Below are 144,179 nucleotides of genomic sequence, written 5' to 3' on the forward strand. Positions count from 1 at the left end.
TTTGCACACTAGCACATTTATTGTGGCCATTTTTTGCCAACTCCACACCAAGGAGGAGAGGGTAAGGAGGTAAGAGTAAGGGGGACTTCAAGTTTAAATTATCAGATTATTTACAATCTTTTATGTAACCCTTTATTTTTCTTTCTTTCTTTCTTTTCTTTCTTTCTTTCATTTATTTATTTATTAGATTTGTATGCCGCTCTTCTCCAGAGACTAGGAGCGGCATACACTGAGGAGCAGGTTGCGGGGCAGAAATGGGTGTTAGCAGCAGGTGCATGTTCTCCTTTAGGGTGCCATTTTGGAAGGTGATTGGCTGCCCCTCGCCAGAAGCTCCGGGAATGTAGGGGCCTGAGTTATGGAGGGGGGTGCCATTGGGGCTCACCTATGTCAGGACCCTGAAGGACGAACTGGAAGGAGCCTTCCAACATGCCAGGTGGTGTGACAGAAAGAGAGGGAAAGGCCAGAGGAGTGCTTCCCCTTGCTCAGCAAGGAGCTTTGCCCACAGCTGCTTAGAAATGTTTTGACAGGGATTCCGGTCCCCTCCCCGTTTCTTACCTCTGCAGGTCTTTTCACGGCATTTTACTTATTATATCAATAAAGTGACCCATTTTAAAATCCAGTTCTGTGTCCATGTGTTATTTGGCTTCCAAGACAAAGGCTAAAAACAATAAGTAAAAGAAATTAAAAGCATGAGGTAATAAACCAGAAAGGAAATGTAGCTTAATCTTGTTTATACATAGCTCACACTTGATATATGTTTGTCCTGTGGAATGAATGGTGATGAATGTTTTTTGAATTATATTGGAGGTTTTTTAAAGTCTTATTAATCACATTAATTGGATTTTTTTGATGTATTTACTATGTTCTTTTGATATGTTGTGAGCCGCCCCGAGTCCTGGGAGAGGGGCGGCATACAAATCCAATAACCAACCAACCAACCAACCAACCAACCAAACAAACAAACAAACAAACAAACAAACAAACAAACAAACAAACAAACTAACTAATATCTTTTTATCACTTTCTCTACCTTACAAAGCATTTTTGCTTTTCCACATCTATACACCACGTCATACCTTGCCTTTTATTTAACTTCTTACTATTCTCTTCTTTTATATTTAGTCCATCATCAGTTTTTTTCTTGACTTTACTTCTCTCTCACACCCATAAATTTCATTTTAACTTTGCTAACGACAGTACACACACATGTACCATATATAAGTATGTAGGAGAGAAATGGTGGCAAAGGCTAAATTCCAAAATTTTCAATACTATTGATGATTATAATGGTTTGTCAAACATGGGCCAGATGCCTTTTCTTCCTGAGATCTAGCTCACCTCCATTTCATTTTCTTCGTAGTCACGTCTGGAGCAACGAAGTACATCATTATTCTATGTATTCTATATTTTATTTTGCTTTCAAGGGCCAAGTTAGATTTGAAAAGATAACTTGCTCTTAGGTTTTCAATGTCACAAGCCTATTGATAAAATGTGCTTACACAAAACCATAGTAATATATATCTCTAACTATATGTGTAATCATATTCTGGCAGAAATTATTCCTATGCTAGGTAACCTTAAGTGCAGGAAAATGTCACTATTTTTATATAGCCCATGGCTATGCATGCACATATTTACTTCTCTCTGAAATACAGAAAAGCACATATTGTATATTTCTTTGCATCTTCTTGATTACTATTTAATTTGTTAGCATGCAGTAAGTTCATATACAATGGGCTCTGATGACATTTTAGGAAGCATCTTGCCTGTCAACTTCACCAACCTTAGGGGGAAAGATGAGATTCTTACACTTTCTTCCCTTGCAGTTTCTCTTCTTTCCATTATTATTTCTACTTCTTGTTTACAGTATTTAGCTCTTGTTTACTCCAAAGGGGAATTCTTTCCTGGTGACCAGATACTCCAGTCACATACAGCTCACACTTGTTGCTTAAAAGCTTTCCAAAAGTTCCTCTTTAATTGAGGAAAGCAGAGGAAGAAACTAGAAACATCAGAGAGTTTTGATGTAGATATGGGAAGGCTGGATCTTAAAGTATTTCTTATAACAACATTCATAACAGAGTTTATTCTCAAGTATCTATACATAAGGTTTCAAACTTAGTCCTACAGGCCTTTGCCCTGCATTATTTGTTAACCATATTTGAGTATGTGAAAGTAATTAATCATTACTCTTAGTCTTTCAATATTAGATCCCTGATTTTTCAGCATAAATGTATACTTGAAATAAAGGAATTTAGATGTAGAGAAGGATATAACCAATGGCCCAGAGACTAAATACGACTATTGAATTTGTTTGGGTGTGTTACTTTCTCTAAGTGCTAAGAAATTACATTAATGTCTTTGGGTGGAAAACCCTGATCAATGGAGGATTTTTTATTTTTTGCCTTGGGAACTAGGAAAATGTTTAACAAGTTGTACTGTATGTGCCTTATTTTAAGCTTAAACCACCAGAAAAGATACCTTTCTCTCCAAACCTCAAAATATAATTTCATCTGGAAATTTCATTACCATCCACTCGCATACCATTTTCCTTATTTATGCTGGCTCTTGGCTGCCCTCTGCCCCCAATTAAACTGACAAACCAGTACAACCTTCCTCTGCCCTTGATATCTAGGATTGTAGTTGAAGCTGAAATGGCCAGGAATACCAAATGCAATTTTATTAATGTTACTTTCAAATCATTTCTTGATTCATCTGAATGTCTGACTGAAAGGACAAAACCCATCAGAGCCAGAGACTAAAATCACTATGCAGTCATAGAGATCTTCCAATATGTTTAAAATGCTGGATTTCTTAAAAGATTTATGTGCTAACAACTTTCTTTGGGTGGCAATAGTGTTATTTTTCATCCAATTATAGAATTTGTATGCCATAAAATTAATTTTTTTGACATGATATATATATTTCATTCTGTGCGTGATTTTTTAAACAAGGAAACAAAGGGAAACACTGAAGCACAAACTCATTAATCATCTTTAATCAGCCCATCATTTATTACCTTTTGAGAACTGCAAATATTTTTCTTGCTATGATAATTTTATTATATAGAGGTTTCAGACATCTTTAAAAATAGTTAATGATAGAATGTCAGAAATAAATATAGCTTATGTCTACTTAGTTAGGATTGTTAGATGTAGAAGGTAAACACTATTTGTTTATAATGAACAAGATAATTGATAAATTATCAGCATGCTGTAATGTCTCCGAAACTTATTTCTAGAACTGATAATAATTCATAAATAAAAGTAACTTGCTCACAAGATAGTTATTAATTACTATGCTATTTCAGAATGATTGTCATTTAAAAGTTGAAATTTGAATTATTTTTCCAATTTTATCCCAGGGCTTTTCTATTGCATGTTCAGTTTGAATTCTTCAGAAAGTTTTGATGCCTGTCAGATATAAAATTCAATTTAAAAAAATATATATATATATAGTTAATGATTTTTTCTAGTTACTATTATTTGTGTGCTTCCTCTTCCACTCCAGGTATATTTCCATTGTACCTGTAACATGGATGAGGACTTGTAAAAATTATTATCAACAATATTTGAGCTGGAGTGGTGCAGCAGGTAGAGTGCTGTACTGCAGGCCACTGAAGCTGACTTGTAGATCTGAAGGTCAGCGGTTCAAATCTCATCACCGGCTCAAGGTTGACTCAGCCTTCCATCCTTCCAAGGTGGGTAAAATGAGGACCCGGATTGTGGGGGCAATAGCCTAGCTCTGTTAAAAAAAGTGCTACTGCTAACATGTTGTAAGCCGCCCTGAGTCTAAGGAGAAGGGCGGCATAAAAATTGAATGAATGAATGAATGAATGAATGAATGAATGAATGAATGAATGAATGAATAAATAAATACATAAATTTGGAGCTGTTAGAAAATATCATTTTTTGGAGAACAAATGAAGAACAAATGAAGAGCCCTATTTATATTTGTCAGATACATTAAATAAAAGTCCATGTAATTTGTAATATCCCGCAGCCCTATTATCAGAGCCAAGTTAAAGGTCTAGCTATGTATACCTGTTCGGTCTCCATTTGAAATAATTACTGAGGATCAGGATATTCTGTGAGTAAATTACACAGTAAACAATGTGCTTCAGGGTCTGCAAACTGATGGGCTTTGATTTTTATGTACCATCTGTACGGGATAGTTAATGGCCAAAAAGAGAAAAACCATGAGCCAAAAGTCATAAGAGAAATAAAAATGTTACTTATTTAGGGGGGGAAATTGATGACAATAATAACACAATCATCAAAATTATTCACTGGAACATGTGTAATAAATTATCATGTGATGGTAATGAAAAATTGGTTGGAAAATTTATTGTTATTTATTTATTTATTCAATTTATATGCTGTTCACCTTGCCTGACCTAGGTGGTTTACAATATTTAAAAATAAATATAAATAATAGATAAATAATACATAATAGCATTAAATTAGTTTAATTTTTTAATAGATGGGTAAGAAGGGAGAAAGATGCACACAAGGCAGGGTGGGAGATGGAGCATTTTCTAGCCTATTAACCATCTGGAGCCCCACCCCAGTTGGCAAAGCCATTTCTTCAGGTTTTTCAAAAGGCAAAATAATAGGTGCAGTTCTTATCTTGGGGGAGGGGGCACAGTGTTTCAAAGGACAGAAGCAATGGCAAAAATTGTTGATTAAGGGCAGGAACTATGGCACAATATAGCTGAAAGGATAGTAGAAAATGAACAAGCTAAAATCTTGTGGGATTTCTCAATACAAACTGATAAAAGTATTGGCCCATAACACAGCAGATTTAACTGTGGCTGAAAAGAAGGAAGTGTGCATAATTAACATGGTAATACCAAGGGATAATGGAATAGAAGGTAAGAATTGGAGAAATTCATAATGTATCAAGATGTGAAAATTGAAATTGAAAAATTATGGCATAAAAATATTTTTTTTTAAATGGTGCCATAGGCAGCACCATCTTGATTTTTTTATATAGTACTGCACATGCACAGAGGATCATTTCTAGGAAGTGACATGCACACAAAACATGCACTTCCCTCACAATGCGAACTAATGGGGAAGGTAAGTAGAACCCACTCCTACAGCATATGCTTTTGGAGTTGCATCAGGCTGTCTGCAACTTCCATTAACTGTTAGAACTCCTTTTTTCCCAATACGAAGCCGCAGTTCCAAGAGATGTATAATATTTTTATTCTTTCACTATCATGGTTGATGTACTTCAGTGATAGTTATTGATTAATGCCAGCATCAAGAATATTTTAGCATAAGCATGTTTCTTGACAGAATCAAACCTCACAGAAATTGAAGTTGACAGTCTGGAAGACATTGGTTGAATATATTATATAAGGAGCTTTCCATTTCAGGGATCCCAAAGCCCAGTCCGTGTGTAAGTTGCTTTCCTTAACTTCTATGATTTGTAAGTGATGAGTATGTTCTACAACAGCTTTTCTTATTCTGTTGTCCTCCAGAGATATTGGATTATAATATTTGTCACCCCCAAGCCACATGATTTTAGACTGTAGGGACACTGGAGATTATAATCTGATATTTCAAAAGGCAAAAACCTTTCTCTGATTATATTCCTGTACTATATAATATTGTATGAAAGGAACATGGAAATACTGGGTTTAAAAAAAAATTCACCTGACTGTGTGGCTGAAACTCATTTTACCTAGAAGATATTAGGATGTATGTAACAACAGTGAACTTTCACCATACAGTAGTCCCTCGCTATACCGCGCTTCACCTACTGCGGCTTCACTTCATCGCGGGTTTCTGAGGAAGCCGATCGGCAGATTTAAACAGCCTGCCGAACTCGATCGGCAGGTTTTTCAAAAAAATAATAATAATCTAAAATTGTAAATACTGTATTTAAATACTGTATCTAAAATAAATACTGTATGGGAAGGGTTTATAAACACTTAAAACAATGAAAACTACCAAACAATTACAATATAAATAGTTAAATAAGTACTATCAGTCGATAAATTCCCCATCGCGGATTTCATCTATCGCGGCCAGGTCTGGAACGTAACACCAGCGATAGGTGAGGGACTACTGTACTCTATTTACACAATCAGCATCACAATGACATGATGGGCAAGAGATTATAGCAAGGATCATAAGAAAAGCTTATCAGGAGTGGCAACCATTTGAAAATAAAGCATTTGAAAGGCATTTTAGAAATAAACATTTTAGAAATACTTTAAATGTCCAGAATGGAGTGATGCTAGAGGGAGGATAACTTTTTTTAAAGTTCCTCTGGAGAAAATGAGAATAACAATATCTCATTTATGGTACCTGATGACCACTCTGAACCCAACAAGGTTGAGGATAAAAATTAAATTAGAATGATGTTACCTAGAATACCTCTTACCCTGTGAATTTACTTCATAATACAAGAAATGCCTCTATACATTTGATTTAAAAATGAAGCACCAGAGTTAGTATTTAGATTAGTTATCTATAGTTTATTTATTTATTTATTAGATTTGTATGCCGCTCCTCTCCGTAGACTTACTTTAAGCAAGCACGTCTTGATATTAATATAGTATACAGATTCCTATATGTAGAAATCTTGCTATATAATGATGTAATAGCAAAAGGGAGGGGCATAGTGCTGTGTGTTATGTCCATTAAAGTATGTATGCATGAATAAATGTATGTTACAAGGTACAAATTAAATTGAAATCTACATGCAGCAGTTTGACTTCCAAAGGACTAAATTGACATTAGAGGAACAGTTTTATAAATTATTTTTTATGTTTTCATGTTGGTAAAAATATTCGGATAAGTCATTATTTACTATTGAAAGAAAGCAGGTTTTATCAATAGTATTAAACTTGCTAAAAGTTTTGTAAAAAATTGTGGACGTAAAAGGTTGGGAAAATCATAATTACTTCAATTAAACGTAAATAACCATGAAGCTTTTTTTTGTGTATTATTTGTGGAAGCCAAAATATCTCTTTCCCCCTCCCATGTTATTACCAAACACTTCCTGAATAAATGTTATGAATGTATTTAAAAATGCATATCCAGAATTATCTTGTCTTTTTTGTTCTAAAACTTTCTCCTAGTAGTGAGAATGGATTCTAATTAAAATCCTTTCCACCAGAAACCTTTAAAGATTTTTACACTCTTTCATTACATCTGTACTTCTGTGTAAGATGATCTGATATTGAACTGAAGTGATGCTCTTACCCAAAGTGCTACTGTCAAAACATGTGTTGTGCAATTATCATTTTTGCCTTCTTAAAATAACTTTTTGTGAAAGGAAAAAGATAATGCAACAAAGGAAGCTTGCAAATGAAGAATATTTCGCTCTAAATCTTTTTAAAAAACATATTGAATTGCATAGCCTATTGAAGCCCTTCTCTACTTCAGCTTATACCTAATGCATTGCTCTAAGGCAGCGTTATGTGGGGTTTCTCACATTTTTTATTCACCCACTACTCAAATACCCTTTTCTCTAATAACTCAACCTTATCTTCCCTTATTTGCTAAATCAAACCAACATTCTATGCCATACATAATTGAAACAGGTTTTTTTATTAAAAGCCTTATGCAGTGTTCATATAATGATATTGATGTATATTTAAAAATAGAAATCCAATAAAACAAAAAAAGAATGCATTTTGACTGTTAAGAACGTTTGTATTGGCAAGTCTGAAAACACTGGATGACCTTCCTTCAATCCTTAGTAAATGAAATTTAAAATACAAAGTTAAGGTGCTGTACTGCAGGCCACTGAAGCTGACTGTAGATCTGAAGGTCAGCGGTTCAAATCTCATCATCGGCTCAAGGTTGACTCCTTCCGAGGTGGGTAAAATGAGGACCTGGATTGTGGGGAAAATATTCTGGCTCTGTTAAAAAGTGCTATTGCTAATCTGTATAGTCTGGAAGACAGAAGGAAAAGGGGGGACATGATCGAAACATTTAAATATGTTAAAGGGTTAAATAGGGTTCAGGAGGGAAGTGTTTTTAACAGGAAAGTGAACACAAGAACAAGGGGACACAATCTGAAGTTAGTTGGGGGAAAGATCAAAGGCAACATGAGAAAGTATTATTTTACTGAAAGAGTAGTAGATCCTTGGAACAAACTTCCAGCAGACGTGGTTGGTAAATCCACAGTAACCGAATTTAAACATGCCTGGGATAAACATATATCCATTGTAAGATAAAATACAGGAAATAGTAAAAGGGCAGACTAGATGGACCATGGGGTCTTTTTCTGCCATCAGTCTTCTATGTTTCTATGTTTCTATGTTGTAAGCCGCCCTGAGTCTAAGGAGAAGGGCGGCATAAAAATCGAATGAATGAATGAATGAATGAATGAATGAATGAATGAATAAATAAATAAATAAAGACTTAATTTTTTTTAATAAACAGAAAATAAGTTGATTACAACTTTGACTTTGGAAAGTTGCAAATAGATTTAAGGCCTAGGTAGATTTGAAATACATTTTTGGAAATATAAAACTCTTCCCCATAGGAAAATGCTTTCGTTTTGATTTTTTTTAAAAAAAATTTTTTATCACATAATACTAATAGAATGGAACTTTGAAGAATGAATAAAGTAGGAATTAGAATTAAAGAAGAACACTTAAATTTGATTTACTAGTACAAAATAAAGCAAAATATTTTAACATTGGACATACTGAGGGATATACACTATGTAGAAATTAATTTTAAAAGTGTCTGCCTTTATAGATGGACTGTATTTAAAAAATGGTATGGTATGGTATATGCCATTCCTAGACTGAGCAACTTTACTCGTGGTCATATCTGTTTGGCCTATTGCAATCTGTATGGGACTGTCCTTGAAGTTACAATAGGTCAATATGTGCAGTTTGTGTGCACCAGTTGCTTTGTCCTCATTGCAGATCTGTTCTACAAGCTGCAAAGGCTCCCAGCAACTTTCCAGATGCCATTCAATAGACTGTTTTTCAGCTTTAAAGCTTGCGTGGCGCAGGGCTAGATTATTTGCAGAACCAAATCTCCTTCAGAGTATCTGCTTATTCTACCTTGTCGGATAGAGTGGGAACCATGTCAAATATTATTATTATTATTATTATTATTATTATTATTATTATTATTATTATTATTATTATTATTTATTAGATTTATATGCCGCCCCTCTCCGAAGACTCGGGGCTGATATTATGTCACTTCCCTTAAATATTGTCATTTAGCGAGACCTAGGAATTATGCCTTTTCAATAGGGACCTTTGCCATGTGAGACATTTTTTTACCTGAGACCTGGAAGGCCATGACCCTCTTAAGCTTCTGGAAGGTCATAAATATGAGTTGGGTTAGGATTAGGATGCCACCTTTGGTTGTTTGGTTTTGATTGTTTCTTGGGTTTTATTGCTGTTGTGATCTGTCCAAAATTGTGCTTTCTAAAATGGGCAGCCATATATAAATCTTTTAAATACTAGTAATTATGGTTATGATGTGGTTAATTAGAAGTCTTATGTAAGCAGAGAATAAAAAAGTCATTTTCACACATCCCTTCTAATAATAATCCATCTAGCTCTTGTCTCTTCTAAAAGAGTCAAGCATGTAGCCTGTAGCTTTGACATCTCTGAATGACACAAAATCATTGCTTCCTTGTATTTTGCCTTGTGCACATTTTCCCTCCTTCCTTTGAGATGTATTTGTCAGAAAAGGATAGAACAAGACATGCATCTAGAAGAAATGGTTGAATTTTGAAATTAAGACAAATGATTTTAATTTATACCTGATTTACCCACATATCTGAAAAAATATTCTTTGCCTGATGCTAATTTGTTCCACCCACCCCCCCGAAAGGCATACTATAGAGTAACTTTTTCCAAAGACCTAGCCCCTAGAATGCCAAAACAATTAATGGGATTAGGTTGGAGAAAGTCAACAACATCTATGGTTTTTATGTGTATGCTAAAACAGGGAAGATGGTATGTATCGCAAGGCAGGCATAGAAAAGGGTGGATCTTGCATTGTAAGCCAACTGTGACATCTTGCCTAAAGTAAGAGACTGATATTTAGGATCTCCACCTTGCATAATATAAGGCTGATATAAAGGATTGGAGGAAAGAATGTGATAAATCAAGAGACAATGTGCCCCCTGAATGAGCTGTCAGGATATCCAAACTCATCAAGAATAATAGGATTATGAAATGAATGGAAACAGTGTTTTCCTTTCTGAAGAAAAGAAAATATGTTTTTCATTCAGTTTTCTGCCATTATTTTCTGGGCACGTTCTATATTCAGCAGCAGGATTATCAGAGCTATGTACAAGAATAAATATTTTTACAATTCAATTCAACATGTACCCAGGAATTTGTAGAAGAATCGAGGACAAAGCTTGGATGGAGATGTTACTCTAATAATTCATGAATTTGCTTAAAATACTTTCAAGTTATTAACGGCAGGATACTTCTAAGTATAATCAATTTTGAAACTATATCCATTTTTTACAATATTTACATTCCTCCATAATTCCTTGGGAATTTTTTACCATTTATTTCAAACTATGACCACAGCTGTCATTTTTTAAATTCATGTCCAAAATATCAATTGATAATCAATTACAATGTTATGCTTATTATCCCTCTATAAAAACAATTCATGCAAGATGGACAATCAAAGATAATATTGTCTGTTGTCTCTGTGCTAGTGCTGCTATTGAAATGTTGGTATCAATATTGAACAAGGGGTTTGGGAAATTAATTGTATAACGAGCTGAATTTTTACCTGCCTTTAAAGTTGAAGCTATATAAGTCTCAGCAAGGAAACCTGGGGAAGCTTTCTTCAGAAAGGCATCATTATAAACAATGTCAGTCTTTTGAAGTAGCAAAATCAGGAAACAGATATTTCTAGTACTCTTAGAATGCACTTTAATGTGGTTGGATATTGTAAGAAAAGCTTAAAAGCCTGTTGAAGCCCTTCTCTACTTCAGCTTATACCTAATGCATTGTTATATGGGGTTTCTCACATTTTCTATTTGCCCACTACTCAGATACCCTTTTCTCTAATAACTCAATCTTATCTTCCCTTCTTTGCTAAATCTAACCAACATTTTATCCTATACACTATTGGAACATTTTTTTTAAAAGTAAAAGTCTTATGCGATGATAGGAAGACCATCTGAGCCACATTTAATAGTGATTATAACTTCCTGAAGATATAGGAACCATGAAAGTAACACAATGTTAAACAATAGTGTTAAAGAACAAATGATACATTGAATCATACATCAACTGACAGCATCCTTTAAAATTCACTGCTATACTCCATTTATTGGTGCTAATAAAACTGCACAATCAAGAGTATTGAATTTCTAGATTGAACTAGAACCAGCAGATCCCAACAAAATACAAAAACAATAGCCAACAATAGCCCATGCCTACATTATCTCACCCAGTTCATATAACCAGGACGGTTCAGGATAGTATCCTTGGCTGGTATGTGATCTCATTTAGGTTGTGTTGATAGGATGTTCTTAAAAATTTGCTGGGAGAATTTACAAATAAAAATGCTGTTATTTTCTTCTACCTTTTGCTGTTTGGAAAACTGTATAAAAAGCAATAAACGCTGTGAAGGTAGTCAGACATCTTAGCATCCTGCAATGATTTGTGGCCAAGATATTTCTACCCAGAAAAGCTGCATTCTTAGCTTAATTTCCACATGACTTGTGGCAGGATTCACATCTTGCTTTAAGATATAATGGGTCTTATTTTGTTTTGGCTTAACATCTTAATCAGTTCACCCATTGGGATTTGCAAACTGTATGTTCAGAAATTGCATGTTGTATGAGTTCAGCCAATTATGATTTTGTTAACCATAGTTAAATATATTATGTTTTATTGCTAAGTTCTTGATTCAGTTCTAGACCCAAAAAGACTAGGTTTTTTTTTACTATGTAAAACTACTGCAGAAAAAAAATATGTAATTGCTATAAATTACTCACAAGTATTTTATAGTAAAAGTTAGATAAAACTCTTCCATTGATACTTGCTGTGATTTTGCATAAATGACTGTAACTGGAAAGTTCAAGAGGGTCTGTCCATTAGTTTCATGTTCTGTATCCATATGGAATGTCATATTATATTGTATTGTATTGATTATATTATATTAATTATATTATACTGTATATTATATTGTATTGTATTGTATTATATTATATTATATTATATATTATATTAATTATATTATATTATTATATTTAAGCTATCTATTATCAATAACTTTTTGAGCAAGGCATATACATAAATATAATATATATTTATATAATATATACAATACTATACAATACAATATTATTCTATAATAACCTATAGAATATGTGCATTTATTGACTGTTTATTCTGTTATAATTTAAAACACATTAGGTTTATATAATCAAAATTGCAATATTAAAATGTTATAAACAATAAACCAGCAGCCTTAGGTAAAGCAATATGATCCTCAGTAATAACAACAGTCACATAATAGGAGATAGAGCTTACTCAAACTAGTAATCACTAAGATAAAACTAATTACAGAAATAGAAAGGTATTTGCCTGCTGTCAAAAAGTACATAATGCAGTCAGCAGGTGAACATTTGAAATAAGGCATCACTATTAAAGAGATTAGTTTGTCTCTCCTGTTTTACCACATTTCTAGGGCAGAGATAGACTCTAGATAGACTTCAAGAGGTCCATGTATTTGGATGGTGAAAAAATTATAACTTTTATTCATTAAGTTCTAGCAGAAATGTAGCTTGCCTTGTTATTGATTTAATGCATGAATAAAGCATATATATTACTATATTACACATTGGTTATTTTTAATGTTTTGATAACTGCACTTGAATATTATTGATTTCCTTTGTAATAAATATGTTTCCATGTATTTTGTGCATTTAAATATGTATTTATAAGAAGGGGCTTGTAGATTCTGCCAGATTCTCAGAGACAGACATGGCACAAAGCGATTTAGAACTCCAGTGTAGGGAATCTGGAGAAGTGACCAAAATCTCAAAGTCCAAGTAGAAACAGGTGAGAGGAAATGACCTTTTGAGTAATCTAATCTTAAACCACTTAAGCTTTTAAGTGCAACTACTTTGGACAAACCCTGGAAATGTGGAAACTGGTGGGCTGCAATGCAGTGGCATTTGATTGCACTGGCCAAACTAGCTAGTAGTTCATCTGCTCTGTTTTGAAGTAATTGAGGTTTTTGAATCCATTTGTAGTCACAATCCCAGTTCGGCACATTGCAATAAGCCAGTTAGAAGTCATTTGAGTGTTTTGCAAGGATGTCTCTCTACAGGTGGAGTTGTGGCTGGTGTATCAGTCTAAACTGGTACATAAACACTCACAGTCACTGAGATGACAGTGATGAGTCCAGAAATAAGCACATAATAATAGCTTTGCTGGATCAAGTCAAGGGTCATCTTAGTTCAGCAGTTTGTTTCTTGTAATGACTAATCTTCTTAAGACCAGCACTATCTATGGGAGAGACAGACAAGGGAGGGGCAGAATGCCAAAACAATATAGACAGAGTGATGCTTGCATACATATGAAATGGAAGCAGCTTACAGTGAAGGGACATTGTTTATATCATTTTGATGTAGGTAGCAAAGTCCTTTGAATACTCATATTCCAGAATACTTCCCATAAATTCATCCAATCCCCTTTTGAAAAATTCTATGAGCAAAACTTCCCCTTTTAGGGTTGGGAACAAATATTAGAATAGAATAAAACAGGGGTGTCAAACTTGCGTCATCACATTGCCGTCACGTGATGTATTGCGACTTTCTCTCTCTTCGCTTAAACAGGGGTTTGTGTGGCAAACATGTGATGCATCTGGCCGGCAGGCTGCGAGTTTGACACCCCTGGAATAGAATAAAAACTTTGTCATTTTAAATGGGCACTAAACAGCACACATTAAAATGAAATTTTGTTGCATTCAGCTCTCTAGATAACCATTATGTATACACCACCCCCACACATATATATTACAGAAAAACATCTTTATTTATATATTGGATTTGTATGACGCCCCTCTCCGGAGACTCGGGGCGGCTAACAGCAATAATAAGACAGTGTACAATAAGAATCCAATACTAAAAACAATTAAAAAAACCCATTAATATAAAAACCAAACAAACATACAGACATGCCATGCATAAAATTGTAAAGGCCTAGGGGGAAAGAGTATCTCAATTCCCCCCTGGTGGTAGAGATGGGTTTTAAGTAGCTTACAAAAGGCAAGGAGGGTGGGGGCAATTCTAATCTCTGGGGGGAGTTGGTTCCAGAGGGCCGGGGCCGCCACTGAGAAGGCTCTTCCTCTGGGTCCCGCCAAGCAGCATTGTTTAGTCAACGGGACCCGGAGAAGACCCACTCTGTGGGACCTAACTGGTCGCTGGGATTCATGCAGCAGAAGGCGGTCCCTGAGATAATCTGGTCCAGTGCCATGAAGGGCTTTATAGGTCATAACCAACACTTTGAATTGTGACCGGAAACTGATCGGCAACCAATGCAGACTTGTAACTTGTAACAATGCAGACGTGTTGGTGTAACATGGGCATATTTGGGAAATCCCATGATTGCTCTCACAGCTGCATTCTGCACGATCTGAAGTTTCTGAACACTTTTCAAAGGTAGCCCCATGTAGAGAGCGTTACAGTAGTCGAGCCTTGAGGTGATGAGGGCATGGGTGACTGTGAGCAGTGACTCCTGGTCCAAATAGGGTCGCAACTGGTGCACCAGGCGAACCTGGGCGAACATCCCCCTCGCCACAGCTGAAAGATGTTTCTCTAATGTGAACTGTGGATCGAGGAGGACGCCCAAGTTGCGAACCCTCTCTGAGGGGGTCAATGATTCTCCCCCCAGGGTAATGGACCGATAGATGGAATTGTCCTAGGGAGGCAAGACCCACAGCCACTCAGTTTTGTCTGGGTTGAGTTTGAGTTTGTTGACACCCATCCAGGCCCCAACAGCATCCAAGCACTGGCACATCACTTCCACTGCTTCGTTGACTGGACATGGGGTGGAAATGTATAACTGGGTATCATCGGTTTGAATGTGTAATATACATGGTTAAACAAAAAGAATTCTGCAAATTTACAAGATGAATGGCATAAGAAACAAAGCTGTCACAGAATGTAATAATCCTGCTAAGGATATTTTGAAATCTCCTTCCAGAGGGAAGCTACAGAAACAGATCATGAAGTGGTGTGTGAGGTCTCTAACAACACTATGAGCTCTAAGCACATACGGCTTGTAAGCAGTATCCCAAATAACAAAAAGTGAATTTCCTATAGTCTTCTCAGCTGTCCTTACCACGCTTTGTTTCAACAATGTGATTTTCAGCAAGGAAGCAGCCATCTTTCTGGGTGGTTCGCGACTTACAACTGTTCATTTAGTGACCACTCAGTTATGACACTGGAAAAAGTGACATGACCATTTTTTCACACTTATGACCCTTGCAGCATTCCCACAGTGATTGTTGAAACAATCCCCATATGTGATCAAAATTCAGACCCCTGGCAACTGACTCATATTTATGGTGGTTGCAGTATCTGAGTCATAGGATCACCTTTGGCAAACTTCTCATAAGCAAAGTCAATACAGAAGCCAGATTCCCTTAATGACCCTGTTACTATTTTAACTACAGTGATTCACTTAACTGTGGCAGGAAAGGTCATGAAACAAATGTCTCATTTAGCAACAAAAATTTGCCTGGGGAGGGCAAAGGATCTATCTAGGACAGATCTATTTCAGCCTTATTTTGGCCTCATCAGCTAGCCATTCACTCCCTGTAACCTTTGCCTTGTAAGGCAGAGAATTAACCTCTAGGCTACAGTATCCAATCCCTTCAGCTCTGTACCAGGGAAGGGTTACATATTTTTGTGGCGAATGTATATATAGATATAAAAAAGAGATGTTTGCTTTAAATCCCTTCACCGTTTCACTAGATGTGAGAAGGATTTCTAACTAATTACATACATACTGTAATTTTTGGAGCATATGATGCACCGGAGTATATGATGCACCTTAGTTTTGAGATAGGAAAACAAGGAAACAAGGCCTCTGCCTCCCAGCAATTTGCCAAACAAGAAATAGCACAGATGATATACATTGTTTGCTCTGTATTTCTGTGCATGTGTGTCTGACCCATTATTAGTAATATTAGTGTATTATTAATAATAATTAGTATATTAGTAACCCTTATATTAGTCACCCTTCCATAGGTGTTTAATATTGGTATTCCTATTTAGCAGGAAAAATGCAGCATTAGCCCATCTCTTAAAATTATGGCTACATTGCCATTACTGAGTTTTCTGAATTGAAGTAATAATATAAAGGGCACATTATATTCGTAGATATACAGCGTTTTCAAAAGGATTTAAAGTCCTCCAATAGACACAGAAACAGAGGTGCTTTCCTAGGTCATTTTGTATCCTTGAACTCATCACAAAAGGTGTTTCACAAAAGTTTGAAGAGGAAAGAGATTTTATGTATTTATATAAATGTAAACCAAATGCTCTAACAGTTGAGGGCAAATAGATATAATGTTGCACAATTAAATGTCAGATCCATAGTGTTCTGTCTGGGTCACTCCGGAGGCTATGACCAACCCCAAAAGATAAGCCAGACACACCGGTTGAATCCAAACACAGTTTTATAATGATAAAGAGAAAAGAAGCCAACAGAAAATGTCCTTACTGATCAGGAAAACACTGGAACTCCAAATAGATACACGAAGGCAATTGTTCATACAGAAACACAGGATTCTTAATGCCAGACGAGGCTGTTGAGCTAACAAACACACACACCTCCCACCAGTCTTCAAGGCTGCTGGGCCAAGAGAGAGGAACAAAAACGCTGAGAGAAAAGGCAGATAACTCCAACTCCCCTTTGATAACACTCCACGCTGCCGAAAGGGTTCGCATGCCTTATAAACCCTTCCCTGCTAATGAGGACCACACCCAACCCCCAGGTGCTCCTCATTCAGCGCTGATAATATCTGCGTAGTTGATTTCTCCTTTGATCTCTGTGTCTCTGTCGCATACTAATGATAGCTTGTGCTTCGTCATCCAGGGACTCCAAGGAATCCAGAGAATCCAAGCTACTTGCTTGGGAGAGCCCTTCCCCAGAGCTCTCAGGCCTTGCATCACCTTCACTTTCGTGACTGCTGTCTGACTGCCAAGAACTCTCCTTTCCGCTCTCAGCCTCCCCCGGGCATGGAGCCAGCAGAGACGCAGCTGGTCTTTGATCTGGCTCAGGCTGAACCACAACACATAGGGATGTAGCAGTTTGTTCTTCCCCTTTCCCACACCCCAAAGGTTGCTGGAGTTAGTAAACCATATGGGTATAGTGTTGGAAGGAACAGGGTAGAATCCAACTACCCAATCCTGTACTTCAGAGTTCAGAGTATATCCCTTTAACTATTTAGAAGCTGGAGAAATAAAAGTGCAGATGTATGCAAAGAGTTCCCAATACTTTCCCCATATTATAAAGTGCTGGGACAAGGCTTCCAATCAATGTGGGCAAGCAATCTTCATGCTGTTGCAAAAGGATGTTTGCAAGCCATTTATCTACTTCAAGGGTCCCAAGTATTCTGTTTGATATTTAGCACTCCTCACATTCCCACTGTCACACAGTATTTGAGTAAAACTTCCAATAATGCACATTTGCATAAGCAGGAGTCAGCACTGCTTATGCTAGATGTTACACATACTTTTGTGTACCCATGCTACACAAATCATAGAATTAATTTTACTTTTGTGCTAGTGGGAAGGTTATGGGAGCCAATGGCTTCAGAAATGACAACATCCTTTGGTTAAATCCCACTGTAGGATTGTTGAAAAATAATTATTCAAGAAAATATTCAAGAAAGTAAGATAGAAAGGACAATCCTGAGATTGATCTTCAGTTAAGAGAGGCTTTCTTAGTAATTCATTTACATTTTAAGCAGATACTGAAGCATACAAGCAGCTGAATAAAAGAGTTAGGGACTGCTGTGATATCTTTCTGTCCCTTACACATTATATTAACAAAGCCGGTAAGAGCACACCACCGGCTATAACTTCAAGCACACCACTGTGACTACCATCCCTGTCCTAGTGTCCTCTTTTATTGTCACTTTTTACTTATGTTATGTTTATACAAACTACTGCTATCCTATACACGTTTGACAAATAAATAATAAGTGAGTGAGTGAGTGAGTGAGTGAATAAATAAATAAACAAACAAACAAACAAAAACATTTCTGAAGTAAGGTAATCAAGATATAAAATTTACAGAAAACTAGTCACCCTGCTTAGAAATCCTTTTAAACCATTTCATCAGGCTAGACATCAAGATTTTAGTTAGAATGTAACTTATGTAAGGGATACTTTATCCCTAACAGAAGTTTCAATGAGCAAACTTGTATGAAAACATATATATGGTATGTTTGCAAAGGGCTGGGTGCTTAGGCTATCTGTCCCATGCAATCAATCGCTTCTAAATGCAAACATAATTGTTGAAGGTCCAAGTTTAACTGAAGACATTTCCAGTTTTCGTTTGTATACAGTCTAAAACTGAGAGGGGTCATATTAGGTCATCCAAATTCGGGGAAAGCTTCCAAATTCAATCAGCCATTCACGAGAAATTCCGAATTACGTAACGACTCCTACACATTTTAGGCTCCGAAAAGGAAATCAACACCACGGCTATCCCTTAAAGGGAAATAACAATAATAAATAAATAAAAATATTATTATTGTTATTAACAACAACAATAATAAAGCGCAAGGCAGGGCGGCTACAATCTCTGAGCGGGTCTTTTTCAGAGAAAAAAAAAACCAAAGTTCGGTTCTCCACACGAAGAACTTTCTGGCCTCGAAACCGTAGCCGCCAATTCGGGGCCGGGGAATTTTTAGCCCGCCCTCCCCTCGGCCACCTCCATTGCCCCTCCCCAAACACCACTCCGGGCCGACCCAGCGCGCGAGTTCCCGGGCATCCCGTGACGCGTGCGCTCTCGCTGAGCCTCCCCGACTCCTCCCTCCGCGACTCGTTTCCCCCGCCGGCGTCCTTCGCCGCTCTTCGGGCGGTAGGTAGTAGCCGTTCTACTCGCTTGCTGTTTTGTGAGACGGTGGCCCGGCTTTCCTGGGCTCACGTGAGGGGCCGGTGGGTAGGTCTGGGGGGACCGGTTCTCTTTCTGGCTGGGAAAGCGGCTCGCCTTCGCCTTTCGCTCGCCTCTCTTCCTTCTTTTCAAGCCCCTAGTGTCGCCAATGAGCAGCACTTCTTCAGAAAGGACTTCCTGCGAGAACGCAGCCGGCTGGGACGGTAGCTTGAAAAAGAGAGAGAAAGAGTGCCGGGCTGGGGTTGCTTTTGGGTTTTGCAAGCAAAACGAGAACGGGCAGCCGGTTGACAATTATTATTAAGTATTACGTAGCTAGTAAATAAAAGTGGGTAGGAAAGCACGCGAAAGGGGTATCCTTCCCCAGATTTGCTGGAGGCGGCGTCCGCGATTGACTTTGCGTGGAAGCGGAGTTTCTGGTAGGCATCCCCAGTCCGAATTGGGTGCTTGTTCCCCATCCTGGTTTGAAGGCAAAGCGTAGGCCTTAGGGCCGCAGGTCGGTTTCGGTATTGAACCCAGCCTTATTGGGATGAGGCTAGTAGAGAGATGGGTTTGTTTTGTTTTTTTCCTCGAATATGGTGCCAGATTTTGCAAGCCTAGATTTGTTTATCCAGGAACGAATCCCACTGAAGTCCATGGGAATTTGACTTCTAGAGTGCTAGGGAAGCGCTGCACTAAAAAACCCCCACAAACACACACACACACAAAGTATGTTGTGTAGAATTGCCAACGAATCCAAAATACTCTGCACAAAAAAATAAAGGGAACACTTAAAAAACAGAATATAACTTCAAGTAAATCAAACTTCTGTGAAATCAAACTGTCCACTTAGGAAGCAAGACTGATTGACAATCAGTGATTGACAATGCAGTTGTGCAAATGGAATAGTTGTGCAAATGAAATATTCCATGAGAATATTTCATTCAGATCTAGGATGTGTTATTTGAGTGTTCTCTTTATTTTTTTTTGAACAGTTTAGTTTGTGCTTTGTCAAAAATAGGATGTGGGGGAGAGAGGAAGAGAAGGAGAAAACTTCCTTTGTTAGTTAAACCTCTTAATAAAATTCTCAGGCCCTTTACTACAGGAATTAAAAGGTGACATTCATGATTAAATTCCCTGGGGTATTAAATTGGTCAGTGGGTGTTGATCAGCTGAACTACATTTGAAGAATATATATTGCTTCTAAAGGTATTTTCAAGGGAGAGTTTTAAGTTTTAAAGGCTCCGTAGCAGAAATTACTACTCATCTCCCCCTCCCCTTACAAATATATATATTATTCAGTTTGGATTGAGGTAGAATGACTTAGTAAATGGCTGGAGAAGTGCCTAGCATTGCTTGAAATTGCTTCTGTTTAGAGTAAGTAAGAAAGGAGGCCAGTATTTTGCTGACTTCTGGCTCATTAACACTAGAATTTATCCAGTCCTGCCTTTCTTTTGTCTGAGCTAATTGAACTATTAGCTAAAACAAATTTTGGAGAGATTAATTATTACCCCAACAAGTGCTGACAGATACCAGTCTTGTTGGAAGAAACAAATAATAGATGACATGGTTCACTGTAGTAGATTTGCCTCCCACACCCCCAGTAATGCTATTTAATTTAAACCTGGAAAGACGTCAAGCAGAAAATTTTAGGTTTTGTTTTACCAAAACAAACTCAAAACCATTTTTCATTTCTGCTACAATATTAACAGAACTCAGTTTTACAATCCTCCAGTATTTGTATCGTTTATTGGTTTTGTCTCACAGAAGGACCTTTATATGAACACATTTGGGTGCTCTTAACTGAATGGTCCTGATAGAAAGATACAATGGTATTCCTTATGAAAAGCTTTGGTGTCTCTGCTCAGACTTTGAAATTGAGACAGTAGCACACCTGCTTCTGAAATACCATATCTATCATTTTTGGAGGGCAGAGTTAATCTCCCTCTAATTACAACTATCCAGGCTGCTCTCATATGACAGTTACATGCTATATGCAACTACAGAATTGGGAGATGTATAAAATGATTGCTGATGTTTTTACCATCATATCCATTAGAAGTTTCTGGACTTGATTTGTATACCGGAGGCATGAATAATGTTTTCTTTTTGAAATTGGATGGAATATAATTTATTTTTCACTTCTGTTTGGTGTATAACCATATATTTTAATAAAGTTTCTCTGTCTCTAAAAGTCCGTATTAATAATCAAATTCTTTTAGATTGTAGAACATTCTGAAATGTGTTCTGAGAGTTGTTTTTCATCACATCAAGTTCAAACAAGACCTCCTTCTCTCTCTCTCTCTCTCTCACACACACACTCCCTCTCTCTCTCCTCCTCTCCCCCTCTCCCTCTCCCTGTACAGAAGATAATTTGGTTTAATTCAGTGAAAATGAATGGGTTTTTAAAAAAATAAACTTATTGAACATACTACAGGGAAAATGGATAGTGTCTTCAAGGGAAATGTTATCATAATATCTAACCTTTCTAAGAAAACCCAGGATTCTTTAATATTGATTTCATATATCTCCCCCCCCCTCACACACACTGGTCTTAAGTGTAGAGGTTGTTATTAAGACATGTGCTGCTTGCATCAGTTACAATTATTTTAAAATTAAAAACAAAAGGAAATAACTACCGTGGAACAGTTTTCTGGTAACGTTTCAAGCACAATGCAAAGGCTTAGGGACCATTGTATGGAGAACCACCTAGTTTAAGAATTAAAAGGTGCAAATAGAGATGTTGGTGAAAAAATGTCTAGAAAAAATTATTTGTACTTTAATTCAAGGATCGACAAACCCAGGCGCCTGGTCGCCAGTGGCGCCTAGAAAATGTTGTCTGGCGCCTAGAAAATGTTGCCTGCTGTACTGTATGTATACAGCAGTGTTTTTCAACCGGTGTGCCGCGGCACACCAGTGTGCCGCGAGACATGGCCAGGTGTGCCGCGAGGTGGCTCCTGCAAGTGGGAGCTCCAGGGCTGAGGCTTCAGCCCTGGAGCTCCCACTTGCAGAAGCCGCCCCCCGGCTATTGCCCGCCGCCGCCGCTACCCGCGCACCCCAAAATACCCCCCCTGCGTGCCCTTTTCCATGGGCGCGCAGTCCCCATTCCCCTGCCTGCCTGGGGGGGGGGGCGGGGGCGGGGAGGCGCCGGCAGTAGAAGGCGCAGCCCCCGCCCGCCCGATCCGCTCCCTCTCCTCCTCTTCCGCTGAAAGAAACGCGCGGAAGCTGCCTGCTTGAGCCTCGCGTTGCTCCACCCCGCTTCATCCTGCTTGTCATCCTCCGTTGCCAGGAAAGCCGGGTTTGTTTTCCGTGAAAGCAGCGCGCCTTTTAACACGCTGCTTTCCTGCACCAGCGACGTTTGGCTGCCGGGGGGGCGGGGAGGAGAAAATCCTCCCCCCCCAGGAGCAGCAAAAGCCTAAGCGGTGGGGTGCGCCGTTTGCCTTCCGGCTCAGTCGCAGAGGCTTTTGCTGCTTGTGGAGGGGGGGGGGTTGGCGGTGCCGATGCCAAATGCTTTCCCTCCGCGGTGGGGGGTGCAGGGCAGGCGCAGTCAGCCCCAGGAGACAAAGATGGAATGAGAGAAAGGAAAGAGAGAGAAAGGGAGGGAGAGAAAGAAAAAGTGAGAGATAGAAAGGATAGAGAGAAAGGGAATGAGAGAAAGGAAAGAGAGAGAAAGAGAGGGGGAGAAGGAAAGAGTGAGAGATAGAAAGGATAGAGAGAAAGAGGGAATGGAAAGAGAGAAAGGGAGGGAGAGAAGGAAAGAGTGAGAGATAGAAAGGATAGAGAGAAAGAGGGAATGAGAGAAAGGAAAGAGAGAGAGAGAGAGAAAATAAGAGAGAGAGAGCAACAGAGAGAGAAAGAACAAGAGAGAGAAAGCATGAGAGAGAGAAAGAACAAGAGAGAGAGAGAAAATAAGAGAACAAGAGAGAGAAAAAGATAGCAAGAGAGAGAGAAAGCAAGACAGATAGGGAGAGGAAAGGAGAGTGAGAGAAATGAGAACAAAAAGGGGAGAAAAAAGGAGAAATGAGAAAATGATTGAGGCAGAGAATGAGAGGAGAGTGAAACAAAAGAGAGAGAGAGGTGATTCTTGAAGCATATGGTAAAAAGCACCCAAATAATAAGAAAACCCCCCCAGCCCACACCTGTTTTTGAAAAGGATAAAAGAGAAAAAAACCCCAGCCCTCAACTGGTTTTGGAAATGGTTGGAGTGTGTATACATACACACACATAAGGGGGGGAGAGAGACAGGGATGGAAAAAGAGGAGAAGTGAGAGGGAGAAGGAATGAGGGAAAAAGGGAGGAAGAGAGAGAAATGAGAAACACGAGAGAGAAAAGGGGGAAAGACAGGAGAAGTACCCAGAAATGAGACAGTGGTATAAATTTCAGGAGGGATGATTGATGATTGACTGTATTTATAAGGGGATGTTACATGGGATTGTATATATGAGGGGGTTATTTATGTATGTATGTATGTATGTATGTATGTATGTATGTATGTATGTATGTATTTATTATTTATTTATTTATTTATTAGATTTGTGTCATTTTGGTTGGTGGTGTGCCCCAGGATTTTGTAAATGTAAAAAATGTGCCGCGGCTCAAAAAAGGTTGAAAATCACTGGTATACAGTATATTTTTCCCGCCTTGTGTTTACGCCCAGAAATGGTACATCTTGGCTTCCGTAGCTCCGCCCATCAACCTCGGAGCGAGCTGCTTTCCCAGCGTCCCCTGCGCTTGCGTGCGTCTCTCCCTCCCCCCCTTGCCTCCATTCCGCCTCCTACTCGAACCCCTTCACTCCCCCCCACCGCACACAGACGCTCCGATCTTGGCCGCTCACCCGCCTTCGGAGAGAAGCGGAAGCCCCTCCCCTCCCGGCGTGAGGTTTTGTTCATTCCTCCTCCGGCTGCGTGCGTGGTGACTTCCGACCAGTAACCCCTCCTCCCCCCTCCCCCCCTCCCCCGCGTCCCCGGCCCGGTCTCCCTTTCCTTCTTCTCTGTTTCGGTTTCTGACTAACGGTCTCCCCTCGGATCCCGACGGGAGTACAGCAGAGCCGGCTCGGCGGAGCCAGGCCTGTGCCGGGGGGGAGGGGGTGAAAGCGATGTCAGGTGGAGACTCGGCAAAAAACCAAGTTTGCTTAAAAAAAATTCTGGCTCCTAAATTTTTTGGCTGGCTCCTAGATTCTGAACAACTTTGTCGACCCCTGCTTTAATTTACATTTTTATAACACCTTAAAAAGAAGCTTTCAGTCTTAAAAGTGCAAATATTATGTCAGTAATTCTACTATGTGACATTATTCTGTTGGATAGACTTTTTCAGTGTTTCTGCATCCAGTATATTTGAATTTCTGGCTTGACTTTAACAAGGAGCTGTAGAAATGTATTTCTGTTGTTACCATTCTTTGCAACATGTTTTTTATATCTTATATCCTCCACGGTGTTTTCACATTTAAAGTTACTTCAGATCTCAATAATACTATTGAGAAAAAAGTTATAGCTAATAAAATATACTCACATTTTCATTTTCATTTTACTCAGTCTTAGCTTCTTCTTGAATAAATGGATAATAAGGAATTATCTTTATGGGTTTTAAAATGTGCTTTTAAAAAATTGTCATTTCATGCCGCTGCTGGCAGAATGTTCTTATTGTTTGAACAGAACTCTCAAAACCTTCTCCAAACGATTCAGATGCCCATTTGGTAACAAGACTGGCAGGATAAAAACATTGTCACTGCCTTTTTTTCTTATTTGGGAAAAATATTTCCTCTTACTGCTTCCAATGGGAAGGAATATATTTGGACCAACTGTCAAGCTAATCTAAATGTTTAATGCCTTTGGGGGTTCTGGAAGTAGGAGAAATTGAAGAAATCCTGCTCCTCTGGGAACCTATCCACATGATTTAAATCTGGGCAAATCTGTAGTATATACTTAACCTTTTATTATTTTATAGTCACGTGCCTCAGGAAAAATTGCATGCAAATCTACAATCCTACATACACTTAGAAGTATATCATTGGCAGTACTAACTCACCCTTCTGGGATTTGCACAAGGAGGTTTACAGATTATCCTGGATTTACCTCAGAAAGTTTGTTAAGCAGAATTACATGTCTGCTTATTTTTGAGAGGATGTCATGTATTTATGAATAAGAATGAATAGACCAATTCTTATTTCTAGTATGTTTACAAGGCTTCTCTAGCAATATAAATGTTCTCCGGAACCTTTTCTCTCATTAATCTACACTCAGTACTCTATAATAATGACAAAGTAAAAACAATTTTAGAAACGTCTGTAAATTTATTAAGAAGAAAAAAAAATGGAAATACAGTGATACCTCATCTTACGAACTTAATTGGTTCCGGGACAAGGTTTGTAAGGTGAAAAGTTTGTAAGACAAAACAATGTTTCCCATAGGAATCAATGGAAAAGCGATTAATGCATGCAAGCCCCAAACTCACCCCTTTTGCCAGCCGAAGCGCCCATTGGGAAACCCCACCTCCGGACTTCCATGTTTTTGTGATGCTGCAGGGGAATCCTAGCAGGGCAAAAACGGGTGCTTCACTGGCAACGGAAGTCCAGAAGTGGGGTTTCCCATGGAGGAGCCTCAGGGGAATCCCAGCAGTGCAAAAATGGGCACTTCGCTGGCAACAGAAGTCTGGAGGCGGTGGCAGTGGCAGTGGCTTGGGTTTGTAAGGTGAAAATAGTTTGGAAGAAGAGGCAAAAAAATCTTAAACCTCAGGTTTGTATCTCGAAAAGTTTGTATGATGAGGGGTTTGTAAGATGAGTTATCACTGTACCACATTGGCATAAATATTCAGGCCCTTTGCAACAACACTTGAAATTTAGCTCAGGTGAATCCCATTTTTCTCTTGATAGTTGCTGACATGTTTCTACACCTTGATTGGAGTCAACCTACGGTAAATTAACTTGAACATGATTTAGAAAGAGACAACCTCTCTATAGAAGACCTCACAACTGACAATGCATTGCATATTGTAGCGAAGCAAAAGCTATGAGGTTAAAAGGAAATGCCTGCAGAGCTTAAGACAGGATTAGTCCAAGACACAGATATGGGGAAGGCTACAATTAAATTTATGCTGCATTGAGAACAGAGTGGCCTCCATAATTCTCAAATGGAAGAAATTTGGCACAATCAGGACTCTTCTACAAGCTGGTCATCCAGTCAAACTGAGCAATCAGGGAAGATGGTCTTTATTAGTAAGAGAGGTGACCAAGAACTCGATAGTCACTCTGACTGAGTTCCAGAATGCCTGTGTGGAGATGGGACAGAATTCTAGAAGGACAACCATCACTGCAGCCTGCCATTGACCTGGGCTTCATGGCAGTGTGGCTAGGCAGAAGCCTCTCCTCAGTGCAAAACACATGAAAGCCTGCTTAGAGTTTGCAAAAAAGCACCTGAAGGTCCTCTCAGACTGTGAGGAACAAGACTCTGTGGTCTAATGAAAACAAAATTGAACTTTTTGGTGTCAACTTTAAACATTATGTCTGGAGGAAACCAGGCACCGCCCATCTCCTGCCCAATATCATCCTAACAATGAAGTGTTGTGGCAGCATCATGCTTTGGGTTGTTTTTCAGCAGCAGGGACTGGGAGACTGGTCAGGGTTGAGGGGAAGCTGAATGGAGCAAATTACATATCCTCAATGAAAACCTATTCTATAACTCAGAACCTCAGACAGGGCCAAAGTTTCACTTTCCAATATGACAAGGATCCTAAGTACACAACAAAATTGACAAAATTAAGGGAGGGAGGAATACTTTCTGAATGCATTTTATTTATTTTACAAATAAATATAAAACTCTGGGCCGTTCACAGCAAATGGACATAAAATACAAATAAAACATAGTAAAAAACAGTACAAAACAATTTAAAATCCACGATGAACACCCAAACAGCTAAAAAAAACCCATGCATATCATTCCTGGTCAGATCTTGATGGTGTGCCATTAACTCAACCACAGGCCTGTTGGAAAAGCCAGAACATTATGGTTTTTCAGAAGGCCAGTAGAGTGAGGTCAGTCCGGATCTTGGAAGGTAGATGATTCCAAAGAACCGGAGCAGCCACAAAGTGGGCCCTCCCCCATGGGCCGGCCAGCCGACACTGTTTACCTGACGGGACCCAGAGAAGGCCAACCCTGTGGCCTCTTATCGGTTGCTGGGAGCTATGTGGTAGGAGGCGGTCTTGAAGATAGTTTGTCCCTAAGCCATGTAGGGCTTTAAATGTAATAACCAACACCTTGAATTGGGTCCCGAGACCAATTGGAAGCTAGTTCAGACCATGGAGAATTGGTACAGAATTGGTACCACAGTGCACCCACAACAGCTCACGTGGCTGCTTTCTGGATCAGCTGCAGTCTCAGAATGCTCTTCAAGGGTAGCCCCATGTAGAATGCATTGCAATAATCCAAGCGTGAGGTGATAAGTGCATGAATGACCATGAGAAGAGCCTCTTGATCCAGGTATGGTTGTAATTGGTGCACTAGATGAACCTGTGCAAAGGTCCTCCTGGCCACAGCTCTCAGGTGATGATCTAATCCTAGCTGTGGATCTAGGAGGACACCCAAATTGAGAACCTGTTCTGAGTGCGGTAATTCCACACGCCTCCTGAACCAAAGATGGACAATTGCTGTAATTTTTCAGTGCCCATAGCCATTCGGTCTTGTCAGGGTTAAGTCTGAGCCTGTTAACTGTATGTATGTTGTAATATTGTATGTATAGCACAATGTTGGTTTCATCATTGTGATAAATGTCTTGGATCCTTCAGATGTCTCTGTAGTTCCAAAAAGATTATGTAGATGATATTGTGAGCCACCAGCTTTCATCTGTAGAAAATAAAATGAAATGAAAAGGGCACAGATATTTAAATACAAACTTGGGCTAAAGGTTACATGCAAAATAAGATCAATTGATGTTTCTTTGGCTGACTGAACGTGCTCTTCCTGTATGTAAATACATTAACTTCACTATTTTTTCTGTGGTTTCTTCTTTTATCAGTACTACGATTATAATCTTTTGCTCCTTAACCCTGTAAAGTGTTTCAGAAAAATGCAAATAAAAATCTGTTTTCATTGTATTCTGTTTTAATGCAGGTTATTCAAAAGGATTGTGATTTGAAATAATGGATGAACAATCACAAGGTCTGCCAGGTCCTCCTGTGTCTCAGTTTCAACCACAGGTAAAGTAATCTAGATAACCTAGTACTGTACAAGCAGGTAGTCAGAAATACATTAATATTAAAAGAACTGTTATCATATAGACTAAAAGGTAGTTTGAATGCCAATGATATCATCTATTCCAGAATCTGTTTCTGATTCCCTTTTCTGGAATTAGTGGAAACATGAATGGGAAACATGGACAGGAATGAAATGGGGTAATGAAGAACACTAAAAAAATAATAAGAAGAAGAAAGGAAAGAAAGGAAAGAAAAACTGAAGCCTTAAAATTGTAATTCATCTAATACAGATATCCCTGAAAAGATTATATAACTAAAACTGATCATAAAAAAAGTATAACTTTTGATATATTTCTATTTTTTGAAACCAAATTTAAATAATTCTCCTGAAACTAGCAATCATCTTAAAAGAAGTGACACAGATTTTACATTTTCAAGATGTATATACTTACCTTAAAATCAAATCTGATGCTATATTCTTTTATTTTTTATTTTGGATGAAAATTTAAGTTGCAATTGCAATTAATTTCTTTGGCTGTAGTGGCTTTATCTATACTCGAGTTCCAGCAAGATGGTTCTCAGCAAGAGAGGAACATTCTGTAAATATATCACAGTTGTCCAAGGCCATTAAGGCCATTAAGGGAGGTGAGGTTGTTGAGAGCTGCCCAGATTTGTGTTTAAATTAGTGTTAAGTTTATTTGGAAGGACAGTAGGAAAAACAGTCAGTTGGGAAAATACACAAGTCCCTGATAACTTTACATTATAATAGACTTTCTATCTGTTGGTGACAATTCATTCTTGTCTGCAGTAAAGATTCTCAGCTAGCTGAGCATTGATGAGTATTCTACCAAATTAAGCTGAGAAATTGTAGTGAAATTACACACCCGGAGATTGATGATTTTCAGATCAATCTGCTGCCCTGTTTAGGGTGACCCGCTCTCTTCTAAATCAGGGGAGAGTTGGGCAGCCCTTGCAGGGCAGTGCCAAGGACTTTAATGCATTTTTCGCTGATAAAATCACTAAGATGGACCTTGACTCCAATTGGACTGCAGTGTTGGCTGACCACCTGTCTGGGAGGAGTTTGACCTGGTGACACCTGATGAAGTGGACAAGGCCATTGGAGCTGTGAGTTCCGCCACCTGTTTACTGGATTCGTGTCCTTCTGGTTGGTTTCGGCCAGCAGGGAGGTGACACGCAGCTAGGTCCAGGAGATTGTCAATGCTTCTTTGAGGATGGGGGTCCTTCCCGGCTCCCTACAAGGAAGCACTTGTGCACCCCCTCCTCAAGAAGCTTTCCCTGGACCCAGACATACTTAATAATACCATCCAGTCTCCCGACTTCCCTTTATGGGGAAGGTTGTCGAGAAGGTGATGGTGCTCCAGCTCCAGCGGTCCTTGGAAGAAGCCGGTTATCTAGGCCCTCGGGAGTCAGGATTCAGGCCCGGCTACAGCATGGAAACTGCTTTGGTCACGCTGATGGATGATCTCTGGCGGGCCTGGGACAGGAGTTTATCCTCTGTTCTGGTGCTTCTTGACCTCAGCGGCTTTCAATACCATCGACCATGGTATCCTTGTGTGTTGGCTGGATGGGTTGGGAGTGGGGGTCACTGTTCTTCAGTGGTTCTCCTACCTCTCTGGCCGGTTGCAGTCAGTGTTAGTGGGGGGTCAGAGGTTGACCTCAAGGTTTCTCCCTTGTGGGGTGCCTCAGAGGTCAGTCCTCTCCCCCCTACTATTTAATATCTACATGAAATCACTGGGTAAGGACATTCAAGGGCATGGGGTGATGTGTCATCAGTACGCTGATGACACCCAGCTGTACATTTCCACCCCATGTCCAGTTGGCAAAGCAGTGGAAGTGATGTGCCGGTGCCTGGAGGCTGTTAGGGCCTGACAAGATGGAGTGGCTGTGGGTTTTGCCTCCAAGGACAATTCCATTAGTCCGTCCATTACCCTGGAGTGGGGATTATTGACCCCTTCGGAGAGGGTTCGCAACTTGGGTATTCTCCTCGATCCACAGCTAACATTGGAACACCATCTCTCGGCTGTGGCAAGGAGGGCGTTTGCCCAGGTTCGCCTGGTGCACCAGTTGCAGCCCTATTTGGACAGGGAGTCTCTGCTCATGGTCACTCATGCCCTCATCACCTTGAGGTTCGCCTTTTCCGGGTCCCGTCTACTAAACAATGTCATCTGGTGGGACCTAGGGGAGCCTTCTCTGTGGTGGCCCTGGCCCTCTGGAATCAACTCCCCCTGGAGATTCGAACTGCCCCCACCCTCCTCCCCTTCAGCAAGATGTTGAAGACCCATTTATGTCACCAGGCATGGGGGGATTGATGCCCCCCTTCTGACTAGTAGGACTTGAGTGTGGTGCGATTGTGTAGCTTGCCTGTTTTTTAATTATAGTGGGTTTCTTAACTTTGTCTTTTAACATTAGATTTGTATTGCATTGCTATTGTTGTGAGCTGCTCCAAGTCTTCGGAGAGGGGGGGCATACTAATCTAAATAATAATAACAATAACAATAACAGTAATAATAATAATAATAATAATAATAATAATAATAATAATAATAATAAATATCTGTAAAGCTAACAGTTTATCCCTGGAAGAACCAGGTTATGGAGAAAGGGGATTTTTGCTATAATGGTGTTTTGCTATAAAACATTAAAACATTAAATCACAATTTATACAACCCAATGTGTATCCTTTCTATTTCAGTTTTAATTTTTTTTAAGGAAAAATCCTTCAACATATTCCTATAGCTATACCTAGTGTCTATTGCTTATCTATTAAAGTGGATAGGAATAAATTTTGTTACTTGCAATCAAATGTGTATTTTTTTTATCAAAAGTATTTTTATTTCTAGTGATAAGTTCCCATGTTAGTATTCATCCAAGCTCCAGAATAGCTTCTAACCTTCATGAGTATTGTGTTTTGAGAAGAATAGAAATGCGCAAATGGGTTAAAGTTGTTCAACGTAATGTCAAAAAAAATATTTTTTTTAACCTTCAGGTTGTGCTTCCAAGTGAGAGTATTTCTGCCAGCACCCTACCCTCATGAAAATTTTATTTATTTTTTTAACAATCTTAGCTTCAAGAGTATATCTTCTGTTTTGAACAGGACAATTCTTTAAAGTGCTTCAGGACTGGGGAAGATAAATGCAATGATAGAAAAAGTAGCTTAATATACAGTTGCAATCAGTCTCTGGAAGGGGAGAGTGTGATTAAACTTCTGCATGTGATGATATGGCCTTGTGGCTTTTGCTGCAGAGCAAAATGCTAAATCATAAATTTGAAGCTTGTCCTTGCTTTCTGATTTGTGACAGGCTTTGCGTCAGACAGATGTTGGCACCTTAGCTGACTGAAAAAAGACCTGTATCGTGCTTGAATAATACCAGAGATAAAAATAAAGAATATAAAGAATGAGAGCAGCAAAAATAGTGTAATGAGGAGAAAGGCAGTGTGCAAGGTGATTTTTAGATAATGTGCTAATATAACTGGTATCCCTTCAGTGTTTTTTTTCATAGTCCCAAGGGAAACTCTTTTCCATTGTCCTAGAGGAGAAAATGTACTATGTTAGGTCCCCAGAACATTAAGCCAGTACAAAATAGTGCAGCTATAAATAATTGAAAGTAATAGTTAACAAAGCAAAGTTGTTCTTGGATTTTGGAAATCATTAGCAAGAATGTGCTTCTTTTTCTCTCTTTGCAAGCATCATTTTCAAAGATTCATAAAAGTGTTTGGCCATGCTATTGTTGAGGAATGGTCCGCCATTGTGGTGGAATGCAACCATTTAATTAAAATGTTGAAATCTGGTCTATAGCTGCAGTTCTTTAGTAAGGAGTCGAAAGGCTGTTGACAGGCACCAAATTCAACAAAGTAGTCGAATTTGGACTGAAAATGCATTTTATATAGTGGTTATGTTCCTCTCTATAAGTAGAGTGTGAAAATGTGTGCTGCTTGTTATGCGGTGGATGCTTGTTTGATTACACTTTGGATGGCATTTTGCAAAGTTTTTGTCTCTTTTGTGGCCATTGTGTACAGTGCCAAGCAAATCATACTGTATTCTGACAAAGGAAAGGAGGAAAGAATTGATGTCAAAAAAGGCACGGAGAATGAGAGTCTGTTCTTGTATTTGTCATCTCACAAACTATGGATTTATTTTGAACACAGGAATGAGTTAAAATAGGTCATTTTAGTTCAGTACATGAGTTTCTGCTTTATTTGGGGGAAAAAATCAAAATCCTCTTGTTAGATACTATAGAACATCCTGCCATTTTTTTTTTAAAAGCCTGATTGCAATGCAGTCTAATCGTTGCTGTATAATATGTTCTCTGACCAACTGATGGCCCTATTATTATCCATGAGTTTATTCCTTTTCCAAATTCCTTTATGTGTGGGAGGGAGTCCCCCTATATAGTTGGAGATGTGCAGCTATGTTGCTTCTCATGTCAGGTCTCTGTGTCTGAATTGTATGACAGAACAAGGGAGCAGATGAGACAAGCTGTCAGTCAGCCACACTGCCCTTTGAAGGAAGACCACTGGGGTTGGGTGGGCAGAGAAGATGCTGCAAATGGGCTGTGAAGTTTACATACAGTGCCCACTGTTAAACAGATTACCTCTAATGAAGTGTCTAATGCTCAGGCTATCTCAGTCTAATTCTCAGTGACAGTTCATCTCAACTGCCAAAAAAACCCCACCACCCTCTGGCCCTCTCTCGCCACTCTGGCCGCCAAACACAGAGAGGTGCCCGGTCTTAATAAAGCCAGACAGTGTGTGATCTGACATGCAAATGTAGGTCATTGCATATGTAAATGTGTGATTACAAACCTGCATGCCAAAACACATTAGGGAGACTTTGCTCTCAGCATGCGGCTGTCACACTGCCTTAGTAGTTCATGCTAATGTTTGTCAAGTTGCTGCGCAGACAGAGGATGCAATTCGCTATTCCAATTTTGAAATATATGCTGGTTAAACAACCACAGAAATGCTCCAAACTTAATGAAGCTACATCCCGTTTCTCTGTAGCATTTGAATAATAAGAGATAGCTCCACAACTTTGAATGTTTTTTTTCTCTCTAACTGCTAAGGCTGAACTCACTAAACCTGCAGAGACACTTGGAATATATTTTTTTCCTGAATTGGTACATTGCTATTCCTATCAAAGCAGCTCCATGTTTGGACTGTGCTTCATCTGGTGAATACTTTTGATTGTGGGGCTAAGCAACCGATGAATCAAAGGTCTAAGTTGATTTTTAGTAGCCGTTGAAATTTTATTAAAGGGAGTATTTTTGTTCCCAAATCATTTTGAATTGGCACACTTTTTTAAAAAAAGCAATTTAAACTCTAGAAATGAGAAAATTGTTGTTCTCCTCCAGATCTTTGTTGTCATTTCAGTTTGGCCTATTTTATTTAGTGGAGAAATCTGTAAAACTTCAATGTACAAACATTATACAGTATAACCGAACAGAGTACACTACCTTACTGATTCTCCTACCTTGTATATATAAAATGTCATCTATGTATTAATCAAGTGTGTGTCTGTTTAAATAGTAAATTAAAAGGACATCAATAATGGAAATGGAGGGAAACTAGATTCTAATGTTGTGCTTATCTTCTTGATCTTGTTTAAAGCAGTACAGTGAGAATGACTACATTGATCTGTTTTGTAATGTTTTCACAGATTTTAGTTCAGTACATATTCTTCCATATATTTATATAAGTAATGAGTTAAAGTTTTAGTTTTTCTCTTGAGTAATGAAACACTATGCTGAGTTTTATGTCTCCTTCATATTTTCTTCTTCTGCTGTAGTAGTCCAAAGGAATCTTGTCTTCTGAATATAAGACTTATATGAACATAGATGAACATAGAATATATGTATGTTTTCCTCTCAATTTACATGTTTGTGTGTATGTATGTGTATAATACACATACTGTACATCTAAGCCAGACCCATGTCTGGCATCCTCAGATATTTAGAAGCTCAGTTTCCACTAAGCCTATCCAACATGGCAGCATGAAGACCCAGATTATGGGGGCAATATGCTGGCTCTGTTAAAAAGTGCTATTGCTAACATGTTGTAAGCCGCCCTGAGTCTAAGGAGAAGGGCGGCATAAAAAAAATTGAATAAATAAATAAATAAATAAAATAAATAAATAAGCAAAGAATGCTAACTGAAAAGATCAAGAGGCATCTTCACCTTCCATGTTGTTCTTACGTGTGATGATACATTTTCATCAAATCAAAAAGTTAGATATGTCTTTAGAGGCATTTAATCAAACCCCTTGCTTAGTGCAGGAACCACTAGAATAATTTTTAAAATATGATGGCATAGCTTTGGTTTAAAGACCTCCAATTAATGAGAATATACTACTTCATATGGCACCTTTTTGTATTGGCTAACATTTTTTTTGCCAAATAATTGAGTAGCCTTATAACATAAATATGCTGAAAGCGACTGACTTGAGGTTACCTAGTGAACTCCACAATTGATTTGGAACTTGTACACCCTTTCCCTGCTTCCCTGTTCAAAACCGTAATCCTGGGCTCTCAGGACTTTGAAGACCAAAGCTAATTTCTTAAATTGTAACGGGAAGTCTGTTTTAAGTATCAAACCTTCCATTGTTGACACAGACGTGTTTATCAGTTTTAAAAAGATAGCTGAAATTGTAGCTCTTTAAGTAGGAAATTACTGACACTTAGAATTCATTTTTAAAATTAGATATATTACCTCAAGTTTGCATAATATTCCCATTTCTCAAGGGAGCATTTCAAACTCAGAACAAGCAATGCTTAGTGTTTTTCAAGTACCCACTTCAGGATAGCTGCCAATAAAGAGTATTTCCTTGTTCCTGCCACTACATTCAAGTTTATCTTTTCATGAATATCTCCTCCCACATTTATTTTTCTGGAGTTAATATTCAGAACACCTGGCTGAATTGAAGGTGAAAGAAAGTTTATTTAATTGTTTGTTTTTGTTTCTTGGACTGCAGAAAGCCTTACGACCTGACATGGGCTACAATACTTTAGCCAATTTTCGGATAGAGAAGAAGATTGGCCGTGGACAGTTTAGTGAAGTCTACAGAGCAACATGCTTGTTGGATGGTGTGCCAGTAGCTTTAAAAAAAGTGCAGGTAAGCATCTTTAGGAAATGACAAACATCTCTGTCAATTCTGATTTGGTTGCTTAAATATTATTTCATGTACACATTTAATTATTTTTTTCCAAACCTTATCAGTTAGACTCAGTTCTGATTGAAGAACTAGAAATGCTTCATAAACAGTAAAGAAATAAATTCATTTTAGGTTGCTGAAACAGTGTTGTGATAAATCATAAAACGATTATTAGCAAAGACTTTTCATTTTTAAGAAGCACTTAGGTTCTCAGCCTTAAATATGTTCCCATCTAACATTCATCAAATTTTTATAATGGAATTAACTAAAATTGCAGCATACTATGGAACTTTTCCAACTTTTATATGGCTTTTTTTTTGCAGCTGCCACACAAAAAAAGATACAGCTGCTTTAAAAGCTATGTCTGTGCTCCTGCTTGTTCAAAGCAAGAATCTGAAGCATTAGAGATGCCTAGAAATTATATCTCAACTCAACATCATGTACACCTGTTGTGAGAAATTCTACCTGCAATGAAAACATTTTATTACTCCTGTGTTCATTGTGGGGCAGGAGATGTCTAGTAAACTTGCTTTAATTTGCAGGTGCAGACTAAAGCAAATGAGGCAAGATTTGTTGAGAATCAATCTTAAGGTTGCTATAGCAGGTTCTTGCACTACCAAATATGTAGATAAATATGTCAGGAATTAAGCCTTTTCCCTAGATAAGAAGATTGAGTGGATATATAGATTAAGAGGGAAAACAAAAGTACAATCTCCCTTTCCACCTCCCCTTTCCAACTTTTAGGTTGCCTTTTTCACCCTTTCTACATAGTATTTACAAAGTATTGTCAGTATTTCTTTGGTTTTTTTTATATTAATTTTTTTCTAAGCCCCATGTGCTGTCATGTAACATATCATAATAGAATTTTGATAGGATTGTTATATAGCTTAATATCACTGTTTTTATAGGTCAGTTTATTTAACAAAGACTATTCACTTCTTAAATGGAATTGTTATCCCAATGCTCCTCAGGAAGTCTGTAGATCAATAGAGCGTTCTTAAGGCTGAATTCTTAATCATTTTTGGGTAGGTCATGTTTCAAAGTCTCTTTCTCCACTCCCTTCTTTTTAAAAAGTTGTCTAACCAAGTTAAATAAACCCTATTATTGAGATGTAACAGAAAATGGTGAAGAGGAGAAAGCAGGGTACAATAGTGTAACCATCCCATAAATGAGTCAAAAAGAGAACTGCCAAAGTAAACTCAGTGTTGTATGTTTGCTAAACTATTTTTAAGTTTAGGAGCTTAGCAGGATTGCCCAGTAACAGCAACAACAGAATTGCCCAGTAACAGCAACAACAACAATAAAAAGTTTTAAGATGTGTTACTCTCTGTACACTGTTTCAGTTTTTAGTATGCTTGGGAACTTCCTAGGAACTTCGCCAGAAACTGCCTTGTATATACCCTAGGAAATTTAGTGTTTTCTTCCATTTACTTCCATGTTTTTCTTAGATGGTGAAAACTAAGAGTTGCTTTTATCCTGGAGCAAGAATAATTATTATTTTTACATTGTCAGAGAATTGCCTCTTGAGTATTGCACTGATCTTAAGAAAGATAATCATAATTTCATAAAGTTATGGCAACTATATTACGGTTTTGTATTTCTAGCAATTCCAAGGTGTTTGCTACATCATTTTACATTCCTATTAGATTGTGCCACCTTCCTTAAAAAAACCCTAATTAACATTGTTTAATTTTAATACTTACATTGTTAAAGATTGGATTGTAACTTATACATTCTAATAAAAAGGCCATTGCTCTTTGAAATTAAGTACCTGTGACTAATTGCTTCCATCTAAGATGTTTCCAAAAGATCTATCTATAGATTAATTGATGTACATTCTATGTCTTCAAATGTTGAGATTTAAATTAGCTCATTGGATTAAAAGAAATAAATTCTGTATTTGAAAACCAACTTGATGATGTATTTTAGCCTCTTTAGCCTCTTAGCTACAGCACAATGTGTTGCTTCTTTGTCTAACTAATTTGCTAAATACCTAATGTATAAATATCAAGGATTCATCTTTTCATTCCCTGAAATAATGCCATGTTACTTTGCAATGTGAAGCTCCTAGATATCTTGTGTGGCTATTGTCCTCATATGTTCACCCTCATTTTTTTTTAAATAGAGACATTGCCAATTAACTTCTGTTATGCTCTTCCCTCCGTGCATTAGATTGTTTGGATGCTAATGCTGTCTGTATTTTATGCAGATACTAAAATTTGGAAATATCTACCTAATGTTATTATGAATATGCACTGGTGAAATGGATATCTGATTTGCCTCTAATTTGGTCAATATATTTGTTTTCATTTTAAAAAATATGAAGGTCATTCAGTAGCTCTAGCAGCATTTTCTTTGGAGTTTGCTGTTAAGAGCCTTGCATGGTAAAATATACACAAAAACTATCTCGAACAGGAAAATATCTGTATATAGTTTTATTATTTATTACCGTATTTTTCGCTCTATAAGACGCACCTGCTGATAAGACGCACCTAGATTTTAGAGGAGGAAAATAGAAAAAAAATATTTTGAGCCAAAAAGGGGAGAGGAAGAGAGGAAGGAGTGAAAGAAGGGAGTGAGGGAGGGAAGAAGGGAGGAAGGGAGGAAGGAAAAGGAAAGCAAGAAATGGAGGGAGGAAAGGAAGGAAGGAAGGAAAGAAAGAAAGAAAGAAAGAAAGAAAGGGGGAAGGGACAGGAACAGAGGAAGGAAGCAAGGAAACTTATGAAAGGGGAGAGTAAGAGAGGAAGGACTGAAGGGAGGGAGGGAAGAAGGTAGGAAGGAGAAAGAAAAGAAGAAATAGAGGAAGGGAAGGTAAAAGAGAGAAAGAAAAAGAGCAAGAAAGAAAGCAAGAAAGAGAGAAAGAAAGAAAATGAAAGAGAAATAAAAATAGAGAGGGGGAATGAAAGAAATGGAATGAGGGAAGGAAGGAGAGAAAGAAAGCAAGAGAAAGAAAAAAGAATGAAAGAGCAAGAGAGCAAGAGAGAAAAAGAAAGAAGGAAAGAAAGAAAGAAAGAAAGAAAGAAAGGCAACTTCAAAGAAAGGCTCACTGAGCATCTCTCACTCTCTCTCTCTTTCTATCCCTCTTTCTTTCTTTCTCTTCCTTTCTCTCTCTCCTCTTTCTTTATCTCCTCTCTCTCCCTCCCTCTCTCTTTCTCTCCCCCCTCTCTCCCCCTTTCCCTCTCTCTTTCTCTCTCTCTCTTGCTATCTCTCCCCCCTCTCCCACTCTCTTTCTCCCTCTCCCTCTCTTTCTCTCTCTCCCCCCCTCTTTCTCTCTCTTCTTCTCACTTTCTCTCTCTTGTTTCCTTTCTGTCTGGGCAGATGGCTGCCTTCTGCCTTGGGGCGCGATCCGCCCCCTCTCCTCCTCCGCCGCTTCCTGCCTTGGGCGAGCAATCCCGGAGTCCGGGACTGTGTGGCTTTGCGCCATGAAGAGGAAACGGCTCCGGCAGCAGGGAAAAGTCGGCTGTTTTCTCTTCATGGCGTAAAGCCACCCTGTCCCGGATTGCTCACCCAAGGCAGGGGGCGGCGGAGGAGGAGAGGGGGCGAATCGCGCCCCAAGGCAGAAGGCGGCGGCGGCGGAGGAGGAGAGGGGGCGAATCGCGCCCCAAGGCAGAAGGCAGCGACGTTGGAGAGGGGGCAGATTGCGCCCCAAGGCAGGAGGAGGCAGCAGAGGAGAGGAGGCAGATTGCGCCCAAACGCAGGAGGTGGCAGAGGAGGCGGTTCGGGCGGGCAATAGGGCAGCGTGGAGAAGCCCGCCCCCGCCCACCTCCCCGCGGGCTGGCAGGGGGATGGGGAGCACGCGCCCGTGGAAAAGGGCGCTCGGGTGTATTTGGGGGTGCACGCCTGCTCACGGGCGTAGCTTACGGGGAACGGTGGGCCAGGCAGCAGCTAGCCAGCCAGCCGGCGGGATGGCGCTTCCGAATTCGCAGCCTCCCCCCCCTCCCTGCCTGCATCTTCGCTCCATAAGACGAGGCTGATTTTTCATCCTACTTTGGGAGGAAAAAAACTGCGTCTTATGGAGCGAAAAATACGGTACATAGAATGCAGTATTGCAGGCTAATTCTGTTAAATTCTCACCAACTCAATTGGACTCAGCTTCCCATGCTTCTGAGGTCAGTAAAATGAGAACTGAGGTTGTTGGGGAAAATATTCTGATTCTGTAAACTCCTTAGAATGGGCTGTAAAGCATTAAGAAGCAGTATATAAATCTAAGTGCTATTGCTACTTTATTTATTTTGAATTGCTTGAATTATATATTCTGGTTATTTCTTATGAAGACCTTTTAAGATGTCAAAGTAAGCACATTTAAATAGTGGGTAGCCTCTACTAGTGCTGAGACTGTAGTTGTTAACATTCACAACATAACTAGGATTTCTGTAGCAGCCTTAAATTGTGGAAGTTCATGTTAAATAAATTAATAGTAACCGCTAATTAAAAGTTTGAAACTTTTCAGAATAACGAAAAACATTGTTTCAAATCCTGAGAGACCTCATTTGCAATTCATGTTAAAGTAGAACTACCATATGTAGGTTATAAAAATCCAAATTGACTACTAAATGACAATAAACGTATACAGAAAATTATTTTTGTAGCAGTCTAGAGTATGGTAGTTGTCAGGATTTGTGGATCTCAAATAGTGTAACCCTTAGGCCTTTTAAAATTATGAATTGATTAAATGATTAAACACAATTTTTAGATTTTTTTTAGTTTTTTCATTTTTTTTTAAAAAAATCAACTAATCAGTATTAAACTGAAAAAGGGAGAAATAAAGCTTACAATTTAAAAAAGAGATAGATGCTTGTCTGATTAAAAATTTCTCTATCTTTATATTGGACCATTATTGAAAGAATCTAGGTGTTGATAATTGTCCTTCTCAGCCCAATAATTGCACCTGTCTAGTAATATTTCTTTGTACTGTAATTGCTACTTTTTCTACTGTATTTGTAATACGGTAATAGGTAAATAAAAGCTATATTGAAACTATATATGTAACTGGGCTAGGTTTAGATCCAATTAAAATTTATATCCTGCAAAACACTAGACTCCAAATTAAACATATAATCTAATAACTCAAAATTCCCACTTTTAAACTATATATTTGTTTAATTATGCATTGTACAGAGGGAGATATCTGCTGTTCATCCAATAAGACAAGATTATCACAGAGCCCAAAATAAATCCCCTCTCAACTCTCTTTACTTTTCACTGCAAAAGTATTTCACTCTGACTAAGCCATTCCTCAAAATACTTTTTTCCTTTTTCTGAGTCTTTATTTGCTCCGGAAGCAGAACAGCAACGCAGAAACAAGAGCTGGAATTTAAGTTGGGTCACTTTATTTAAATTAATGTAACTTTAAATGTTGTAAACAAGTGAAACAAAAGGTCCTGCAGAGGCCAATCAAACGAATGGGCGGAAATAGCGTAAAAAACATTCCTTGGCAACTATGGGGCATAACTCCTTGCTGAACCAGGTGAAGGTAGCCACCTTAACCTGGATCCAAGCTACACCCTTAAAGCGTGTGGGAGGAGCTCACTCTCCAATCCCCTTCCGGAAATTGGATTAGATGAGTCCATGGGCATCCCCTGTCCAATCCCCGAGATTGTGCAAACCTATAGTTCCTAGTGAGGCAGCCCATCATCTTTGGAAAGATGCCCAAAAGGAGAACATGTAGTTGCTACCACTGCCCATTTCTGCCTCTAACCTGCCAACCCTAGTGACCAGGGGGAAAGCCAAATTGACCAAATATATGGCGAAAATAGCGCCTCACCCCCTAACCAGTCCATCCTTAATACTAGTGTGGAATAGGTGAAAAAACGGCTGCTACCCATGGGTGAGACTGCAAAAATTTTATATTTGGCCCTGAGGTGACCCCGTTAGGCACACTATAAGATAGAGGAGGGCAGGCGGGTGTTCGCTTCAGGATGGCCGGGCCAAAAAGGAGGAAGTCCCGGGACGCTGCCCCTTTTATAGGGTGCACCCAGGACTTCCCTCAATGCCCAGAAAAAGCTGACGATCTTGCCCGTCGGTGTGATCAGGGGCCGGCTACGCATGCACAAAAGTTGCATTTCCCAGCTCCAGGCGCAATCTTCGTCCAACGGTAAGAACCGCTGGCCATGCATTTCCTCTAGCTCATTAACTATTTTTTCCAAACAAACCTATATTAAATTAGTTTTTCACTCTGAATCGCTTCAGGAATCTAATAAGAATTAACTTTTTATATTTCACAAATTCCCGTGATCACATTATCTAGTGCCCAAGGATGTTATTATTAAAGTTTTATGGGCGTAGGTATTGTTATTTGACACTGGAGAGATAATGAAACAAATATTCAAGCATTAGATTTTCATCCTTTGCCTCCTTCATAGTTTTCAGAAAGTTTTAAGTCTGGCTTTTAAGTTTTAAATCTGGCTCCTCAGAGAGGGGCGGCATACAAATCCAATTAAATAAATAAACTGATGCAGAAAATTATAACAAAGGATACTTATTTTAAAGTTGTCAAGATTAACTTCAAAGTATTTGAAACTCCTTTATAGCTGATGAAGAGGCAAGAAAAATGAATGCATTGGGCTGGTCAGTAGGTTGGGATAGTTAGAATCTCTGGTGAAACTAAGAATATAATCTTATTAAAAATGTTTAATGGGATCTTCTACAGTTAATCAACTTCTCTCAAAATAGTAATCTGACCTTTGGAATTATTCCAATTTAATTTAATCGGTCCAAGTTGTTATGTGTTGCTTGGACAAACCTGAAACAAATTTTTTTGCTCAAAATTCTTTTCATTTCCACATGTCCAATGTGATCATTTTAGCTTTATTATTCAGTTTACTATTGCTAACATGCACCCATTTCTTACTTCTATCACATAGTACCCTCCTTTAAAGCTGATCAGTCAAAAATATTGAAAATAGCATAAGGGAAACAACAATTTGAATATGGTTTCAGTTTTTGAAAAATAATATTTTAAAAAATGTTTATGCTGAGTTTTTGAAAAATAATATTCTTCTGCTTCTCAGTTTTTATGAATATTTCTTAATGCATAAGACACAGTATATTGGTATTAGTCATCACTTGGTTACATTCTTCAAACAGTCTGTTTACTTTGTTCAAAATCCTAATATCCTAGCAACTTAACACATCGTAAGTTCTTCAACAGAAATTGGAGTGTTCTCTATGTGTTTGCTTTGGAGGCTAAACAAATTGCATTTAAGCACATGAAAGTAATTCATCTATTTTTCATCGTCAAAAATAAAGCCATGGTGGCTTGGAGATTAATTATAATTAAAAATGATTTGTGGTTTTACCAAAAATAATACTTCTCCCTCCCCAGTTGCTTGTAGTATAACAGTATAAGCATTCATTTGTGCTTTTAATCACTTCTAAATAGCTTTTACCCATGTTTGCTTTGGAACTGATTTGTATTAGGTATCCTAAAGGATGAGGAAGTTTCTCCAACTTTATGTAAAGAAACTCAGCCACAGAAATAAGAGCTCTCAGGTTCACAAAGCTGGAATCCAGTAAGACATTGAAGCTGCTGGAAAAAGTCAAAAGTGACCTGAAAGCAATGAAGAGGGCAAGTCCAGAGGCCAGAGCGATAGCCTAAAGTCATAATTGAAGTGACAGGCTGAATATAGTCATTCTGCAACCTCTAGAGAAGACACTGGGAAATAGATCCTCAGGAGAAGTTTCAAACCTTTCCTGCACCCCAGGCTGCTCAGCTGAGGCATAAAACTCCCATGCATGCAGCAAAGACAAGGTAACCCCATTATTTTCTGACAGTTCTGCTGTTATGAGGCAGATGAAAGTGATGAGTAGACAAGATTTAAACCCCCACAAAGTGGTTCTTGCTCTGCTGCTGAAGTTTCGCTAGGCCAGTGATTCCGAGCTTTTCATATAAGCCCTTCCAAGGGTCCCATTAAGATACAAATAAAACATTTTAATGAGAAGAATATATATATTTATAAAGGAATATTGTATTTTAATTTATTAAATACAGGAAGGTTTTAGAAGAGATGCAATACAGGTAACCCTTGACCACAATTGAGCCCAAAATTTATGTTGCTACGTGGGAAATTGGTTAAGTGAGTTTTTCCCCATTGTACCACTTTTCTTCCCATAATTGTTAAGTGAATTGCTGTAGTTGTTAAATTCGTAACACTGTTAAATGAATCTGGCTTTCCCCTTGACTTTGCTTCTCATGAGCCGGGACACTGCAATTGTCATAAATATGAACCAGCTGTCAAGTAGCCAATGTAAATTACATGACCATGAGGATCCTGCAATGGTCATAAGTGTGAAAAACGTTTTTTACAGTTTACAGAATCAGCATATTGCCTTCAATAATCTGGGTCCTCATCTTACCCAACCTTGGAAAGCTGGAAGGTTGAGTAATCCTTGAATTGGCCAGGATCAAACTGCTGGCAGTCAGCATAAATAGCCTGCAATACTGCATTCTAATCATTGTACCGCCAAGTTTCCTATCCTCCCAAATGATTCAAATAATCAGAGAGGTTAAACTTGTTTAAACTGCCTGAGGACTAGAAAAAGAGTGAGAAGAAGGGGACAAGTGCTCTCTTTTTGTGCTTGTTTTCTAATGACATTTTTATTTAATTTTTATTCTGCCTTGGTTTGATCAATGAGACCTTATTCAATACTTTTCCTATTTTCCTCACAACAACCCTGTGCTGTAGTTTGTTTGTTTATTCATTCATTCATTCATTCATTCATTCATTCATTCATTCATTCATTCATTCATTCATTCATTCAATTTTTATGCCGCCCTTCTCCTTAGACTCAGGGCGGCTCACAACATGTTAGCAATAGCACTTTCTAACAGAGCCAGCATATCGCCCCCACAATCCGGGTCCTCATTTTACCCACCTCGGAAGGATGGAAGGCTGAGTCAACAAGTTTGTGTTCAGAGAGAACAATTGGCTCAAAATCAATCAGCTATGCCTAGAAAAAGGATTAGAACAGTCTCCAAGCATCTAAAGAGATTCTAGTATCATTCATTGGCCTCAAATATATATATAGGGAGCCGAAGTAGTGCAGTGGTTAGAGTGCAGCACTATCGGCTACTTCACATGTTTGCTATCTGCAGTTGGGCAGTTCAAATCTCACCGGCCTAAAGTAGACTCAGCCTTCTATCCTTTCAGATTGCTGGGGGCAATATGCTGACTCTGTAAACTGCTTAGACTGGGCTGTAAAAGCACTATGAAGCAGTATATAAGTCTAAGTGCTATTTCTATTGCTATACAATCAATATATTGGTAACACCTCATCTTGACTTTGTGATTTTATAGAGTGGGGGGAGAACCAAATACAGAATGATTCCCATAATACCTCCAATGGTTAGACTTGTCCATTCAGAAAGGAGAAGAGCCATAAAATAGTGCTCCCAACTCCCAATATTGTCATGTGATCTAGAATGTCATGGTCAAAGCATTTGAAGAACACTGAGACAGTAAGACAAAGGTGGGGAATGCTCTTTCCACCTAGATCCCTTCATCCAAATCTCAAGTTGACCACGAAAACAACCAGTGCCATTTCTATCACCCTAAACTTTTGCCTGAATCCTGATGTATCCTTGCAATTGTATAACTTTTATCCCCAAAAACCTTCCCACTAAAGTGAAGGTTGAAGATAGGATGGTAGTTCAAAAGTCAAAATGGATTTGCTTAGGTCTCTTGAACAGTAGGTGGACTAGCAAATGCCTTCTTCAAAGCTGCCAAAACTGTTTCCTCCCTTAAAGCCATGTTGCCTATCACCTGGATTTAGCTATTTAGGCCTATAATTATCATCTTAATTAAGTAGGTGGGCAGAGGTTTAATCTATCTGTGACAGAGCCCACTCACAAAGAGGCCTGTCCATCTAATCAAATTAAAAGTCTCCCCCCCCCCCAACACTGGCTTCTACCTGGTTTTTTACTATTTTTCCCCTATGAAGTAGTCAGGCAAACAGTTGCAAGTTACACAAATCAGGTCTTTTCACCCAGCATTTCCTTAAGGGTTTAACAAGAATGGATTAATGAATAATTTCAGAAAGAAGAGGTTAAACTCATCCAGGATGGGTAGATAGCTTATGTGATTCCATAATCACCCCTTTAATGAGATCAAGCAGTTGGAAAGAAAATGTGTTGTACACATGGGATTGGGTGCAACAATAGCAGCAACCCCAACTTGTTCAGTCCCCGATCCAACCTCCGAACCATTCAACAACTTGTAGAATAGTAGTCCTCCCAACTCTTGGTCTCACAGCTTGCAATTTCTACTCCTGTCTTAGGGTTACGATTTTTAAGCACCAACCCCAAGGTCATGACTTTTTAAAGTAACACTTAAAACCTAGCCAAACAGAGCTAAGTGAATGCTGCTTTCTCATTAGCTTCTCAGGTTTTGGTGCATACACCAAGGCTGCCCTCTTGTGTTCAGCTTCATTGCAGATGAGATTAGATTTACCGTACTACAAAGAGACTGGGCGATCAAAAGCATTGATGTGAGCCTAGAGCACTCAGTATTTTGGATATCTGATTCAAAAAATAAAATAGAGTAGGTGACCTGAAATATAGAATGATGTCAATTTCTAATCTCTCTTACCTTAGATTTTCTCACTCCCATCTTCTACTATACTTCTCCTTTTCCTTTGTTTCCATTATCCTCACTTCCTGTCTCCCTATCCTCCATAATCCAACAGCTAAAAAACCAAGCCTGACTATCCCACCTACAACCAATACAATAATCTTCCCAAATCCATCATTCACCTCTAGCCCACCAAGCTGATTCTCACTTACTTGGGTGGGTAGCTTAGTGTCAAGAGCCACCCTGTCTATTCTTACCCTCCAATTTGCTGACTCTCATCCCAAGAGCAAACAAGTCTGTCTCTGCTCTCTTTGGCTTCTCTGTTCATTTAGTGTCGCTTCCTCTGTCGCCTGCCCCAATAGATTATAAGCACTAAAAGCTAAGGGTGTTTATGCAGGGATTATTCCAATTGATAGGGACCTTAGTACATCTAGTACATAAATAGCAAATTTGTATGCAGCAGGGCTGTGAAAAGAGAATTGCATGCATGGAACCAATTCACAGACTCTTCCAGATAGACTAGAGTGTCCTTAGCATGTCTCTTTTCTACCACTATGGAAAACTCATTAGAATGAAAGAATTATAATGTACATCAGTCTGGATGGAAACTTCATTTAGTAATGATAATTCAGATACCAATAGGATCTACTATTCATTAGATGGTATCTAAATGGGCGGGCGGGGAAATAACTTTTTAAATTATACCCAAATTTAATTGATTCAAGCTCAAAAGATCCACCAAAAATACTAAACCCTGGACAACTCGGTTTTTATATCTCCCTATAAGGAATGGGATGATGTCTTCTTTTGGAAAAATATCCAAGGTACAAAATCGAAACACACAAACATATTTTGCAAAATCTTTCTATGTCTGTTGTCTTCTATACTCTATTTGAACTATACATTGTTCTCTATATTTTATTATTACACTCTATAACTTGTGATTCTATGCTGTATATATAATTTCTATTATACTATTATCCTGTATACAACAGTGTTTTAACTGTTACAAACCCTGATTTATCTTTAAATCCCCCAGTCCCATGTCTTCTGTTTTTCTTCTTTACTAATGGGCAGCAGCAGTAGTGGATTCCTACTGGTACGGCTAATTGCATGCAGTTCCGTGTCTCTGGTGTACGCATAGGTGCATCTAACCGAGATGTTGCTTCTGCACATGTGCAGGAAGCAAAATCTCATGAGGGGATGCATGTGCATGTGAGATTTTGGCAAGTCAATTGCTTCCACGCATGTGCAGAAGCAACGTTTCGATCGGATGCATGTGCACATGCCGGAGACGCGGATCTGCGCGCAATTAGCCGTATCAGTAGGAATCCACTACTAGGCAGTAGGGAAAGCACTAGCACATTCCCAATGTTGTGTTTCGCTTGGCTGCACCTCTTTATTTTCCTCTAGACCTTTCAGTCATCTGTATGTGAGTTGGGTGGCCATATAAATTTAAGATATAAAATAAAATAAACTCCTGCTTTCTCTGAGTGCCAATGCAGAACTTGCAAACCTACCAGCAGGTAGGTTCGTGTTTCACCCTCCCCAAAGACTTCCCTGGAGCCAGGGGAGGGTAAAAATGTCCTCCCCCAACTCCCAGAGACTCTGGAAGCCAAAACGCCCTCCCAGAGCCTCTGTGCGACCCGAAAATCAACTGTGTGCCACCTATGGCACCCGTGCCATAGGTTTGCCATCACTGCTCTATGTCATTTTCCTGCCAGAAGCTACTGATAGTTCTCATGAACTTCAGACCTCTTATTACTTAGTTTATCATTGGAACTGTTCAGAAGTTGCCTAACAGAGAAAATAAAAATTTGACTTTAAAAAGCTGTTAGAAGCTTCTCTTAGATGCTTTCTCCCAATGGTGGGTTGCTGCCGATTCTTTAGAACAGATAGCTCTGACTCTTTATCCCTGAAAGTGGGCCCATCTGCCCGCTCCTGGGTTATACTGAGCTTTATCTCTGAAGCCGAGGTGTTCAGGGGCGGCAGATTGAATTACCACTCTACAGCTGTTTTCTGTGCTCCTTGCCTCATTTGTAAGGTGGAAGGTTTTTTTTAAAGTACTGAGCATGTGCATAGGAGTAATTTCTGAGTAGGGGCATACATGCAAAATGTGTACTTTTTTGCAATGTTGATCATTGAGGAAGTAGAACCCATCCCTGTTTCCTCCCATTCAGTCTTCATTGACTTTATTTGAACAAATCTGACTCCCCATGTTTTTTAAAGTGAGGGATCAAGAAGCTAGAAAGAAAATTGTGTACAAATAAATTTGAAAAAGCAAGGATCGGATGTGAAATGCTCAACAGAGACTTCCTCTTGGCAAATAATAGTGATGTGTGCCCATTAGGTCTTCTCAGAGGCAGTCAGATCTTTGAAAGCTGGCTCCATGGGCCAAATCTTGGAATTTTGGTGCCAAAGGGTTCTAAGACAAAATATTTCACATTCTTGTCTAAAGCCCTACAGTAACTACAGGTACTGTATGTGCTCACTTGTAAACCTGAAGTTTACATCTATACTATGTTTTTCATCTACATTAGCCTCCTTTACAGCCGGCATTAAAAAAACACCCTGAATATACACCCCCTTTCCATTTGTCAAGCTTTAATTTTCACATTCCATTTGGCTGACATATCCTACCATTGTATTGCAATATTACTCAGACTCCTTCTTGAGTCATAACTTCCAAATTAGAGGTTTCTACCATCATAGAGTTTATAATGCATGAAGTATAAATAAAATTCAAAACTTGTTATTTTTTTAACAATGAGAATGGCTTAAATATATTTATAATACTTTCTGTTAGATGCATCAGGCTATTCGAGATAAAAAATAAATAAGACAGTTGAATATTGAAAGTTGATTGTGAGTCCTAATGACTTTTCAGTAATCAGAAATTTTGTATTTCTGAAATACAATTTATTTAAGATTTCTGGAAATTAAAAAGAACATTCTTACTGACACATATTGATGTATTGTTAACATGTGAAAGGTGTTCTAAAAAACACCAGTAAAAGACAGTATGCGTGTATCCTATGCTGAAGCATCTCAAAATGGTTTACAATATAAAGAATATGATGTATTTTTTCCAGCATTGTTTAACTTATCCTGTTTAAATTTAAACATTTAAACAAATCCCCAACCCATTCCCTTTTTCCTTTTATGTTAGTTTGTATTTTAATATTTTTTTTGAAATCTAATAAAAATATTTAAGAAAAAAAATGTAAATGTACATTAAAAAGCTTAAAATATGTGGATAGATTTATTACCTCTGACAGTTAATGATTGCTCAGTACTGAATGCAATTACTCTTGTATTTTGAATTTGTATTATTTCTGTTTTACTCCTTTAGTTTTAAGGATTGAATGGTATTCTTGATCTTGTAACAGCTAGAAAATGAAATAAAATGTGCACTTGTTAATGGTAGAAGAAATTGAAATGGAGTCAGAAGGAGAGAACAGTTGGAATAATACTGTCCTTGATTTCTTACGGTTAGGGCGGAGTCTGTGATGGAATGTAGTCTGGATTCCCAGGAGGGAGGGTTGCATTCCAGAGTAAGAAGATTTCTTACTATTTTTTTTTAGTCAGTTTTGTGTGACAGAAAGAGGGTGAAGATAACCCTCCCTAATAGTTCCAAGAATATGCTTCCTGTAGATAATAGTCTGCTTTAGTTTGGCAAGATTCTAATTATAGATGTGGAACAATAAACAAATCTGCTTGGAAGTATTACTCTGTGTATTGATTGTTGGAACCTGACGAGAGACGTAAGGGAAACACTAAATTTGTCATTGCTATTTTTTAAAAGAATTTAAGGAACTTTATATCAGTAAATGTTCTGTGCATTATTGTAATTTATGCATACACTAAAATAGTAAAATGAATTAGATAGTCTTGTGCAGAAACTAATTATGAAGATGTTTGGCTTTCTATATTCTTGATTAAAGCAATGGGAGGGGGGAGGAAATATTTGGATTTTTAAAAAAATGGGTAAAAAAAGATAGGGTCTTTTTATTTCTTCTGTCAGATTAAAAAATATTATGAATATTTCCTAATTTTTAAAAATACTACATGAGGTAATTAAGATGAGAAGAAAGTTGGTCTATATTTGGAATTTTCACACTAAATCAAATTAACAAGTGAAAGGTTAGAAAGGTTCTTTATATTATATAGATATATTTTACGAAAGAAGTAGAAAATGGCAAAATCAGAAATTAAAATTGATTATGCAGTGTTTCATGCAGTAAAATGAGTATTTTAAGCTTTGGTTTAACCCACCTCTGTCAATTAGGGCTCCCTATATTTTTAAAAATATGTCTCTTCGTTTTAAGGTGATGTTGTTTACTGATTACATTTTTGTCTGCTTGCTTTTCCTAAAATAGGAAAAATGAAACTATTATTTTCTGAATAAGTTGTTCATTTATAACAAATATTAAAAATACTCAAAAGTAAATTCAACTAGTAGGTTTACAATTAATATCTGAACAAGGAGTGCCTTTTAATATTTAAAGTGAATATACTTTTATGAACAAACCAATTAATGATGTTACAGTAATGTTGAAAACGAGTTACATATTTTGCATTTCCCCCCACATTTCTAGATTTTATCCCTGGTTGTTTCACATTTATATGTATCAAAATACATTTCTAATTATTACCATGAAAGTTAGTTTTAAACCAGGAATGGATAAATTGCTATCATAACCCTGCAGCAGTTGGCAACATAATTTCTGTGATTTTGGATAAAAATACATAAAAAAGCAGTATAAACATTAAGTAGTCCTAATGAAGATTAAAAACCAACTCAAGAAATAGAAAAATTATGACTCCGTACCAGGGGTGGGTTCCTTCTGGTTCGGACCAGATTGCCTGTACGACCCATTGGTGACATCACTGAACTGGATTGGCTGGTGCCTCTCTCTGGGTGCTGCCATTATTTTTTTGGATTTTTTTTTTTGGTGAATTTTTTTTTACGTTTTGAAGGTTTTTCTTGTTTTGCTGCTTGTAAAAGCGCCCTTCCACTCTACCCCGGGTATAAACTAACCTTTATTATTTCGCCTGAAGCACAGCTGATCAGCTCCTCACCTGTGGTTCACACTGATTACAGCTACTGAGCATGCATGGAAGTCAAATTGCATGAGGAAACACATGCATGCAAAACATTGCAATGTGAACCAGTGGCTAACTCAAGTGGTACCCACCCCTGCTCCATAAAGATATATAAGAATTGAACTTTTCCACTTGGTGCATTATCATGTATATAGGGTCTTGTTTTGCTCAAAGACTGTAGATGCCACTGTTGCATTTGGGGCCAGCAAGTGAGGCCTTAAAGTCACAAAAATTCCTTTCATGAAACAGGATAATTGAAAACCAGCTGCAGAATTATGTCACTATTGTTATAATCCCAAATGCTTTTAGAACACAAATCTCACATTTCATAATTTGTACCTGCCAGTGTTTTTGAAATGTCAGGCAACTGAGATATTCTCATTTTGTGAATTAAAATTCAAGGCACTTCTCTTAATGATTTTGGAAAGTTTACACTGAAGGGTATATAGAAATTCTTGTGATAGAATGTAATGTGAGTTTTTGAACATCTCACATGAATGGGAGGAGATCATAGAGCACTGTTTCCAGGATTTTCCTTTTAAGAACACGTGTTTTTGCTACATCACTTTGGTTGAATGATCCATTCATTCAGAAATGCTGGGCAAAATTATTCACCCCTCCTGCTGTGAAGGAGGCAGTGCTAAAATAGCAATTCATGCTGAGGTGCTGCAAAGATTTGTGCTATCTCACGAATTTATATCTTGGGCTTCCATGAGGCTTTAATTTAATTTGTGGTAATGCATATCTCATGGCTCCCTACTTGAGAATTTGTTCTGAATGCGATGGGTTGCTCTTTTCTTGCACATTTTTAGTTAAAGAGAAAGCATTGAACTCATTATTTCTTGTAAATGTATTATCACTTAGTAATTTTTCCTTTCATTTTCTTTAAAAGATATTTGATTTAATGGATGCAAAGGCACGTGCTGACTGTATTAAGGAAATTGATCTTCTTAAGGTAATTTTCTTTTCTGGAATGAATATATTTTGGCATGACAATTTTGATAATAAAAGAAGCAATGAGTTATCAGATATAGGTAATTTTGTGCGTGTTATTACATATGAGTAGCAAGCTATCTTATCTTAGGGCTTCACTGAATAATCAATAGGTCAGTTTGAATTAAAATTTTATGTCGGATTCACATTCATCTATGGAGTTCGAAGCAGACTAAATCTGGCCTAGTGACTTTTTTCCTGGGGGAAGGAGAATGAATCATGAAAACGCCTTCCAGCTACTTAAAGCAGACTGAACAGGCCTTGCTGACTGATCTTACTATAAACCAGATATACTTAATGAAGTGAGCCATAGTTTAAGGAATTGACCCAATAAAGGTTGTGATCCAACCTTTAATCCAAAGATCCTATATGGATTTTTGTGATTTTTCTCTATAGACTAATTTGGCTCTTCAGCTAAAAATTATTTTAAACACACACATTTTATAAATTCACGGGGTCTCAGCTCCATATGGGAATAGATTATATGCTATATTTTAAGTTAAAATATAACTTACATTTTATTTTAAGTTAGCTATAATTTTAAATGGGATCAGTTGTTCACCCATGGGTTATAGAGTTATAGAGTTCTTTTTTTTTTTAACATGCTACCTTTCTTACTTCCCTTACTTTTAAATGTATTTGTTATATGTTATATTGTTAAATGCAATGAGTCCCATTGGGATTGGGCGGCATAGAAGTAAAATAAAATAAAATTAAATAAAATTAAAGGCATAAAGTCATTGGCCAAGGAACATAAACATATTCACAAAAAGGAAAGTTTGGTTTACTTTGGCTCCCATAACAAGGATTGCACTGACTTGTAAGTTGGTGTTCTTCAAGTATTTTCTTCTTTTTAAACCTGGCGAGTATGGAAAGAATGAATATGAGAATGTTTTAATTATAAAATAGGAAAAGTTCCTTTCCCACTTGGAAGATTTAAATGGCAGAGAATATATGTCATCATTTTTACTATTGGCTTTTTGTATTTGTGAATAGTAGTTTGTAGACTGAAATATATTTGTTTTTCTAGCAACTGAACCACCCCAATGTAATCAAATATTATGCATCATTTATTGAAGACAATGAACTAAACATTGTGCTGGAATTAGCAGATGCTGGAGACCTTTCCAGGATGATCAAGGTATGAGTTTTTCTTGTTAGGAGGAGTTACAGATAATGATAAGGAATGAATTTCATTCAGTCGAAAAAATAAAAATAATAGCTAATGTTGTATTCCCTATAATAGACTTTTAAAATATAAGCTGCCAAACGTTATATTTTATTGTCAATTTTTTCACTTCAATTTTCATTTTATTGTGTTCAGAAATGTTCAAATTAGTATACTAGTAAAAAAGTATTCAAAAACCCCACACCATTCCAGTAGCTAGAACCAACCTTTTTTACTCCAGGTCACATATGACCCGGAGGACTACAAGTGTTGAAAACATAATTTTTTTTCTTTTCATTATGTTCAGAAATGTTCAAATTAGTATGCCAATGCCAAAGATGGTCAAAATTTTTGATTTGGTAGGCTATTCTATCTATAAATTGAAAAACATACACACAGCCATTGGGGGGAGGATCTTTTCTGAGCAAAATAAACAAATAAGCATCTATTTTTTCATTTCAATTTTCATTTCATTATGTTCGGAAATGTTCAAATTAGTTTCCCAATACCAAAGATGGTTAAAAAAGTCAGATTTTGCAGCCTAATCTAGATGAAACTGAACAAAACTTCACAAAAATGGGGGGGGGGGGGGGGTTGACGAGCAAAATAAATAAGCATTATTTTTTTCACTTCAATTTTCATTTCATTCTGTTCAGAAATGTTCAAATTAGTATACTAATGAAAAAAGTATTCAACAAGACCATTCCAGTAGCTAGAACCAACCTTTTTATACTCCGGGTCTAAAAGGACCCGGAGGGTAACAAGTATATAGTAAATGTGAGGAGGGTACCAGGGTTAAATAGTTTCCTTTAATTACCTTGCTTTTAATATACAGTATATTATTTTATTTGGATTCCAGTGATATGGCTAGGAGTTTCTTTTGTAAAATTATAAACTAAAAATAATTTTATATAGTTTTCTAGATTTATAGAATTACATATTACAGGAATTTTCCATAATATTCCACAATAGAGATGTTAAACTTCCATTCCAAGTTTTGGAGAGTATCAGAATGGGAATTCTGGTTTACTTAGTACAGTTACCTCTTAGGTTAGTGATAGTGAACCTTTTTCTCTTCAAGCGTGTGTGTGTGCCCATAATTCACTGCCTGGGAGGGGGGAAGTCATTTTCACCTTCCTCTGGAGGCCAGAAATGGCCCATTTCCTGACTTCTGGTGGGCCCTGGCTCTAGAGGCTTCCCTAAAGCCTGGGGAGGGTGAAAATGCCCTTCCCCACCCCCCGGAGGCCCTCCGGAAGCTGAAAACACCCTCCCAGAGCCTCTTTGTGAGCCAAAAATCAGCTGGCTGGCATACACATGCACGCTGGAGTTCAGCTAGGGCAATGGCTTGTGTACTGGCAGATGTAGCTCTGCATGCCATCTGTGGCACACATGCCATAGGTTCACCATCACTGTCTTAGGTAGTTCTTCAGTGAGGACAATTCTGAATATAATCATGACCTTCTGTAGATCACAATTTGAATCTATGGTTAGTAAATTTACCAGTTAATGTTACTGTACTCTACATTATTAATTTTTATCCCTGCTGTTTTAATTCAGATTTTGTTCATGATCAGATTTGATTTCATTTTCCCACTCATTCTGTACCATGGTATTTTTAGTTGCCTCTTAACATACACATCATGTTTTATGTAGTGAATTCAGATTACCATTTGAAGTTAATGACAGCTTATCTGGCTATGTTTAAATATGCATAAGGTGTCATGGCATAGAAACATTTTCCTAGTTTTTGTACTATGGATTTATGTTAGAAATATAGGAGGGAGGGAAGTGCAGTAAATGCATTTCCAGCTACCTTTTAGGTGACAATTTGAGGAGGAAGGATATATAACACAATAGAAAAACGATAATGCCTCTAAATGCATGCTGCTTATTATGTGAATAGAGAGAATAGTTAAGCTCAAGAAGCAGTAATTAAACTCAAGGTATTAATGGGCTTCTTTCCCTATTTTCATTAGAGTCTTTTGGTGTATATTTAGCATGGAATTGTTGCTATCTAGTAGCACTGTGTATTCTTTGAAAACAGTTGGAGGCCCTGCTGACTGCAGGCATCACTCCTCTTGGCTATTCATTAAAGCAGGGGTCCCCAAACTTTTTACACAGGGGGCCAGTTCATTGCCCCTCAGACTGTTGGAGGGCTGGACTATAAAAAATGACTCTGGCAAGCATATTGTATGAATTACAAATACACACATGATTATGCGAGGAAACCATATTCTATCAAAAAGTCTATTTTCAACTAAACAGAAAAGCACTGAATAAGCAAATCCTTTCCCATGCAATTTATCCTATTTTTCTATTTTGCAACACCAAATGATTCAGATAGATCATATAGGTAGGGTAGTCCTCAATTTACGACCATAATTGGAACAAGAAGTGATTCAATCACGGTGAGTTGTGTCTGATTTTATTGTCTTGGGAAGGTCATGAACAAATCCCTATGCACACTGCACATGCCTTATTTAAAGTAAAAAACAAAATGGGAACAAATACAATATTTAAAATAAAGAAGTAATTAAGTAATTTATACTTCTTCATTAACAAGTAAATTTAAACTTAAATCAACAAATTCGCTCCATTTCTCCTTCCTTCCCTCCCTCCTTCCTCTCCACTTCTTTCATCCCTCTCCCTTTTTTTCCTTCTCTCATTTGTTTCATTTTCCTCGCCCTCGTTCTTTCCTTCCATCATTTTCTCATTTTTTTCTTTCTCTTTTTCTCTCTCTCTCCCTCTCTCTCTCTCCCTCTCTATCTCTCCCTCTTTCTCTCTCTTTCTTTCTCTCTGTCCTTTTTTCTTTCTCTCTTACTCTCTCTTTCTTTCTTTCCCTCTTTCTCTCTCTTCCTGTCTCCTTATTTCCCACTCTTTCTTTCTCTCTTTCTCTCTCTCCCTTTCTATCTCTCCTCTTCCTTTCTCCCTCTCTATCTCTTCCTCTCTCTTTCTCTCTGTCCCTCTCTCTTTCTCTCTCTTGCTTTCTTTCTCTCTCTTCCTCTCACTCACTCTCTTTCTATCTCTCCCTCTTTGTATCTCTCACTTTTTCTCTCTATCTATCTCCCTCTTTCTCTCTCTCTCCCTTTCTCTCTCCCTCTCTCTCTCTTTTCTCCCCCTTTCTCTCTCTTCCTTCCCTCCCTCATAAATAAATAAATATATTTTAAATTCATGATTTTCTTTTCTTTCTCTCTTCCGTACTCCCATTCTTTTTCTTTCTTTCCTTTCTTTCTCTCTTTTCTTTCCTCTCTCTTTTTTCTGTTTCTCTTCTTCCCTCCCTCTTTCCCCCTCCCTTCTTTCTCCCTCCCTCCTTTCCTCTCACTCTTTCCCTCTCTTTCTCTTCCTCCTTTCCTTTCTATTTCTCTCTCTCTCTTTCTTTCTCTATTCCTTCTATTTTTTTTCTCTCTCTTTCTCTCTTTTTTTTTTCCTGGCCTGCAACACCACTCACGTGCACAAATATGTTTTGTGCACCGAGGGATGGTCAGCTGCAAGCAGGAGCACCAGGACGGAGGCACCAACGTCTGTGGCGGGTCACCGTACATTGCTGCACTGCTGGGCAAGGGCATGGGACTGGCACTGGCGTGCTGGCTGCGTCGGGATGGAGGTGCCAACCCCATGTCCAGCGCAGCGCCAGCATGTATGGCATCCTGCAACACATCCAGCCGCCGCCGTCAGTGCCTCGCAGCCAACCGCCCTGCCACGGCCCCGCGGCTACTGCTCAGTGCCGCTGCTGCCAGTGCCCTCTCGCTCAACCCACACTTGGCGGCTCCACCTTCGCTGCTTGCCCTGCTGCCCCGCGCCCACCAGACCTACTCAGGGCGGCCGAAGCGTGGGGGCGGAGCAGGTGGTGGCAGCTGATGCTGCTCCAGGCCCACCCCCAAGCTGAGCTTCCTTCGGCTTCCTTGGTGGCAGCTTTGCCTCCAAGGAAGCTGAAAGAAGCTCAGCTCGAGGACGGGTCTGGAGCAGCAGCAGCCACTGCTGCCGCCTACTCCGCCCCGCACTTCAGCCGCACCGGGGCCAAGTAAGCCGAGGCTAGGTCCATCGTCCCCAGCTCTAAAGGGCAGCCTCCAGCGCGGGGCCTGGGCAGCGGGCGAGCATCGGAAAGGCCTTGCCGTCTCCTGGTCAAGGAAGAGCTCCCCTCCCCATAGGCGATCCAGGACAGTGTGGCTTTGCGCGCCTTCAACATGTTAGTGCGGGGGGGTGTCCTAATGGCTGCGCGGGCATGTGCCCGCGCAGCTTAGAGGTAACTTTGTTTCAGACCAGGGGCCACCGGCGGGTGCCGCTTTCCACACAACTCCAGCCTTCTCCTGCCTTGGCACTTGGCTACCTAAGGGAGAATAAGCAAACAAAATATTTGGAGAAAAAAGGCATTAAGCAAACAAAACTAAGAAACAGTCTATATTAGAGGAAAAAGGGGGAAAGGTGTAAAATTCAGGCTTTTCAGGTATGTCTTCCTATTGATTTTTAAATATTCACAGTCCTCATATACCAAGCATCTTACCTTAATGAGCAAAACAGGATATGCTTGTGACTGTATGCTATTATTATACTATTGAATAGGGCTATGAAAAATGTACAAAAGAGATGTCTTGCAGGGTGCATTATATGAATGAAATATTTCTCTTTGAAGTATTAAAACAAAGCACATGGCTGCTTTGAATGTTGTACCCTGGTTTTCTTTGTCTCTGTGTGTGCATGCATAATACCAGGAAAAATGTTGGTGATACACACCCGCACAGGTATACAAATACAGCATTCAGACAATAGCTTTTGTGAAAGATAGAGTGGTTGGAAAGATAGTGCAGAAGGATAGAGTAATAACCTTTTCTGGTGCATCTCTGGATTTTTATGTTTGTCACTTAATTAACTAGTATAATATATATCAGTACAATATAGTAACATAGGACATCAATGGTGCAAAGGATTTTGTATTCAGTCTCATGTTCTAGTTATAAAATATTAATGAAATTAGGACTTACTATAGCATTGCTTCTTCTTAAGAGCACAGTGGCCTAAAAAGATGGATCCCTTATGGATCCTGGGTATGAGAACACTTTGAAAGTTCCCTGTCCACATATTTGACTCTCCCAAGAGAGTGCTCATTTTATTATGGAATTTAGAAATGACTCAGAGTAATATATGTGATCAGTTTGATGCAATTATGGTCACTAATTAGAATTTATTTGGCTTTTCTATATAGCAAGAAGTTGGGGTGCATGGTGATGTAATATAAGATACTCCTCAAAGTACCACCATTTGTTCAGCAACATTTGCATTTACAGTGGCACTGAAAAAAAGTGACTTAAGACTGGTCGTATGCCTTATGACCATTGCAACATTATTCCCAGTCACATGATCAAACTTTGGCTGCTTGGCAACTGTTGCAGTATCCTGGGGTCATGTGATCACCATTTGTGGCCTTCCATCTTGCTTTTGATTAGCAGAGTTAGTGTAGGAAACTGAATTTGCTTAATGATTGTATGTTTTACTTAACAATTGCAGTGATTTGTGTTATGTTTGATAATGAGGCAATTGATGAGTGAGGCTTGGCTCAGGAACAGTTCGACTCTTTATTTGGGGCTTGGGCCTACCTAAAAAGTGACTCGCTCCTGGCTAACATCTGAGGGAGCAGCAACCACCAGCATGACAACTCTTTTATAGTCCCAGCTGCCTTAGCCAATCCCAGGCCGGCAATCTCCCTCTTTTGCAGGAGCCAGCGTACAGCCAATCAGTAGGTGTCTCGATAGTCACATGGTCACACCAGATGCGACAATTTGCTTAACCAGCATGTCAAAAAGGTGATAACATCAGGCTTGACCTACTTAACAGCAGAAATTCTGTCCCTAGTTGTGGTGACAAGCCGAGGAATACCGTTAGTGAGATAATACTCAGAATGCAGATGGGGGAAAAGTCCAGTCAAGTGTGAGGAAGTATAGCTTAAGAGCTTAGCTTATTTCTGTGTCAATACAAAGAAGATTTTTTTCCCAGTGCTATTGCATTGGCACAGCACACTCCAGTAAAACTATCTTGAGTGCTTAAATCCTTTAATTTAATCCCATGGATTATTTTAGAGAACCTCAAATGCCTTTTGAGAATATTTGCAAAGCACTTTCAGGGTAAAGTTATTCACACCCATCACAATAATAGGATAAAAAAGTAATTCTTTGCTTTCTTTACGGTGAAGTCTAGGTAAACTTTAATCCTTGAAAAGCCTGAGTAGGTTGGAGGCTGTAAGAGAAACCAGAAAGTGTAGGCATGTGTTTGAATTACCTTTTTGTGCAAATCCATCTTGATAGCGGAACGATTCTATACTGATATGAAAGTTGAATATCAGTTTGAAAAGTATTGCTCTTATAAGCTATATTGTGGTTCCACTGTCAAACTAAAACCAGCTTCCTTTGCCTCCCTCTTCTAACATATATTGCTTTTTGGCAGCAAACCTCTTCTAATATATATACAGTATTGCTCATTAGCAGCGAAAAAAAGAAAGAAAAAAGAAAAGAAAATCTTATTAGAATCTGTTACCTTACTGCACAAATAAAATAATTCATTAAACAATTCAACTTGGAGAGCAGCTTTATCTGGCACCAAATTAAAGCAAAGCACACTTTACTTCGAAGTGGTTGCCATAAACTTGGCGCCACCACTTAAAGGCTATCATGCCTTAGAGATTGGAAATACCTGGAGGAGAATTTCTAAAGAGAGCCTTGGGACCATTGGAGATGCTTCCAGTACATGGTAAATTTATAAAAGGAGTTCCTGTACAGATGTAAGTTGTACTTGTTGTGTTTTTTAGTGGCATGCTAATTTCTGGTACCCTAGGAAGAAATTGCAGCAACATCTAGTTTTAATGGCTTAATGGCAAATGTAGAAAAAAATGTTTCAGTTTGGTGGTAAGTTATGACAGATATCACAATAGTTCAAAATACACCACTGAGAATCTGGCAAAATAGCGGGAAGACAGAGGGGCTGAAAGTGGGAATTTGTGTCAAGTAACTAACCCCTTCCCTATTTGTGGCACCCTATGCCACTATATTTTCCTCTGCCTACCCTGATCCTGATTGCTCTTTAACACACCTATTCCAACTCTCAATCCTAGGGATTACAGAAGGCAAGTACATATCCTTCAATTCCTATACAGGTAATCCTCGACTTACAACAGTGCATGTATTCACTATTCAAAGTTAACAACAGCATTGAACAAAGTGATTTATGACCATTTTTACACTTATGATCTTTGCGACATCCCCAAGGTCAAGTGAATGAAATTCGAATGCTTGGCAACCGACTCATATTTATGATGGTTGCAGTGTCCCTGGGGCCGTGTGATGACCTTTTGTGACCTTCTGACAATCAGAGTCAATGCGGAAACCAGATTCACTTAACCACCTCACTGACTTAACTGCAGTTTTTCACTTAACAACCATTGTAAAATGGAACAAAATTCATTTACTTAGCAATGTAAATTTTGGGCTCAATTTTGGGTGCAAGCTGAAGGTTACTGTAAACTCATACATCTTAAACTTTTCATTCTCCTCTGCATCTGGAAACAGTCCCACAATCCTCCTCAAATCACAATCCACACAAGCCCCACATCCTCCCAATTTCACACCCTGATCTTCTTTTTACAATAATATTACTTGTACTGCACGAAGCAGCTATAAAACTAGATCACAAGACCTCAAGATGGTGATGATTTTCTGAAGGAAGATAAAAATAGCTCATTGAATTGTTTACTTGTGTATTTGTTGCTAGGAGTTCTGAAGCTATCTCTAATTATTGTTTGATGTTGGTTTTTATGTCTTTATTAGGCCAACTTTTTGAGTTTTGTTTTGTTTTTAAATAACCATGCTTTCAAAGAGATTTGTGGGCACAGCAGATACTACACCATTTCTGTTTACTCGAATGCCAGTTCTTAACTTACGTGCTAAATGGAATATTTGCCAACCTGTTTGTCTGCTCTTAATATAATGATCTTCCTGTTTTGTTCAGAATGATGACAGTGGTGCTATGATTGCCAGTTCCACGCTTTTGGCAGCGCTTGTGCAGTGTTACAAAGAAGACACACAAAAAAGGAGGGGCTCATGCATCAATATTGCTCCCATTATGACCCCCTTGTCTTCCCTACACATGTTGCTGAGTTTCAGCTCAAGAAAATCCAATTAATTTATATCAAAAATGCCACATTTTTCCTTTTCTTAATTATTCTCTTTAAGTTGTTTAGAACTCTCAGCATATTCTCCCTTAACTTGGCTTCTCTAAGTTATCAGTTTTCCTTTGTCTTGCTAAATCACTATTATGTTACCTGGTATTCTCCAGATAGGAAACCTCAACACATCTGCAAGGTGTCAGGTTAGAGAAGTCCCCTTAAATATCTCAACAGTGTTATTGGGTTTCCAGTTTGTGTCTCGAAGCCGGTGACAGATGGAGAAAACTCACTGCGAAGCTCTTGCTTTTTGTCGAAGTGGTTTATAGTATTTGATGGTCACGTGTCATTAAGCTGCTTTCTTATTCCCAAAAAATTATCTTAAATCAGAGGTGCTGTTTTTTAAATTTATTTTTTGGATTTGTTCCAGCCACCCAATTTCAAAATGACTCTGGCAAGCATATTGTATGAATTACAAATACACACATGATTATGCGAGGAAACCATATTCTATCAAAAAGTCTATTTTCAACTAAACAGAAAAGCACTGAATAAGCAAATCCTTTCCCATGCAATTTATCCTATTTTTCTATTTTGCAACACCAAATGATTCAGATAGATCATATAGGTAGGGTAGTCCTCAATTTACGACCATAATTGGAACAAGAAGTGATTCAATCACGGTGAGTTGTGTCTGATTTTATTGTCTTGGGAAGGTCATGACAACCTTATGAACTGCCCTCCCCTTGGGAAGGTTATAAAGTTTAAGTTTAAATTTATTGGATTTATATACTGTCCCTCTCCAAGGATTTGGGGTGGCTTACAACATATAAATGGTAATCATATGACCACAGGATGCTCTAACCATCATAAATAAATGCCATTTGTCAAGCATCTGAATTCTGATCACATGACCACAAGGATACTCTAATGGTCATAAGTGTGAGGACTTCTTGTAATTTCACTTTTTTCAGTACTGTTTCAACTTTGAATTATTAATTAAATGAATGGTCGTAAGCCAAGGACTATCGATATCTGAAAATATATGCCCCTCATGCAAAGGTCAGCATTACGGAGTCTACGGAAAGGGGCGGCATACAAATGTAATAAATAAATAAATAGATAAATAAACAAACAAACAAACAAACAAACAAATAAATAAAAATTTATGAAAACAGTGTTATCTAATTATAGATAATGCTAGGTCAGGCAATTTACCACCATCTATCCTAAATCTCTGGCCACCTAGTTTCCAGCTTTACTGTGTTTCCCTGAAAATTAGCCCTCCCTCCCAAAATAAGCCCTAAATATTTAAATACATTTGCAGCCAGTCCCCTCTATTTTCTCTGGTTAGGGTTAAGGAGACAGAACTGGAAATCGGGTAAGGCAGCAAGAGGAGTCCCGTATTGTTACACCCCCCCCCCCAAAATAATAAGACCATCACCAAAATAAGGCCAAATGTTTATTTTGGGGGTTAAAAAAAACAGGGTCTTGTTTCTGGGAAAGCACAGTAATATTACAATGGAGCTATTTTACCAAATCATATTATGTTATTTTTTCCTAATAACAGAGATAAAGTAATTCGCCAGTCATTACCGCTGTTCTTTGTGCTTGATTGGGTTTTTAAATCTTTCTAAAAATGGAAAAATTGGAGGATTTTAAGAGCAGTCTTGTAGAATCAAAAATGCATGTTCCTTCCATGTTGTTCGAATATAAAACCATACAAAGTATGTCCTCATTGTTAAAACTTCTACTAAACTCTATATCACAGGTGTCAAACTTGATCATATCTTGTGACTTATCATGATATTATTTTATCATGACCTTTTTGCCTTTGGAGAGCGGGGTGGGTGTGGACTGCATGTGATGTATCCGGCCCCTGGGCCGCCAGTTTGACAGCCTGTTCTACATAGTACATTATGAGATTAGGCTTTGGATTTTTCTATTATGGTATTCTATGTATGTTTATTTATTTTTATTAGATGTACAGTAGTTGATTTTATCTTTAAAAGAAACAAAGATGGGTAGTTTGTTGCAAATGGCATAGTCATTTAAATTTTGTATTGCCGCAGTCAGTGAAGCCTATTTTTTTATTGTTGTTGTCTCTGCTTAGTCAGTTTTGAATTCCTATTAGCTGTATCATTAGTAACCACTCAAATACAAAGATGGAAGTACTGATAGTTCTCCATTAGCAACAGTAATTGGGACTGCAAACTCTGTTGCTAAGCAACACGGGCATAAAGGAAGAAAGTACACTGTGCCAATTTATGATGTCACTTCCGGCAGTAGTCATGTGACTATGATTTGCAATTTCCTGTCCATTTTTCCAGTTCTCTGGTCACAATTTGGGAGTTTGGCAATCAGTGTATACTTAAGAAATCACCACATCCCTTGGTCATGTGATTATCATTTACAACATTCACTGTCAGGCAAAATTGATGGGTGCTACAACAGGCACAACTTCTAGGACTGGCTGTAAATCTCCTAATTCAGCACCATAATCACTTCAAACATTTACTGAACAAATGATTGCTAAGTGAGAACAATTTATAAATGTTTGTGTGCACTAATGTCCAAGTTAGCTTGTGTAACTAAGCTGTCCAAATTGTAGCCCCTGATTCAGATTATGTAATGAACCTTTCCTCATCATGCTTTCAAGGAAGATGCAATTGGGAAAGGGGGCAGGGTCTCATGATTGCAGCACCGGGATATTTCCCTCTTTCCTGGGAAATGTCTCCAAGTCCCATTGCCCGGGGGTTCTGGTCCTTTTGGACCAGATCGGATCTCTCCTGTAGGGAGAGTGACGCATGGGACGCTGCCAGGGGCCTGCCAGGGGCCGGCATGCCCCGCTTGGCGAACTGGCTTGTCTCGCACCGGCTGTGGTGAAGCCGGACAGGCAGCCATGCCTGTTCCAACATAGCTGTGGAGACTACGCAACGCTGGAAGGATAGCCGAATGATTCCATCTGGAAAGAGAATAGGAAAGAGTTACCTTGCAGAGGGGAAGCAGTTTTTCTGTCTATGATGGTAAGCAGAGAATGCCTGAATGGGATTTTAAACCTTTGTTTCTTACTTGGTTGCTGGATGGAGCTAAAATGGCCTGAGATTGAAGAAGGCAGCTAACTGTCCAACGTGGCATTTCAGTGAAAGCTTCTAAAATAGCAAAATTGCCCATCATTTGGATTATTTTCAACTACGTAATTATTATTATTATTTATTAGATTTGTATGCCGCCCCTCTCTGAAGACTCTGAGCGGCTCACAACAACAAAACAGTACAAATCCAATGATTAAAAGCAATTTAAAACCCTTAATATAAAATACAGTCATACATCTCAGACAAACCATACATAAAACGGCCCAGGGGAATCAATTTCCCCATGCATGACAGCAGAGGTGGTTCTCTTTGAAATTTGCCTTTTGGAATTGGAAATTTTTAACATTTGTTTTGGAATCCTTATCTTTCTCTCCTCTTTAAACAAAGTACATTGTAAGAGGAAGTACGAACCAGGAAGTTACAGTAAAAGAGTCATTTAAAGCTATTCAGAGAAGAGCCACGTACAGAAAGCTTGGAGAATTGATCACCTAGCAACTTTGTGTGGCCGAAGGAAATATAGCAGTTTGCTACTGGTTTTAAATACAGTATGCTACAGAAGAATGCATTAAGGAAGTCAACGTTCAAGATGAAATTATTTGAACTGAATTAACTGATTTGAATTGATTTGATTTAATTGGACTGATTGATTCGACTGAAATTACATTTGTCATAGGTTTAAATACAGCATTCTTGTCGTGGGAAGACTGATCAGCTAAACCCATGGAAGGAAGATAATGTTCAAGATGAAATTACTTGAACTGAATTAAATTGATTTGAATAGATTTGATCCAATTGGACTGATTGATTTGACTGAAATTACATTGAATAATATAAATTGAAATTAAATACTTTTAAGATCTAAATGTGCCTTTAGGAAAATTAAAATTAAAATACGTGTAAGAATATTTAAAAGTTACTAAAAGATATTAGCACCTTCTTTTCTCTTTTCTCTGTTCTTACAATGTAATAATTACAAAAAGAATTGAGTATACTTAATGAATTGGATTTTTAAAAATCTATATATACAAATATACAAGCAAGTGATATAAAGTGTAAAATGGAAGAATTATATAAGAAGAGAAAATGTAATGGCTTATAAATGGAAAAATTGAAAATAGCTTTGATTATTGCGCATAATATAGATGAGATATTTGGTAATGAATATGTTTATCTTTGGATTACCTTTTTTTCTATTTTCTTTGTTTGCTTTCTCTCTCTTTTATTTTATTATGATGATTGATTGAATTATAAATTGCTTATTTGATTTATGGTGATAAATAAAGTGAGAGGAAGGGGAAAAGATAAGGGAGGAGATTTACAATAACAGAAGTAGATTAATATGGGATAATAATTAACACTAATTATGTTAGGTATCATATAGGAAAGACTGATGAAACAACAAGAGTTAAAATCAATAGATTAGAGAAGATTATCACTGAGTTTGATAGTGGAAGGCATTTAGAATTAGGGATAATATATAGATTAGGGAAATACATAGATTAGGGAAGATTATGACACTGCATTTAGCAGTGAAAATAATTAGAATAGGGAAGATTATTGTACTGACATGACAGTGACACGTAGATTAAGGAACATTATGCTGGGATTGGCAGCGAGGTTTATAGATTAGGGAAGATTATCACACTAAGAATAGCAGTGGAAAATATCTAGATTAAGGAAGAATATTAATACTTTGGTGTTCGTTTGTTTTTTTAATGGAGGATACTTTTTGCATAAAATAATGGAGTAATAATGATTTATATTTATTTTGATTTATTAAAGTAGAAATGACATACTGATATAATGAAATAAATGAATTGAGTAGGAAATGTATTTTAAAATTTCTAATAACAACCCTTCCTCCTATGTATAGATTAAGATACGATATGAATAGTGTTTTTTCTTTTCTTATTCTTTTCTGCTTTTTTCCCCTTTCTTTTTCTCTTTTATTCTTTCTTTATTTTTGTTTCCTTTCCTTTCCGAACTTTTAAAGAGACGTAAATTTGGATATTTTCTATTGTTAAGGGCAGTTATGATAAATGAGGAATGTGTTTTCTAAGAACTCTAGGAAGGGACTGAAGCATGGTGGCATAGTTAGAAAAAACAGCAAATAACCAAGAGAAATTTAGATAGCTATAGCACTTTAAATATAAATGAAAACGAAGAACATTGTCTAAAATCCGGATGATAGCATTTGGAAAGGAGGTAGCACAGGATGAATGATATATACCAGAAAAAATAGGATAAATAATTAGAAAAATTGATTAATTTGACTAAGAAATTGGCATTTGATATTGTATTGTATTATATTTTAATTTGAGGTATATAAATTGGAATCTCTTTAAGGTGTGAAAAACAATAAAAAATTTAATACCCCTCCTCCCCAAAATGAAGATGCAACTGCGTCCTTCTGCTCAAATTAAGTTTATCTCTTTGCAGCTTAAAGAGGTAGCCATGATATTCTTTTAAAAATATTTTCCATTCAGATCATACAAATAAATATTTAGAAATGTGGTTAACAATTTTATATTTGATGATGTGTTTCTATATGACTAGATTTATAACCATGGAAATTTACCATAACCAATTTGGAGTGGTGGTAATACTGGTTGTGTTCCATGCAGTATCCCAACATAAATAAACACAAAGCAGGGTACAAATACAAATGCAGAAGTGCCTATTATATTGTTAAAGATGTAAGCAAGGGATGGGATATCCAGATAGGTAAGCATTTTGTAAGGGGTTGTTATTTTTAGGGACGTTTGTTTAGCTGTACATGCTAAAATCTTCAGGGATAATTTTAAAAACAAAGAAGTACATTTTATATTCATATTCTTGAAGCTGTGTATTCACTTGTATATAAAAAGATTTCTGGTCTCTGTCTTCTTGTCAACATCAAACAATTCTCTGATATGCAAATTTCAGCTATAGGGACAACAGTTCACAGAACTGTTTGGATTCAATCCAGGTCTCAGCAATGTTACCATTCAGGGAACTGGCATTTAATTGCCTCATTTGAGCTTTTAAAATTGTAAAATGAAATGATATTAAAATAAATATAAAATATTTTTAAATATTTTATGCTGCTGCCTGTCTTAAAGAAAGTGCAGCCATAACCTCTCTCTCTTGCTCTCTCAAATGGCAATTGAGGGGGGGAAACAATTTATAGGATTGAGCTTTCCATCTTCCTGTTTTCTATTGCATGAAATTTTTTCCCTACTACAGTATTATTTCTTTTACCACTAATAAATGTTTCATTTGCCATAAGCCAGGCTAATGATATTTCCTTCAAAAGCTAATTTTAATCAAACCGTCAGTAATACCTATATTCAGATCTGGACTATGATCAAAGCTTGGTGTATTTAATTGGTTAAGAAATAAATTGATGGGCCTGAATGGAAGTTCCTTGGAGGTGAATTTTAAATACTTTTTTTTGCTTTCTTATTTTTATAAATAAAGTGGCAAACATACATAATAATCCTTTTTCCTATTTTTCTCACAACAACAGCCTTATGAGATAAATTGGGCTGAGAAAGAATGACTGATTCAGACACCCAGCTGGGTTTCATACCTAAGGCGGGATGTGAACTCAGTCTCCTGGTTTCTAATCTGTTGCCTCAACTACTAAACCAAACTGACTAGTGAAACAAGAGGGGGCAAAATGGAATCCTTATCTATGATATCTATCATGGTTTGGTCTATACCAGGTGCAGAGAAAAGGAAACTACAGTGTATCAAAACAATTCAAGGTTCTTTTTTGCTCCTTTTAGTAAATATCGAAGTCATAGAAAGTCAAGTGGAATGGCTTAAATCATGGGTGTCATACTCGCGGGCTGGATGTGTCACATGCTGGCTCCGTCCCTGCCCAGTTTAGCAAAGGGTTGGGGGGAAAGTCCCGATACGTCACATGACACTGTTGTGAAGATGTGAGTTTGACACCCTGGCTTAAATGATGAATGGAGAGCAGTGAAAGGCCATGAACACCCAGAAGTTCCAAGCAGTCACGTATCATAATTCTTACAAAAGTTTTTGAAATAAATCACTGAATACTGGAATAATCTTTGCTAAATGCTGTTACTGAAGTTATGATCAGACAGTCTCAACTCCCATCCTTCCACTTTCAGATTTTTCTCTGTTGGCACTTTTCTAATAGAAAATTTGAGGAAAATATTTTTCAGATATTCTTTTCTGTCCTTCTGAATTCTGAGTCGTAAAACCTCTTTATCAGATGAGCTTCCCAAATAGCTTAGTTTACCTTTTTTGAGTTAAATTGATTTTTCACCATTTAGTGTCATTCATTTTCTTCATATATGTATGCATATCTATATACCTATCCTATACAAATGTAAATAAACATACATATGCCCAAAGTAGGTGGACTTTAAATATTATCTAATGAGAATCATTTTGGTATTTGTATATGGACAAACTCAATTGCATTTTTCTTTCTTTCAGCCTAAGCTTTTCCTCCAGGGATGTTGAGAGGAAAATATTGGAGCAAACCCATGTACACTGCTCAAAAAAAAATAAGGGGAACTCTTAAACAACACAATATAACTCTAAGTAAATCAAACTTCTGTGAAATCAAACTGTCCATTTAGGAAGCGACACTGACAATCAATTTCACATGCTGTTGTGCACATTCATCTTTGTACAGAACAAAGTATTCAATGAGAATATTTCATTCATTCAGATCTAGGATGTGTTATTTGAGTGTTCCCTTTGTTTTTTTGAGCAGTATATATTTCTTGCAGAAAGGGCAATATATATATATTAAATATAGATAAAACAAAAAAGATTTGGGACAACAATGTGTAGACATAAATTGCAGTGTAGATTAAATCATGGTTTATGACTGTATGTAATCTCAACCAATGATTGTTAAGATTAACTACAATTTAAGTTTCAGAGACAATGTTAAATTATGACTAATTAAACAATTGAAACAGCAACTTATTTCTTACATGCCTTGTTCTGAAGAATGTAGGAGACTGGGTAAGCCTATGTAATTCATATCAACTAAGCCATGAACTAATATCTAATTATCTTCATTAGAATTGGGGAGAGGGTAGATATAATCCAATGAGGGTTTATCACCTGTGAAAGTAAGGGTTCGTGATAAGTTACATATAAGTTCCCAGTCTCACCTTGACCTATCAGACTTTTCCTTTGCTCAAGTTGTTTTCTTGAATACTTGTTCTTTTCATCCAGAGCACATCCCAGAGGAACCATCTTTTTTTTAAAAGACTTTGTAATGTAAAACTGTGTTATTTTAGATTTTAATTATTAGATTTGTTACCATGTATTGTTTTTATCCCTGTTGTGAGCCGCCCCGAGTCTATGGAGAGGGGCAGCATACAAATCTAAATAATAATAATAATAATAATAATAATAATAATAATAATAATAATCTCTCTCTTTGTTAAACATGGTCCTCCCTCCTCAGTTGTGTTAATTATTTCTTGATTGAAAAGCTGAAGGCTTGTTCATTTTAATCTTCTGCATCATTTCTGAATATCAAATTCATATTGCGGTATTATTTTATTATTTCAAAGCATTTTAAGAAGCAGAAGAGGCTGATCCCGGAAAGGACAGTTTGGAAATACTTCGTTCAGCTGTGCAGTGCCTTGGAACATATGCATTCCCGGCGTGTCATGCATCGAGGTAATAAATTGCATTTCATCCCAACTATATTGTACAAATGTAGGGATTGTAGTATATATTACATGAACTACATAGACAAGTGATGGCCTCTTCCAGTTGTTCTTATTTGTTAAAATAGGCAACTAAAAGACACTTTTATGTATGTAACTTTTAAAAAAACATTAACATATTTTCTATTTATATTTTGTTTATTTTTTTAATGAGATTTATCAGCTTCCTCAATAAGTTGCAAACATGTATGTAATGTTATATAATATCATTTGACTTAAAATAAGTAATCTACGTTTATATGCATGCCGTTTTATGTATGGTTTCCATGGATCTTGAAGATTTGTACCCTGACTTTTGATTACATGTGGTGGCCTATATAGAACAGGTAACGCTTCCAAAATGGAAACATTTTGGTCTGTGCAAATGTATGTATGCATACAAAATCTAAAAGCCCTTTTGATGGTATCTGTGTCTAATGGATGGAGGCCAGATTATATCTTTTAAACCAACAGTCTGCATTTAAATTTAAGTTCTCTATTTGCAGAAAGAAGGGAAGCCTACTTCCTGTAATTGCTCCATCACTGGCCACAGATGCAGCAGAGATTGTCTTCTCCTTGTCATTGATGCCCTGGATGGAGACAGAAAATTCATTATTATTATTTACCTTATTATTTCTTATGGGTTGCTCTTGTATAGAAATTCCATTTAAATCAGCATGGTCGTGAGCAGTTTTATCCATTGGTAGTTAAGATAACTGTCATCAAAGGACAGAAATTTGATGAGACTAAAGTCATAATAACTTATTAATGTATCTGGAAAGTGTGATATAGGAAGTAAGATTTCCTCTCCATCCTAGATTAGGGCTTCAAATGGACTGTAATTTATTTTGTAAAATTTGCTTGAAATTCTTCACCATTTAAAATTTCAGTTCTTTCTGTTTCTTGGATAACTAGGATATAAAGTCCAGCCAATGAAATAAGAGTAACTTGTTATGAATATGTATTAAATATGCATATTTCACCCTTTGCCGTTATGTTTGTTTATTTATAAAATTATATACACATAAGAGCAAATAATTCTGACAGCAAGACATATAAAAGTCACTGTGAGGTGGATCCAGAGTAGATTAGTTAAATTCATTTGCCTCTGACATTAATAAGATGACCACATTATGATATAAAATTGTATAGAACAGTGATGGCAAATCTTTTTTGGTTCACATGCCAAAAAAGCATGGGGACGGTGTCGATTCCATGTGGCTTATGCGTGTGTGACCCCTCTGCTCCTGGCACGTGATGACATATCTGTTTTTCACTCTCCACAGGCTTCAGAGCTTTTCTAGGAGCTGGACGGGGTCAAAAACAGTCTTCCCCACCCAACCCAGAGCCCTCCAGAGGCCAGAAATGGCCCATTTCAAGCTGGGGAACGGGCCATTTCTGGCTTCTGAAGGGCCTCCAGGAGGTGGGGAAAGTCATTTTTGCCCTCCACAGGCTCCTAGAAAGGCTCTGAAGCCTGGGGAAAGCAAAACCGGAAGTCAGCAAATGGAACGTTTCAGGATCTCGGCGGAGTGGGGGGAGGGAGGTTGTTTTTGCCCTCTCCATGCTCCTGGAAAGGCTCTGGGTCTTTGGGAGAGAAAAATACAGGCCTTCCCCACCCCCATTTCAGCCTAGAAACAGCCTGTTTCCCAACTCCAGCAGGCCCAGAAGGCCTGAAAATCAGCTGGCCGGTGAGTACAAGGGCGCCGGATCTGAGCTCACGTGCCCACTGATATGGCTTCGCATGCCACTTGTGGAATGCATGCCATAGGTTCGCCATCATGGGTATAGAACCTAAATTAAACCAACTTAGTCTAAATCCTGTTTTATAACTAAGGAAACTTTCAGAAGGGTGTCTCAAGAGAAGAATTCCATATTTGGATCTAAACAACTGTTTAGAACATGACAGAAAGATCAAAGGTACTGTAGTTTGAGTGTACAGTTAAATAATAGAGAAGTCATACAATTGCATAATCTGGTCTCAAAATGAGTTAAGCTGTTATATCAACCCTTGCATAGCATAGCATAGCTTTCATTAATAATTAAATATTTGTCCAAATAAATTTGAAAATGTCCCAAAACATTCAGAGAATGAATTATGTTACTAGGTGTATTATGACTATTCTTATAATCATCATGATTAGTAAAGTCATTGTTACCACCCATAGAGCATCATGTTTTCCACTATCTGTAAAACTGAACCGAACTATGGAATTCGATTCATTTCTTTACAGAAGCAAGTCATCTTGAATTCATAGTATTTATTCCCTAAAAATTGGATAAACGTTTTCAGCCTAAAATTAGTGCAGGGATAAACACATTTATTTAATTTGTAACTTGCATGTTAAATTCAACTGAACTTAAAGTTTTAAACTGTACTTAAAGTACTTAAACTGTACTTAAAGCCTTCCAAGAAATGCCCACATTTCACCATCACTCTGTGGACTGCATTGGCTACCAATCTGTTTCCGGACACAATTCAAAGTGTTGGTTATGATCTATAAAGCCCTACATGGCATAGGACCAGACTATCTCCGAGACTGCCTTCTGCCACACGAATCCCAGTGACCGGTGAGGTCCCACAGAGTTGGTCTCCTTAGGGTTCTGTCGATGAAACAATGTCAGCTGGCAGGACCTAGGGGAAGAGCCTTCTCTGTGGGGGTTTCGGCCCACTGGAATCAGCTCCCCCTGGAGATTTGTACTGCCCCCACCCTCCTCGTCTTCTGAAAGAGTTTAAAACTCATCTTTGCCGCCAGGCCTGGGGTTCCTTAGAACTTCCCCCCTGACCAATGAATGCCTTAGTTTGACTGTTGAATGAATGATATTGATAGTTTTTTTTTAATTAGAATTTTAAGATTGTTTTTTAATGTAGATTATCTAGATTGTTTCCTATTTTTCTGTACATTCTGTGAACCGCCCCAAGTCCTTGGAGAGGGGTGGCATACAAATCCAATTAAATCTAAATCTAAAGTTTGAATGTTACTTATATCTGATACAATTTAGATAAATGATCATAACTTTTAGATACTTTCATTTATTAATTAGATTTCTATGCTGCCCTTCATCCCATCTTTATGGTTTTTATAAATAACCCAAGGCAATGAACATATCATCTAATACTCCTCCCTCCTCCTATTTTCCCCACAACAATCCTATGTAATGGTCTGAGCTGAGAAAGAGTGACTGGCTGAAATTTACCCACTTTTTTATGCCAAGAATTCACACTTCTGGTTGGTGTCTTAACCACCAGATGAAACAAATAATTTAAAATATTTTAGTTGTATTTTTAAAAAGGGAACAAACATGAATCAAACAATAATACTTAATATAATATTTAACGGTGGGCTTCTTTTCTAGTAAAGGCATAGTGTTATACAGTACTTTGTTTTTTCTTATAGACATCAAGCCAGCAAACGTCTTCATTACTGCTACCGGGGTAGTAAAACTTGGAGATCTTGGACTGGGAAGATTTTTCAGCTCTAAAACCACAGCTGCACATTCTCTAGGTGAGAAAGATTTCTTTGTATAATTAAAATTGGAAGTTAATGTTATACATATAGAATACTGTATATATAGCAAACTTTTTAATTGATGTATTTTTAATTAAAAGAGTTTCAGCTGTCTGTTGATATAGATTAAAATACATTTAATTGTTAAATAAATTTCATTTCCATGAATTGAAAAATGCTTATTCAAAATTAAGCTGTTTTGGTTATGACCGATTTTGATAGCACTTGTTGAATGAGATGTTAATATATTACAAAACAGTATAGTATTTCAAATATGTCAGTCTTGGCTTTTGGTTTGAATGCTTGATTAATGCAGCCTATAGTAGAAACTTATTATTTATACAACAAATGTGTTTATTGGTGCAATGTGAAAGCAAGAGGAGATCTTTTGTCAGGTTTTCCTGCTATTAACAGGTAATCCCTGAATTACGAGTTCTCTTAGTGACTGTTCAAAGTTGCGACATAATCTCCCCAAGTACTTACAGCACACTCCCAAGGTTGCAAATGTTGTAGCGCCACGGCAGTTGTTTATCCTTACAAGCAACCATTGGCATGGCAAAATTCACCCTGCCTATTCCCCTCCATTGGGTCTTAACTTCGCCCCCCTTAACTTGCAAAGTCAGTGGTTCCCAACCTTTCTAATGCCATGACCCTTTAATACAGTTCCTCAGGTTGTGGTGACCCCCAACCATAGGTCTAGCACCAATTCTCCCAACAGAGCTTTAAACTGATTGGCAGGAAGGTCAGAGGGACACCTCCACTGTAAATGCCTGATTGGTCGGATTGTAAAAATATGTTCCAAGGTGCCAGAATAGAAGATTAGTTCCTAACACCATGGGAAATTTGTCTTTTCCCATGGTTTTGGGTGACCCCTGTGAAACGGTTGTTCAACCTCCAATGGGGTCCTGACCCCCAGGTTGAGAACCATTGATCTAGTGAGCTGTCTTCTATCTAGTCTCTCTTCCGCGGTTTCTTTGCCTGTTCCTGGTGCTCCAAAAGTGGAGCATTGAGAGCAGAGGGAGAGCAGAATTAGCTTCTCTGACTGACTGCCACTTCTGGAGCAGTAGGCAGCGTCGGTGAGTCGCCTCCAAAGACTTCCAGTCTTGGAGCAAAAAAATTTGGATGCCAGTGGAAGGCTTTGGGGCAGCGAAATCATGTTGCGTCAAGCTTCCTTTTGGCATGAAAACACTATTCATGCAGAGACTGGAGGCTTCTTTATGTCCCAATCTCACGGGACTTCAGGTACCCATTCTCTGCAAAAGTGGATGGGTGGCTGAGGTCACGCAAAATTATGGCCCCCAGAAACTTCCAAACTCCAAGCGAAAAGTGTTTGAGTGCTGATAGAGTGCTTTGAAGCAGCTCTATTTCGCTATCTCAAAGTGTCCCATTGGCATGCAAACGAAGCTTCCAGTCTTCGGGCAAAAAGTGTTTGAGCACCAATAGGGCACTTTGAGTTAAATTGTGCAAAACCTTCTTTGTGTATTATCAATATCTTCACTCCTTTAATAATGTAATAATAGGTTTTTGCTATTGGTTAAAAGGTATTTTTGTTTTTGATAAAATATGACTGTAAACCTAATTGTAAGGCTGAGTTTCCCCAAGTTTTTTTCTCATCAATTCTCTTATATTGAAATAGAATTACTTATATTTTCTTCTTCTGAAGCAATATGTGTTATTAAAGTTTAATCAGAACACAACAGACATTTCATCAGTAGAAATATATTGGATCAGGAGGCCTTTTCAAAATGCTAAAAGATTGTTTAAAGATTGTTTAAATTTCTGCGTTTCTTTGTTGGAAAACTTTTGACACAGCATCAAAAATATCAAAGGATTTGAAATAGCTAGGAAGCTATCTCTTTGATCTGCTGAATGTGACAGTTTCTTGTCATTTAGTGAATCAGTTTAAGTCAGAACCCTGATTTTAGTATTGATTAGCATAGGCATGTTGACCCCCTGTTTGTCTATCTTCATACATAAGACCTTGTTCATAAGAACAATCTGGTGTGTGCTTAGTTGTAGCCCACTGAGAAGATTTTTGCACTATGTTGGTGAACCACAAAAGACATGCAGATTTACACAAAAGTGTTGTTGACAATTATATAGGTGAAACTCGAAAAATTAGAATATCGTGCAAAAGTTCATTTATTTCAGTAATGCAACTTAAAAGGTGAAGCTTAATGTATGCATGTATGTATGTATGTATGTATGTATGTATGTATGTATTTGAGGCAAAAATTTTCAAATTCAGCAAAAAAACACACAAACATGTGATATATATATATTGATCTAGTGCAGTGATTTTCAACCTTTTTTGAGCCGCGGCACATTTTTTACATTTACGAAACCCTGGGACACATTGAGCGGGGCGGGGGGGGGGGGCTAAAAAAAGTTTGGACAAAAAAATTCTCTCTCTCTCCCTTCCTCTTTCTTTCTCTCTCTCCATTCCTCTTTCTTTCTCTTCCTTCCTCCCTCTCTTTTTTGCTCTCTCTCTCCCTCCTTACCTCCCTCTATGTCTTTCTCTCTCTCTCCTTCCTTCCCTCCCTCTCTTTCTTTCTCTCTTGCTCTCTCTCTTGCTTTCTTTCTCTTGTTCTTTCTCTCTCTCTTGCTTTCTTTCTCTCTCTCTTGTTCTCTTTCTCGCTCACTCGCTCTTTCTCTCTCTTGCTTTCTTTCTCTCTCTCTCTTGCTTTCTTTCTCTCTCTGAGCTTCGCGGCACACCTGACCATGTCTCACGGCATACTAGTGTGCCACGGCACACTGGTTGAAAAACACTGATCTAGTGTATATACACACACACACACCAGCAGATGTCATAGCTCCCTAAATTAACACAGGCCTTGGAAACCTCACCCTGTACTTCAAACATCTTGCAAAGTGTGCCTCTTCATTCTTCCTCCATACTCTGGGTCCTTGGTTTCCAAATGAGATGCAAACCTTTCCACAGTCTGTGTTGATTTGGGGAGCCATGTCATCTGCTGGTTCTGATCCACTGTGCTTCATTAAATCCAGGGCTATCTACTAGGAGATTTTGGAGTACTTCATGATTGGGACATGATCGAAACATTTAAATATGTTAAAGGGTTAAATAAGGTTCAGGAGGGAAGTGTTTTTAATAGGAAAGTGAACACAAGAATAAGGGGACACAATCTGAAGTTAGTTGGGGGAATGATCAAAGGCAACATGAGAAAATATTATTTTACTGAAAGAGTAGTAGATCCTTGGAACAAACTTCCAGCAGACGTGGTTGGTAAATCCACAGTAACTGAATTTAAACATGCCTGGGATAAACATATATCCATTGTAAGATAAAATACAGGAAATGGTATAAGGGCAGACTAGATGGACCATGAGGTCTTTTTCTGCCGTCAGTCTTCTATGTTTCTATGTTTCCTTCCACCGATGAGCTTTATGGTGTTGCTGACTTTATTTTCCAGCAGGACTTGGCAGTTGCCTACACTGCCAAAAGCACCAAAACCTGGTTCAATGATCATGGGATTACTGTGCTTGATTTGCCAACAAACTCACCTGATCTGAACTTCATAGAGAAAGATGAGAGACATGAGACCGAACAATGCAGATGAGCTGAAGGCTGCTATTAGAGCATCCTGAAGCAATATGTGTTATTAGAGTTTAATCAGAACACAACAGACATTCTCCAGTGCATCTGGAAGGAGAGTCCAACATGGGTATTACTCCAATCCTATTGGTAGAGACTGAGTTAAATTTTACATATTAATTGAGCACCGCCCCCTCTGCTCTCCCCATGAGCCAGTTTTAAAAACTCAGTCAGAGAGTAGAGACATGCTGAGTTTGTTAAGAGAACCTTTAATGGGTTAAATTGAATGATAATAATAAATAAAATGGATAAACCTGTTTTAATCTGTTTCTTTTTCTTTCAGATTGGAAGACAGAAGAGGAACAGGAGGATGGAGTCTCTGCCCTCCGTGGGCAGCACCCCCAACGATCCTCCTCAGGGGTTTTGTATTCCCCCCGAGGGAACACCCCGCAGAGGAGCAGCCAGCCTGGGGTCCCTGACCTTCGAGGTCATACCAGGGCTGCGAGCCGAAGGTGGAGGGGAATGCCCCTCCACTGGGAGGCTCGGAGGCGTCCCGGATCGGCCGGCATAGAACCGCCTCACAGCTGATCAGGAGATCAGCGCGGCGGCTGCCGCTGAGGCCACAGGAGCCGCCGGAACAGCCGCCGAGAGCCGCGAGCAGCTGGGAAAGCCGCGGTCTCTCTCACGGAGCCGCGGAGGCTAGAGAGAAGCGGGTCCAGGCTCCGAAGATCGGAGCGACCCGAGAAACACCCCGAACGCCGCGGAGGCGCGGGCGCCGCCATGTTGGGGCTGGAAATGAGCGGGCGTGTCATTAGGCGCGAAAAACTGCTCCCCCCCCAACGGCGGAAAGAGCGCGAAGGGCCAGGAAGCCCAGGGCGCAGGCGCAGGCTCGGGAAAGACGAGGCGCCATTTTGCATGACTCGAAGGAGGCAGCAAACAAAGCAACCGGAGGCAAAAAAGTCGAATTACTGGACTCAACGAGCTTGTGTGTTACCAAGCACTGTGAGTACTATGGAGGATCGCCAAGTCAGCGATAAGCCCGCTTCCCCTAGGCCACCAAAAGACAAGCCCAAGGGGAAGGGAAAGGAAAAGGCAAAGGCCCCTCATTCCCCTGCTTCCACCTCTTCTATTAAGGAAGCCGAAAAGCGCATCAAAGCACTTGAAAAAAAGCTGGAAGCTGCCTTACAATCTTCTCCAGCAGGGCTACCTCCAGCACAGCGGCAGGGATCAGACCCTGTGTCGCCTCCAGCTGCCTTTGGGCCCATGGGGGTCCACCTTGAAGGGGACTGGTCCCCAGACCGACAGTTTTTGCCCATGCCTCAGGTCATGCCTTCCCCCAGAACTTCCTGGACCAGACCAGGGTCAGCGGGGCCTTTGGAGAGGAGCTCCCAGGGACCATCTGCCACCTTTACCCCCACAGCAGCTGGATGGAGATCACAGCCTGGGGCGTGGTAGAATTTACCCCCGGATTTGCAGGACATTATAGCCAATGCGTATTCGCAAAACATGGCCATGGGAGCACAGCAGCATGGCAGGCAGTCCCAACTGGCAAGGGATTCATGGTCGGCACCGCCCCCCTCGGGCTTGGGGTCCTTGTTGGAAGAGCCAGATCAGTTGGAAGGCAGTGACCCAGAATATGGCTTCTCAGAGGATGAGACAGCGCCAGAACAACCACCTACGGTGGGTTTATTTAAACCAACGCTTTTTAGGCCCTTATTATGTAAGGCCAAGCATGTGATGAACCTTCCCGGCTCAGCCAAAACAACTGAGACCACAGAGACTGGAAACACGACCACCCTCCTTCAGGAGCCTCAACCCGAGTCCGACCACTTTCCTGCCTCGGACATTTTTGTGAAAGGGCTCAAAAGACCCTGGCAGTACCCTGCAGCAGCCCAAGGGCCTACCAACATCGAAAGGAAGTTCTACACCTTCGATGAGGAGGTGGAGAAGCTTTTGGAATTCCCTCCAATTGATCAGCCTGTCGTGACGCTCGTATCAAGCGCCTTGGTGTCTTCAGAGACAGGCGACAGCCTGAGACCTGAAGAGAGGAGGACAGAAACATTGCTGCGCAAGACGCACCAGATGTCAAGCTGGAGTTTCAGAGCTGCGGCAGCAGCTTCATTCATTAACCGAGCCTCACTGCTCTGGATACAGGAGATGCAGTCACGCCTCGGCCCGGAGGATGGACGTCTCTGCCAAGATCTGAGTAAGCTGCGAGCGGCGACAGAATTCTCCGCCGACGCTACCCTACACGCGGCCAAGTTCTCCGCCAGGAGCATGGCAGCCACACTGTCATCTCGCCGCCTCCTATGGCTGAAGAACTGGCAGGCGGATCTTAAATCTAAATGGCGATTGGCATCCGGTCCATTCCAAGGATCAACCCTGTTCGGAGACCTGCTAGAAAAAGTCCTTGTGGAAGACAAGGACAAGAGGAAGGTCCTCCCCAGGTCCAACCGAAGGCAGGACCGTAGATCCACGCCATACTCCAGACGGCAGTCCTTTCGTTGGGACACCTTGACCAGCTCCAACCAGAACCAGAGACCCTTCTCCCAGGGTCAATACACTCCACAATCCTACAGGAGCGATCGCGGCTCCTTCCAGGACAGGCCACGGGGCTATCATCAGTCCAGGAGGCCGTTTCGCGGCAACAACCAACGAGGGTTCAAACGCAACTCAAAGTGACTCAGCCACCTTACAGCCCTTGGGAGGCAGGCTCCAGGGATTCAGCACGGCCTGGCAAGCGACCTCCTCCGACAAATGGGCTGTGGCTACCGTGACACACGGACTCAAGTTGGAGTTTATTCAGTTACCTCCCAGTCGTTTCCTAAACTGCCCAAAGATAAAGGACTTTCAGAAGAAGCTACAATTATGCAAGGAAATCGCACACCTGTTGGACATCCAAGCCATAGAACAGGTCCCCCATCAGGAGGAAGGCCAGGGATTTTATTCCATGATATTCATCGTTCCCAAGGCTTCCGGGGGCTGCAGGTTGATATTAAACCTGAAGCAACTGAACCTCTACATAAGATACCGGAGGTTCAGGATGCATTCCTTGCAAACTATTCTGGCTTCTATCCGACCACTGGATCTTTTAACATCCATCGATCTCAAGGAAGCCTACCTGCACGTTCCCATTCATCCAGAACACCGCAGGTTTATTTGCTTCTGCATGGAAGGCAGACATTTCCAGTACAGGGCCATGCCATTCGGCCTTTCATCGGCACCGCGGACCTTCACCAAGCTCCTTGATGTGCTAACAGCCAGCCTACGGGCGCGGTCCATCAGATTGATGGCCTACCTGGACGATATCATCATTTTGTCCAGGTCCCCGGCAGCGGCCAGGAGAGACCTTACAGAGACTATTCACACACTACAACGGCACGGCTTCACCATCAATGTGGAGAAAAGCCAGCTCACGCCCACCACCAGTTTGCTACACCTTGGTGCAGTCATAGACACCCAGACGAGCACGGTGGTGCTGTCAGCAGAACGGCAGGACAACATACGGCGCCTGGTGTCCAACACGCGACGGGGACCAATCCCCTTATCTCAACTGTCAAAGATACTAGGCACCCTAGTGTCGGCCATTGGTATTGTCCCTTGGGCCAGATACCACATCAGGACATTACAATGGTTCCTGCTTCCAGCTCAGAGGACAAAGGTGAGCCACTCACACCGGCTAGTACACCTGCCTCAGAAGGTAAAGGACTCCCTGGGATGGTGGACATCAGCCGCAATAGCCATCGGATCTCCATTCCGAATACAAGACCAGATCATCCTGACCACAGACGCCAGTCTTACAGGGTGGGGGGCCCATGTTGGGTCCCAGATGGCTCAAGGCCTGTGGAGAGTGGAGGATCTATCGCCCATCAACATCAACTTCTTAGAGCTAAGAGCAGTTTTTCTTGCTCTACAGACATTTGCACCGTTGGTTCAGGGAAGGCACGTGTTGGTGCTCACGGACAATGTCGCGACCAGGGCCCACTTGAATCATCAAGGGGGTACGCGGTCACAACGCCTCATGGAGGAGACGAACAAGCTCTTCAATTGGGCCGAACGTCATCTGCAGTCCCTGTCAGCGGAACACATCGCGGGGGTCAGCAATACGCAGGCAGATTGGCTAAGTCGGTCTACCTTAGACCCATCAGAATGGAGGCTGGAACCGAGCATCTTCCAACAGATGATCGCCAGATTTGGAACCCCATTAGTGGATCTGTTTGCAAGTTCCCTGAATGCACAGTTACCAAGGTTCTACACAAGGTTTCCAGACCCGAGGGCGGAGAGGGTCAATGCCCTGTTGACACCCTGGCCCCCGGGATTACTGTACGCTTTTCCACCAACGAACCTGGTACAGAGGGTGGTGGAAAAGATCTTGAAAGAGAGAGCGGAAGTACTGTTGGTAGCCCCACACTGGCCCCGCCGACCGTGGTTCTCCGATCTGGTAGCACTGTCGGTGTCACCCCCATGGAGGATTCCGGATCGGATGATTGCTCTCAGCCAGGGGAATCTACAACATCCAGACCCCCAGTGGCTTCAACTAACCGTCTGGCACTTGAGCGGCTCAGACTACGACAACTGAATATACCTGACAAAGTCATTGATACCATACAGGCCGCGAGGCGCCCCTCCACATCTCGCATTTACCAAGCAACGTGGGCAGCCTTTTGTGGGTTTTGCGAAAAACACCAAGTGAACCCTAGGACAGCGTCGGTGATCTCCGTCCTCGAATTTCTACAAGCAGGACTAGAGCGTGGGTTGGCGCCTAATACGTTAAAACGACAGGTGGCTGCCCTTTCCACTATGATACAAGTGGAGGGCATACGATCATTGGCCTATCATCCTCTGGTGAAAGACTTTTTACGGGGAGCGTCAAACCAACATGCCCCGCCGGTTAGAAGGTTTCCTTCGTGGGATCTCACGTTAGTTCTGAGGGCCTTGACAAAGCCACCATTTGAGCCTTTAAGATCCATACCAATTCGCTTGCTGTCTATAAAAACAGCCTTTCTAGTCGCAATCACGTCGGCAAGGAGGGTGTCGGAACTGGCCGCCTTGTCAGTTCGGCCTGATCTCTGCATCTTCTACCCGGACAGGGTGATACTGAGATTGGACCCTTCCTTTATCCCGAAGGTGAACTCAGAATTTCACAGGAAACAAGAACTGTGTCTTCCTGATTTTTGCACCCACGGTAGCCATCCGTCAGAGTTAAGATGGCATAAGGTGGATGTCCGCCATGCGGTCAAGATTTACGTTAGACGGACGAGGTCGTTTCGGCGAACGGAGAGGCTGTTCGTCGCATTCTCTCAAGGGAAGAAGGGACTTGGACTTTCATCTACTTCGGTCAGTCGTTGGATCAGAGACTGTATCGCAGAGGCATACAAGGCTCGAGACCAACCAGTACCAACGGGAGTGACTGCTCACTCTACTAGGAGTGCAGCCGCTTCAGCCGCCTGGGCCACACAGGCGTCCATAGATGATATCTGCAGGGCTGCCACGTGGGCAGCCCCCTCAACCTTCATACGGCATTACAAGTTGGACTCCTTCGCTTCGGCTGAGGCAGCATTTGGGAGACGTGTTTTACAACGAGTTTGTGTTTCTCCAACGTCCCTGACAAGACCTTCTCCCTCCCATGGGCCGTAAATCTCTGGTATATCCCATGTTGGACTCTCCTTCCAGATGCACTGGAGAAGAACCGTTGTACCTACCTGAACGGTCTTCTCAGTGCACTGGAAGGAGAGTCCAAACCCACCCAGTATGATAAAGGGTGCAGGGACGCCGGAGTGGGCAGTTAAGTCAGTTATTAGTTGTTGATAATAAAATTTGGTTATCCTCTTTCTATGCTTCGTTTTTAAAACTGGCTCATGGGGAGAGCAGAGGGGGCGGTGCTCAATTAATATGTAAAATTTAACTCAGTCTCTACCAATAGGATTGGAGTAATACCCATGTTGGACTCTCCTTCCAGTGCACTGAGAAGACCGTTCAGGTAGGTACAACGGTTCTTTCATCAGTAGAAATATATTGGATCAGGAGGCCTTTTCAAAATGATAAATATTGTTTAAAGATTGTTTAAATTTATGCGTTTCTTTGTTGGAAAACTTTTGACACAGCATCAAAAATATCAAAGGATTTGAAATAGCTAGGAAGCTATCTCTTTGATCTGCTGATGGCAGTTTCTTGTCATTTAGTGAATCAGTTTAAGTCAGAACCCTGATTTTAGTATTGATGAGCATAAACATGTTGACCCCTGTTTGTCTATCTTCATATATGAGACCTTGCTCATAAGAAAAATCTGGTGTGTGCTTAGTTGTAGCCAGCAAAGCCACAGGCTGATAGCTTCCTTTCACACTGTATTGAGGCAGTAATTGCTGCACAAGTAGTCCAAATCAAGTACTGAGTACATATGCATGTTTATACTTTTCAGAGGTCCAATATTGTTCTATGTGCAGTCCTTGTTTTATTGATCGTATATAATATTCTAATTTTCTGAGATTGTGGATTTGGGATTTTCACGAGTTATATGCCATAATCATCACAATTATGACAAATCACAGCTTGAACTACTGTCTCTTGCCTTGCATGTGATGAGTCTCTCCTATTATGTTTCACCTTTTAAGTTACATTACTGAAATAAATGAACTTTTGCAGGATATTCTATTTTTTTTTTGAGTTTCACATGTACTTGTATCTCGCCCACCAATCAATGTTCCTGTGAAGAGAGGGTTCTTTTTTTTGAACACCTGATATGTTGTCACTCTGCCCACAGCTCGTTGTTGACTTGATGGTTAATTCATCTACCCACAATGAATCTGTTCTGCCTTCACTATCTGAGTCTGACCATTGAAAACAGCTTGAGGGCTACTCTTCTGCCTTTTCCTCCAAATCTTTGGCAGCCATCTCCCCTCTGCTTAGAGTTGGATCAGTGGTGTCCTGCAAATGCAAGCAAACATAGATAAATTGTAAACAATATATCCCTTTCCTGAGTGATTCAAGCATAATTTCTACTTCACAACAGTTGAGTGATATCAACAGGGACATTAGAAGTCTCAGTCCAAGAATCACTTGGGTTACGTTTTCAGTCACAAAACCATCCAGGAGCTGATTTCCATATGCCTTATCCATCCATCTGTGGTCCCTTCTTCCAAAAATGCATGTCCCTTCATTAACTGCCAGCAGTCATTGATTTACCTGGATCAAGCATAGTGTATGGACCTGAGACTGCTCTGAGACTAGTCTTACTACACAGGTAATATTAACTTGGAAATTTTTCTGGACAGCAGTTTCTTGACATAAAGAAATTTAATTGCTTACTGAAAAGAAAAAGTATGGTACTCATGCTATATTGAAATCTGTGTAAATAACCATTAGGCAAATGCAAAAGTTTATATCTAGACTACAGTATCATGCTTCACAGAAGTGCTGCTAATGTGGAAAGTTTAGATATAAATTCTTAATGCAAATAATAGACTAGTGGATTTGGCGTGTTTGCAATTTATATTCAGAGTATATTTTTGTATCTTGTTTCTAAAATGCCTTTATATTGAAGGTTCTACTATGTTGGTGTGAAAGGCTTATTGATCCTTCACCTGCTTGTAATGAGGTCATGTATAATTAAGAGTGTATTTAAGAATGAAGGCAAAAATGTTAACTAAAAATGGAAGTTAATGTAGATACATATAGAGGATTGTATTTGCAGCAAACTTTAGGAAGTACCGGAAGGAACTCACTGATGATGCAATTTTTGGCGAATTTTTTCCGGCATCTCTTGAGAAGGGACTTCTCATCTGTGCTTCAGATGATGAATAAAGGTTAGCATTACAACAAGGGTGGGCGGGAAGGCTTCTTCCAACCTGGAGATGCCAGAAAAGAAATCACTGAAATCACTGTGTCATCAATGAGTTCTTACTGGTGTGGCGCTCTAGACCGCATCAGTAGGAACCCACCACTGATGTAGTCATAACAAAATCACGTCTAGCAAGTTTCATTCAGTGAAGTTAATAAAAATAAGTGGGAAACCTTTTAGCTGTAAAACCAGTATATGTATTTCTTTCATAAAAGCTGCATAAATAAACAAATTCATATAGAATTCTATCAATTTATGATTGACATTAGTAATGTTAATATAATATAAAATTACTAAATGGCTAAATGTTTGATTTATTGATAATTATGGAAAACTTTACTATTTTTTACATAGGTTATCATGAAATTAATTTCATAAAACAAAGCTTAAATTATTTGGAATAATTTTTCAGTTACTGGAGTTTACTCTTGTATTTAAACGTTGAATAGTAAATTTTCAAGACAAATATTAGAATATACCTTGCTTGAAATTGATTTATTTTTTGTTTATTATAGTATTTATATTTTTTGTAGTGGGAACACCTTATTATATGTCTCCAGAAAGAATCCATGAAAATGGATATAACTTCAAATCAGATATCTGGTCTCTAGGATGTCTGTTATATGAGGTAATACTGACAATTTTTAATGAGCATAGTTTGTTGATATGTTTTGTTGATCAAAGTGTTTTTCTACTTGTGTTATGATTCTATTGAATATTAATTTCATGAATTAGTACTAGCCGAAAGCAAAGAATTCTGATATTTTACAGATAACATGTGGTGAAGTTTGCACATTTGCCTTAGCTCAAAATATAAGGAGAATGTAATGCGAATATTTGTGTGAAATATACTTCTCAAAATAATCTCTTTCAAGATATTCGTCTTTCAGTATCAAGGTTAACAGCAAGGTGGCAATTTGAAACTGAAAACATTATCTTCACATGGAATGGACCTATCAAGGGCATACTCCAGTCAGCACTTGTAGTATCATCTAATATTTCCTTAATTATTAAACTTTTGCTTTCTGAATCTTAAACTTTATTTTTAAACTTTGCTAAAAGAGATTATCACTTAGGAAACTAGTATTCTGTCCTTTTTATATTGGTATATCAGGGCTGTTTGTATATAACTGACTAAATACAAGTTTAATTATAATGAGATCAGCAAGATAACTAAATTCTACCAAAACCTTCTGGACAGTTTCTGTCACACAGATGCAAGGTGAAGTTTATTTTATTTTATTTTATTTTATTTATTTATTAGATTTGTATGCCGCCCCTCTCCGTAGACTCGGGGCGGCAAACCACTTTCACTGAAGTTCAGTAGAATTCACCAAAGGTCTCTATCAAGGAAAAAAACAACAACCCTATAATATTAGGATTTTCTGAGTACTATAACAAGGTTTTCTTTAAACAAAACAATTCAGTGCTAAAATTATTATTTTCTCTCAGACTCATGTATACAGGCAGCACTATTTGGTCTAGATTAGTGCTATATATAATAGCTTACTCCAGCTACCACTTGATGGCTAAATTATAAAAGAAATAAAAATTTAATGAGAACATTCTTTTGGAGATTTATTAGTAATTATATCTTAAACTAGGATTTTTTTAAAAAAAAATTCAGTGATGCTGCTATTTGTATAATTGTGCTATTTGTGAAATTAATAAGTAGGATTTGTATTTACATTATTTTTTTCTTTCTCACAGTTGCCATGTTGCCTAATTTTTTGACAGATAATTATCGTTATATAGTAAGATAATGTTTTAAAGAATTTAATTGTTTACCTTCTTAAAATTTAGGAAATTAAGGATTGGGGCACATTAATGGCATAACGTGCAACAAAATAATAAATATTATGTTACACTATGCGGGGTCATAATTTTATTTCACTACCTCAGTTTTCACTCACTCAAAATCCTTTCAGCCATTGTTTCTGTAAAAAACAGGAATTTGTGGATCCTTAGTTTTGTAATAAAAATTAAATAATTATAGGGCAGTTTACAGAACAGTTAAGATTTTATTCAATATAGTTCCAATAATAGGAGGATTAAAAAGCATGAATGTTTAAACTTAATTATGGTACAAATTTAATATTTAAATTTATTCTTGCTTTGCTTAATATATTCAGCAAAAATGCATTTAAGAATTTCTGATATTAGTTCCTTTGGTTTATATTATTTTTCAAATCGCCAATAAGAAAAATGTTTGCATGTACCTGGGATTTTCTAGATTACATAACTTCCCAGTAAATAATTCTTCAGCTAATATTTTACTTGAATGCTAATATTAATAGCTGACAGTGTGGTTGGGCTTTAGCTGAATCTAAAATTAAGTGTGCTATTCTATTCACTGCTGTTCTGTGGGATATCGTTTCCTCAACCTGCTGCCTTCCAGATGTGTTCAGAATGCAACGCCCAGAATTGCTGCTTGGGAATTCTAGAAGTTGAAGTTACAACACATCTGGAAGATACCAGATTGGAGAAATCTGGTTTTACAGTTTGTTAAAAATTGCTCTCTTTCCTTAACTATTTACCTTTTATTGTTGTTGTTGAAGGTTAATTTTACAGTCAGAAAATTAGACTTTTAAATATTCTGGAAATGCTTAAATAAAAACAATTCAAAAGGCTCTAATCACCTTGTGTTAATTGATATGCAACAAGGTAGACTTTACTAATTAAAATCAACATGCCATGCTTCCACTACATGGACCTTTACATGAAAAAGTAGATATTACAGATTTCCTTTATTGTTCAGCACAGTAATTGCATCCTTACAGGGTCGTAGGTTGGTGGCTTACAGTCCCCCTCCCCCCCCCAAAAAAGAGAATGAGCTAGCGAGGTGGTGGGGGATAGCATTGCCACCAGCCCTGAAGACAGACAGTGGGCTTTCGTCCCTCAGACACCCCTAGAATACTAATCAGGAAAGTCAGACCCTGGAGGTCAGGGAGCAAGTCAATCATTCTAGTGATCGTCTCAGTGTGGAGGATCAAATTAGCCTGAAAAATTCAGCTGCTGGGAGGAGAGGGCGAGCAGCTGTCAGGGGCAGCAGCAAGATGCACTAATGAACCAGATGAATAGTGCAAAAGCTTGAAAATAAAAACAGGACAGTTGACATTTTTCATCTGTCAAAGCAGGAGATGCATGAAAATATAGTAGTCCTGTTTTAACTCCTTAGGGGACATTCAGCTTTTTCTCTCCTCCCCCTCCTCTCATTTCTCCCCCTTCTCTTTTTTAAAGCATTGAATCAGAACTACTTTTTAATGAACCAGCTTTGTACCATGCTGAGTATCTCTGCGATTATTTTGCAATTGTGCATGCATGCTGATTGGGTGGTGAAACTTTCTAAATTTGTATTTAGATTGCACTAAAATGAAAATGCACTGCATGAATTAGGTGGTTTCAAGATTTAATATTATGGCAGTGATACAATTGGAAATCGTTGTTTTCCTTGATAGCCTCAAACCTTTAGGTTTTCAGTAATTATAATATCCAATTTATATATGCAATTTTGATCTTCTTGCTAATAAATTAATTGGTTCTTTTTACTTTGCTCCCCCCATTTATTCCTGTATTCACACTATCAAAATGAGAATACTTTTTTTTGGTCGTGAAGGAGTTAATGCTCTGTTCTCAAAGACCACAAGACAGATGAGAGCCATTTTCAGCTTGTCCTGTCCCTGCTGAAGCTCACTGAGTAGCTCAGCATGGACTAGCGTGTTTCACACACACTTTGCCTGTCTGGGGAATGTACACATTGTCCTTCCAAAATCAAACTTATTAGCACATATAGAAAAGGGTGACTGACTTTGGGGCAGCACTGCACTCTGAGCAATGCTCATGCTGCTGTGGTTCAGAGATTTAAAGGCTTTCAGAGGCAATGTGAACATTTCTGTACAAATCTCTTCAAGCTTAGCAGTATGTTGCACTTTTTATTTGCTTTTGAAAAGGCAAGCAATAACATTAAAATAAGCAGTGGAGACACTAATGAGAATAGTTCCAGCATTTTAAAAATAATTATACCAAATGTATGGAGTTTGGGGATAAAACTCAGATCATGTTTGCAGAACGGGCTGCTCCAATAGATTAAATACTTTTGTTACAAAAATACTAGAAATATCATTTAAATAAACCTTACAGTGCATATGTTTAATTTCAGAGGAATGTAAAGCATACAGTTCTTTGCAGGGAATTGCATTCCTTGTCTTCTGTGAACAGCAAAGTGCTTTCTAAATAGCAAATTACCTTCTGCCTTAAATTTAGATGTTTTATTTTTCCAATAACATTAAAAAAACTTAGTAAGGTGTCCAAACAGAGTATTTAATGTATAATTTATTTATTAGATTCAGGGTACTGTCAGTTTCTTCTTGCTAGTTGCAGAAAATTAAGTCTTAAATTAATGAATGACTACATACATTTTTAATACATCTGAGTACATATCAGTTGACGGCTTTTACAGCCTTACTAGTTGAAAGGTGACCAAGACCATAGGCAAAAAATAGTCAAATAGAAGCAAGTTGAGCATGTAGAAATATTTATATTTATCCCCAATTTCATTTTAAATAATATCATTTTCATTCATTTTATGCTTGTTATTGGTTATATTTTAGGTTGGGTTTACTCATAGTTGCCATAACTTTTAATAAAGGATATTTAAATAAAATTTAGAACAAATACATCCACAATGCAGAAAACATATTTTGGTTTTGAATATGATTCTATCTCCCAATTGAAAATTTGTAATGTAGAATAATCATAGTTTTCTTGCTACAAGGGGTTGATAGGGAGCATAAAATTTATCAGAGAAAAGCAAAATCAGAGCTTTTGTGAGCTATGTGAATTCTACCAAGGCTCTTCTGATTCCTGATTAAAACTTCATGGTATACATGTTTGTAAATGCTGTTTGGTTTTTATAAGAGAAAATATTAATAAAAATGTGTGAATAATGTTTTGGGTACATAGTGAATGTTATTTATGCAACAGGAATGTTAGCTGGGTGTAATGCTATAGAAACGATCTAATCCAATATGCTGAAGGTCAGATGTGAGAAGTAAAGGGCTCAAACCTATAGCATACTGAGAAAATAAGTATTTGCTTCTAATTTTAATTGAGATTAAAAAAAATAAAGCCAAGCTTCTGTATTTGGGTCTTCCCTGCCACACCAGTTAAATATATCCTTTTTTTTCTATTATTCCACACAGATGGCTGCATTGCAAAGCCCCTTTTACGGTGACAAAATGAACTTGTATTCTTTATGTAAAAAGATAGAACAATGTGATTATCCACCCCTTCCATCAGACCACTACTCAGAAGAAGTAAGTAACTTCCTTTTTGGTGGGCTGTTTGAACTTGCTTTACTTTTTAAAAGCATCCTATTTCTCCTGGGATCTGATATGCAATTTTTACACAGCTGGGTTGTTCTTGCACAGCTCTCATTAATTTCAGTGTGAGAGCAGTTGGTTTCTTCCTGGAAGCAGAACTTTCTTTTAAAAAGAAAAAAAACCCCATTGTCTGCTACTTAAATATGGCTGCAAATGTGAACCTTAAATGGGCCATGGCTTTGAAAGACCTGCTGTAATGTTCTACATAGTACATTTTATATCTTCTACTTGTGCTTTTTTTATAGTTGCAACTCTTTGCAAGGCATTAAAATTCAAACTGTAAGGGGGAAATTGCTTAAACTGAGTGCAGTTAACTCTGAAATCCTCTTTGCTTAGATTGGTTACACCACAGCGAACAACATGAATTTCTGATTTTCAGCGATATAGAATATCTTCTAAATGATATATCCTGTGGTGTTCTTATTTACCTTTATGAAAACATTGTGAGAGAATGAAACTCTTCCCTCAGTTTACTGTGATCTTAATGCCTACATGGATGTGATGAAAAAGTAGTTATGCTCTATTCAGGAGTAATAACTATAACTGTGCATGGTATTTGAGAGGGGTGCTTTATGAACACCAATAAGTGCATTGTTGCAAGCAAAAAATTCTTGAAGCATTAAAGCAACTGTGTCATCTGAAAAGCTCAGCATGGCTATTTCAAAGACTTACCTTGGTTGTCTCTGTGGGACAATGAACAAAGCAGTATGGCTGTGCAAAACTGACTGTTTTGAAATACATTGGCTGTTTTAAGGTTCTGCAAACCAACCTTTTGAAATGTCGTGTGTATTGCAAAATACCAATTTTACAATATGTGTATACTGTACTCTATGTGTGCTTTTGATAACCCACAAAATGCACACATACGAAAAAACTTTAGAAACATTTTTATATAACAAATGCAAGGTGTATTTCCAACATGATATACTTCTTCATGGACTTATATAGAGAGAGGAACCACCATAAACCTGTATTCTGGGGTGGGTGGGTGGGTTGTTTTTTGTTTTTGGTGTGTGTTCAAACATGTACATAGAAGTACCACAACATGCTGCAACAAAATGGGTACCAATGTATACTTTCCATTCTTTCTCAAGCAATTTTGGTTAATTAATAATAATAATAATAATAATTTATTAGATTTGTACGCTGCCCCTCTCTGAAGATACAATGTAGACAAAGGTGGCAGAGAATGGAAATGCTTTCACTTTCTGTGACAACTAATGCAGAACATTTGTACATCCATATGTAACTGCAGAGGAGAGGAGAAATGCTTATCTTAACCATCAGCATGCAGTGACCTAGAGAGGAACAGTTATGTCTCCAAAGGCTTAGGATAAACACTTTAGATAGTTTACGCCCAGCAAAGAAAGAATATTTCTGCTAAGGATGGATACATTAATGTCTCTTGTAACTAATACAAAGATGACTTGTGTTTGTGTTATTCCTTTACCATGTATGGACATTTTTTAAAAAATCAGGACACAGCAAAGTAGCAGAAAAAGTAAATTACACTGCATATAAAATGCATATAAAATCCTCATATCTTGTAAACAGTAAAAAATCACTGTCTTTATGGAATTGGAGAATAATAAAATTCCAAACTCCCAAATCTCATTACTTTTAAATATTTTATTTATTAATTAAAAACTGTGGTCCATGCACCATAGGTCCCATTAAAAATTGTTGTATAATATTTGCACTTTTATTACATGGAGAATTTGACTATGAAATTCTCTGTGTATGCTTTTAAAGATGACTAGGAAGACGATGAAGTGGATGTGATGGTCTTCACTGGTATGTGCAGCGTTGACTTAATGTAGCTATTCCAATTAACATTTTTTTCCAATGGCCATTTTTAATTATGACAATTGTGCAGAATATAAATATGGCATTTCATATAGGCAATTTTAGAACCGGGGGCCTAGAAATACAGTAGGGTGTGAACAATAATGCAAAATGATAGCAAGAATGTCAGGGGCCGTTCTTTGTTGTGTCATTCATGCTGTCTTCCTTTTTCCATGAAGCGTATGAATATTTCACGTACCTGCATCCTCATCCTCTATTCTTCTTGACTAATTTTCAGACTGTCTGAATTTGCATTTCACATGGTAGCTGATTAGGAGATGCCGCGTGCAGCAGTGAAGCCTCAGCAGGCGGTTGCCATGGTGACCTTCAGCAGGATTTTAATGATGATACCACTAGTGGTTCGTTGAAGTCGGCCTGCCTGGAGGGCTACTTCACTGCAGCTAAGTGTGAAGTTGGATATATAGATTCTCAGCCAAGGGGCAGATATCAAAGTCCAGGCCTGATGGAAGCCTTAGTATTCAGAAAGGGAAATAATAATAATAACGATAACAATTATGTAGATTAGGGGAGATTAAAAAAAATCCATGCTGCATTCCCCCCTCACTCAGAAACAAGGACTTTATTTTCACAGCTATTGTTTTAAAATCCTTTTTCTATACAATAACATTTGTAAGAAGGAAAGCACTAATCTATTACAGATATGGAAACAATTTTCTGACAAAGTGATAGATTCAGTAATAGAAGGATCTACTATTACTGTGCACAGTTTATTGTTCTACGATTGTACTTAAAACAAAATCTTTTTAAAAAAATAGTTATGATCTCTGTTAACTGTATATTTTAATGTTCTATATTTTGTACAGGCTCTATATTACAGAAGAGGCAAAAACTGTATTGTATCTACCACAACATCCAAAAGACTTCTAAAAATGTAGGGTGAACCTTTCTGTAGATTGAAAGGTTCACTATTAGTTGAACAGAAGAATTAAAGGATCACAGAACAAAGGAATATATACAAATATATGTTTTTACATCAACCTCTGCCTATTTTTGACAACGCTTTTAGATAAGGAAAATGATTTTTCAAATTAAAATCTGTTTTAATGTACTTCCATTTTTGATAGGTAGTTACAATGCAGATTTATTCCATTTGATGGTTTTCAGCATTTGAACCACTCTATAAGTTAGTTCCCAGCGCTTAAACCAATTTAAACTTCCTAAGTGAGGATCTAGTTGGATAAAACTTTGGGTATCCATTTTTATTGCTTATTCTCATGTAAGATTCCTCATTTCACATGCCAATACAATATGATGTGATAATGTTACTTCTTTCCTTATCTAAAGGAAAGAAGTAACCCTTTCTGTGAATAGTTCCCTCGCTTCCTTAAACCCTTCTGTTCTGGTCAGTAATTTTATACATACAATTTGTCTCTCTATAATTCTAATAAACTCACAGACTGCATCTAAGGCTGGCTTCAACTGCAAATGAATAGATATCATCCCAAAACTAGTATAGGGGTATGTGCTAGATCTCAAGGTTAGCTCGTTAATGAGAATTTGACTAGCAGAAAAATCTGTCAGTCTTGTCTTTGGAGCCTTTTTTATTTTTACATTTTTGCATTTTTCCTTTATCCTTCTTAGGCTGTTACCATGAAGGCTCCTTATTCTGGTCTTTTTGTAGCAAGTGTTTGCAAAGTAGATTATCTTCATCCTTTTTCTGGGCATGCAGAAGTTACAGCATGAATTCTAACTGCCCATCATTTTTATTTTCTATCCATGTTTATAGGGCATAGAATTAATTAAATAAATATACAACAAGTTGGGGACTGATCAAGTTGTAGAGGTGTGTGTGTATAAGAGAGAGTGAAAGAGAGGGAGGGAGTGGGAGGGAACATAAGTGGTCTTGATATAGGGGATCCTTTTGGGAAATGGCCCACAACATACATCTTTAGGGAGAGGAAGGGAAGTGCATAGAATGGAAACATTCTGTTTCTTCCAACTATATTTACATTTAGTTAATCTTCTTGCAAATGCTCAGTACCCCATAAGCTAAAAATCTTGGTCTGTGCTTTCATTAAAATTAATTTAAATATTAATGCTTTAATTGCACAGTATTACAAGATAAGATTCATAATCTAAATATTTTAGTTAATAAAAAGATGTAACTAAAATATATAGATAATGAATCTTGTAATATTAAGGATTTAAGTTGGTGGGTAGGTGCCTTTGAGTTCAACACTGGTGACATCCTAGACTATAATATTCTGCAGTTTTCTTGGCTCTCATAAATGAGTCCCTACAATATTTTTAAACAGACTGGAATAGAAATTGTGGAGGCAAAATACTTGTTCAAATAAAGTAAGAAATGAGAGAGAGGGAGATTTTCTAAAATAAGCCTCCAAAACAGCACATTAAATTTCTTAAAATCTAATATAAAGTATGATATAAAGTATCTGTTGCAAAACATTCACTTTAAAAATATGTTTTCCCTTCAATTTCTCCATTTCAATAAGGTTCCTTATATGTAAATTTGTCTAAAACTATTGATAGTATTTTTTATTTTAAATTCCATTTATATAATCAGAGATGTGTTTTAAGTACTTTCATACTGTCTCTGTATGCCATTGAAACCATAGCAAAAAAATATCTGATTTTGACAAAGTAGTAACAAATGAAAGCGTCAGTTCAGAATTATGCTAATTTCTATTGTATCTAGAAAAGATTCCCAAAGCATCACTGTGAGATTCAGACTGTTGGTATCACCAACAAATTATGCTTCTTTTCTGCATGTGTCAAACTAGAAATCTTACTTCCTAACAGCACTCGCTAAAAGTTTCAAACAAATTCCACAGCAAAGGGCAATGAAGCCATAGGGGAATTAGAAAACTTCAGTAGGTATTTTTTGGAAAAGTAAAAAATGTATATTTTTATTAAAAATTTAACATTCAGGAAAAGAAAGTGACAGAACAGGGATATATTTACAGCTGCTTTGCATAGGGCTGACATTCCAAACTGTTCATCCTTTCTGAGAAGCTCCTGTCAACTCTCCCAGTATTTGTGAGTTTTCCCATATCTCTCACTTGACAGTGCTTCTACTAGACCCTTTCATTACACTTTAATCACTATTTTATACACCCCTGCATCCTCCCAAGAATGAGCATGCATATTTGTTTGGGTTTTTTTGGAACTTTTAACTGGAGACTCTCCATATCTTGTTGGTTGGTGTCATGGCCGGGATACTTTAGTCCTCCTCTCTGATCTTGGGGATGTTTTCTCTTTCTGTCTCTCCTTCTCTCTATTTTGGAGACTGACAAACCTGTTAATGTCAAAAAGAAAGTTGTTCCACCAACAGATTAAGCTTCAGGCAAAATACTGTCACTGAGCAAAGTTCACAGAACAGGTTAAGGAAAACAAGTAGCTACCCTGACTTCTCTAACTCAGCCCAATTCAAATTACTATTTTTGAAGTCAGCCAGATACAAATGATGCCATTAGCTCCATGTTAGTAGAATAGCTTCATGTCAGTTCTTAGAACAGTGTAGGTTTCTTCATTGTGCTACTGGACTATTGGGCAAGAAGTCATTGTCTTTCAATATGTCTTCTTATCAAGGCAAATGCTCATATTCTGACAAGGTTTTCAGAGGTATTACTTATAAAAATTTAAACCAAAACTACAGGCCCTTCTTCCCAATCACAGCTGTTAAAATTCATATCTGCCTCATTTTACTCCAATATGCTGATTCTGTAAACCTCTTAGAGTGGGTTGTAAAGCACTGTGAAGTGGTATTTAAGTCTAAGAACTATAGCTAAATCCAATCTGTTCCAAGTATGGATTGGCTGGGCTGGTATGCTGTTGTTTACTCCCTAGAAGATACATGGTGGGTACCAGAAGCGAATGGCTCCTTCACTCTGAAATCATTCTAAAATTAGGATCATTGTCTTCTATTAATATTCAAGAATATTATTAAATGCTCCTGGGTTATTTGGTCATTTATTGATATTGCTGAAGGGAATTGTTTTATTATTAGATTAATAATAAGTACCGTATGTTTTACTTACTGTAAAACATATTATAACCCTCCTTGGTTTAGGATTGCGGTAGCCTGGAAATCCTAGCACAGTGTTGGCAAACCTTTTCGGCACCAAGTATCAAAATGGGTGTGAGCACCAGAAACCAGAAGAGCAGCTCCCTGGCACGTACGTGTGGGAGCACCAGAAACCAGAAGACCAGTTCCCCGGTGTGCATGCGCATGTCAGGAAGCTGAACTTCCAGTTTACGGTGTGCGCAAGTGGGTCAATCAACTGGTCTTCCAATTTCTGGTGCACATGCATGTATAAAATCGTAGTTGGCCAATGTGCGCTAGGGAGTTGTTTCCTGCAATACCACGCACATGAAGACCAGCTGGCTGGTGCAAAGACCAGCTGGCCAGTGCGCATGCCATCACGGTCCTAGCAGATAAACAATTAGAAGAATGAATGCTCCTAGTTCTATAATATTATTATTATTATTATTATTATTATTATTATTATTATTATTATTATTAATTAGATTTGTAAGCCGCCCCTCTCCGAAGACTCGGGGCGGCATACAATAGAAACAATATAACAGTGAAACAAATTAATATTAAAATAAAACTTATCTAAAACCCCAGCAATTTAAAACCATACAACACATACATACCAAACATAAAATATAAAAGCCTGGGGGAGGATGTCTCAGTTCCCCCATGCCTGGCGATAAATATAATTTGTTTCTTTTAAAGTTTTTTTTAAAAAAATACTGAATATGTTTTCTAATCACGAATTGCATATTTCCTTGCTGCTTTATAATACTGAAAACAGAAAAGGTGGAGAAAGAGTCTATTTTGTGGAAATGTTTTGAACTAATTTCGCATATCTAAAATAAAACCCAAGATTAGATACTATCATCACATTAGACCAAAAAGCTAATAGTGTTTGTGTTGATTTCGGTGGTTTGGGGTAAATAGATTTGAAGCCTAAAGTACTCATTTTATGATGTTCATCTTAGGTGTCTTTCCTTTCTGTTTAGCAAATTTCAGAAATCATGACAATATTTCCATTCCATGTACGCATTCCTCAGCTTTCTGCAGAATCACTGAAAAGAGAACTCAGTTTATTTTTCCATGATAGTTTTGAGCAAGTTTAGGATTAGTGAAAGATTTATTAGTGAAAAACCCATCAGGGAAACATCATTAAGCATCCTGCTATCCAGTGTGGCCCTAGTACCGATCTTGTACTTAAGATCTTGTATAATGGGAGATTTGTACTGTTAAATAGAGCTTGGAATCCTGCAAAACTATTTCTCATACTATTGTGACCATGTAAAGAATTATATAAAAGAAAATGCAGTAATTTAAACAATATTGTTTTTATAAGAAAGCACATATTTAAAAGTTACCGTCTTGCCTTTTTTCTCTTTGCTTTTCCAGTACTAATAACTTTCATTGTTTAGTTTAGTTTATTTACATTTGTATGCCGCCCCTCTCCGAAGACTCGGGGCGGCTAACAACAATAAAAAACAATGTAACAAATCTAATATTAAAAAGTAATCTAAAAAACCCCAATTTAAGAGACCAATCATACCAACAAACATACCGTGTATAAAATCTATAAGCCATGGGGGAAGGGAGAAAAAATTTTCAATTCCCCCATGCCTGACAACAGAGGTGGGTTTTAAGGAGCTTGCGAAAGGCAAGGAGGGTGAGGGCAACTCTGATATCTGGGGGGAGCTGGTTCCAGAGGGTCGGGGCCGCCACAGAGAAGGCTCTTCTCCTGGGTCCCGCCAAATGACATTGTTTAGTCTACGGGACCCAGAGAAGGCCAACTCTGTGGGACCTAACTGGTTGCTGGGATTCGTGCGGCAGGAGGCGGTCCCGGAGATATTCTGGTCCGGTTCCATGAAGGGCTTTATAGGTCATAACCAACACTTTGAATTGTGACCGGAAACTGATCGGCAACCAATGCAGACTGCGGAGTGTTGGAGTAACATGGGCATGCCTTGGGAAGTAGTAGAAAAGGATTCTCATAATTTTGCTTGAAGGAGTATTTTTCTTTTCTTTTTAAATTCTTTGTTCTTTATATTCTTTTTTTTCTTTTTTCTAGCTTCGACAATTAGTTAACATCTGCATCAACCCAGATCCAGAGAAACGACCAGATATAACCTATGTTTATGATGTAGCAAAACGCATGCACGCCTGCACAGCTACCAGCTAAAAGATTTGCCTCATAGGAGAAACAAAAACAAGTTGTGAACATTTCAGAATTGATATGCTCTCTCCTCAATTTTTTTATTTTCTATTGCTTTAAATTTACTTATGTGTCAAGGTTATACTAACATCTTTGTTACCTAATTTATAAGTAAAGGCTTCTTATATTTTTAAAATGTAAAGTATGAAACATAGGTAAATTGTTGTTACAACTTACAGTAATTGCACTTCAGTTATATACTATACACATTGAATAAAGGGGAAAGCCTTTTATATAGTTTTAATTTTTGTCTAACATGTCTGAGTTGCAAGTTTTCTTAAGAAGATAACCCTTTAATTCCTACAAGGAAAATTGATATGACTATGATGAAAGCATAATTACTGAATTTATTATTCATTAGTAAATTTATTATTGGTTTTCTTTCTACCCCTCTGTCAGGAATTTTTAAAAAATATTTTTTTAAAAAATAATGTATAGTTTTGCTTGTCAAAAAATGTGTATTTATTTGACATTGAGCTTTAAAGGCAGTTTTTAATGTGAATGCTTTTCCAACTTTTTTTTTTTTTGGCATATTGTCCCACACTGGGGAAACAAAGGAGAAGAAATCTGGTCAAATTGTTTGTTATCTAGTCTTGTACTGTACTATAACCCAATCTCTAATTTTGATTTCAAGAACTCAGAGAATTTTCACAATGTCTAGGAGTTAGAATCAATCATCAGGTTAGAAGAGATGTTGAGGATCATCTGGGCAGTTCCCTGCTTCATTTATACCGCAGCTTGTCTCTGCTATCTCTTTAGCAGAGACATCTCTTCAGGGGTGTCGAACTCGTAGCCTGCAGGCTGGATGTGTCATACATAGGCCACTCCCACCCTAGCTCTGCAAGGCAAAAAAAGTCATTGGATGTCACATGACGCTATTGAGTTTGACACCTGTGGCTTAAATAGAAAGAAACCTTTGATAACTCCCAAGTCAGCTTGTTCCACTGTCTTAAGGTTCAAGCTTGTAGCTGTAGTGTGATCATTCTCCAAATATGTGGCTACTAAGGGTAAGTTCCAGCTATAAATTAATTTTCATGTCAGTATTATATTGCTAAACACATAAAAATTAGGGTACTTAACTTTGGGCTGGATAGTTATGCATGTTAATTGAATTGGCATAGATTACTCCAAGAACCTAAGCGATTGGGATTTAAAAGAAATTTGTTTTGAAGAACAGTATTTTCTACAATATGTACACATTGGATGAACCAAGGGCATTTCCTGAGCTGTGCAATGTAGTTTTTTCATAACAACTTCCACCCACTGCTGAAATAATACAAATCTGTCCTCATTACTATTACTTTGCCAATCTGATACTTGGATGACTATAGAAAATGTTACATACATTGCAGAGGTAATTTATGTGTGGGAAAACAATCCCAAGATATTTAAAATATGAGGGACATTTAAAATAAATGACTGTCATTTGGAAGATCCTTCAGATTGTTTACATAGAATAATATCTCCATATGTTGTGATTCATAATGCTAAATAGAGGTCATTGTGTATGTTTGTTTATGTAATTAGAGCCTAATGAAAAGATTAAATTATGACTGTGGTTGATGATGTTCGTTCATCGTATTTGAAGAGGACCTTGACATCTAATATATTGTGGGCTGTACACAATGTGTCCGCAGGTGACTGCTAAGGTCTATAGGGGCACGAAATGTTCTGCCACATGTTGGGCAGACATGTGTGGGCACTATTGTTGCAGCATTTGCAACTCTGGCTTTGTGGAGTGCTCACTTCTCTTCGGCTATGATTGTTTTTCTGCCCTCAGATGTCTGGCAGCCTTTATGGATCAACATGTGCCATGTTGATCGATCTTGTGCCAGGGTTTCTCAGTGTTGATATTGAGGGACTTGAAGGAGGCTTTCAACATGTCTTTATATCGCTTCCTTTGTCCCCCTTGTGATCGCTTTCCTTTAGACAGCTCACCATAGAAGAGCTGTTTAAGGATGCGATGGTCTGGCATCCTAGCAAGATGGCCTGCCCAGCATGTCTGGGCTTTCATCAGCAGGGTGGGAATTTATGGCAGGCCTTCTCTGGAGAGGACTTCAGTGTCTGACATCCTACCACCAGATCCTCAGAATTCTATGGAGACAGGTCATGTGGAAGTGGTTCAATTGCCTAGCATGTCTTCTGTATACTGTCCAAGTCTCACTGGCATACAACAGGATAGTTAGCACTACTGCTTGGTAGACTTTGTGCTTTGTAGCAAGGCTTATTCCATGATGGTCATTAGTCTGCCAAATGCAGAGCTTCCCTTGGCGATTCTGCAGTTGACTTCAATGTCAATTGTCACTGCACAAGAGAGGGTGCTGACAAGGTATGTAAATTGATCCACTGCTTGTAGCTTTGGTCCCTTTACTGTCTTAGTGGGGTTTTGGTATTTGGCTTTCGGAGCTGGCTGATGCATCATTCCGGTCTTCTTTATGTTGATAAGGAGACCAAAGTTGTCACATGCTGCTTCAAAATTATCCACACTGGTTTGCATTTCCTGCTCTGATCCAGTATTCAGGGCACAGTCGTCAGCAAAGAGGAAGTCGCGTAACACAGTCTCCTTTATCTTGGTGACAGCCTCGAGTATTCACAGGTTGAACAGATTCCCATCAGTCCTTTATCTCAGGCTAACTCCCAAGGAACAGTTTCTGTTCTGAAAACTTTATGCTGAACAAAGTCGGTGCCAACGCGCACCCTTGCTTGATGCCGTTTGTGACGGAAAAGGCCTCTGAAGCTTCTCCATTGTCCAGCACAAGGGCCATCACACTGTCGTGAAATTGACATACCATCAGGATGAATTTATCAGGGCGCCCAAATTTTGACATGATGCTCCACAGGCCTTCACGACTGACTGTCAAAAGCCTTAGTGAGATTCACGAAGGTGGTGTAAAAAGTCATGATTCTGCTCTTGACACTTCGCTCGGAGCTGTCGGGCTGCAAACTCATGGCAATAGGTAATTCACTCTGGGCAGTATAAATGAATTATCTATTACAGTGAAGATATCTGCTTTGGAAATTCTTTATTAATTTAAAAGACAATAATAATTGGCTGGAACTAAAAAATGTTTTAAATTGGTGAATTTTTTGTCAGCCTTTAGAATGACATGAAATGAAATAGAAATATAGAATATTAATTCATAACTTCTAGAAATTATGTAAATAAAGGTCTGATTGTTTAACATGTTGAAGTTCATAAACAAGGCTTCCCTAAGATGGTGTCCACCAGATATTACACTGCAGTTCTCAAAATCTGTATCTAACACATTGCAGACATTTTGACATTAAGAGAACATATAAAGTTGAAGTCCACAATATCATGAAAAAGGAAACTTTTCAATCTTTCTTTGTGAATATTAAACTTAACAGATTTATACCAATTCATCATTTATTTCAGTCAAATATATGACTATAAAACTATGTGATTACAGACAGCCCTGGTCTGTCCCTCATTGCAGTGATCTAAGTAAAATATAAGATACAAGCCCAGCTGTCTCTTCAAGGTATAGCAGCACTGTCCATTTCTCTACTCTTGTTGTTCTATTCTAGTTAGGTAACTGATTTTTTTGAAACAGAATTTTTAAAATACAAAATTAGTGGGAATAATGAGGTCCGATGGCCATTAATTGGACAGGTGTGAAACAAAGGCTTTTTGTTGCATCAGCTTATGATAATGTGATTTTAAATTGCATGTCCAGTAATATTTGGAGTATAGTTAAAACTTTAATACAACATCTAGAAGCCATGAGGGAAAAACTTGAAATTTGCCTTTTCCCTTAGCGCATGTTTGACTTCTCAGGCAAATTCAAAGAAAATGAAAAATGCTAATGTCTGTAAGATTCTTTCCTCTCTTTTTTTGCTAGGGATAAAACTAACATAATATTTGTTAAAACATTGAATAAAATGATATTCCAGTCGCTTGTCCTCCACCGCAACATTCATGTTTTCCTATGAAAAATACTTTCGAATTCTGTATTTTTCCCATTGAAGAGAGGAAGCTGTAGCATTTAAAATAGCATAATCTTCATGTGGCCTTCTAGCATGCATATTTGAAAAAGAGGTTTACTAAATTAACTTCAAGTATGTATCTCTAATTGTGTATGTGTGCACATTTTACACAAAATACTTTGGGCAGTTATTTCTAACAATAAATGTTGGGAATAATCGTGACACTAATTCCAATATAAACCAAAGACATATTAGTAAAACTATCTGATATTGATAAAATATGTGGACTAAGTAAATTAACTACATAAGTGTAACTTATGTAGTATAACAGGGCTCATATACTGTATCTACTGTTAGCATTAGACACAGTAGATTTTAAAAAGAGCACGCTTGCTCCAATCCCACTACATACCAGCAAAACCAAGATCAAGTTAATCCTTAAATTATCCTTAAATCATGATCAAGATAAGTTTTTTATCCTCCCTAGTATCATCCCTTTCTCAAGAATTAAGTCAATGTTCCATCCAGAACATTGATATACTGAGCAGAGTTATCTCCAACATATGTGGCACTACAAATCCCATTGTCCATAGTTAGCATGCTTAGTGGCCATATTAGAGAATGTGAGAGGCATATCTCTGTAGGCTGGATATTCAAGACTAGAAGTGTAGCAGCTTCCAAAGCCCTTATTGGATCATAATACTTTGGTAAGGAAAGAACCTATCAAACAGTGCTAGAGCAGTATAGGAGCCATTAAATTATAGTCTCTTAATAATGCTTTGGAATATAAAATAGATTTCTTAATATCTTGAATCGACTAGCAAGGCTGTATGCAACCATCTATTTGATCTCACCCAAATAATGGAAAATTGCATAAAAGGCCAAAAAGAACTCACGTTTCTGACAGTATAAGGTAGGAGGAAATTATCAGAAGGCAGCAAAGATCATTTTTTTTGTATTATCTAGTAATGTTGATTTTTTTTACAGCGGAAATCGGGTAGCCTAACTGTGCACGCTAAACTGTTTTACATATTTTGCAATTGCTAAGTAACAAATGCCTTAATTTTTCTTCTGCACTATAAAAAAAATGCATATATTTTTAGATCACATGTATGGGTACTGTTAATACATTCGCTGTATTAACCAAGCTGTTTGCTTCTTTGAAATAAATGTAATCTATATACTAAACAAAACCGAACATAATATGCATAGTTTTATATTCTGTAATATTGTAATATTTCTGGCTTTATTAATATTTGTGCTGTGTTTGATTTCTAAATATAATCTTGCACAATGATTGCACTCAGTATTTGGAATTTTATGTTGTACAATATCTTAATATAAAGAGCACATGGATGAAACATATGGTAAAATAAACCCACCTAAATTTATTTTCTGTTGAATCTGCCTATTTATTAGAATGCTGATGTTGGTATGATAAGATGTGAAAATTAAGCATTTTTATTTGCAGTTTTTAGAGTCTAGGTTGTGTTCTCATAAACCTCCCCTTTAACCAGAATGTAATATACCAGCGCCTTGCATGTCTGAATTTCTGTATCTATAATCATAAGAGTTAGTAAATATTAATGCTACATTTCTTTAGCACAGAAAATAATTTTTGAATGCAGTTCTATGCACTGAAAAATACATGTAGTAGAACAGAAAAGCAAAGACTGCCTCATGCAGTACATGCATGCTGTCATTTACATATCATCCTCTATACATTATCCTAGTCTATGGATTTGTGTTCCCCTTTGTGCTGCAAAGTAATCATTCAGCATTGTAAACTACATCGATATATTTTTAATTGATTGTATAGTCTTGCTAATAGATGCTATGGCTCAATGATTAACGATAGTGCTTGACAACTGGAAAGCTGACAGTCTGGGTTCAAGACCCATGTGGGATGGGTGGCGTCTTCAAGCTAGGTCACCTCCTGTTATTTGCTCAACTCCTGCTCACTTTGCAGTTTGAGAACATGAAAGTGCAAGTAGATATTTAGGTATCCCTTTGGTGGGAATAGCTTTCCACGCTCCTCAGTATAGTCATGCTGTTCACACATAACCACCGAAATGGAGGTAAGCACCACCTCCTAGAGTCGGACATGACTGAAAAGGGGAAATCTTTATCTTTATACAATACTGATTTGCAGAAGAGACGGAGTAATGACACGGACACAAGAGCTGGATTTAAAATTGGGTCATTTTTATTAAAATAAATTTGCATAATTTATTTAATTAAATTAGCATAATTAACATAACTAACTATGACCCAAACAATGGACCTGCAGGGTCAAACAATTGCTTCCGGGGCGGAAAATGACGTCAAATAAACTTCCTGGGCAACTTATGGGCGTAGCTCCATGCTAGTCCAGGTGAGGGACCCCTCCCTCACCTGAGACCCTGCCATGCACTTGCATGTGGGTGGTCCCGCCGGCTAACCCCTACCAGGGGACTTAAATGTGCGGGACCCAAAGACAGGTTCCCCCCAACGGCTCAGGTCGCCAATACCACAAGCTTGGATAGAACCTGTCAATCATCCCCAAAGATGCCCAACAGAGAACACGCAGTTGCTAAACCACCACCCAATTTTCCGCCCCTAACCTGCCACGGAGCGGGGGTCAGATCTCTATCTTGGCCCCCCGACTCCCCCCTCAAACTGCACCAGCTCGCGCAGAGACCGCTGCAGGTCCTGTAAGAAAATGGTGTTCCCCTGTTCTGACAGGTGAACACCGGCAGCCCGGTAAAGCCAAAGCTGATCTAAGGGGATGTGGAAAGGGGCCACTACAACCCAACCTAATTCCCTGACTGCCGTACCCAGGGCCTAATTAGCTCCCTGCTAACCCGGTGAATGGCCCTAAGGGAAATGCCGACCCACAAATGATCCCCGGGAGGATCAAAGACCACACCACTTGCATGGTGGGCCACACAGTGTGAAGCCACCGCAGGTCTTCGCTGGCCTGGCAGATCACAACAGACCTCCAAGCAGGGCACAGGTCATTGCCCCATAGGAGCAAGCCCAGCCACCTGGGCACAGCAATGGGATGCCGCCCTCCCAGTACAACCTGGGCGCAGCAATGGGATGCCGCCTCCCAGTACCACCTGGGCGCAGCAATGGGATGCCGCCCTCCCAGGACCACCTGGGCGCAGCAATGGGATGCCGCCCTCCCAGTACAACCTGGGCGCAGCAATGGGATGCCGCCCTCCCAGAACCACCTGGGCGCAGCAATGGGATGCCGCCCTCCCAGCCATAGCGGCAGAAACACCTTTCCCACCGCACACCCCTTCTCCCCCAGCCAGACGACAACGGCCCATCTGCCAACGACAGTTGAGTCCTCCCCGGCGGTACTTGTTGCTGAGTGGCCGTCCCAAAAACGCTCCATGACCCCAAAGCAACACCGTCGGTCTTGTCCTGACGGGGTTGAATAGAAGAGGGCCAAAAGGTAAACCTGGCCTAAAAACTCACCCCAGACCATCAGCCGGCCGTTCGTACCCTAAAACAGGCCGCTGACCGCCAGCGGACGACTTCCCCGAATCCTCCATATCGAGAAACCGTAATTCCGCGCTAGTGGCAGCGCCGATACGGAACAGCGTTCCATAGCCAGCGTGATCGATTCTGGCCTGGCCAGAAAACCTGGAAACTAGAACCCAGCTACGCTAAAGCGATGAACTGGAAGGCACGAAGCGACGTGTCAGCCTGCGAGGAGGCCATGGCCTCACTGACCCGAAGGGCCCCAAAAAACATGACACAAGTCGCTGCCCTAAAAAGACGGGCCTCGTACAGAGAGGCACACAGACTGTCTAAAGCCTGATTAATCAGTGACAGTTGCTGTACCGTCAGGGCCTGACGAGTATCAGGGGTCCCCTGTCGCTCCCTCACCCAGCCTTCCAGCATCTTCCGAATACGGAAGTCACCAGAAAAGTCCCTAAACCCCCTCGCCTTGGACAGAAAGGTGAGGCCGGCTAACTTGGACCTAATTGTCCTAACTGAAAGGCCACGCTGCCTAAGCTGGACACAAAATTCTGCCAGGTGTTCCACTGGGGCAGGCCAACTATGGGTATAACCCCTATTCTGCCTGAAATCCCCAAACTCCTTACCTGCATGCTGATAAGCCTCAGGGTGCCTGGTGCCACTGAGAGGGCCATAGCCCTGCAGGCCTCTTCTCTCCACTGCTCGGGAGCCCACCCAGGCTCCAAAGGTGGTCGGGAAAAGCCTCTGGAGACGCACGGGCCCACGGGGCCAGGGTCCGAAACCTGGACAACTGACCATGGGACAAGGCGTCAGCAATCCCGTTATCTAGCCCGGGGACATGTCTGGTCAAAAACAATGTGTTTAGGGACAGAGACCTGTGTACAAAATGGCGGACAAGCCGCATGACCCTGTCACTCTTAGAGGACAGGGCATTCACAACCTGGACAACCGCTAGGTTGTCGCACCAAAAGTGCACCGTCTTGTCCCTAAACTGCTCCCCCCAAAGCTCTAAGGCCACTACCAAAGGAAAGAGCTCTAAAAAGGTCAAATCCTTAACCAGGGGAGAGGCCCTCCATTCCGGAGGCCAAGCAGACCAGCACCACTGGTCACCTAACACAACCCCGAAGCCACAAGTCCCCGCAGCATCTGAACACAACTGCAACTCAGCTTCCAAAAGAAGCTCGTGCCTCCAAAATGACAACCCATTAAACTGTTCTAAGAAATCCCGCCATACACAGAGGTGAGCCCTGACCCCAGCGCATAGGCGGGTACGATGATGGGGCAAACGGAGCCCCTTCATCGCACTGTACAACCTCCGGGAAAAAGCCCGGCCAGGCACAATGACCCGGCAGGCAAAGTTGAGAATCCCCGCTAATTTCTGCAGCTGTCTAAGAGTGACCTTCCTGCAGCCCAAAACCAGATCGAGCTTACCCCGAATCTTGACTAACTTGTCTAGGGGCAATCTAGAAGATTGCTCCTCTGAGTCCAATTCAATACCAAGGAAGGTAATCTTGGTGGCGGGGCCCTCGGTCTTCTCAGGGGCTAGAGGCACCCCCAACTGAGCACAAAGGGCTTCGAAGTCCTGCATCAGAGCAAAACATCGCTCTGAACGAGCAGGCCCCGCCATCAAGAAATCATCAAGGTAGTGAACGACCGAACCCAGACCACTGCTCCTCCTGAGCGCCCACTCCAAGAAGGTGCTAAAGCTATCAAAAAGAGAGCATGAGACAGAGCAACCCATAGGTAAAGCCCTGTCTACATAGAAGCCACCCTCAAAGTGGAAACCCAAGAGCTCGAAGTCATCTGGGTGAATGGGGAGGAGCCGGAATGCCGACTTAATGTCGCATTTACCCATAAGGGCTCCAACCCCACACTTCCTAACAATGGCCACGGCCGCATCAAAGGATGCGTACCGGACTGAACAAAGTTCGTCAGGAATGAAGTCATTCACTGACTCCCCTTTCGGAAAAGACAAGTGGTGAATCAACCTAAATTTACCACTCGCCTTTTTGGGGACCACCCCTAATAGTGACACCCTAAGATTCGGGAAGGGCGGCTCCGGGAAAGGTCCGAGTACCCTGCCCTCGGCCACCTCCTTCCGAATCTTAGCCCTAACGATGTCTTCATGTCCCACAACCGATCTAAGGTTGTCGGACATGAAGGCTTTCCTAACCCTCATATAAGGGATCCTAAATCCCTTAGAAAAACCTAATAAGAGAGCAGCCGCTCTCGATCGAGGGTGGTAGTCCTTCAACCAACCCTCGAGTGCCTTAAGATCAATTAGGCTGGGCCCCTTTTCCCCCAGCAGGTGGGGTTTGCTTTGCTGGGCCCCCTCTCTTCTTATCTGTCCCCTTCTTGGGGCGGGGGGCACACAGAAGCGGTGTGGAAACCCCCGCAATTCCCGCATGCATGTCTGTACTTACAAAAGGGACGAAAACAAGCCCCTTTTGCAGCAAATTCATGACATGCGGGGGAGGCACCCTTCCCCGCACCCCCTGCGGCAGCCTTGTCAGGGGCGGAAGCTGTGGGCTCCTCCTTCATGTAGTGCCCACTATCCATCCTGTCACACCCCTCTTTCCCTGACATAGAAGTCGCCTGGAACCAAAGGTCCGGCACAACTATGTCCCAAGGTAGCGTGGGGTCAAATGCTACCAGCATCCTGAACCCCTTATCATAATGCCTCCATATGGTACCCTTATACTCAAAGTGGGCCCTGGCAATGAGGTCTATATATTTAATCAAGGCCGCAGCCCTGGTCGGCTGCCTTTGAATCACTACAGTGGCGTAGGTCAGAAAAGCGTACAGCCAAGAGCTGAAGCACTTACTGACCTTAGTTTTCTTGGGCTTCTCCCCAGGGACTACCTCTTTATCCTGCTTAGGGACCTCCCGATTTAAAAGGGAAAAAAGGTCCACATACTCCCCACGCCATATAGCCTCCTTCACCGATGGGTGAAGGTGAAACCCCAGGGGAGTAGCCGGCAGCCCGCATGGAATAGACCCCGCCTTCAGACTAGCAAATGGGTCCCACACCGTGGTGGCCCCCATTCCTAACACCCCCATCCCTGACGGGTAAGGAACCAAAGGTGGCGGAGGCATGACAGCCGGTGCAGGTGGGGTCCACCCCCTGTTCCCGACACCCCAGGCCCCGGCGGATAAGCCACCCCAGGGGCCTGTGCCATCGCCGCAGTAGCTGGCGGGGACCAAACCTGGCTACATGTACCTACCGGTGACCCCAGGAAACCAGCCCCACTCCCAGAACCCGGCGGGACAAAGGCCTGACCAGGCAAAGGGAGGAGTGAAGTAGAAGGCGTGTGTGGTGCAACTTTACCTGCCCCAAAGGGGGTTGAAGACATCCAGGGTGGCCCCGGCCTCCCGGGGCCCAGCAACGCCGCCATCAGCCCTGGCTGGGCCCTCTGCCCGGACTGGGCCGAAGCTTCTTTGGGGTCCCTTCCCAGGGCAGCCTGAGCAGACATGGGGACCCCTCCCATGCCGGAACCGGACCTCCATCGTTCGAGCTCGTCTAAGCGCTCGAGGACCCTGGCCCATGAAAGAGAGGGAGACAAATCCTGTTGAGCTACAGGAGGCATAAACCCAACTCCCTCCACTGGGACCCCCAAAGGGGCCCCCTCCTGATTAGCCTGAACCCAGGCTGAAGGCCTCAAAGCCCACCTGGGCCGCACCACCGGTTGAGCCGGGGGGGCCCGGGCCTGCTTCCTCTTTGGGACCATTCCAGAATATACAACAAATTTATCAGCAAACAAGGAAACTTATGCTAAATACAATGGATATAGTCCCTATTAATTATTTATTAATTATTTATTTAAAAATAAAATATGTTATATAAAATAAACCTTTTTTTTAAAAAAATGTTCTTGTTTAAACTGAAGAAGCAGGGGCCAGAAAGGCCCCAAGCCCCAAAAGAGGGCAGCGATTGGCCTCAGTCCCGAATGGGCAAAGGGGGGACAGCGAACTCCCCCCCCAAGGGCCTCACTGCCCTCCGCGTGGGAGAGCCCCCCCGACCTAAAACGCCGCCCCGATCCCGGGGAGGCAAGTTGCTCACCCCCCACCGAAGTTACAGCGAGCCCGCCGGTCGATCCCCCACGCTCCCAAGGGGGACAACAGGAATGATCCCCCCGATCCCGAGGGGCCCTAAATATAAGCCTCCAAAAGAGCGACAAGGCTCCTGCGAGTCCCAAGCCGCTGTCACCGCCTTCTCGCCGAGGGAATGCCGATCTGCTCCACGAGCCTCCGATGAGGCTCACAAAATGGCGGCCGCAACACGAGGCAGCCACAAAATGGATGCAGGAGAGCAGACACCCAGCCGAGTGTCTGCTCACGGCGATGTCCGGGCGAAAAGGCTGAGCCCGGGCCTGCACACCCTTTTATAGGGCTGGCAGGCCCCGCCCGGACACGTCACGATCAGGCCATTCTGGCCCGATCATTGGCCGAAGTCTCGCGAATCTCGCGAGACTTCGGCCGAACAACATGGCGGCTACGCCATGTATCCTGCTGTCTGCCCGGCCCTCCTGCAAAAGGCACCGGCGGGTAAGTCCGCCGGCGCTAATTTATAAATGATTATTGGTTTCTTGCCACATTATAAATGTTCCACAGTATGCACCTTCCTGTCATCATTGCTGTCGCCGCCTCCACTACTATTACTAAACTACTACAATTACTTTTTTTCATACATTCCAAACTGGCCTGTTGCAAACAATCAAAGACCCAACGGTTCTGTCTTCTAGAAGTTACTAATCTTGGGAAATACAAATACACTGTTCCCTCGATTTTTGCGGGTTTGAACTTCGTGAATAGCCTATACCACGGTTTTTCAAAAAATATTAATTAAAAAATACTTCGCGGTTTTTTTCCTATACCACGGTTCTTCCCACCCAATGACGTCATATGTCATCGCCAAACTAATAATTTTTGCAAATAAATAACCAAAAAAAAATGTTAATAAATAATTATGTTTATAAATATCAGGATCACCAAGTGTCTTATTCCATGGTGAGTACCAGTAATAATGGTGAGTAAATGGTTGTTAAGGGAATGGGAAATGGTAATTTAGGGGTTTAAAGTGTTAAGGGATGGCTTGTAATACTGTGCATAGCCAAAAATGGTGTATTTACTTCCGCATTTCTACTTTGCGGAAATTCGACTTTCGCGGGCGATCTCGGAACGCATCCCCTGCGGAAATCGAGGGAACACTGTACAACCACAATAAACTTACATTATCATTTTAATATAACACAGCTATGATATGGGGGTAACTAGATAAAATTTGAAGGGGACAATTGTCCCCAAATGAAAGTGTGAATGTATAACATTTATAGCAAATATTTTTCTGATATGATCATAAGATTCATTATATTATCATAAATATTCTGCATGTCTGGGAGTGTTACATTTGCTGAGTAAACCTGTACACCGTCTTCCAATTTCACTGTCTTATGTAGATTTTCAGACACTTCCCTTATGTAACTTTAAAAAAAATTAAATTGGTTGTTATGTAGAATTCCAGGAAAATTAGTTTTAAAGGATAAAGTAGAGAACTTCTTACAACATTCTGGGATCTAAAAAACATTCAGTGAATATGTCCTTGGTTGCAAATTTCAGTGGATTTGGCTAAGACAAATATAAGTATGGATTTAAAAAAATTCTTTGTATGGCCTTAACAGCATAACTTCAGAAGAACAAGATAGCTCCAGAAAGAACTTCCCTAACCACACACACACACACACACACACACACACACACACACATTTAGCTCACAACACAAGAACTCTCATCTTGATATTCAAGTAATGTTTGCTGTGTCACTTTACTATTTTTAAAAATGGGCACAGTTCTACATGCACTGTTTTCTGGAATCCTATTTATCTTTGCATGTCAAGTTTAATTATTTCTCCCCAATAACTTCATATAAATATTTGCCAATCAAGGGTATGTTTTTGAACTCAAATAATTTTAATTGACTGTTGGGTTAGAGGGAAGAGTTTGAGTCCTTTACTACTTTTGTGGGTTATCCTGATCCAGTTTATTATTTTCTTATCATTTTATAATGGAAAAGGTATGTAGGTCAAAATAATTCAGGATCTTCTAGTTCATGGGATGGTGGGAAGCTAATTAAATTATAAAAACGACATTCAAATGAAGTCAAGTTAAGTTTAGAGGTATGTAACAAGAACCAGTAAGACCAGAACAAAAAGGCTGATAGTAATTAAAGATTGTAAGTAGGGACTATTTACATAGAACATTTCATAAACAGAACTGTTCTAAAAGGAACAGCATCATACTAGTTTTTTAATACATAGCTCAATTACACTCATTTTCTAACTCTTCACCATTTGCCAATAAACATAACATTTGGCTTTCATATATGTATATATGGGTATTCAAAGAGGGACTCTGGGAGGAGTATAATATTACTTTAGTCAGAATACCATCAGAAATAGGTTTTTAAAAAATAAATAGCAGTAGACACTTAAACATCCAATATTAGCAGTGATTAAAGCACAGAAGCAAACTCTGCCCACAGTATGGATTTCGATCTTGACAGGCTCGAAGTTGATTCAGCCTTCTATCCTTCCAAGGTTGGTAAAATGAGGACCCAGATTGTTGGGGGCAATAGGCTGACTCTGTAGACCGCTTAGAGAGGGCTATAAAGCATTATGGAGTGGTATATAAGTCTAGGTTCTATTGCTATCAGTATTAGAATACAGGTAGTCTACAATTAGAACAGTTCATTTAGTGACCATTCAAAGTTACAATGTTACTGAAAAACTCAAGAGCATTACCCATATTCAGAAATTTCTTGCAAGGATAACTAATTTGGGGTCTTTTAATCATCACTATTTCTACAGAATAAACAAAAGTCCTAGATAACAACTGTCACTCATAAACACCCCCCCCCCACACACACACACGGCTGTTCCTACAGTCTGCCACATTCCAACTTCATATGTAAGTCTTAAACTGAGTGTAAATGAGGTATATGGGTCATAAAATCAACAGATTATAAAATTACTGACCATGGAAAGTAAAATAAGCAGCCTATATCTTGCATTTCAGTTTGCTGTCCTTCAGATGACCTGAGAGTTTTTCTCTTAACTGCTGCAGGTTTGATGCCCAATTGTCTTATGCACATCATGCGATTTCTTCATAAATCTCTTTGGTAGGAAAAAAAATGAAGCAATTATTTGGATCCAACGGTTGTTTCTATTGGAATTGGTGTTAACTTACAGCTGTTAGCAGACTTATGACCCAGTCTGAGCTTCATTAAGTTGAGTCCTGCTGATAGAGGCTATTGATCCAATAGCTAGCACAAGCGTACTATGCTATAATATGTTCTTCTTCCGCTATGCTTTACTTCCCTCTAGGGATAACCAATCAGAGGAATTGACCTGCTTGCCCAGAATGTGGAGAAACTAATGTGCGGTTTGATTTCAATTGTCAGCCTGATTGCTAGCCTTGTAAATCAAATCTCAATTCTGCAAGGATTGCCGCTTCTGCAGTTCTTTGTTACATATAACTAATAGGAAAGGTAGCCTAATTAACAATTGCAGTATCGCTAACACCAAATAAGTCAAACATTCATCCGCAAATGTCCTGTCTATGCCCCATCTACTGTAGGAATAAGTAATGTTTCATGTGATCTCCCAAAACATTGTGGTGTAGAATGACCAGTGGAAAATACAGATTACAGATTAACAGAGTTGGGAGGGACCTTGCAGGTCATCTAGTCCAATCCAATGGTCAAGCAGGAGACCCTAGACCATTTCTGACAAATGGCAGCCCAACCTCTTTTTGAAAGCCTCCAGTGATGAAGCTCCCACAACCTCCAAAGGCAAGCTGTTCCATTGGTTGATTGTTCTCAGTGTCAGAAAAAAATATCCTTATTTCTAGGTTGAATCTCTCCTTGATCAGTTTCCATCCATTATTCCTTGTCTGTCCTTCGGGTGCCTAGGAAAATACATGGTTTTGCAATTAATTTTTTCTAAAAATTAAATCAAAATTTTAAAAACAACGTATTCCAACACAAGCACTTATTGTTATACATATCTGACTAGGTAGAGCAGGAAGGACCTAAATGAGATATATTTCTATACAGAAGTAAGTTCCAGTGATTCCAGTACAACATGACATTAAGTTGTGTAATCAAGGTTATACTTTTCAGTTTGTTGAGGCCTATTCTAACAAAAAGGCATGAGGAGATGAGGCTAATAAAGCTTCATATGGTGTATATCCATCTGTTTTTCACATAATGAAAAACATAAAAGCAGTTTTTGGAAGCTTATGAAAAGGGAGCTGCAAATGAAATAGATGTAGTTGTTGATGATAAGGGGCAAACTAACAATGAAAATAATGTTCTTCGGGTAATGTGCACGAATGCTTGAAGCTTGAGCAACAAGCTCTGTGAATTAATAGCCATAATACATAGAGATAATTTGGACCTGGTTGCCATAACTGAGACATGGTTTAAGGATTCTAATGAATAGGAAATATCCATACTGGATCCGTGTCCCTCCTGGTTGGTTTCGGCCAGCAGGGAGGTGACACGGAGCTGGGCCCAGGAGATTACCAACGCTTCCTTGGGGAGGGGAGTTTTTCCATCACTCTATAAAGAAGCGCTTGTGCGCCCCCTCCTCAAGAAGCCCTCCCTGGACCCAGCTGTGCTTAATAACTATCGTCCAGTCTCCAACCTTCCCTTTATGGGGAAGGTTGTTGAGAAGGTGGTGGCACTCCAGCTCCAACGGTCCTTGGAAGAAGCCGATTATCTAGGTCCCCAGCAGTCGGGTTTCAGGCCCGGTTACAGCACGGAAACCGCTTTGGTCGCGTTGATGGATGATCTCTGGCGGGCCCGGGACAGGGGTTTATCCTCTGTCCTGGTGCTCCTTGACCTCTCAGCGGCTTTCGATACCATCGACCATGGTATCCTTCTGCACCGGCTGGAGGGGCTGGGGGTGGGAGGCACTGTTCTTCAGTGGTTCTCCTCCTACCTCTCTGGCCGGTCGCAGTCGGTGTTAGTGGGGGGACAGAGGTCGACTCCTAGGTCTCTCCCTTGTGGGGTGCCTCAGGGGTCGGTCCTCTCCCCCCTGCTATTTAACATCTACATGAAACCGCTGGGCGAGATCATCCAAGGACATGGGGTGAGGTATCATCAATATGCGGATGATACCCAGCTTTACATCTCCACCCCATGCCCAGTCAATGAAGCGGTGGAAGTGATGTGCCGGTGCCTGGAGGCTGTTGGGGCCTGGATGGGTGTCAACAGACTCAAGCTCAACCCGGATAAGACGGAGTGGCTGTGGGTTTTGCCTCCCAAGGACAATTACATCTGTCCGTCCATTACCCTGGGGGGGGAATTATTGACCCCCTCAGAGAGGGTCCGCAACTTGGGCGTCCTCCTCGATCCACAGCTCACATTAGAACAACACCTTTCAGCTGTGGCGAGGGGGGCGTTTGCCCAGGTTCGCCTGGTGCACCAGTTGCGGCCCTATCTGGACCGGGACTCATTGCTCACAGTCACTCATGCCCTCATCACCTCGAGGTTCGACTACTGTAATGCTCTCTACATGGGGCTACCTTTGAAAAGTGTTCGGAAACTTCAGATCGTGCAAAATGCAGCTGCGAGAGCAGTCATGGGCCTACCTAGGTATGCCCATGTTTCACCATCACTCCGCAGTCTGCATTGGCTGCCGATCAATTTCCGGTCACAATTCAAAGTGTTGGTTATGACCTTTAAAGCCCTTCATGGCATCGGACCAGAATATCTCCGAGACCGCCTCCTGCCGCACGAATCCCAGCGACCGATTAGGTCCCACAGAGTGGGCCTTCTCCGGGTCCCGTCAACTAAACAATGTCGGTTGGCGGGCCCCAGGGGAAGAGCCTTCTCTGTGACGGCACCGGCCCTCTGGAACCAACTCCCCCCGTAGATTAGAACTGCCCCTACTCTTCCTGCCTTCCGTAAACTCCTTAAAACCCACCTTTGCCGTCAGGCATGGGGGAACTGAACATCTCCCCCTGGGCACGTTTAATTTATGCATGGTATGTCTGTGTGTGTGTCTGTTAGCATATGGGGTTTTTAAATATTTAAATATTTTAAATTTGTCTGATTGCTTATGATTTGTTTTTACATGTTGTGAGCCGCCCCGAGTCTTCGGAGAGGGGCGGCATACAAATCTAAGTAATAAATAAATAAATAAATACCAGGATATACACTGTATAGGAAGGATAGAATAGAGAGAAGGGGAGGTGGAGTAGCCATTTATATTAAAGAAAGTCTAAAAACAACACTAATTCACAATACATGTCAAGATCTAGAGACTCTCTGGATTTGCATGCAAAATAAAGAAGGTTCTCTCATTAGAATTGGGGTGATCTATAGGCCTCCAGGGCAATCCGAGGAATATGACAACAAGATGGTGGATGAAATTACCCAAATGGCAGTAAAGGGAGATATTGTGGTTATGGGTGATTTCAACATGCCTGATGTTGACTGGAATATCCCCAGTGCCCTTGCATGCAAAAGTAAGAATATAGTAGAGGCCTTTACAGGAGCAGCTCTGGCACAGCTGGTTAAGACACCAACTAGAGGGGAGAATATTCTAGATTTAGTTTTTACGAATGGGAATTGGGTTTCAGATGTCAAGGTGGGAGAAAATTTAGGATGCAGTGACCATCTATGTTTGTGGTTTGATGTAAAAACTAATTGTGAGCAATCCTATAATGCAACCAAAGTATTGGATTTCAGAAAAACAAATTTTAATGCAATGGGGGAATATTTAGAAAATGAATTAAAGGGGAGGGATAAAATGGCAGGAGCGAGCACCCAGTGGACTGTATTAAAAAAAGGCCATCTTAAAAGCCACTGGACTGTATGTAAGACAAATAACAAGGTAAAAGGAAGAAGAAACCGCTATGGTTTAGCAATGATGTAAGGGCTGTAGTCAATGAAAAAAAGGCTGCCTATAGGAGGTATAAAGAGTCTGGAAGTATAGCTGATAGGGAGGTGTATAAAATGAGACAGAAGGAGGCGAAACAGATAATATATGCTGCTAAAGCCTCAAAAGAGGAAGAAATTGCCAAATCTGTAAAGAAGGGGGATAAAACCTTCTTCAGATATATTAGTGATAAGAAGAAGAAAAACTGCGGCATCACGAAACTTAGTACCGGGAATAATACATGCATTAATGGGAATAAGGAGATCGCTGACCATTTCAATAGCTACTTCTGTTCAGTTTTCTCAAAAGACACCGTACAAAATAATACTATAGAGGGATATAGCATTGCTTCCAGCTGTACGGATTCAGCTCCAGTGATCTTAGAAGCCGATGTCTTAGAAGAACTTGAACGATTAAAGATAAATAAGGCAATGGGTCCAGATGGCATCCACCCCAGAGTTCTTAAAGAACTCAGATCTGTCATTACTACCCCCCTGACTGATTTGTTTAACCAATCCTTGTTAACAGGAGAAGTTCCTGAGGATTGGAGAATGGCCAGTGTTGTGCCTATTCACAAGAAGGGCAGCAGAGAAGAAGCTGGTAACTACAGGCCAGTTAGCTTGACATCAGTTGTAGTTAAAATGATGGAGACTCTACTCAAAAAGAGGATAAATCAGCACCTAAAAAACAATAACTTATTGGACCCAAATCAGCATGGCTTTACTGAAGGCAAATCATGTCAGACTAATCTCATTGATTTCTTTGACTATGTCACAAAGGTGTTGGATGAAGGTGGTGCCGTGGATATTGCCTACCTGGACTTCAGCAAAGCCTTTGATATGGTTCCACATAAAGAGCTGATAGCTGATAAATAAATTAGTGAAGATTGGACTTAATCCCTGGATAGTTCAATGGATTTGCAGCTGGCTGAAGCATACACATCAGAGAGTTATTGTTAATGGCGAGTATTCTGAGCAGAGTCAGGTTACAAGCGGTGTGCCACAAGGGTCTGTTCTTGGTCCTATTCTTTTTAATATGTTTGTGAGTGACATAGGGGAAGGTTTGGTCGGGAAAGTTTGCCTATTTGCCGATGACTCTAAAGTGTGCAATAGGGTTGATATTCCTGGAGGGGTCTGTAATATGGTAAATGATTTAGCTTTACTAGATAAATGGTCAAAGCAATGGAAACTGCAGTTTAATGTTTCCAAATGTAAAATAATGCACTTGGGGGAAAGGAATCCTCAATCTGAGTATTGTATTGGCAGTTCTGTGTTAGCAAATACTTCAAAAGAAAAGGATTTAGGAGTAATGATTTCTGACAGTCTCAAAATGGGTGAACAGTGCAGTCAGGCGGTAGGGAAAGCAAGTAGGATGCTTGGCTGCATAGCTAGAGGTATAACAAGCAGGAAGAGGGAGATTATGATCCCGCTATATAGAATGCTGGTGAGACCACATTTGGAATACTGTGTTCGGTTCTGGAGACCTCACCTACAAAAAGATATTGACAAAATTGAACGGGTCCAAAGACGGGCTACAAGAATGGTGGAAGGCCTTAAGCATAAAACGTATCAGGAAAGACTTAATGAACTCAATCTGTATAGTCTGGAGGACAGAAGGAAAAGGGGGGAAATGATCGAAACATTTAAATATATTAAAGGGTTAAATAAGGTTCAGGAGGGAAGTGTTTTTAATAGGAAAGTGAACACAAGAACAAGGGGACACAATCTGAAGTTAGTTGGGGGAAAGATCAAAAGCAACATGAGAAAATATTATTTTACTGAAAGAGTAGTAGATCCTTGGAACAAACTTCCAGCAGACGTGGTAGATAAATCCACAGTAACTGAATTTAAACATGCCTGGGATAAACATATATCCATCCTAAGATAAAATACAGAAAATAGTATAAGGGCAGACTAGATGGACCATGAGGTCTTTTTCTGCCGTCAGACTTCTATAATGGCCTGCTAATGGCTTTGAAAGGGATTCAGCTATCTATTTTCTTACGTGACCCCTTCTTTATAAACGCATCTATACCCTTCTAAAATAGGTTAAGGCAAAATGTTGCATGTAGAATGTCTATGAGTATCTCCCTTTTAGGTACACATTACAAAACAGTGAGTGAACTGAAAATGTGGAAAAGGAACTGGACATACCTATAAGGTTTACTAGCTTCAAAATGATTAGAAGAAGAGTTTTAGATCATAAAACATATCTGTGTTTTCACTATAAACATGCCTTTATCAGATTTCTGCATGAGCAGCTTCCTTAAAGCAATGGTATTTTCATGCAGAAATAAAAAAGAAAATAGCATTTATATACCCTTTCATAGTGCTTTTACAGCCCTCTCTAAGCGGTTTACAGAAACAGCATATTGCGCCCAACAATCTGGGTCCTCATTTTACCCACCTCGGGAGGATGGAAGGCTGAGTCAACCTTCAGTGGTGGTGAGATTTGAACTGCTGAACTATAGCTAGCAAGAAAGCTAGAAAAAGATGAGACTGCTTTAATTAGTAGCAGAGAAGTGCTGAAGCACTTTTTCCACATTATGTTTGAAGCAAGAACAGGTTCAGTATCTATAATGATAATAACATGTGCTCATAACCCTTGACTTGTGGAAGAAGACTAATAAGGAAAGGTTCTTTAATGTAATAATTCTTGCTTATGGAATTTCATTTCCCAATGCCATCTGTTTAATGCATATTCTGTACTTTTCAAAACTCAGTTACTGTGTGGCACAAGTGAAGAGGGACAGGTCTCAATGCTCTGAAAGACAGTTAGATTCCTTACAATTACCCAATTGTACTGGTCTATTTCAAGCTCACATCCTAAAATTAAAAAGTTCAATTAGACAGTTAATTTCCAGTACTGTACTTCCACATATTTCTTAGAATGCAATTTATATGCATATGTATTTACTTTTAATAATGTATATAGTTCTTTCAGTAGAACGTTAGACTTTTTGAGAGGGCAGTAAAATTGCACTTTTCAGAGATCACAATTATTCCCTTTCTATATTCTATATAATTTCATATATTGACAAAGTCAAAATACAGTCTTTGGGTCTTGACATTTAATCTATTAAACAGTCATTGGAGATCTATTGAAAGTTATGTATATGACAGAATGACTATTTTGTCAACTAAACAATGTCGTTTGGCGGGACCCAGGGGAAGAGCCTTCTCTGTGGCGGCCCCGACCCTTTGGAACCAACTCCCCCCAGATATCAGAGTTGCCTCCACCCTCCTTGCCTTTCGTAAAGTTCTTAAGACCCATCTCTGTCGTCAGGCATGGGGGAACTGACACATCTCCCCCGGGCCTATACAGTTTATACATGGAATGTTTGTGTGTGTGTTTGCTTTTAATAATGGGTTTTTTAGTGTTTTTTAAATTATTAGATTTGTTTTTTACATTGTTCTTGTTATTGTTGTGAGCTGCCCCGAGTCTACGGAGAGGGGCGGCATACAAATCTAATAAATACAAATACAAATACAAATTTTTAGAAAACATCTTGGCATTATTTTTCTCAGTTAAAAGAACATTTTTAAAAACTCTTCATTGTGTCCTATTTTAAAACATTCCCAAGTAATTGTTAAATAGGGAGGCTCAATTACATCAAGTAAACAGGTAAGATTCAAATTTAAAAATGCCTGGGACATTGTGCTCAGTTTATATACAAATGTTTCATATTATTTGAGGTTATCCCAAATAGTGGTGAGTTTGAATCCCACATCCTGATTCTAAAAGTAGTTATTTGGTAGTATCTAGTTCTGTCTTCAGACCCAGGTCTCAAGGTCTCCAAGTATATGTTTATATTTTTATCATGATTTATTCTACTTTATATCCTTACTAATCAAGCTAAACAACAATCTAATAGGAATTAGCTATTAAATGACTGGACTAAGATGATTGACGGGCAAGAAAATATTCCCTCATTATTGGATGCGTTCTTTGGGAGTGATGTCCTCATTCTTCATCTTTGAAAGATGTTTGTGTGAATACAACAGTGTTTCTCAAATAGTGGGGTGGGCCCCCCTGGGGGCGCGCAAAGCGATGCCATGGGGGTGCGTGACCCCAAAAAATGTGCTCTTTTTTGCCATAGCGAGTAGGGGGGTTTTGCACCGAACAATAGCACACAGCACAGAACAGGAGATATGAAATGTAGATAACAAACCCTTAAGAGACACCATGGAAAAATATTTAACAGGGATGAAAAGAAAGGAGGAGAGCGATGGAGATAATGAGACATAGGTAAGTCTCTTGAAAGCTAAGACGAGGAAATATGATGAAGTGTATGTAGCTTGGCTTTATGGTGGGAGACGAGGAAAGACCAGTATGTTTATTGTGTCTAAAAAGATTGGCAGCGGAAAGAATGAAGCCAAATAAATTAAGACGTCACTTAAACACATTATACCCCAATCACGCTGATAAGCCGCTTTTTTTTCAGTGAAAATGTACTGAATTTTGCAAACAATCATTCTGGTGGAGAGTTGGGGAGGCACAAAATGTTTAGTTCTTCTGGGGGAGGGTTGTAACAAAATAATTGAGAAACACTGGAATACAGGAATGTCTGAATGAAAGCTATCATATGAGTGAATGCAGAATCATCTTCAATAGTTTTCTTTATTCCCCATAAAAATAGGATGTAAGAAAAAATTGTTTGCACCCAATGACGTTTTTCAGATTTTTTATTACTGTGTGTCAGTCAAGTCTTGCTAAGTGCATTTTTGTTATAACAGTAGTCTCCATGGATCAGATTTTTCTTGAGAATTAGCCAGGCATCTGAACAACTTGTCTATGCTTTAGGGACTTAATAATAACCGAGTTGGAGAGGACGTTGGAGATCTTCTGGTCCAAACCCCTGCTTGGGCAGGAGACCCTACACTACTTTTACACTACATTGCTTATGTAGCCCTCATTTTAATTTCCTTTAACTTCAAAAGTCTTTCGTAAGATATCAATTCAGATCACTGGTTAAGATATCTTGTAGCTCAAAAGATGCATTATGATATGTAAAATGTGAAAAACTAATTAAAAAAACACAAAAAAAATACCTTGTAGAGTGGAGCATTCTGCTTGGCTGTGTCAGAAAGAGACTGAGAGAGAGACAGAGAGAGAGAAGATGGTACCTAGGCTGCAAAACAGTAGTGGGTTCTAAAACCTGTTGCTACCGGTTCGCATGTGTGCACATGATGCTTCTGTGCAGAGGTGTCCGAGACAGGTGGGCGGAGCCTCCTGAACTGGGACCAACCCACCGCTGCTGCAAAATCAGTACATCCACCCAGTGGCAGCAAAGCAATGCAGACAATTCAGATTTTTTTGTAAGCCTAGGAGAATGTCAGTAAGAAAGAGGAAGGGAGGAAAGGAAAAAGAAAGAAAGAGGGAGGGAGGGAGGAAAGGAAAGCTAGTATTAGGGAAATGAATTTATCTTTTTCAATATAATACTTTAATTATTTTAAAATAAATGACCCAATAAATGAACACAAGTGTAGAAATTTAAAATACCACAAAAACGCTTAGGATTATATTTTAATTTTAATTCCTTAGTGTACTTTGGTGCTTTGATTTCAGGATGTCAATAAATTTACAGTAATAAAAAGTGGAACCATATTTTGGCGCTGGACTTTCCACATGAGGACAGTGACAGCTCCCCCTCTAAAAAGAGAGTCAGATTTCATCTGTTTCTGATTCTGCCCAACATACTCCTTGTTTAAATCTTAACCATCTTCTGATTAGTTGTGATGGAGACAAGCTTTCAATAGTAAATAGGGTATCCTTTCCTATTCTGAAGTCACTCAACCAACCAATTTTTCAAGTTGATAAAATAGTATTTATCTAGCCACAAGTATCAGCTGATATACAAGTTCTTCTGATGAATGCATCTACTTGCCACTGATTTATATTGATTTTATTCCAATTATAAGTTTTGTAGATCCCCTTAATGAACTCCAAGAATGCTAATCTCATCCTAAGTCTTTTTGACAGATCCGTATTCACATTTACAATCTGCAGCTACCCAAATTCCTTGCCTTAACTTGCATCTCTAAATATGCTATCTCCAAGATGTATTTATTCTTTGATTCCCAAAACATTGTGCCTAGAGTCTGAACTTGGACTGTTAAAATTTGACATTTTACATTCATCTCATGTTTAAACTGGTTATGCAATGTTATTATTCCAAGGCATAAACCTTGCTTTCAAAAAAACAAAATAAACCACTCAAAGCAAAACACATACACCCTCTCCAGAATGAAGAGCTATACACTAACATTTCTACTTTGATTTTAATACAGTCGCTTTGGACCTATCACTCCCTGTATGAAAATGGTTCACCTCAATATTATTCTGTATACCATCCTGAACTGATCCATACAGATTCTTCTATTCCCTACAATTGGCTGTTATGAATGCAACCATTTATTTGGCCTTAAAGGCCCATTTGCCTCTAATTATATCTATCCTAAATAATTATGTCACTTGCAAATTGTTCACCCTCTGTTTCCACATCGTTAATGAGTATATTGAACAACACCATCTGTTCAGATTGTTCTTTTCCTAATTAAAACTTTAAGCAAAATATTAAGGAATCCCTGGTACAGCCAATCCTAGTAAAGACTCCCCTAGTAAACATTTAGTTCTTGCAGCAGTCAGCTAAGGGTTTGTTTAAATGGCTGGACCAGATTGGAGTGAAGTTTTATTCCCAGGTTTGTTTGTATTTACTGTTAGTAGCTGTAAAACTAAATGGTTAACAGTTCTAATTTAGAGATTAGTAGTCCTGAATACCACATCCAGGTTTAAGACATGAACATTACTTGTGTAAGTCCATTATGAATGACCCCAAGCCCAAATTTGATATAATGAGTCTGCTTCCTTAAACCACAATAATAACACAATAATTTACAGCTCTCATCTCTGATCTGCAAATATCTGTGCAATGCCTCTCTTTGATGCATTGTTCACATTTTTTCTGTCATGGAATGTTTGTTGTTATATTGCAGGGTGTAACACAATTGTAATTAGAGTATGACAAGTATTCATTTTGTTCTGTTGATTCCTATTTATTTTGGTTTAAATCCTGTCACCTCTTTTTATTCTGTTCAATAGGCATATTTGCTTATATCTCTTTATACTCAGTTTACATTTTTACTACATAAACTTATTTCTGCTTGTTGTAGACCAACAGTATGACTTGTAAGTCTAGTACAGAAAGTATTCCCTGAGCCTGGTTGAGCAACTCAGCAAACCAGCCAGTAAAATTTTGCTACTGTGTCTTGAGGCTTAATACAGTTTGTGAACCCAACCAACAATGGTTTCATCAATAAGCATAATTTAAAAACTAGTACTTTGCACAATACCCAAAATCAGAATTCCTAGTCCATGTTTCCATGTTCCTGGCCAAGGAAAAAATCAAGATGATATGGACAACATGCAATATTTTATTTTTCAGAGCTTTGTAAGATGAAAATATGGTCTTGAGACTAGACACAAGAACAATTTTCTCTCAAACTGCCATCTTTCTTTTAAACAAATAATTCTGTCAACACTGTCAAAACTATTTAGAAAGTCTGCACTACTATTAATCTTCTCATTGTTCCTATCACCCATCTTCTCCCACTTATGATTGCATGACTGTAACTTTGTTGCTTGTATCCTTGCCATTTATATTGACTGTTTTCTAATGCAATTTGTACCCCATGACTATCGTTAAGTTTATACCTTATACATTCTTGATGAACATATCCTTTATTTTATGTACACTGAGAATATATGGATCAAGACAAATTCCTTGTGTGTCCAATCACACTTGGCCAATAAATAATTCTATTGTATTCTATTCCTGATAATCACATATTCCTTTATCACTAAATTTGTATCTGACTGTGCTATTAGGAGACTAAGGATTCCATTAAAGAATAGCGTAAGACTAGGGAAAAAACCCAAGAAAAACAAACAAAATGAAAATGTTATCCTATTTTTCAACACCCATCATTTTGAATTTAGTCTAAGGCAGAGGTGCCAAACTGGCAGTCTGCGGGCCAGATGTGTCACATGCAGATCATGCCCACCCCAACTCCAGGAAGGGGAAAAACATTTTAAAACATCACATGACTGCAACACGATGTGGCAAGTTTGATACCCCAGGTCTAAAGGGTCAATTAAATAAATATTGCCTGTAGCTTGGAACAAAACCATAGGAGATGTAAGAGATGCCTTTGATTCTGCAAGGTGGTTCTTCAGATCACAGAGAAGGAGAGGAAGGTAGTCCTTTTTTACTTTTTGCATTTTGCATTTTTGGAATTCAAGGAGAAGGGAGAGATTTAACTGGCTGGAACAGACAAAGGGAAGGATAAAAACAGGAAAAAGCCATTTTAATTTGCACTTCAGATCACAGAGAAGGAGAGGAAGGTAGTCCTTTTTTACTTTTTGCATTTTGCATTTTTGGAATTCAAGGAGAAGGGAGAGATTTAACTGGCTGGAACAGACAGAGGGAAGGATAAAAACAGGAAAAAGCCATTTTAATTTGCACTTCAGATCACAGAGAAGGAGAGGAAGGTAGTCCTTTTTTACTTTTTGCATTTTGCATTTTTGGAATTCAAGGAGAAGGGAGAGATTTAACTGGCTGGAACAGACAAAGGGAAGGATAAAAACAGGAAAAAGCCATTTTAATTTGCACTTCAGATCACAGAGAAGGAGAGGAAGGTAGTCCTTTTTTACTTTTTGCATTTTGCATTTTTGGAATTCAAGGAGAAGGGAGAGATTTAACTGGCTGGAACAGACAAAGGGAAGGATAAAAACAGGAAAAAGCCATTTTAATTTGCACTTCAGATCACAGAGAAGGAGAGGAAGGTAGTGGCCCGCGCGCCTAACGGCGCGCGAATCATATAACTATAAACCAAAATCAGCAAAGTTTGGTAGCAATAGGGGTTGTGGATTTTATTGCTAAGTACTTGTATTTCAATACATTGTTAAGATGACTGGCTTGGTGCAGTGTAACACTTGTTTGGCTGTTGTCTTCCGTAGTACCTTGTGGAACTTGGGGTACTGCCCTCTTTGCATTAGGACATCTAGGTTAGATGGCGAGATCTCTAGATTGCAGTCCTTAGTTTGTAGCTTGCAGTCAGAAGTGGAAAGATTGTCCCAGCCACGTGCTGTAATGCAGCCATGTGTCCAGCCTCCACTTCCACAGCGCCACCCGAGGAGGAGGGCTGTGTGGACAACTGTCGGTTCAGGAAGATTGCGTGCAGTTGAGCAAAAACATAGTAATTTTGGTCTCTCTTTATCGAATTCCTATACTGTTCTTGCGGATTTAAATAGTAAGGATGTTGGAGATATTAGCAAGGCCCCTCAGGCAGAGAATGAGGGGATATTCAAAGGGGAAGTTGTTGTAAATGTCACCAAACCATCAAGTGCAGTTAGTAGAAATATAAAGAGGACACATTTTCTTGTGGGTGATTCGACTGTTAGAGGTGTTGATTTGGGACAGAGTAAGGACGTGGTGAAGGTGCTGAGGTGTCTCCCAGGGGCCACTGCCAGCAGGGACAGGAGGAGGATTACAAACATTGTCAAGGCTGTGAGTAAAGGCAATAACATTGATGTGGTGGTGCATCTTGGCACAAATGATTTGTCCCAGAGAAATGTCAATATAGTAAAAAGAGATTTTCAATGTCTAAGTGTGGAGCTGGGTAAAATAGCAGATTCAGTGACTTTCTCAGAGGTGTTACCGGTTTGTGGCCAAGAGGATAAAACAACGTGTATCATAGAGTTTAATGTGTGGTTAAAGCAGTGGTGTAAAGCCGAAGGTTTTGGCTATGTAAGTCATGATGTCAGTAGGTGGTCTAATAGGGAGTTGTTTAAGAGGGATGGTTTGCATCCATCATACAGAGGTACCCAGGTACTCGGTGAGGAATTCAGAACTTTTTTGGACAGGCATTTAAACTAGGTAAAGGGGACAGAGATGTAACTGATGTGGGTGATTTCTGTCCCCGACCAATGAGGATAAAGCAGTTTTTGGAAGCTTATGAAAAGGGAGCTGCAAATAAAATAGATGTAGTTGTTGATGATAAGGGGCAAACTAATAATGAAAATAATGTTCTTCGTGTAATGTGCACGAATGCTCGAAGCTTGAGCAACAAGCTCTGTGAATTAATGGCCATAATATCTAGAGATAATTTGGACCTGGTTGCCATAACTGAGACATGGTTTAAGGATTCTAATGAATGGGAAATATCCATACCAGGATATACACTGTATAGGAAGGATAGAATAGAGAGAAGGGGAGGTGGAGTAGCCATTTATGTTAAAGAAACTCTAAAAACAACACTAATTCAAAATACATGTCAAGATCTAGAGACCCTCTGGATTTGCATGCAAAATAAAGACGGTTCTGTCATTAGAATTGGGGTGATCTATAGGCCTCCAGGGCAATCTGAGGAATATGACAACAAGATGGTGGATGAAATTACCCAAATGGCAGTAAAGGGAGATATTGTGGTTATGGGTGATTTCAACATGCCTGATGTTGACTGGAATATCCCCAGTGCCCTTACATGCAAAAGTAAGAATATAGTAGAGGCCTTTACAGGAGCAGCTCTGGCACAGCTGGTTAAGACACCAACTAGAGGGGAGAATATTCTAGATTTAGTTTTTACGAATGGGAATTGGGTTTCAGAAGTCAAGGTGGGAGAAAATTTAGGTTGCAGTGACCATCTATGTTTGTGGTTTGATATAAAAACTCATTGTGAGCAATCCTATAATGCAACCAAAGTATTGGATTTCAGAAAAACAAATTTTAATGCAATGGGGGAATATTTAGATAATGAATTAAAGGGGAGGGATAAAATGGCAGGAGCGAGCACCCAGTGGACTGTATTTAAAAAGGCCATCTTAAAAGCCACTGGACTGTATGTAAGACAAATAACTAAAGGTAAAAGGAAGAAGAAACCGCTATGGTTTAGCAATGATGTAAGGACTATAGTCAATGAAAAAAAGGCTGCCTATAGGAGGTATAAAGAGTCTGGAAGTATAGCTGATAGGGAGGTGTATAAAATGAGACAGAAGGAGGCGAAACAGATAATATATGCTGCTAAAGCCTCAAAAGAGGAAGAAATTGCCAAATCTCTAAAGAAGGGGGATAAAACCTTCTTCAGATATATTAGTGATAAGAAGAAGAAAAACTGCGGCATCACGAAGCTTAGTACCGGGAAAAATACATGCATTAATGGGAATAAGGAGATCGCTGACCATTTCAATAGCTACTTCTGTTCAGTTTTCTCAAAAGACACCTTACAAAATAATACTATAGAGGGATATAGCATTGCCTCCAACTGTACGGATTCAGCTCCAGTGATCTTAGAAGCCGATGTCTTAGAAGAACTTGAACGATTAAAGATAAATAAGGCAATGGGTCCAGATGGCATCCACCCCAGAGTTCTTAAAGAACTCAGATCTGTCATTGCTACCCCCCTGACTGATTTGTTTAACCAATCCTTGTTAACAGGAGATGTTCCTGAGGATTGGAGAATGGCAAGTGTTGTGCCTATCCACAAGAAGGGCAGTAGAGAAGAAGCTGGTAACTACAGGCCAGTTAGCTTGACATCAGTTGTCGTTAAAATGATGGAGACTCTACTGAAAAAGAGGATAAATCAGCACCTAAAAAACAATAAATTATTGGACCCAAATCAGCATGGCTTTACTGAAGGCAAATCATGTCAGACTAATCTCATTGATTTCTTTGACTATGTCACAAAGGTGTTGGATGAAGGTGGTGCCGTGGATATTGCCTACCTGGACTTCAGCAAAGCCTTTGATACGGTTCCACATAAAGAGCTGATAGATAAATTAGTGAAGATTGGACTTAATCCCTGGATAGTTCAATGGATTTGCAGCTGGCTGAAGCATAGACACCAGAGGGTTGTTGTGAATGGCGAGTATTCTGAGCAGAGTCAGGTTACAAGCGGTGTGCCACAAGGGTCTGTTCTGGGTCCTATTCTTTTTAATATGTTTGTGAGTGACATAGGGGAAGGTCTGGTAGGGAAGGTTTGCCTATTTGCCGATGACTCTAAAGTGTGCAATAGGGTTGATATTCCTGGAGGCGTCGGCAATATGGTAAATGATTTAGCTTTACTAGATAAATGGTCAAAGCAATGGAAACTGCAGTTTAATGTTTCCAAATGTAAAATAATGCACTTGGGGAAAAGGAATCCTCAATCTGACTATTGTATTGGCAGTTCTGTGTTAGCAAATACTTCAAAAGAAAAGGATTTAGGCGTAGTGATTTCTGACAGTCTCAAAATGGGTGAACAGTGCAGTCAGGCAGTAGGGAAAGCAAGTAGGATGCTTGGCTGCATAGCTAGAGGTATAACAAGCAGGAAGAGGGAGATTATGATCCCGCTATATAGAATGCTGGTGAGACCACATTTGGAATACTGTGTTCAGTTCTGGAGACCTCACCTACAAAAAGATATTGACAAAATTGAACGGGTCCAAAGACGGGCTACAAGAATGGTGGAAGGTCTTAAGTATAAAACGTATCAGGAAAGACTTAATGAACTCAATCTGTATAGTCTGGAGGACAGAAGGAAAAGGGGGGACATGATCGAAACATTTAAATATATTAAAGGGTTAAATAAGGTCCAGGAGGGAAGTGTTTTTAATAGGAAGGTGAACACAAGAACAAGGGGACACAATCTGAGGTTAGTTGGGGGAAAGATCAAAAGCAACATGAGAAAATATTATTTTACTGAAAGAGTAGTAGATCCTTGGAACAAACTTCCAGCAGACGTGGTAGATAAATCCACAGTAACTGAATTTAAACATGCCTGGGATAAACATATATCCATCCTAAGATAAAATACAGAAAATAGTATAAGGGCAGACTAGATGGACCATGGGGTCTTTTTCTGCCGTCAGACTTCTATGTTTCTATGTTCTGTTTGTGAATTCCCATTTACAATTAATGCTATCCTGGACTATGCTGGATGTACAGAAAACATCAGTAACAAACAAAGTATAGAGATAGGAAAGAGTTGTTCAATGTTTCTATGACAATTCTTTTTGTCATGAGCTCATTGGATCCTTCCTCACCATCTTCAGACTCTAGGGGATATTTTATGGGTTACCATATTCTCCGTTACTATCACTTCGTGAAAGTTTCAAGACATATTCTTAAAATTCCAACGTCCCTCCTGGCCATTGTACTAATATAAGTTCAGGTGCCATGGGCAAATTAGAACGTTATGTATGAATCAAAACTAACCAGCATTTTAAAAAGGTACAGCTCTTGTTCATACTGTAGAGAATTCTAAAATAATGCATGCAAATCTGATCAATATTCCTTTTAACTTATCTTTACTTTGCAGAAGATACAGTTATATAACAAGTTAACAGGTGCAAGTTAAATACTCCAACATCTGGAATGGTTTGGACACATCTATGCCCAACAGAATCTTTTCCATGTGTCCTTATCAGACAAACCTGCCCTGATTATTGTTATTGAATTTCTAATGTTTTCTTCTGACATCTTTCTAACTCTTACTGTAGGTTGGCTCTAAAATACTTTGAACAATGAGAGATCACTTCCATCTAGTCTTGCTAATCAGCTGTGACAAGATTTTAATAAGTTGTTATTATGTTGCACTTGGCAGGAACTTTTCCATAGAAGCAAATTTATCAATCTAACCAGCTTAGAAAACCACATGTGATAGCGGCCAGTTTCTGCATCAGGGAAGTGTTAGAGCTTTTCCAGCCCCCCTTCTTTTCCCTCCCTTCCCCCTCTTGAAATTGATTGCATTAGATATTTCTGGCCAACACGAATGCTCCATTTTTCATCTGTATCCCAGAAGGATTATTTTAGAGATTCACCTTAGATTCCACACAGAATAAGTCTTTGATACCGTAATAGCTTTCAAAAAAGGGGAAAGTATAGTAAAGGAGGAAAAAAGTACTCTTTTGATGTCTGGAGCCGTGTGGAAATCTTTCTTTTGATTAAGAAACACTTACATAGATGAAAAAAAAACCCTATCAATGGATAAAAAGAGAGGAAAATGATTGTCAGCAGAGCTTTGCTTGACAAGATTGGCAGAAGAGAGACCATAGATGCTTGTGTATGTTACTTCCAACTGCTTCTGCAGTTCTGGCAATGTTCTGGACCTGTTTTTTATGATGCTGATGATAATGATGATAGTGATGGTGGTGGTGGTGGTGATATACTTAATTCATCCAATCGAAGCAATATTGCCAAAATTCTACAATCTTAACAACATCTATTGGCGGTTCCTTCCTGTGGAAGCTAACAATGGCTTCCATGGGAGAGAAGGTGATTTCCACGTGGACCAAGATCCCAATTCTAACCTCTTTTCTACTGCCAGATATATTTTTGAGGGGAGGGGGGAAATGGACAAAAAGAATGTCAACAAAAGCAAACTTCACGTATTGAGGAAGTAAAGCAGTGTCAATCTTACGCCTTTTGTTTGTTCCCATAATTCCTATAGTAATATGTCATGTGAAACCTCAGGATAGTGTTTTTCTCCTTTTCCTCTGGCGATGCACAAGTATGTATATATATGTGAAAAAACACTTTGAAACTCTTACAGTCTGAGCTTGTACAACTAGAGAGAGCTTCTTAATCTTATTCTCCAATAAGAAAGAAAATGAATAGCAGGGATCCAACAGAAACTTTTCCTCTGGCTGTTGTTACATCAGTTGATGCCTAATATTCCAATCTTACACCAACTGCACATGGCAAGATTCAGTCCTAATCTTGTATTTTCTGTGTGCCTTAAATAGACTGCCCTTGGTTTGATTTTGATTTCATAGTTGTTTCTACTCTTCTAATCTTATTGGGAGTAGGGGATGTCCTGGCATTTCCTTTTAAGGTGAAATGAAGCTCTGGGGAGTGAGTAGGAGGAAGACAGGCTAATGTTTCCATAAGTGTGGTCTGAGTAGGGTTTCCTTCAAGCACATTGTTCTTTGACACTTGCAACTTGCAGAACTGGCGGGGGTAGGGAATGCAGGACTTTGAAAATGTGCTTTCTTTTTGAGTGACATGGAAGCAAAGGGTACATTCACTTTTTTTTTTTTGATAAGCAACTTTTTGGAGGCAACTTTTCTTCTTTTCTCTTTACTCTGGAATTCTATCAGATGTTGTGAGTTATATGATTTATCAATGATATTATAGTGCTGTAATGATATGCCAAATGTTTGTTCAATTGAACAGGAATGCAAATAACAAAAAGGAAGATTTGCAAGAAAGTAGAAAAAATAGTTTATTTGTTCATTAATTAATTAATTAATTAATTAATTAATTAATTAATTAATTAATTCAGTCAATTTCTGTAGCTGCCCATCTCAGTAAATAACTCTGGGCAGCTTACAGTTCAGAACAAGTATAACACTTAGAAATTAAAATAAAATAAAACGATAAAAAACAATAGAACCAATGGAAAACATTAAAGCATCCAATTCAAGATACACAAGATCAAGATATTTGGTCCATTAATAATGTTGTGGTTAGCTCTGGCCCAGCTCCTGCCCCAAGGACTGTGGATGTGGGGGAGACATCCACATGTTGCAGGCCTGCTTTGCTCCCGGTAGAATCTGCTGATGAAGGCTCCTCTGACCAAGAAGACATGAGTGACAGGGAGGAGGAGAGTGTGGCAGACAGCTCAGAAGGAGATCAATTATCTAGCTCCTCTTTGGATTCAGAACAAGAGTTAATGATACAGCCACGCATGCAGAGAGCAATGCATAGGCAGCAACAACTGAGAAATTATTATCAAAGAAAATGAGGCCACCTGTGGTTGGGTAGGGCTGTGGTAATTAGTGAGGTAATTATAAATAGCAGCCTGTGGGTTTGGCCATTGTGGAGGATTATCTGATTGTTGTGTTTCGTGCCTGCTTTGCTGACTTTGACCTTTGTGTGCTGATTTTCCCCCACTTTGAAACTAAACCAGAGCAAAGTGTGTTTCACTTTGTGAAAGAAGAAGGACTGTGAATTGCCTCACAGCTGCAAGCTAAGTATCACAGAACTGATAAGGGACTTGTACAAATTACCAGTTTGCTTGGAGACGAGTGCTCTTTGCTATACAAAAAGAGTGCTCCATTTATTTGCATTTTTGGTATAAAGAACATAGTTTTGAATTGTCAAACGTGTGTGTGTCTGAAATTGTATCTGTGCATTTTCGGGAGGATTCTACCAGAGAGCTCGACAGAACAAACAATATGGCCAGAAAATGGGGCCCTTGGTGCATTCAGTGCTAGAGGCTCAGGAACGTAGCCAGGCTTTAGCCTTATAAAAGGCTAACATTAAAAATAAAAAATAAAGAAAGAATTAGGGGACAGAAGATCAAAAAGTATTAATCACGAAGTATAAATAATAGATACATATTCTCTCTTTTACCAAGCAATTTAATTAAATTATTTTAATATAATTGATAGTCAAGAACAGCATAGCTGGTCCTCATTGTTCCCACAATAATGCTAATCATTAGTAATGTTTATTCTCTGCTTCAACAAGCTCTGGTTAGGATGGAAGTAGTATTTAATCCAAGGCATAGCTTAACTAAATCACCTGATTGCAATGAACCTGAGTGTGTTAATATATTTAATACTCTGGCTGTTTGCAGTTAGGCAATTGAAATGTTCTGTTATTCAGACATTTGCAACCAAGGAATATTGGAGGCTTTGCTCTATATTTGTTCAGTGGGGTCTTTTAAGAGAAGATATAAAATGATGGGAGAAGGGAGTGGGGAGAAAATATTTCCTTCTCATCCATTCAAATGTCTCCTATATTGATCATCAGTCGATCAAATACCTCAGGGCCAAATCATGAAAGAAAAAGAGCAGCAAACTATATTTGGATTCATAGGGGATGGGTCAGGAGTAAGTTCTAATTTAACTCGCTGCTGGTTCACTTCCTCCTGCACCTCATGGGTGCATCTTGTTGGTGTTCACATGCATGCGCAATACCCCAGAATGCAAAATAAGTAAATAAATGTTGTGGTTCAGCCTGAGCAAGATCAAAGACCAGCTGCGTCTCGGCTGGCTCCATGCCCAGGGGAGGCTGAGAGCGGAGAGGAGAGTTCTTGGCAGCCAGCCAGGGGAGATAGCAGTCAGGAAAGTGACGAGGAAGAAAGGCCTGGGAGCCCTGGGGAAGGGCTATCTCGAGCAAGTAGCTTGGATTCTCTGGAGTCCCTGGAGTCATTGGATGACGAAGCACAAGCTATCATTAGTATGCGACAGAGATGCATAGCTCAAAGGAGAAATCAATTACGTAGATATTATCAGCGCTGAATGAGGAACACCTGGGGGTTGGGTGTGGTCCTCATTAGCAGGGAAGGGTTTATAAGGCATGCGAAACCTTTTGGCAGCGTGGAGTGTTATCAGAGTGGAGTTGCTGTTATCTGCATTTTCTCTCAGCGTTTTTGTTCCTGGCTCGTGGCCCAGCAGTCTTGAAGACCCGTGGGAGGTGTATATCTGTTATCTCAACAGCCTCGTCTGGCATTAAGGATCCTGTGTTTTTGTATGAACAATTGCCTTCATGTATCTATTTGGAGTTCCAGTGTTTTCCTGATTTGTAAGGACATTTTCTGTTGGCTTCTTTTCTCTTTACCATTATAAAACTGTGTTTGGATTCAACCAGTGTGTCTGGCTTATCTTTTTGGGTTGGTCATAGCTTCCGGAGTGACCCAGACAGAACAATAAATAAACAAACAAATAAATAAATAAATAAGCCAAAAACAAGATGGCGACCGCATGCATAATGCCAGAAACGTGGCTTTTGCACATGGTCAAAAGAAAAAACCCTCAATTTTTAATAAATAAATAAATAAATAAAATGGTGGCACCCATGGACCAGCACTGACCCAATTGGGTCCATGACATTATTGTGATGTCACCAGCGAGTTGTTTCAGATGAACTGGTCTGAACTGGGAGGAGGATTCCACTCTGGAATCCGTGCTGATAAAGGCTGAAGTGAACTGAGAGAATGAGAGTTCCTTTGGAAGCTTGCTGAATAAAAAAATAGAGTTTTTATGTTAAGTTATGCAGGGCTTTTTGGGAGAAGAATAATTGATAGCAAAGTAAAAATAACGATGACAGCACCCAACCCATTAGTAGTTAATGCTTTTTGCTCCCTTTTCTCGTTATTGCACTTTGACATCAATGTTCCCACTTTATTTCTGGTTCTTCTGTGAGCATCCTAGATGTCTTTTTGTTCCATTTTTCTACCCCTGCGCTGACGCAGCTCTCTTCCCGTTCCCCTTTCCTCCTTTCCTCTGTTGTTTAAGCATGCTGTAAACTTATTCATTCCCTGAAGGCGAGAACAGCTATCTGAGCAACACTTTGTCAGCATAATACATTTACAGAATGCATATTTATGAACCTTTGAGCTTTTATTGTTCCAAAGGGCAAATAAAAAACATGAAAAGTAGCAATATAGCATTTCAAAGGTCCCTCAAGGAAAGTAGCTGGAAATAAATCCATTTTGGGGGGCGGGGAAGGAGTTGGGCTGTCTAAAAAAGATCTGTGAATTAAAACCTATTAAAATACTGATTTCTCCCCCTTCTTAGAAATAATAAATCCAAATATTAAAGAAGTTTGAGGTTGTTAATGATTCTAAATTCTGAGGAATGTTGGGTTTAAACAGTAATGAGAGAATAAAGAATCTCTTTCATTAGGATTCTTATTTATTCTCCTTAGGCAGCTGGACCTGAGGGAAGAGAGAGCATACTTTTCCCTCATGATAAAAGACACTTCATTTTAATGGCTTCTGATTTAGCCTTGTGAGGTGTGAAAATGGTGGGAAGAATGAAATGCTCATCTCTTTTTTCTATGTTGAGGTTTGGGGTGATTTATCCATTATCGGTTTAATTTACCAAAAAGGGGGCAACGATTATGCCATGACAAATTGCTGTTTTGGTGTCAGATTTTACCTGTAGACATCCTTACTGCCACTAAACCTGACTGGATGGATATATGTGACACATAGATGATGGGCTGCCTACTTTTGCTCGTGAGATCTGATGTTCTCCATTGTTTCCGCACAGAAAACATTTTTTTTTTTGCCCCACTGGGTAAGAAGTATTACGCCTTTTCTTAAAAAAACCCAAACCTTAAAATGGTTATTGTTCTGTTTGGGTCACTCCGGAGGCTATGACCAACCCAAAAAGATAAGCCAGACACACCGGTTGAATCCAAACACAGTTTTATAACGATAAAGAGAAAAGAAGCCAACAGAAAATGTCCTTACAGATCAGGAAAACACTGGAACTCCAAATAGATACACGAAGGCAAATTGTTCATACAGAAACACAGGATTCTTAATGCCAGACGAGGCTGTTGAGCTAACAAACACACACACCTCCCACCAGTCTTCAAGGCTGCTGGGCCACGAGCCAGGAACAAAAACGCTGAGAGAAAAGGCAGATAACTCCAACTCCCCTTTGATAACACTCCATGCTGCCGAAAGGTTTCGCATGCCTTATAAACCCTTCCCTGCTAATGAGGACCACACCCAACCCCCAGGTGCTCCTCATTCAGTGCTGATAATATCTGTGCAGTTGATTTCTCCTTTGATCTCTGCGTCTCTGTCGCATACTAATGATAGCTTGTGCTTCGTCATCCAGGGACTCCAAGGAATCCAGAGAATCCAAGCTACTTGCTTGAGAGAGCCCTTCCCCAGGGCTCTCAGGCCTTGCATCACCTTCACTTTCATGACTGCTGTCTAACTGCCAAGAACTCTCCTCTCCGCTCTCAGCCTGCCCCGGGCATGGAGCCAGCAGAGACGCAGCTGGTCTTTGATCTGGCTCAGGCTGAACTACAACAGTTATTAAGAATGCAAGCGATTAAAACAGGTTGTTTTGTGCCAAGGTTGAAATAGGAATGCTTGAAATACTAACTCATATTTAAACTGGTTGAATTGTAGTGTAAAATATCTGGAAGGCAGCGGTGTGCCTATCTGTAGACCTGGCTTCAAACTTCAATTCACCAATATTCATGAATGACATTGTTCTGACTATTGTGAAGATTATGAAAAAAAAGGGGGGGAGAGGGAGAGGAGCTGTTTGTCTGCTGCATGCTACTCTTGGAACACAAATATAATACCGGTGGTTCTCGACATATGACCACAATTGACCTCAAAATTTCTGTTGCTAAGTGAAACATTTGTTTTGCCCCATTTTGCAACCTTTCAAGCAACAGTTGTTCAGTGAATCATGGCAGTTGTTAAGTTAGTACCCTATTTGTTAAGTGAAACTAGCTTCCCCGTTGATTTTGCTTGTCAAAGGATCGCCAAAGGTGATCCTAAGGCACAGCAAAAGTCACAAATACAAAATGGCTGCCAAACATCTGAATTTGTTTGTTGATTGATTGATTGATTGATTTGATTTGATTTGGTTTGTGTTTGATTTGGTTTGGTTTGGTTTGGTTTGGTTTGGTTTGATTTGATTTGATTTGATCTGATCTGATCTGATCTGATCTGATCTGATCTGATTTGATTTGATTTGTATGCCGCCCCTCTCCGAGGACTCGGAGCGCCTCATAACAAAAACAATACAAATCCAATACTAAAACAGTTTAAAATCCTTAATATAAAAACAATAATACATCTCATACAGACCATGCGTAAAGCAGAAGCAGCCCAGGGGAATCTATTACCCCATGTCTGATGACAAAGATGAGTTTTGAGGAGCTTGTGAAAGGCAAGGAGGTTGGGGGCAGTCCTAATCTCTGGGGAGAGTTGATTCCAGAGGGTCGGGGCCGCCACAGAGAAGGCTGGGGCTGTTGAACGTGAACTCTTTTTTCCGGCAGATGGTATATTTGAGGTATGATTTCTTGTTGAATGTTCTTTAAAAGTATGGGGTTTTAAATTTTGTATTGTCTTAATGCTTCTTTTATGTTTGGGTTTTTAAAATTGTATTGTCTTCATCTTGTATGCCACCCTGAGTCCACTGGAGAAGGGCGGCCTATAAATGTAAATAATAAATAAATAAATAATTTTTATTAAATAAATAAATAAATAAATAAATAAATAAATAAATAAATAAATAAATAAATAAATAAATAAATAAGTTTGTTTGTTTGTTTGACTTGTATGCCACCCCTCTCCATGGACTTGGGGTGGCTCACAACAAAATTGCAGGAAGGGACGTTTGTGCGCAATGTCATGGTGCACACAGGTAGCGAAGGTAAGTGGAACTCACCTCTAGGCAGGGTGGGTGCATTTTAAGATATTTAATGCATGTTAATCCTGTTAGCGAAACTGCAAGCAATCCTCATTCCGCAAAGCTTTGAAGACCCACCTCTGCCGGCAGGCTTAGGGCCACTGAAACTTTGACATCTTGCCCTGCCCAATGAATGAATGTCGGATGTGCGATGTGTTTGGTTAGTTTTAACTGTGGGTTTTTAGAATATTGGATTTCTAATATGCTGTAAGCTGCCCCAAGTCTCAGGAGAAGGGCTGCATAGAAGTCAAACAAACAAACAAACAAACAAACAAAATAAGAGCAGGGGTGGCGCAGCAGGTAGAGTGCTATACTGCAGGCCACTGAAGCTGACTGTAGATCTGTAGGTCAGCGGTTCAAATCTCATCACCGGTTCAAGGTTGACTCAGCCTTCCATGCTTCCGAGGTGGGTAAAATGAGGACCCGGATTGTGGGGACAATATGCTGGCTCTGTTTAAAAGTGCTATTGCTAACATGTTGTAAGCCGCCCTGAGTCTAAGGAGAAGGGCGGCATAAAAATTGAATGAATGAATGAATGAATGAATGAATGAATACAAACAAACAAACAAACAAACAAACAAACAAACAAATAAACTGCCTCCTTTAGCAACCATTTGCACTGTTGATGAAGAGGTAACTTTGAAAGAATCCTCCCATTTGCTGCCTTCACATTCAACTTCTTGGGCCACCTTATTGTGTTCTAAGCCTTGATGGAGGTTCAAGCGGTGACATGTCATTAATCCAAAATACTCTGTGCTTTTGTAAATGGATGACTCCTTGGATAGAAAATTATGAATTTCAGTAATGTCTCTAAACTTGCAGACTGAACTGGAATTTCTGTTTACAAAATAAAAGCCATGCAATTATAAATGATTTGATAGTGACTACCGATCAATAAAGCCAAAGTACTCTAATACTACTTGGTATTAGAGTCCTCGGAGAGGGGCGGCATATAAATCCAATAAATAAATACTGGATTTTATGATAAAGAGGAGCTCCCTTTCTTTCTTAAATTGGAATCCTGGGGAACATTGCCACTGCCTCTGAATTGACCAGCCCAGGTGCTATTTCCTCCCCATGTAGAATTTCTCCCAGTCTTATTAATGCTTCAACATGGCATAGAGCTTCATTCATTATTCATAATAATCCAGTCAGAGGGCACCCCAAGACCAGATAAATTCTCACCTAGATGACAAGAGCTGACAGGGCCTAGGGTTTTATAGCCCTTTTCCTGCCACAGCAAGGTGCTGTGGGCAAAGGTCCAGAATGATCTTCCACTAATGACTAACGTGATATATGAGCAGCTGCTGATTTCTTGACAGAGTCTACTCAGCGGAGCACCCAGCCTGGTCTTCCTAAGGAACAGGGAGAGGGTTTGATAGGCAGTGCAACTTCTCTTTTTAACAGGAAGTGAATGAGTTAATTCCAAGCTGGATAATTAAAATTGCAGGAAAAGGGAAGGAAAGAGAGAATGTATTGAGAGAAATTTGCAAATCCTGACCACACTGATGGCAAACAAACATGTGATGCTCACCTCTAAAAATCAACTTTTTTTTTTAAATCACCCAGAGCAGTGCATAATTACGATCCCAGAAGCCCGTTGACGGCTTGATAAAAATAAGTCTACAGAAACGGAACCATATTTAGAATGTCTTCTCAAACGCGATGGTAAATAAACAAAAGGACATGTTTTTCTGCATAATCACCCTTGATCTTTGTTTCCCACAAAGGAGCTGTGTGTGTGTGTGTGTGTGTGTGTGTGTGACCCATATGTTTTGTTTCTAACAGATATATAAGCTGAAACCTAGAAAAAACAGAAAGACAGAAAATATTGGAAAAAAAGAAAGTTGGTGCCTCTAAATTGTTGGAGGGATGTTGGAATCTACTTATTTATTTAATTTATTTACTCATTTTCTATAGTCACCCATCTCACACATCTGGCTCTTCGTGACTTAGAGATTATACACACAGTCCTAATAAATCATTAGAGCCAAGCTCTTTTTTAAAAAAAGTTAGCCACATTGAGATGGAGGGTGTGTCCTGATATCCAGGTTCATGGTGGGGGGGGAGATGAATGCAGGAGAATGTGTTTGTTTGTTTGTTTAATGCCACCCATCTCCCCTACAAGGTGACTCTGGATAGCTGGTGCAAAAACTGAAGATGGTGAATATAGTAACATGATAATTATGTTGCTTGTTAAGAAGCCACAACATTATTTGTTCTGTGTCAGTTTAGGACTGACCATTCTGTAGAACTTCCATATATGCGAAACTTCCAGCGGTGGGCTACGAGCTGGAATGCTAAATTGCTCTTGCCGCCGCGGCTCGTAAGTTCTTGTGAGACCAGCGCGATTTTGCTGCTGCACCTGGAGGTAGCAAAATTGCGCCCATGTTTCGGCGAAGTTTTACTTGCATCTCCTTGCGAGATTTTGCTACCTCCACAGGTGCAGCAACAAAATCGCGCTGGTCCCGGCTCGTAGCCCACCTGCTGGATACTTTTATCTGACCTGACATAATACTTGTAGACATTGATAAATATTATACACAAATATTGAATATTACTTGCCAATTATTAAGCATTCATTTAGTTGGCATAAAATGTGAACGCATTATTGAACTATCATCACAACAGGATTTAGTACTTGGTAACAGGCACCTAACAGTATTAGTATATCATTGATGTGAGATATAAAATATAAGCATATTAGTAATTGACACAGACAGTTAACAACTTTTCATGTTTGATAAGTGCCAAACTCTAAAAGCAAGAACAATGAACCTGAAAGCTCCTTGAATTTTAAGATAAAATGTTCCATTCAAGATCGAGTATTCAAACGTGAGATGTCAGTTACTTGTAAAAAATTCAGTTCTCCAGGTATTATATCAAGAGCTTTCAATTCTTAGGCCTCTTGTTTTATTTTATTCCTATGAGAGTTGGCCGATTGATTATTTCATATTTGACACCAGAGAAGTGCTAACCTAGGGTGAACTATGTCCAGGTGGAAGGCAGGGTTACATGCATGCCACAGAATTAGGTGACAAAACATACACACAAGGATTCTTACAACCTTTCCCCAAGCCAAAGCATCAGCTACTGGGTGTTTTGCTTTCAATTGCAAACATTCCAGCACCCCCCTGCCCTTAAACTTTCACATTGTATTTGGAACACATCTTTCAATACATTTCCCAAATGCTTTGTTTCTTTCTTTTTTTTAATTTGGAGAGACTGACCACTCATCATGTCTCACTTCACTTTTATAACTATTCAGTCAGTAGTAACAAGCTCCCAAAGTCATTTGCAATACACAATTGGTGACAACAGAGAAGGTTGGGTTACAGTGAACTGAAAATGACCTGCAAATCTAACCAGTGGCAATGTGGTAGGGATCACAAAACCTGTGGTTTCTGTTAATCATTTGATATGTAACAAGACTGAAACCTTGGTCTTCATATCCCAGCAGCTTTTGCTGTAACCACTGTCGCTTCTAGGAAGGTAGAAGTAGAGAAAATGAAAAGTTAGAGACTGGGAACAAATTGTTAGGTTAGGTTTCAGGAGATTCTTGCCTCATATTCTAAGGCAGTTGTTCTCAACCTCGGGGTCAGGATCCATTTGGGGGTCAAATGACCATTTCACAGGGTTTGCCTAAGACCATGGGAAAAGGCAAATTTCCCATGGTGTTAGGAACTAAAGCTTCTATTGTTATTGTTACTGATACTGTTACTGTTACTGTTATTGTTATTGTTATTGTTATTTATTAGATTTGTATGCCACTCTTCTCCGAAAACTTAAGGCTGCTCACAGAGTAAATATAAAAACCCAGTGTACAGTACAAATCTAATACATTAAAAAAAACCTATAGCTAAAAACCCTATGTATTACTTAATCAAACGGTACAATCACATCATGTATCACAATTATTAGTCAGGGGGGCTAGATTTAATTGCCCCAGGCCTGGTGACATAGATGAGTCTTAAGGCTCTTGCAAAAGGCAAGGAGGGTGGGGGCAGTACAAATCTCTGGGGGGAGCTGATTCCAGAGGGTCGGGCCCCCCACAGAGAAGGCTCTTTCCCTAGGCCCTGCCAAGCGACATTGTCTGGTTGACAACTCTGTGGGACCTAACTGGCCGCTAGGATTTATGCGGCAGAAGGCAATACCGTCAGTAACCTGGTCTGATGCCATGTAGGATTTTGTAGGTCATTACCAGCACTTTGAATTGTGTCCAGAAACCAATCGGCAACCAGTGCAGTCTGCAGAGTGTTGGAGAGACATAGGTATATCTAGGGAGACCCATGACCGCTCGTGCGGCTGCATTTTGCATGATTTGAAGTTTCTGAACATTCTTCAAAGGCAGCCCTATGTAGAGAGCATTGCAGTAGTCGAACCTCGAGGTGAGAAGGGCATAAGTGACCGTGAGCAAGGACTCCCTATCCAGATAGGGCTGCAACTTATGCACCAGACGGACCTGGGCAAACGCCCCCCATGCCACAGCTGAAAGGTGATGTTCTAGAGTCAGTTGTGGATCAAGGAGGACGTCCAAATTGCGGACCATCTCTGAGGAGGTCAGTAATTCACCCCCCAGGGTAATGGACAGACAGATGGAATTGTCCTTGGGAGGCAAAACCCACAGCCACTCCGTCTTTTCAGGGTTGAGTTTGAGCCTGTTGGCACCTATCCAGACCCTAACAGCCTCCAGGCACTGGCACATCACTTCCACATCACAGGCACCGAGTGGTGCCTGGTTCACTGGCACCTTGGAACATATTTTTACAATCCGACCATAGTTTTACAATCTGAGCTGTTTACAGTAGGGGTATCTCTCTGACCTTCCTGCCAATCAGCTTAAAACTCTGTAGGGAGAATTGGCGCTAGACTTACGGTTGGGGAACCATAACATGAGGAACTGTATTAAGGGGTCGCAACATTAGAAAGGTTGAGAACCACTGTTCTAAGGCCTTGTAAATTTGGCATTGCTGCTGTAGTGCAGGGGTGTAAAAAGCATGGTGTCACATTGTCGACATGTGATATATCACAGTTTTTCCCCTTTGCTAAACTGGGGGTGGGGGTGGCCAGCATACAGTGCATCTAACTCACGGGCCATGAGTTTGATACCCCTGCTGTAAATGACGAACTGAAAGAAACCATAGGAAAAGGGAAATTACTGTTAATTTTACAGGAGTGCTGCTTAACAGATCAGTATGTAAATATGAACTAACAGATTTTAAAATCCTGGGTTATTTTGTTTGTCAACTCCCATGCATCTGAACAACACTTTTTCGGTGTTCCAAGTAACACCCCCAAAGCAATAAGACTCCTAGGCTTGAATTTCCTCAAAGTTCCATTTTATTAGCGATGTTCATATTGTTGCATCTGGGAAAACACGATTCTGAGCGCTTCCAGTTTTCTCCACCCAAACAAAAGTTCAAGCCCCTGCTCAGCGCCCACATGTCAGTCACATGATCTGTTGGCTTGTCTCAGTTAGCTAGGCTATGAAACCTTCGGCAACACCGAGCAGAGAATTTTAACAGAGCGTGGATGTGTGATAAAGCCAAGACACAGACTTAGTTAAATAAGTATTGTTTACATATAAACAAAGTATAAACAATCCAGAATAAGCACGAAGCAAATACAGAATAATACGCACTGAGCAATTACAAGATTAGCACAAAGCAAAATACAATATAGATAATAAGCACGAAGCTAAAATACAATATAGATAATAAGCACAAAGCTTATACACAACTCCCCCTCTCTCAGGCAAAGTGAAAAGGAAATGACGGAGCAAAATAATGAGCTTTTATAGCTTCAATGAGGAAGTGACGAAACAGCCTTGAATATTAACTCTTCAAGTACAAGTTAACCCTTTAAGTGCACATTAACTCTTTAAGTACAAGTTTGGTACAAGTGTACAATATGCAGTTTACAATGGCAATCCCTAACAACCATGTACCCTGTACTAACATGATCCAATCAGGTACCATCCAAAATGTAAGTTGCCTCCCAGTCACTTCATCACAGCTGCAGGGCACAGTGACCTTGACTTTCTG

At 39.4% G+C, this 144,179-nt stretch overlaps 1 protein-coding gene across 5 annotated transcripts; it reads left to right on the forward strand.

Moving 5' to 3' along the window:
- The first annotated feature begins 18,982 nt into the window (after positions 1-18,982).
- Positions 18,983-103,896, forward strand: LOC139155631 (serine/threonine-protein kinase Nek7). 5 transcript variants are annotated; one of them, XM_070730837.1, is made up of 10 exons: positions 18,983-19,078; positions 28,189-28,274; positions 35,260-35,400; positions 52,006-52,068; positions 53,137-53,247; positions 70,071-70,179; positions 73,604-73,711; positions 85,638-85,732; positions 90,306-90,419; positions 98,414-100,118. In XM_070730837.1, exons 2-10 carry the CDS (start codon positions 28,218-28,220, stop codon positions 98,522-98,524), a joined length of 909 nt encoding a protein of 302 aa, XP_070586938.1. In that variant the 5' UTR covers positions 18,983-19,078; positions 28,189-28,217; the 3' UTR covers positions 98,525-100,118. The 5 variants fall into 5 exon arrangements, with proteins under 5 accessions (XP_070586938.1, XP_070586942.1, XP_070586939.1 ...); XM_070730841.1 differs by lacking the exon at positions 98,414-100,118 and adding an exon at positions 92,569-92,648; XM_070730838.1 differs by having other exon boundaries at positions 19,047-19,155; positions 98,414-103,896.
- The last annotated feature ends 40,283 nt before the right edge of the window (positions 103,897-144,179 follow it).

The sequence above is a fragment of the Erythrolamprus reginae genome, unplaced genomic scaffold (assembly GCF_031021105.1).
Source record: "Erythrolamprus reginae isolate rEryReg1 unplaced genomic scaffold, rEryReg1.hap1 H_35, whole genome shotgun sequence".
Taxonomy (NCBI): Eukaryota; Metazoa; Chordata; class Lepidosauria; order Squamata; family Dipsadidae; genus Erythrolamprus; species Erythrolamprus reginae.

Excerpts from the sequence above, each read along its gene's own strand:
- LOC139155631 (XM_070730837.1), top strand. The coding sequence starts at position 28,218 with ATGGATGAACAATCACAAGGTCTGCCAGGTCCTCCTGTGTCTCAGTTT. Across the intron at positions 28,275-35,259 it reads TGTCTCAGTTTCAACCACAG|AAAGCCTTACGACCTGACAT; the intron begins GTAAAGTAATCT and ends CTTGGACTGCAG. Across the intron at positions 90,420-98,413 it reads CAGACCACTACTCAGAAGAA|CTTCGACAATTAGTTAACAT; the intron begins GTAAGTAACTTC and ends TCTTTTTTCTAG.